We start from the raw sequence: 121896 nt of genomic DNA, 5'->3' as shown, positions 1-121896 counted from the left end.
AATTACATTTACAAACACATTGACACAACTTCTTTTAAAGTTAAGCAACCTGCTTCATATTGCTTAATATAAAACCAAAACACTCTACAACTTTTTATCATTTCCTGTATTAATCAGTACATGACTAGGATAAAGATGCAAATATCAGGGCAATATGTAAATGGGTCAAGACTAAAATGATGACTTCAATATCTCAAAGCTCAATAGAATTCGTTAAGTTAAAAACACTTGGCAAGACAGCAAAACTAGTCTCAGAACAAAACAAATGTATGAAACAACTTTTTTTTTTAAAAGGGGAAAGGATTCCAAGCTTACAACTATTTCAATAATGTAGTTATTTCCCTTTTTCGAAGTTTTAAAAAAAAAAAAAAAAAAAAAAAAAAAAGAAATTAACTACCAATTAACTAATTGGTTAATTTTTTATTGATTCATGTTTTAATAGGCACAACAAATAATTGTTTAATTGGGAGAAATAACGTATTCAAAAGACAATGCTCATCAAATCCCCTTGCAGTGTCTTAAAAGTCCAGCTAGCTACAAAACAACGCTAAAAAACGCAACCGAGAATAGATTCCGGCAGCGCATTTATTTCAATAATTGCAAGTGAGATATACATCAATAAACACGTAGAACGGAACACAAATAGTTTCTATCCTATAACAATATAACAACTGACTAGATACGAAAATCGATGTAAATACTATACAATTTGAATAAGTATATACAATTTTACAATAATACTTTAACCAATATTGACAACTTTCTAATTAATAATTTAAAAGTTTTATATAAAGAAACAAGCAAAATAAAAAAATATTTTTATAAATAATGCATAACAAAGGGGAACAAATCCACATGTATAACTAAATATCTAAGCACTTTATGGTTTATTTCCCTTTTTGACATCATTTCGCTAATTAGCTGCCACCAATTAATTGACCAATTGTTGTTGTTTTTTTTTAATTAATTCATGTTTTGTTAAGTACAAAAGATAACTGTGTAAAGTGTGGCTGAAATAACATGTACTAAAACGGTACAAAACAGACAGACACACAGATAGACAGTCAATTTATATTATCTTTGTGAATAAAAAAAAAGTCATAAACACAGTCTGTACAAGTGTGATGCGTCCAGCATCCGGTCATACCATTATGGTGACATTACATTTGAGGACCAGACGATCGTCTCGGACATAATGTTTACTCTTGATGACGTCATGCTTGACGAACTCAATGAGACCCCAGCTATCACTTTCAAAGTCAGACCCGCCAATCGGCTGCTGGTATTGGAATATGTTCCCGCTTCCCTTGAGGGAATCTGTTCGACTATCTGAAATCATCGTTAGAAAAAAAAAGGTGAAAGCGTTAAATCGCATGCACAACAATCTCTCTATATAACTCTCTTCTTCGCTCAAGAGTTAGGACGAGAAGAAGAAGTAAAGGAAAGATCACTCTCTTATTTCTGCAAGTCGGACGAACTAGAGTTACGCCACGGATAATAAGTGAAATTTAAGAGTTTGTATTAGAAAATAAATTCGTCTATGCATTTTATTCATTCTTTACTACGTACAGAATTACTTTACGAGCCTTGCGTGTAGCAAAGTCATACAGTATATATCATAAAAATTCTATTTCCTACATAGATCACGCTCAATAGCAAGAATTACCAAATGTTTTAATCTATCTACGAGAATTGTTGAACTAAAGTAATTCTTCATTAGTTTGAGGCGCGAGAAGCTCCTTTAACCATATTCCAAAATTACGGGATAATGTCGTTTTTTTTTTATCGCGCGTAGGATTGACATTTTCCATATTGAATGACACCCCAAAATGGCAATATTTGTCTATATATTTCAGGAGATTTGTATGAGGTTTCTAAAGATTTTAATAATTTCCGGATATTTCCAGGCCTTTTTCGTATATTTTGCAATTTCAGGAGATTTCCAGGAGCTCCTGGTAAATCGACAGGAGGCCGCGGGAAATCTGTAATAAGCTAAACAATGGATTAATTTAATAATTTATACAGTTAGAATTAGCGCGGGTCCTATGAAAGTGCGAGGCCCACTGCGGTCGCATAAGTGCGGAGCCACTGCGGTCACCTAAAAGCCGGCGCTGCTAAATAGCGGCGTATGCTACGCCGCCGGTCGACTAGTTTAAGATAATTGTATTGGTCCAGACATCAAAGAATGAATGAGTATCAGACTGGGAGAGACAGAAGAAGGACAGAGAACAAGATGAATGAAAGAATATGGTCTTTATAACATAAATAACAAGCAAAAAATATGTATAAAAAAGATTATCCCTTTAAAAAATAAAGCATATCTCAGACCCACATCTCTAAATAATGTAGGATTTATTTCCCTTTTGATACTAAAAGTTTGTTACACATAATAATTAACTAATTTGTTTTATTTTTATTTATTCGTGTTTTGTTTTGTACAATAAATAATTGTGTAAAGTTTTAACTTGATCCGAGAATCAGTTTGGGAGAAATAGTGGCAATTCTTTAATTTTTAATTGATATCGAAAAAAACAAAAACGAAACGAAATAAATCTTGCAGTGTTGAGAGAGATTCTAATATTGTGCAGTTCTACCTATTACAAAAGCTTTGTTGTTGTTTTTTTTTTAAAAGTAAATACGTTTTGAAATAGCTTTTGCATTGTGCTAGTAAACAAACAAAATCACCTGCTTGATTGACCAGGGTAACAACAAGGTGAAGGTTGACTGGCCATTTCAGGTATCTGTCATACTCCCCTCTGACGATTCTCAGGAACACAGAGATGCACCTGTTTTTGGCGGTACCATTTCCATTCAGATACACCTCTAGCCTTGCCCTGCAAGACATGCGCAGAATGGAAACTTTGTTGTTTTTTAAGATTTTCATAAAATGAAGGCAATTCTATAAATAGTAAGCTATTTGGTGTATATTGTGTATAGAATATAAAGCCTTTTAAACCCCATATAAAAATGCTTATAATAATTGTATGCACTTTTTAAAAAACAGTTTTAAATTAAAAATCAAGTTTGTAAACAAAGAGCAGAATAATAATAATAACAAGTGTGATCTTTAGGATAATAATAATTATCTAATCTTATATAATACAGACGTTACTTCAAAAAAAGAAGGTGATTACGTCCTACACGTCATGCATTCAGTCATGCATAATAACAAATGACTTAAATTCTGCCAAGTCACTGGTTTTCCTGGCTTGCTCAGGCAACCCATTCCATGCTCTAATAGCACTAGGGAAGAAGGCGTATTTGTACAAATTTGTCCTAGCATATGGGACGAGGAATGTGCCTTTATCTTTGTGTCTTTCTGTGTATTATATTTATAAAGAGCTGTAAACAAACAAAGTGTAGGCTTAAGGCGCTGTAATAATATGACACGCGATGACACGAGAGCTAACATGACAAACTAATCTAAATAAGTTTTGAACAGGTAGGTCTTAATGTTCTTCTTGAAAGTAGTGTAGCATGTTGTCTGTCTGAGATCAATGAGATCCTCTGTGTGAACTACCCTATCCAAAGTAGTGTAGCATGTTGTCTGTCTGAGATCAGTGAGATCCTCTGTGTGAACTACCCTATCCAAAGTAGTGTAGCATGTTGTCTGTCTGAGATCAATGAGATCCTCTGTGTGAACTACCCTATCCAAAGTAGTGTAGCATGTTGTCTGTCTGAGATCAGTGAGATCCTCTGTGTGAACTACCCTATCCAAAGTAGTGTAGCATGTTGTCTGTCTGAGATCAATGAGATCCTCTGTGTGAACTACCCTATCCAAAGTAGTGTAGCATGTTGTCTGTCTGAGATCAGTGAGATCCTCTGTGTGAACTACCCTATCCAAAGCGAAAATGATGACGCTCTGTTCACCTATGAGCGATTCTGTACATAAATAATTAAATTTTCGAACATGATTCGGAGTCAAGAGGAAAAGACTCAATAAATTGGAAATCAATGCGAACCACCCGAAGAGCACAAGAAGTAGTGTATGAAATTACTGGGAATGATGTGACCGGGAATGAAATGACTGGGATTGATGTGACCGGGGATGAAATGACTGGGAATGATGTGACCGGGAATGTAATGACTGGGATTGATGTGACCGGGGATGAAATGACTGGGAATGATGTGACCGGGGATGAAATGACTGGGATTGATGTGACCGGGGATGAAATGACTGGGATTGATGTGACCGGGGATGAAATGACTGGGAATGATGTGACCGGGGATGAAATGACTGGGAATGATGTGACCGGAGATGAAATGACTGGGAATGATGTGACGGGATGAAATGACCTGTAACCCCCCAAAAAAAAAACAAATACTTTTTATCCCTCAAGTCAAGAAAACATAAAGAAGCTAAAACAAATACAAAATAGAGCATTGAAATTTATAACAAGTGAATATTTCAATTGGATTAGAGTAACACCATTAGTAAAATCACTAAACTTAGAGACACTTCAGGACAGAAGAATAAAAAGTAAAGTATCAAAAATACATAAAACACTAAACAATAATTTACAAAACAAAACCTTAATCTTGAATTTCTAGGAAAATATGTAGATCTAGATCCCAAATAGCCCTAACCTTAACCCAAAATTGAGGACTATATCATTATTTAGAATCCAGATCTAGAGAGTAGGTGTTTTGTTTATTGCAGATGGAGCATATGAAGATCAGAAGGCTGGGAAAAGTTGGGAAACGAGGAAGAAACAGAAGAAATGTGTTTCCACTAAGAACGAGAAGGGCGTATATGATGATGATGATGCAGTGGCGATGCCAAGGACTTTGGGTAGGGGGGTTTGACCTCTCTGAGGGCTCATTGCATTTTGACACTCGACATCACGACATGAGATAATTGCGTGATATTTAATGCAAAAACAAATTTTGGACCCTTATTTAAGGTCCTTCTCAAGAAGGTATCCGTGGGGGCTTTTTAAATTTTGACACCTTCTCACCCCCCACACTAGATACTCAACAGTGATGATGATAATGATGAATGATGATAATGATGAAGATGGTGGTGATGAACGATGATGATGGTGGTGGCGATAAATGATGATGATGATGGTGATGAATGATAATGCTGATGGTGGTGATGAATGATGATGATGATGATGATGATGATGATGATGATGGTGATGAATGATGATGATGGTGGTGGTGGTAAATAATGATGATGGTGGTGGTGATGAATGATGATGATGATGATGTTGGTGATCAATGATGATGATGGTGGTGGTGGTAAATGATGATGATGGTGGTGGTGATGAATGATTATGATGATGTTGGTGATGAATGATGATGATGATGATGTTGGTGATCAATGATGATGATGATGATGATGATGGTGAATGATGATGCTGAAGGTGGTGATGAATTGTGATGATGATGATGATGATTATGATGATGATGATGGTGGTGATAAATAATGATGAAGATGATGGTGGTGATGAATGATGATGGTGGTTATGAATGATGATGATGATAATGATGATGAGGGTAATGAATGATGATGATGATGGTGGTGATGAATGATGATGATGATGATGTTGGTGATGAATGATGATGATGGTGGTGGTGGTGAATGATGATGATGGTTGTGGTGATGAATGATGATGATGATGATGATGGTGAATGATGATGCTGAAGGTGGTGATGAATTGTGATGATGATGATGATGATTATGATGATGATGATGGTGGCGATAAATGATGATGATGATGATGGTGGTGATGAATGATGATGGTGGTTATGAATGATGATGATGATAATGATGATGAGGGTAATGAATGATGATGATGATGGTGGTGATGAATGATGATGATGATGATGTTGGTGATGAATGATGATGATGGTGGTGGTGGTGAATGATGATGATGGTGGTGGTGATGAATGATGATGATGATGATGATGTTGGTGATGAATGATGATGATGATGATGATGATGATGGTGAATGATGATGCTGAAGGTGGTGATGATTTGTGATGATGATGATGATGATTATGATGATGATGATGGTGGTGATAAATGATGATGATGATGATGGTGGTGATGAATGATGATGGTGGTTATGAATGATGATGATGATAATGATGATGAGGGTAATGAATGATGATGATGATGGTGGTGATGAATGATGATGATGATGATGTTGGTGATGAATGATGATGATGGTGGTGGTGGTGAATGATGATGATGGTGGTGGTGATGAATGATGATGATGATGATGATGTTGGTGATGAATGATGATGATGATGATGTTGGTGATCAATGATGATGATGATGATGATGATGATGATGGTGAATGATGATGCTGAAGGTGGTGATGAATTGTGATGATGATGATGATGATTATGATGATGATGATGGTGGTGATAAATGATGATGATGATGATGGTGGTGATGAATGATGATGATGATGATGATGATGATAATGGTGGAGATGAATGGTGATGTTGATGATGATGATGATGATGGTGACAATGATGATGATGATGATTATGATTATGATGATGATGATGATGATGATGATGATGATGATGATGATGATGATGATGATGATGATGATGATGATGATGATGATGATGGTGGTGGTGGTAGTGGTGGTGGTGGTGATGGTGATGAATGATGATGATGGTGATGAATGATGATGATGATGATGATGATGATGATGAAAGATGATGATGGTGATGAATGATGATGATGATGGTGGTGATGACATGCTGAGGATGTGAACGTTGAAATCCTTTCATTATTAGATTCAAGAAAGTTTAAAGAAGTGAGTTTTTTTGTTTCAGTACATATTTTACTAAAGTTTCAGATTAGTGACATCAAACCATGCCCTCCATCTTTCAACCATACTTGAAACACTTACTTGTAACCACAGTGATACAAATAAAAAGGGCAAGAACTCTGCTTGGTGCCGCTTCTCCTTTCTTCTCTCAGTCTCCTCAAATAATTGTTGATGGTCCATCTAAAGGTCATATCTCTGGGCTGGACGTCTTGGGTCAAGAAAGGAGGAGGGACTGGAGAGGTGGGTCGACCTTGTATAAAAGACAAATGTTTGTTAAATGAAATCAAAACATTAACTTAACGAACACAAAAAAATGGCCTGCAGTGCTCCTTTATTTTGTTTTGTATACTATTTACTTAGACTTATGTCCTCCCGCGTCGTTCGGCGCATTGAGCGGCAAGCTGTCTCCATAAAAATCTGTCACTGCCAAGTCTGAAGCGTCCTCCCACCTGGTCTCCACTGTTCTGAGGTTCTCCATGAAAGTGGGTGCCATGTTATACGAGGACGTCCCTGTTTGCGCTTTCCTCGTATTGGCATCCATGTCATCGCAACTCTTGTTATGCGTAGTTCATTTTGTCGGAGAACATGTCCCGCAAACCTCATGCGACCCTTGTCACGAACTCACTAAGTGTTCGAATCCCAGTTCGGCAAAGGATTTCCTTGATTGAGACCCGATCTGTGTAACTGACTCCCAAAATCCGCCTCAGCCATTTTTGTTGAGCTAGACTTAGTCTTTTCTCAATTTCGGCAGATGACTTTTACATGTCTCACATTCATATGTTGCTGCTGGGATGACGATTGTGTTAAGAAGTGTTTTTTTGTCTCAATTGCAATGGATTGGCTTGTCCAAAAAGGCTGCAGCCTTTGGAAAATGCTCCTTGCATTTCCTATTCGGCACGCTACATCATGGTAGGCATCCCCATCATTTGTTATGATGCTGCCAAGGTATGCCAACTTGTCCAGCTCTTCAAGCTTTGACTCGCCAAGTCTGACGGGGGCAACCTTTGCCTTATATCCCACTCGCAAAATTTTAGTCTTATCCAAGTTTATGCAGAGGCCAATTTTGGGTGTTTCTCTGTCTAGGCTCTCCGTCATTTCTTGGATGCATTTATTTGTAGTCCCAAGTAGTGCAACGTGGTCGACGAAGTCCAAGTCCGTCATTCGGTTTTGTTCACACCATGGAATACCAAAGGCAGTCTGGTTCATTGCTCTTCTCATTATGTAGTCGATGGCTAGGAGGAAGAGGAACGGAGATAAGATGCACCCCTGTCTCAACCTGTCTCGATGCTAGAACGCTCGGTTGTTCCATCTTCTGTTTTAATGCAGCATTAAAAAGGGGGGGGGGTGTCAAAATTTGAAAATTATCCCTGGCCCCCACTTGAGGGGGAGCCCAAATGAACTCTATATCTATAAACGAAATATAGGCCTTATGTTGCTTTGCAATCGCTAAGTATGTAGGCCTTACAAGGATAGCGTCGACTAGTACAGTCTTCGAATGGAGGCTATTACATTATTTCGGAAAATGTTTTACATTAAAATAGTATTACACTGTAAAGTCTGAAAGATTTGTTTTTTTAACTCAACACTCAGAGGGACTTTTTATAAGAGAATATTACAAAAGCCTTTAACAATTTGATAAATGCCGTAATGGCATCAATGGTACCATTTTGGAACCGGCCCACCAGGCCTTTGCCTAAATGCCCATATAGCCAGTATGCCCCGATCAATGTATGTCGGACTTCGACAAAAGTCCTCAGTATGTGTTAGAGTGTCTAGTACGAGCGTATTCTGCAAGTTCCATGCAAAGACAAAAACAATCACCAGCACAAGTGAAGAACTAAGCCCAGACTGTTAAACAGTGCAGTAATGGGCCACAGTCGAGTCTCTGTCAATAATCGATGAAGTCCTAATACCAACTGAATAAAATAACATATAAACCCCCACTATCCGTGACGTCACTAAATGTCGCGTTCAAAGTCCGTCAACTATAGTACGTCGCTACGCTAACTAAGTGTCTAACATAGGTTACTGTCAGTAAAGGTAGGGCCTATATATATATATATATATATATATATAGTGGCGGACTGGGTGTCAAAATCGGCCCGGGCATTTCTATAAAATCAGGCCCATAAACTGCATATCATATGATAGGCATCCAATTATTGGCCTGTCCTCAAAATCCTTATATTAAGTTTCAGTATCGATAACTGTACACATGCATACATATTTTTATGAGAAATTTAGGCCTTATGTAGCTTTTTAATCGCTACTGGTAGCACTCTATGGGTGTACGCTATTGCATTATTTCGGAAAATTTGATAGATCAAATTAGTATCACACTGTAGAGAGATTTCTTTTAAACAAGATGCTCAGAAGGCCGTTTTTATAAGAGAATATTATAAAACCTTTGACAATGAAATACATAGCAGCATTCATGAGGTCATTTCAGGGGCCCTACAGGCACATTTAGTTACCGGCCCACCCCCATATAGCCGGTACGCCCCTGTTTATATACCTCCACATTACCTGTCACAACTGGTGTATTTTCACCCTATCTACCTCTACAGTACCTGTCACAGCTGGTGTATTAACACCTTATCTACCTCCAAAGTACCTGTCACAGCTAATGTATTAACACTTTATCTACCTCCACAGTATCTGTCACAGCTGGTGTATTAACAGCTTTTCTACCTACACAGTACCTGTCACAGCTGGTATATTAACACCTTATCTACCTCCACAGTACCTGTCACAGCTGGTGTATTAACACCTTATCTACCTCCACAGTACCTGTCACAGCTGGTGTATTAACACCTTATCTACCTCCACAGTACCTGTCACAGCTGGTGTATTAACACCTTATCTACCTCCACAGTACCTGTCACAGCTGGTGTATTAACACCTTATCTACCTCCACAGTACCTGTCACAGCTGGTGTATTAACACCTTATCTACCTCCACAGTACCTGTCACAGCTGGTGTATTAACACCCTATCTACCTCTACAGTACCTGTCACAGCTGGTGTATTAACACCTTATCTACCTCCACAGTACCTGTCACAGCTGGTGTATTAACACCTTATCTACCTCCACAGTACCTGTCACAGCTGGTGTATTAACACTGTACGTGCTGAGACGATCAGACTTAGAGTCGTCCAGCCTGCTCAGTGACTTGCTTCCCTTCATGCCAGAGCCCAGCGACCAGGTCGAATCAGGAACCTGCAGGTCAAGTCTGCTGCTGACACGTTGACTGTGTTGTTTTTTCTCTAGGTCCATAATCTATTTCAAGGTAAAGGTCAATAATCTTTTTTATTTGATATCTTTGAGATATAAGTTTAACAAATTATGTTACTCACACAAACTATACATATTCCATATACTTAACTCTCTCTCTCCGTAATTATTTACCACATTCTGGTGGAATCAACGTTGGTATCGTCAGTTAGGAGAGAATGAATTAATATATATTTATCAATTATAACATCTATCTATGTATGGCCTACTTCAGTCGTGAAGCAATCAAGGATTATGTAATAGAGACGAGATGAATGCCTGGGCATTAGATTTGGTCGGGAGGATGTCGCCCACACAGCAGTTCCCCCTACTCCGCAGCTGATGTATACAAAGAAATGGCAAGTGAAGAGACAGTTTGGGATCATGTTCTGCCCGGATGTAGCAGTGGCACTAAGTGCTGTAAGCTTCCTGAGTGTCGCCAGCTTTTTTTTTTCTTTTCATCCGGTTCGATTTCCAAAGCCTTAGGGTTTAGATTCAAGGCAGCAGAGGTTTGAATTCAGAGTTTTCTTTCTCCATGGTGATTATGTACTTTCGTTATTACTGATAGGACAATAACTGTATCATAACAACATTTAACTTGTAATATGTCTAATTGTAAAAGCTAATTATAGCTTTCATATTTTCAAATAGATCAACTTATTCTGTCATGTAAATTAAAAAGTAAAATTTAAATGCATTTAATACTCTTTGAAAAAAAGCATGTAGCTGCATGTTTCTTCCTTCTGTAAATCCAATGAAGATAATAAAAAAAATAGATAGTGCCATGTAATCTTAACCGAGTATCACCGAAAATGTATTTTCGAGGTATTAAATATTACTAAATATTTGGGTTAAAAAACTAATTTCAAATGTCAAGGTTCGGACTCAGAAGCTTGGATTAGACGGGAAGGCGTTTTTAAGGATAAACTTATTTCCAGTTTTATCCAGCTTCAGATGGGCGACTGGTCAAGTACGGGGGAAAAAAGGCATGTACGGTCGTTGTGATAAACCCATAGCATCCTCTCTATTGCATTGGCTACAAACATCAACATTAGTTAAGAGCATTACACTTGCTAGCTTTTTCTTGGTGTAACTGGTGTACAAACTAAAGGAAGCTAGGTGTTTTATTTCAAGGTTTTATTTCTAGGTTTTATTTCAATGTTTTATTTCAAGGTTTTATTTCAAGGTTTTATTTCAAGGTTTTATTTCAAGGTTTTATTTCAAGGTTTTATTTCAAGATTTTATTTCAAGGTTTTATTTCAAGGTTTTATTTCAAGGTTTTATTTCAAGGTTTTATTTCAAGATTTTATTTCAAGGTTTTATTTCAAGGTTTTATTTCAAGTTTTTATTTCAAGGTTTTATTTCAAGGTTTTATTTCAAGGTTTTATTTCAAGGTTTTATTTTAAGGTTTTATTTCAAGGTTTTATTTCAAGGTTTTATTTCAAGGTTTTATTTCAAGGATTTATTTCAAGGTTTTATTTCAAGGTTTTATTTCAAGGTTTTATTTCAAGGTTTTATTTCAAGGTTTTAATGAAAGGTTTTAGTTCAAGGTTTTATTTCAATGTTTTATTTCAAGGTTTTAATGAAAGGTTTTATTTCAAGGTTTTATTTCAAGGTTTTATTTCAAGGTTTTATTTCAAGGTTTTATTTCAAGGTTTTATTTCAAGGTTTTATTTCAAGGTTTTATTTCAATGTTTTATTTCAAGGTTTTAAGGAAAGGTTTTATTTCAAGGTACATTATAATTCTTGTGTACTTTTTTAGCATCCCAGAATCAACTTGTTTCTAAGCTGGTCAGTTATAGCACAAAATCATTTCACTATAGAGGAAGTATTAGACATTCATTCTATGACTTATAACTTGTTTAAAACAATTGAGAATCTAATAAGATGCTATATAGATTGGATACGAAGATCAAATGACATGCATTGAGATATTGCTAAAATTATATCTATATTAATATTTCTTTTTGGAGTTGGCAACGGCGACGTTGATAGCATGGAATGGGTTGCCTGAGCTAGCCAGGAAAACCAGTGACTTGGTAGAATTTAGGTAATTGGTTAATATGCATGACTGAATGAATGACGAGGACGTAATCAACTTCTTTTTTTGAAGTAACGTCTGTATTTTATAAGATAACAAGACGTTGAAGTTAGCGTTCTGGATATTGTTTAGTTTATCCTGAAAGTCATTGGTTAACATGCATGACTGAATGCATGACTCGTAGGACGTAATAAACTTCTTTTTTTGAAGTAACGTCTGTATTTTATAAGATAATAAGACGTTGAAGTTAGCGTTCTGGATATTGTTTAGTTTATCCTGAAAGTCATTGGTTAACATGCATGACTAGATATATGACTAGATGTATGACTAGATGTATGACTAGATGTATGACTAGATTTATGACTAGATGTATGACTAGATGTATGACTAGATGTATGACTAGATGCACGACTAGATGTATGACTAGATGTATGACTAGATTTATGACTAGATGTATGACTAGATGTATGACTAGATGTATGACTAGATGCACGACTAGATGCATGACTTGATGGATGACTAGATGCATGACTAGATGTATGACTAGATGTATGACTAGATGTATGACTAGATGTATGACTAGATTTATGACTAGATGTATGACTAGATGTATGACTAGATGCACGACTAGATGTATGACTAGATGTATGACTAGATTTATGACTAGATGTATGACTAGATGTATGACTAGATGTATGACTAGATGTATGACGATATATGACTAGATGCATGACTAGATGTATGACTAGATGCATGACTAGATGTATGACTAGATGTATGACTAGATGCATGACTAGATGTATGACTAGATGTATGACTAGATGCATGACTAGATGTATGACTAGATGTATGACTAGATGTATGACGATATATGACTAGATGCATGACTAGATGTATGACTAGATGCATGACTAGATTTATGACTAGATGTATGACTAGATGTATGACTAGATGTATGACTAGATGTATGACGATATATGACTAGATGCATGACTAGATGTATGACTAGATGCATGACTAGATGTATGACTAGATGTATGACTAGATGCATGACTAGATGTATGACTAGATGTATGACTAGATGTATGACTAGATGTATGACTAGATGTATGACTAGATGTATGACTAGATGTATGACTAGATGCATGACTAGATGTATGACTAGATGCATGACTAGATGTATGACTAGATGTATGACTAGATGCATGACTAGATGTATGACTAGATGTATGACTAGATGTATGACTAGATGTATGACTAGATGTATGACTAGATGCATGACTAGATGTATGACTAGATGTATGACTAGATGTATGACTAGATGCATGACTAGATGTATGACTAGATGTATGACTAGATGTATGACTAGATGTATGACTAGATGTATGACTAGATGCACGACTAGATGCATGACTAGATGTATGACTAGATGCATGGCTAGATGCATGACTAGATGCATGACTAAATGCATGAATAGATGCATGACTAAATGCATGACTAGATGCACGACTAGATGCATGACTAGATGCATGACTAGATGTATGACGATGTATGACTAGATGCATGACTAGATGCATGACTAGATGTATGACTAGATGCATGACTAGATGTATGACTAGATGTATGACTAGATGCATGACTAGATGTATGACTAGATGCATGACTAGATGTATGACGATGTATGACTAGATGCATGACTAGATGCATGACTAGATGTATGACTAGATGCATGACTAGATGTATGACTAGATGTATGACTAGATGCATGACTAGATGTATGACTAGATGCATGACTAGATGTATGACGATGTATGACTAGATGCATGACTAGATGCATGACTAGATGTATGACTAGATGCATGACTAGATGTATGACTAGATGTATGACTAGATGCATGACTAGATGTATGACTAGATGTATGACTAGATGTATGACTAGATGTATGACTAGATGTATGACTAGATGCATGACTAGATGTATGACTAGATGCATGACTAGATGTATGACGATGTATGACTAGATGCATGACTAGATGCATGACTAGATGTATGACTAGATGCATGACTAGATGTATGACTAGATGTATGACTAGATGCATGACTAGATGTATGACTAGATGTATGACTAGATGCATGACTAGATGTATGACTAGATGTATGACTAGATGTATGACTAGATGTATGACTAGATGTATGACTAGATGTATGACTAGATGTATGACTAGATGTATGACTAGATGCATGACTAGATGTATGACTAGATGCATGACTAGATGTATGACTAGATGTATGACTAGATGTATGACTAGATGTATGACTAGATGTATGACTAGATGCATGACTAGATGTATGACTAGATGTATGACTAGATGCATGACTAGATGTATGACTAGATGTATGACTAGATGTATGACTAGATGTATGACTAGATGTATGACTAGATGCATGACTAGATGTATGACTAGATGCATGACTAGATGCATGACGCATAGGACGTAATCATCTTCGTTTTTTTTTTTTGAAATAAAGTTTGCATTTTATTAGATAAGATAAGAATCTCAATTATGGACTTCGACATTGATACATTAATTTTATATTATAACACAATTTAACGTGAACACTGTATAGAGTATTGAAGCCTTTTACGAACCTCAGCATAGTAAAATGTTAACATTTTATTATTTTAAATAATATTTTTTATTAACACTAACTGTCACCAACAAGCTAGCGGCTCCGTAAGCTTGTTAATTCCGGAAGAGGTAGTGGCTATAAGCGCCTTTACGTACACTATACGGTATGAACGTCTAATAGCTGCTGATAAACAGGTCAAGGTCGTTGCGTGTGGCTCAATACAACTGTTGCATTGACTGGAGAAGGGGCACAACTTATTATCCTAGTACTCATTCGTTGGCCTCCTTCAGTCGTAAAACGACTATGGTTCATCTCGAACACTTTTTCATATGGCTGTGGAGCCCTAATACTAAGGCATTAAATTTCGGCCTTGTAAAAGACAAACAAAGTCAATCGTTCTTTGAGGTCTCACACAAACATTTGAGTGACATTGATAGTAAGCCCTAAGGAAAAAATCAGTTGTGGGTGAAAATTTGTTAACATTCTGTCAGAACCTAAGCGACGCTCACGATCTCAAATTATTTTGTTTATTTGCGTTCACTGCTTGCGGAGGGGGAACTGCTGTTAGGGTGGCAATATTCTGACCACTGCTAATACCCTGGTTTTCATCTCATAAACTGAGTTCTACGAATGTCATGAGACCAACAATCAAGAATGAAATCTGACAGATGACATTTCACTATTTTGCTAATATTATCAGTCAGGGTTTGACAAGAACTCCTCACGCAGTAGTGTTATGTATTGTGTACGTGTGTGTTTCCAAGGTGATTATAAAGAAAGGGAGAGAATTAATCGTTAGATAACGAAGTAAGAGAATATTTATTGTTAGATGGTGAAGAAAGGGAGCATTCATTGATCATCATCATCATTATCATCATCATCAAACTCCATTTGAGTGAGGGCTTGAGAGGCTCAAATTCTCTCTTGCAAAAGCCCTGTCTTGCGTAGTGCATAAATGTCGTCATACAGACCTGCCGAGACGGAGTTCAGCAAGTCTGGGGCAGTCAAACAAAATATGAGGCACGGTTTCCTCTTCTTCCCAGCAGCGGGAGCACAGCGATTCGAAATTTGGCCATAGCCGTGAGAAACAGGAGCCAACAGGACAATGGCCCCGTCCTGCACTGTGCCACATTAATTGATAGATGAAGAAAGGGAGCATTTATTGTTAGATGGTGAAGAAAGGGAGCATTAATTGATAGATGAAGAAAGAGAGCATTTATTGTTAGATGGTGAAGAAAGGGAGCATTAATTTATAGATGAAGAATGGGAGCATTTATTGTTAGATGGTGAAGAAATGGAGCATTAATTGATAGATGAAGAATGGGAGCATTAATTGTTATTTTGTAGAATGATGCAAGCGTCTCTGTCATAATCTACGTTAAGATCGAGAGCCAACGTCAGAGTGCCAGAGTGGATGGAAGAGTTTCTATTGTGAGTTAAGATTTGTTTCAAATATCCGTTTATTTCATTTTATCTCAAGTTGAATTTCTCTATACTGTAATTATTTAGTTTTTTTCACAAATAAGTTTACCTAGTTATTTCAAGTTTTATAAGTTAAAATATTATACGCCTACAGCGGCTTAGCTGTCTACCAGCAGATTAGTCCTAAAATTCAACGACAGTCAACAAGTGTGTACCGGAAGTATTAAGTGAACCCATCTCTTACTTTCTCTTTCAGTTTCTTATTGGCTTCCTTCAAGGAGCAGATTTCACTCCTCAGAACGTCGTCATAGAGCCCGCTCTGCCTCTGTGTCACAGCATTCCTGGTCTTGAAGATTTTGGCATTCACATAGAGGCGTTCTAACTGGACATAGATCGTTTCTTCCTGGACACCAGTGCACACACCCACTGTATTGGACTATCAAAAAAACACATTTTAATAAATTATGCAGACACAATGATAAAGGCACAAATATTTTCCCGTGGAAGGATAAATTCGTAATATGGGCTTTCTGTTCTCTAGTGTCCTTAGAGCATGAAATAGGTTGCCTAAATCAGACAGAAAAAAACAATACTTTGTATTTTACTAACATGCACGATAAGATTAACAAAAGAACTCTTTTAGGGCGTAATTATCTTCTTTTTTTTAAAAAAAAGCACCTCTATTTTATTATTTATTTATTTATTTCGATAAGAAGTAAAAGATATGCTAAAATCAGATTAACGTTTTTAAATAATCCCAAGCGGACAGTGTCTTTGTAATAGGGCCACATTAATCTACACATTTATCCCCAGTTGTACACAAATTTATTCACATCACATTTGGACACATCAACCTAGACATTTAGTCTCATTAGCCTATTTTTACATTTAGTCACAGCTACACACACATTTAGTCACAGCTACACACACATTTAGTCACAGCCACACATACATTTAGTCACAGCCACACACACATTTAGCCAATTCTACCCAAATATGTAATCTTATCCATCCACACACACTGGCGGATCCATGGGGGGGGGGGGCGGTAGGCCCGACCCCACCCCCCGAAGGCTGGGCGGACGAATATTAGTATAGAATTCACACAATTTGTATATGAATTTATTACTTATGTTAATAATATATACTAATTATTTATATTTCAGCCTATTTTTAGATTATTTCGCCCCCCCCTTTCTAGTATTTTGGCCGATTTGGTAGGGTCGGGAGGGGGCGATGGCATCAATCCGCCCCCCCCCCCCCACCATAAACTTTCGAGTGGGGGGCAGAATCAATTAAATATCTACATGATTAAAACTTGTTATTGGTATTTTAACCGGTCTTTATATTATGTCGTTCACCTGTTGGCCGATTGGAAGGGGAGGAGCGAATACCTCTACTGCCCTTCCAATCTAAACCCTTTGAGTGGGGGGGGGGGCGGTCCTACTGTTTTGGAGAAATCATAGTATGTGAACAAAATTAGTCGAATATTTATATAATATAAACAGGTGGAAGGGCGATACATGCAATCACCTTCCCCCCATTAGACAAACCAATACTTTTTCTTTTTGTATTATAGTAAGAAATTAAAAAATTTAAAAAATCTGCCACTAATATAATTTATATATGCTATAAAGTAAATTCTTATATCGAGTCGCCCAACCCCTATTCTTTAATGCAAAATGCAATCTTTAGCAGAAATTATAAAAAGGAGCGAGGATTAATCGTTTTCATTTTACCGTCCATTCCCTTTCCAGACAGAGTTTGTGTAATTTCACATGAATTTATCATAACTATTTTAAGAAAGACATTGCTTTGGAAAAATTATAATTCAAACGAAATTTTTCAATATAACAGTCACGGTTGAGATGAGTTCAAAAGCCAGACTTGTCGACTTTTTCCAACCTTTACTCTATCTCATATTTTTCTAGTTAAATAAATTTAGGACTATAACTCACAATTTATGCTTGAATTTTATTGAGTATTATTTATCGAATATTATTTTTCGACGGCGATCCTCAAAGCCTTAATCTAAATATGTGGGGTATCTTATCTTTTCAAAGAACAAATCGGTTGTATTTGCAATGTATTAAGGGACTATAAATTCATATTAGAATATTGTTCCACATTTTTCAAAAGGTCCATTATAATAGAATAAATAATGAGCTGTAGGTCAGGAGAATGTGTTACTGCAGTGAAGAATGCCAGAAAACGCTTTTAGCGTCGAGGCTTCGCCCCGAATCTCACTGATGAATAATAAGCTGTAGATGTCAGGAGAATGCGTTTCTACAGTGAAAAATGCAAGAAAACGCTTTTGGCGTCGGGGCTTCGCCCTGAACCCCACTGATTAATAATGAGCTGTAGATGTCAGGAGAATGCGTTTCTGCAGTGAAAAATGCAAGAAAACGCTTTTGGATGTCGTGGCTTCGCCCCGAACCCCACTGAAGAAGCTTACAGCGCTCTCCCAGACCCCCAAGCTTGCAAGAGAAAGGCCTCAACATGACTGTTTTTTTTTCTGTTTTGTTTCGCCAAAGATTGAGAAACAGTCTTATTTTATTCTCATATATCAAATATATATATATATATATATATATATATATATATATATATATATATATATATATATGTATATATATGCTGTACGCACGTTTATGCATAGGGTTAGGGCTTACTGGGCGTTAGGGTTAGGGTTTGGAAAAAAAATCGCCCCCCCCCCCACTCCAAAGTTCTGGATCCGCCAGTGTCCACACATTTAGCCCTATTTACCCACTTTTAGACACACCTGCACTGATATCCAATAACATCTTTTTGCATATCAGGCTAGATCGAGTTTTAAGCCAACGTATGATAATATTTTTTCTTATTTTACCTTTCCAAATTTTTGTATTTATATTAGTGACATATGTTTCATAGTTTTGAAATGTTGAAGTCACTATGTGCACATTTTAGATTAAAAGAATTCAACGTGTTATCACCCGTTTTAGAACAATAACTATAAGTTTATATTTTAACAAAATTTACATCATTGTATTGATACATTTATTATCATACTGGTGTTGAGGATACCTTTATCATTTTTCTGTCTCTAGTGGTTTCAATGGTTAGATCTTTGATATTAAATAATATTTCTATTACTATTATTATATTTTTAGGTTAATCACTTTTCAATTGTTTATGATTTAATACTTGTGAATTATTAGAACTTACAAATAAAAACCTATATAAAAAAAATCCCACTAAAGAGGCAAGATGGCCAATAAAAGAGGCACATAAAAGCCAAAAAAAAGAGGCAAAGAAAAGATTCCTAAGGCCCAAAGATTCCTATGATGATAAAGCAAAAAAAAAAGAATAGCGCAAATTCTGAGGTTTCCTTTAAAAAAAAAAATTATAATAATAATAATAATCTAATAATAATAATAACACACCAGCACTTGGCTTTGACACACAATTTGATCGGATACTACCCCATATTGCAAATACTCACCACAAGAGGTTTTCCAGTCTACGGATCATCTACTGTACTGGGACAGGCCTATTTTGACTGACAAAACGGTAGAGGCCCTGACTTGCTGCTCATCGATAAAAAATAAAAGACCGCTACCATTATTGACATCGCTGTACCACTATCTCATAATTAACTCGAGAGAAGAATGATTTGGAGGATGGGCTTGTTCACCCCATGGGGACTCTTCTCTTAAAGTTTTCGGGCATTAACGCCATGAAAGGCTCTATGACTAGCCTCTTGGAGGCTCTCAATATATCCTCTGCCGACGTCACCTCCCGTATCGCTTTGAGAACCCATGCCACTCTGGAACAAAGAAGAAAGCTCCCAAATACTACTCAATACCAGTGGCGTCACAAGGGTGGGTGTCAACCGGTGCGGCCTGTAACCCCCCTACTAAATATAATGAAGAGCCGATGATTGAGCTGGTTCGCTCATAATGTAAGACATGACTCACAGTCAAAAGTTATCTTTGAAGGTACAGTGGAGAGAGAGCACAAAGAATAGGTCGTCCAAAGAAAGCTGGCTGGATAACATAAAAGTATGGACCGGCCTCTCTCATAATATCCTGCAGAAAACAGCTGCTGACAGAACCTTGATACGCGAACTGCCACATAACTCCTACAACGAACTGTCACCGCACCCCTACGACGAACTGTCACAGCACCCCTACGACGAACTGTCACAGCACCCCTACGACAAAACTGTCACAGCACCCCTACGACAAACTGTCACAGCACCCCTACGACAAACTGTCACAGCACCCCTACGACAAACTGTCACAGCACCCCTACGACAAACTGTCACAGCACCCCCTACGGCAAACTGTCACAGCACCCCTACGACAAACTTTCACAGCACCCCTACGACAAACTGTCACAGCACCCCTACGACAAACTGTCACAGCACCCCCTACGACAAACTGTCACAGCACCCCTAAGACAAACTGTCACAGCACCTATAAGACAAACTGTCACAGCACCCCTAAGACAAACTGTCACAGCACCCCCTACGACAAACTGTCACAGCACCCCTACGACAAACTGTTACAGCACCCCTACGACAAACTATCACAACACCCCTACGACAAACTGTCACAGCACCCCTACGACAAACTGTTACAGCACCCCTACGACAAACTGTCACAGCACCCCTACGACGAGCCAAGGGACAGACATTCTTGTAGATTATTTCATGAAGAATAACAACCGAAAAAAATATCAAGTATCAGCACACAGAAGACCCAAAAGTAAAGCATCCAAGAAAGACAAAGACAATAGACTTTGCTTTATCCGAGTAGAAACTGACAAAATATATAGATCACAAATAGGTCCTCATAGCCACATAAAAATCTTTTGAACTCAGGATCATAGAGAATAGCTATTGTTATTATCAAAACCCCTAAGTCCAAAGTAAAGGGTCAGATGAGATGAAATTATTAGCATTTTAAAAAATTGATAAAATGTTAAATACATCTAAATAGACACTGCTTCCCCCCCCCCCAAACCAGACCCCCCCCCCATTTTCTGGCCGTTCTGTTTGTGCATCAGATTGTCGACAAGATATTCCACAATTCAAACACTGCCTGGTGTAGGGATGATTTAAAAGTCAATACATAGAAGGAGTTATGCAAATAAACAGTAAGGGTGATGCACACCTCAATGCATAGTAGGGGTAATGCCCAATTTTATACATAGTAGAGGCGATGCCTACCCCCAGCACTGCCAAAGAGTTATTTCTCACTTCACCCATTTCTTTCTTTTCATCATCCTCTCTTTCTTTTAGCAGTAAGAATTCCTTTATAGTGAAAGTGAAGGTGATAAGCAGGGGCGGACTGGCTATATGACCATTCAGGCTAATGCCCGGTGGGCCGGTACTCAAAAGGGCCTCATGAATACCACTATGGCACGTATTAAACAGTTAAAGGTTTTATAATATTCTCTTATAAAAGGGGCCATCTAGCTCGTGTCTTTACCATATTTACCAGACTCTAAAGCAGCGGTTCTCAACCTTTTATGCTCAGCGACCTCTTTTTACAATCCCCCACTGTGCCGCGACCCCCCCCCTATAGACACAGACACACACATATACAGCAATGGAAGAATAGACAATACCAATCCATATTTTCGATGGTCTTAGGCGACCCCTTGCAAATCGTCAATCGACCCCCAAGGGGGTCGCGACCCACAGGTTGAGAACCCCTGCTCTAAAGTGTAAGAGGGCCTACTAATTCAATCTAACACATTTCCTTAATAATGTAATAGCCTACACCCATAGACCGTGCTACCATCATGCTTCATCCTCTGAGGGCAACTTAAGGCCCATCATTCTTATAATGATATAGAGTACACTGTATGCATATGTACAGTTATCTATACATTATCAAACTTAACAATGATTTTGAGAACAAGTAGACCTAGAAATGGAGGCCCACGAAATGATAGACAGCTTATGGGCTGAGGTGCGTAGAAATGCCCGGAACGATTTTGACACACAGTCCGCCCCTGGTTATAAGCCGAAAAAGTTTTAATAGTGACTAGTACGTACATTTCTAACTCCTTTCGGTGGCAGAGGAGGTACTTGATCTTCCACTGCAGTTAGTTGATCACCTAACGACATCTGATGGGCGGACTCCAAGTAGTGCTGCAGACTGGGCTGTAGAGTTACAACGTGTGAAAGATTATTTACAATTTTTAAGTACTATTTATTTTGTTTCCCGTGTAACCAAGTTAGGATGACTTAAAAACATAACTCTGTGACTTGGTTTAAGACAGAAAGTTCTGCGCCTTATTTCAGACCTTGCGATCTATAGGGCAGGTGATGTTAAGGTCATTTGTTTCTTTGGCCAACGGTTAACGAGGATGTCATGTGGCCAGCACAATGACCAACCGCCTTTACTTTCCCCCGACTAATGCCAGATACCCATCAGAGATGGGTGGACTTAGAGGCGCCCTAAAAATCCCGTAACTAAAAATCCCAGTCTTCACCGAGATTTGAGCCCAGGACCCTCAGAATCGGAAGTCATGCGCTGAACCACTCGGCCAAAGCGACCCCTTGGAATTATGCAATCTTTATATTATCTATACTAATAGTTGTTTAAATAGCTACAATTAATTACTATTTTCACAACAAAATAACTTTATTCTAGCACTGCTAGGCTAATAGACATATTTTTAGTCTGGAACTTGAAAAAAATTGTAAAAACAAAATCCTTAGTACATGTTTTAGAAAACCACTTACACACACACGTATAGCATAATTAAACAGATCTATATAAACTAGAAGTATCTGAAAGTAGGTCCAGTAAAATGCATTAATAATAATAAGAAGAAAGAAGAAAAGAAGAAGAAAAATGCTTGCTTCTGGTGTGTGACAGGTGCATTAAAAATACTGAGATTTAATAAGATAATGTTGGTTATATACAAAGTTTTGAAAAATTTGCATATATTTGTCTATTTAAGTTTACTCAATAGAAAAATGAAGTCAAGATTCATTCAATTAACGCTCTCCACAACCGTTATCACCAGTTCAGATGTCATTAAAGTCATATGTAACCCAAGAAAAAACAAAATCCAATTCAACTTAAATACTAACATGTAAAGGTAATCCAAGTCATCAAAGTCAAATAGGAAGCTAAATGTCATCAGAATCAAATGTCACACAACGTTATACAAGTTATACATGTAAATGTCACCACAAGTCATTGATGTCATATATCAAGTGCGTTCCCGCAAAATGTCCCTCCAATCATCCAGTCAAACGTCTAACAGGTCAAATTTAGACAAGTCACAAGTCATGCCACACATGCCAAAGTCACCCACAAGTCGCCAAAGCCAAAATCAACTATCATCCAAGTCGAAAGTAATTCAAAGCAAATGTCATGCAATTTAAATGTCATCATGTCAAATGACACATGTCAGCTACCTGGCTGTCCAAGATGAGCTGCAGCTGCTGATCGTGAAGCGACTGCATTCTTTTGATCTCCTCTTGTTGCTGCTTTAAAATCTCTAGGGCGTCCAGAAGTGACGTCCTGCCCGTCACGTTTGAGGGCTTGCTGAAGAGATCTCTAGTCTCGGTGCTGCTATTAGAAGTACTAGAAAAAGCAAAGTTCCCATCGCTAATCCTTCTCTTAACCTCTGGAACATGACCCAAGAAATGTCATTAAAATAAATTTGTAATTAGAAAAACTGTTTTTATTTGCTTTATATTATTAACATTTAATGGACTTCATTTAAAGTTTTAACAAAATCATTAATTATACATTCTTCATTTTTAAGTTACGTATATATTGTTGTAACTCCGCTCCCGAGCCACGCTGATGGTCGATCTGCAAGTTATTGGAATCTGGGCTGTCAGGACTCAAGACAACGTCCTTTGTGTTATCTATGAACTGTGTTAAGGACCTGGGGCGGCACTGAGAAGTGTGTCGGTGGACTGTGTTGGTATTTAGGTAGGAAAGGACTGGTATCACTTGAGATAGGACACTCTGGGACTTGATAGCTGAAGTCCATGCCTGTTTGTACTGTAAATAAATACCTCGGCTATTGTTACCTCCTGCCTTTCGTTGAGTGCCTGCCTTAGAGTTACAACAATATAAAGAAAACATTTTCTTTTAGTGAATAGAATAAAGAAAAGAAATGGGCATGCTATTAGCCCAATATTAATAAAACGGATTGCCTACTACAATATATCCTAAGGCAACCAAAGTATATTTTTTTCGCCGTAGAAACGGACACAACAGATTGGCACAACATAGGTACCGGATATAAACAATAGGGACTAATGAGATCTGCCATTGTGGAGAGGTACGATAATTCAGACCATGTTCTTGAAAGCTGCATACTCTATCAAGAGGCCCACTTTCAGAGGTCGTTAAAAAATGGTGGTACCTGTTTGATTGCTGACTGATGAGGAATAAGATGGTGGTCGATTGTAGAAATCAGAATTGTAAGATGACCTGTTGCGATCTGTCAATCTTTCCTGTCCGCTCTACGAGCATGATAGAAAGACAAACAATCTTTAAATGATTTACTATAATGTTTTCCTGGTCACGTGATATATTGACCTCAAAGACGACGCAGAAACAAAAGCAAAACAAATTCCAGGCTTATCCTCCCGAAACAAATTTTGTGATGGTTGGTTGTGAATAGCTTGTGACTAGCATGTGACTTAGATATGACTAGTATGTGACTTAGATGTGACTAGCATGTGATTAGCATGTGACTTAGATGTGATGACATATATGTGACTTAGATGTGACTTACATGTGGCTTTCGTTTGACTTAGATATGACTTAGATAAGACTTAGATATGACTAGCGTGTGACTTAGATGTGATGACATACATGTGACTTAAATGTGACTTACGTGTGGATTTGTTTGACTTACATGTTACTTACCTCTGACTAAGATGATAATAACGTTTGTTATTAGTCTAGCGTTCGTATATTATTAGTTTAATTTTTTATTTGTATTGTTAATCGAATTTTCTTCTTATATTATTAGTCAAATGTTCTACATAATAAGTCAAGTTGCTTTTATTATTAGTTTGGTTACTCCTATCATTAGGCTGGTTGCTATATTATAAGTATATTTTCTTATTATTCAAACAGGGACCCGTTTGGGACCCCTCAACTCAAGAAAACATTGAGAAACTGGAACGGACACAAAATAGAGCAGTGAGATTCATAACAAACGAATATTCACATTTGACTAGAGTAACACCATTAGTAAAATCACTAAATTTAGAAAGCCTTCAGGACAGAAGACTCAAAAGTAAAGTAGCAATTATACATAAAACACTGAACCATAATCTTCAAATACAAAAACAAAATTTAATAAAATACACAAAAATAAAGGCACATTCCTCGTCCCATATGCTAGGACAAATTTGTACAAATACTCCTTCTTCCCTAGTGCTATTAGAGCATGGAATGGGTTGCCTGAGCCAGCCAGGAAAACCAGTGCTTGGCAGAATTTAAGTCATTGGTTAATATGCTTGACTAAATGCATGACCCGTAGGACGTAATCATCTTCTTTTTTGAAGTAACGTCTGTATTATATAAGATAAGGTACATTCTCAGTGCAAGTTTATATTATTGTTCTAATCGTTGGTATTCTAAGTCTACTTATAATAGCTCTCAAATTATCTTATTATAATTCGAATAGCTTACATTATTAGTCTATTTGCTAAAATCTACAAGGGTAAACTAAGCGATACTCTAATAGTCGCTATGAGAAAAGAAAGGAATGAAGATTGAGTATCATACATCACCTTGTCACATCGCCATTGAATGTCTTCATCTGACGAGCTCATGGTGACAACTGTTTCCTACACAATATTTTTTGTCACTCTTGACCCACCTGGGAATAAATTTTCATTTTGGCACAAAAGTTCTTAAATTAGCATCTCTATATTAACACAGTCAATAGACTTTTTGTCGGATTGTTTGATTGACATGGACACTGAACATCATTGAAATGTCATCTGTCTGTTACCACTTTTTTTTTAATGGGATTCTCAAAACAGTTAATTTCATAAAGCTGACCAAATTGTGCACATACATATATTTTTTCATGACTCTAGAGTACTTTTATTTATTTATTTTATTTTTTTAAAGGAAACCTCAGAAATTGCGCTATTCAATTTTAGCTTTATCGTCATAGGAATCCTTAGGCCTTTGGCCTCTTTTCATTGCCTCTTTTTTTTTCTTTAATAACTTTTTTTTTTTTTTTTTTTAAAGGAAACCTCAGATTTTGCGCTATTTAGTTTTAGCTTTATCATCATAGGAATCCTTGGGCCTTAGGCCTCTTTTCTTTGCCTCTTTTTTGGGCTTTATGTGCCTCTTTTATGGGCCATCTTGCCTCTTTTGTGGGCTTTTTTTTTTTTTTTATACGTTTTTATTTGTAAGTTATCTTAATTCACAAGTATTAAATCATAAACAATTTCTTTAATAACACTTTTGTCTAAAGGTTAACTAACAATCCTGAAAATAATATAATGATTTCTTTTAGAATTTTAATCTCTTATTCTTTGTAACTTTCTTGGTTTTCCTTGTTTCTTTTACTTCCGCTTGCATCGATAAACTAACTATATGGCTCTCTTGATATATTCCAAAACATTTGTACATAATTCTTTCTTTAAAACTTATATTTATTCTCCTTAGTTTGTTTTATTCTACATCAGCGGTTCTCAACCTTTAAAGCTCGGCGATCCCTTTTTAGAATCCCCCACTCGGCCGCGACCCACCCCCTCCCCACACACACAGCAAAAGAAGAATAGACAAAAACAATCCATATTTTCGATGGTCTTAAGCGACCCCTGGCAAATCGTCAATCGACCCCCAAGGGGGTCGCGATCCACAGGTTGAGAACCCCTGTTCTACAAGTTTTCGAAATTCCTTCAGAATTGATGATCATTACATCCTAGCCCATGCCTAAAGCGTGAAAACGGGCAGGATTTTAAATAGGGAACACCTAGACCAGAAGATCTGAAAATTTTTTGACCCGGGGACTTCTTTTCATAGTCAAATCTTGACTACGGGCCTCTAAGTGATAAAGCTACATAAATACATAGTATATACATTAGTTCATCAAAGAAAAGTCTACGTAACAGACAAATGCAACAGCATTGAGGGTGAGCTATTACAATTATCCGATCTGATAAACTGGCTTTTAGCGAGGAAGTTATTTTAATTGTATAAAATAAAATTCCCCTTTCAAACATTGAGATTTATGGGGCAGATGATGTAAAGATCATCTGTTTCTTTGGCCCACGGTTAAGGCGGGTGTCATGTGGCCAGCACAATGACCCTTCGCCTTTACTTTTCCCCGAATAATATCAGATACCCATTAGAGCTGGGTGGACTCAGAGACCCCCAAAGATCCTAAAATAAAAAAAAAAAATCAGTTTTCACCAGGATTCGAACCGGGGACCACGGTTTGGAAACCAAGCGCTTTACTGCTGAGCCACCAAGCCTCCTATATTTTTGTGTATATATCTACTAACGCTTTAAGGTCGTCTCGCGAATCACTTAGGGTCCGCGTATCACAGTTTAAGAACCACTGACCAAGACGACAGTCCGGTGCGCACACCTCACGACCAGGCATTCATCGTCTATAACAATCAGACCCACTCAAATTATATAAATTTGTATTTTCTTGGTCTAGACGCTTTTACAGGTATAAAAGTAATGTTTCCCTTTCAGACCTTGCGTTCTATAGGGCAGATGGTGTTAAAGTCATCTGTTTCTTTGGCCATTGGTTAACTAGTAGTGTGCCATGTGGCTAGCACAACGACCAATCGCCTAACTAAAGTCCGGTACCCATTAGAGTTGAGTGAGCTCAGAGGCGTCTTCACCGAGATTCGAACGCAGGATCCCAGGTTCATAAGCCAAGAGCTTAAACACTCATCCACCGCGCCCCCTTTTAGGGGTTATGCAAAATAAAAAAATAAAAAAATTGAACTGACAATAATGTCTCTACAAAAATAACTTTCCAGCACTGTTTCTTTCTTCGACATATCTTTTAGAAATGATCTCCAACTAATTTGTCGTAGCTTTAGAAATCACAAAGTCCAAACCTACCTTTATAACTCCAAAATAGAAGAAGAAAATCTCTTGCCTAAGGACGAATTCTGAGGCACACATCTGGCTATGGTTCAATCATAGATCGTGTGTCACACACTTGTATTTAAACACACTCATATGATCTCAAAGTGTGTTTAGCAGGGACACGAAGTGGGTTAGCACCATCAATGGGTGAAACATCCTCTTCATAACGAATTTTTACTTAAAATTTCAACTACTTTCTATTTCATTTTAAGTTTCAAAGCCTCCACATTCAGGAAGATGGATAAGAACAATATATGTTTTATTTTTAGTTTTAAAATAGTGCGAATCTTCGAACAACTTTACGGAATTTTTAGGCCGAATCCGGAACGCCATAAGATAAAGATCTTGATTTAAATAAATACAAATTATTTATAATATTTATGGTGAAAATAGAGAACAAGGTTTTGTGGCGTTAATTCACTTCCTTTTTACTGTTTTTAAGAGCTTGCAAAATTTAACATAGTCTCGCGAGCGTGGTGATATATTTAGGTCAAGGTCGAAGCTCTTGGAAACTAAGAATGATGAAGGCGTTGATATGTCGCTGATTGACTAGAAAGATATTTGCAGTGTCGTCTCCACTTGACCACTGTGATGTGGACAACAAGGTGCCAGTACTGTGATGTGGGCAACAAGGTGCCTGTATTGTGATGTGGACAACAAGATGCCTGTTTTGTGATGTGGACAACAAGGTGCCAGTACTGTGATGTGGACAACAAGGTGCCAGTACTGTGATGTGGACAACAAGGTGCCTGTTTTGTGATGTGGACAACAAGGTGCCAGTACTGTGATGTGGACAACAAGGTGCCTGTATTGTGACGTGGACAACAAGATGCCAGTACTGTGATGTGGACAACAAGGTGCCTGTTTTGTGATGTGGACAACAAGGTGCCTGTTTTGTGATGTGGACAACAAGGTGCCTGTATTTTGATGTGGGCGACAAGGTGCCTGTACTGTGATGTGGACAACAAGGTGCCTGTATTGTGATGTGGACAACAAGGTGCCTGTATTGTGACGTGGACAACAAGATGCCAGTACTGTGATGTGGACAACAAGGTGCCTGTTTTGTGATGTGGACAACAGGGTGCCTGTATTGTGACGTGGACAACAAGATGCCAGTACTGTGATGTGGACAACAAGGTGCCTGTTTTGTGATGTGGACAACAAGGTGCCAGTATTGTGATGTGGACAACAAGGTGCCTGTATTGTGACGTGGACAACAAGATGCCAGTACTGTGATGTGGACAACAAGGTGCCTGTATTTTGATGTGGACAACAAGGTGCCTGTACTGTGATGTGGACAACAAGGTGCCTGTATTGTGATGTGGACAACATGGTGCCTGTATTGTGACGTGGACAACAAGATGCCAGTACTGTGATGTGGACAACAAGGTGCCTGTTTTGTGATGTGGACAACAAGGTGCCAGTACTGTGATGTGGACAACAAGGTGCCTGTATTGTGACGTGGACAACAAGATGCCAGTACTGTGATGTGGACAACAAGGTGCCTGTATTGTGATGTGGACAACAAGGTGCCTGTTTTGTGATGTGGACAACAAGGTGCCAGTACTGTGATGTGGACAACAAGGTTCCTGTATTGTGATGTGGACAACAAGGTGCCTGTATTGTGATGTGGACAACAAGGTGCCAGTACTGTGATGTGGACAACAAGGTGCCTGTATTGTGATGTGGACAACAAGGTGCCTGTTTTGTGATGTGGACAACAAGGTGCCAGTACTGTGATGTGGACAACAAGGTTCCTGTATTGTGATGTGGACAACAAGGTGCCTGTATTGTGATGTGGACAACAAGGTGCCAGTACTGTGATGTGGACAACAAGGTGCCTGTATTGTGATGTGGACAACAAGGTGCCTGTATTGTGATGTGGACAACAAGGTGCCTGTATTGTGATGTGGACAACAAGGTGCCTGTTTTGTGATGTGGACAACAAGGTGCCAGTACTGTGATGTAGAAAACAAGGTGCCAGTACTGTGATGTGGACAACAAGGTGCCTGTATTGTGATGTGGACAACAAGGTGCCAGTACTGTGATGTGGGCGACAAGATGTTAGTATTGTGATGTGGGTAACAAGGTGCCAGTACTGTGATGTGGACAACAAGGTGCCTGTATTGTGATGTGGACAACAAGGTGCCTGTTTTGTGATGTGGACAACAAGGTGCCAGTACTGTGATGTGGACAACAAGGTGCCTGTATTGTGATGTGGACAACAAGGTGCCTGTATTGTGATGTGGACAACAAGGTGCCAGTACTGTGATGTGGACAACAAGGTGCCTGTATTGTGATGTGGACAACAAGGTGCCTGTATTGTGATGTGGACAACAAGGTGCCTGTATTGTGATGTGGACAACAAGGTGCCTGTATTGTGATGTGGACAACAAGGTGCCAGTACTGTGATGTGGAAAACAAGGTGCCAGTACTGTGATGTGGACAACAAGGTGCCTGTATTGTGATGTGGACAACAAGGTGCCAGTACTGTGATGTGGACAACAAGGTGCCTGTTTTGTGATGTGGACAACAAGGTGCCTGTTTTGTGATGTGGACAACAAGGTGCCTGTTTTGTGATGTGGACAACAAGGTGCCTGTTTTGTGATGTGGGCGACAAGGTGCCAGTACTGTGATGTGGACAACAAGGTGCCTGTTTTGTGATGTGGGCAACAAGGTGCCTGTTTTGTGATGTGGACAACAAGGTGCCTGTAGGTGATGTGGACAACAAGGTGCCAGTACTGTGATGTGGGCGAGAAGGTGCCAGTATGGTGATATGGACAACAAGGTGCCAGTACTGTGATGTGGACAACAAGGTGCCTGTATTGTGATGTGGACAACAAGGTGCCTGTTTTGTGATGTGGACAACAAGGTGCCTGTTTTGTGATGTGGACAACAAGGTGCCTGCTTTGTGATGTGGACAACAAGGTGCCTGTTTTGTGATGTGGACAACAAGGTGTCTGTATTGTGATGTGGACAACAAGGTGCCTGTATTGTGATGTGGACAACAAGGTGCCTGTTTTGTGATGTGGACAACAAGGTGCCTGTTTTGTGATGTGGACAACAAGGTGCCTGTTTTGTGATGTGGACAACAAGGTGCCTGCTTTGTGATGTGGACAACAAGGTGCCTGTTTTGTGATGTGGACAACAAGGTGCCTGTTTTGTGATGTGGACAACAAGGTGTCTGTAGGTGATGTGGACAACAAGGTGCCAGGACTGTGATGTGGGCGACAAGGTGCCAATATTTTGTTGTGGGCGACAAGGTGCCAGTACTGTGATGTGGACAACAAGGTGCCAGTATGGTGATGTGGACAACAAGGTGTCTGTAGGTGATGTGGACAACAAGGTGCCAGTACTGTGATGTGGGCGAGAAGGTGCCAGTATGGTGATGTGGACAACAAGGTGCCAGGACTGTGATGTGGGCGACAAGGTGCCAGTATTTTGTTGTGGGCGACAAGGTGCCAGTATTGTGATGTGGACAACAAGGTGCCTGTTTTGTGATGTGGACAACAAGGTGCCAGGACTGTGATGTGGGCGACAAGGTGCCAGTATTTTGTTGTGGGCGACAAGGTGCCAGTATTGTGATGTGGACAACAAGGTGCCAGTATGGTGCTGTGGACAACAAGGTGCCAGTATGGTGCTGTGGACAACAAGGTGCCAGTATGGTGCTGTGGACAACAAGGTGCCAGTACTGTGATGTGGACAACAAGGTGCCAGTATGGTGCTGTGGACAACAAGGTGCCAGTACTGTGATGTGGGCGACAAGGCGCCTGTATTTTGTTGTGGGCGACAAGGTGCCAGTATCACTACTCTTCTTACACTGCTCAGTTCGATCATTCCCCTGGAGAATGTATCAGACGATCTACTGTAATGTATGAAACCATCTTGTTAAGCTGCTTTTATTTTCTATTTGACTTGGTCTTACTTTACAAGAATCGGTCCTAAAAAGTAGTCACAATATTAACTCTTTCTCTCCGTCAATATCTTCCTCGTTTTGATACTATTATTTATTTTTTTCATTTGTATTTCACTGTGTCCTGTTAGGATTAAACTTTAATAACGTTTTTGCTTGTTATCACATAGTTTTATATTTGGTTTTGAATTATAGGAGAATGCGTGCTCTTTTAACAAAACTAATCTTAAAGTTTATAAATACAAAATTCAATTTAGTTTAATGGGGGTCAAATCAACGTTGGCATCGTCAATGAGCAGAGAAAGAGGGACACATTCATCCAAATATTTCTGTTCAAAATTTCAGTTCTTTCAGCTTTACTTTGAAAGTTTCATTTTTAAACTTTTTTTTTTTTTTTGTAAATTAAATTATCACTCTGTTAATGAAATATAATGTTTTCATTGTATTTTTTTTTTACGGATGTCTATTATTATTATCTAATATATTAAGCAGAAAGTAAGGCGTATGTATGTATGTAACCAACGCGTCTCGCATAATACTGATGCAGTACTATACACACACACACTGGACATATAACACACACACTAGGCATGATCTTCTGACACGCTGGACGCACGCAGAAAATCAACTCAGTTACACTACAGTATGTATGTATGTATGTATGTATGTATGCATGGGCGTAGCCAGGATTTTTTTCCGGGGTGGGTTTAGGGGGGGGGGGATTTCCCCCCCCTCCCCCCCCCCCCCCGCGAAAAAATATTTGTATGTATGCATGTGTGTGTGTACATAATCTTTATTACATTCTGACCTTTCATTCTTTCGGAAGACGTTTATTGTCCCCTAGAATAGGTACTTCCTGGAGTTAGTGGAAAAATTGTTGACTCCCCGAAATTGCCAGCAAGGGGGTCTGGGGGAACGCTAGCAGCTCCCCCAGCGCGGGGCGGAGCCTGTCTACAAAAATCAGTGTCAACCAGTGATTCTCTCAACCCCTCAATGTGGATCTAAGACATGAGTACTTTATAGAAAGCAACTAAGACTTCTGCATCACTTGATGATTCTTACTAAAGCCATAATAATAAGGCTTGTCTTCAAGTCCGAAGATTAGTGAGGAATGCAGTATTTCCCGTGTCTGCGCAGCCCCAGCTGTGACCTTCCAGGGCAAGCATAACCATTGTCCGCAGGTGGTCGATTTAGATTTTGTTTTCGCAGTCTGCGTTTGTCCTCGGCAGCAGATTTTTTCTTTTGGTCTAAAATGTATATCCCGCGGCCTTCGTGAGTGACCTCAAGCTGTCTCGTTCGGAGGCTCTCAACCAGATGCTCTCTTCTATGTCAGTCAAGGAAAGTCGACGCCTAAGCTGGTATTTGAAGCGTTTCCGTGGGGCGACCACCTTTTAGCTTACCAAAAAAAGACTGCCTTTGCCATACGTTCGTATCCCATACGGGATACGTGGTCTATCCAGTGCAACTGTCGGACCATAAGAAGTCCCTCTATACTGTTACGTATTTCTGAATCTTCTGGCTAGATGTATTAGTTGGCACACACATAAAAACACAGCAAAGAACTTGACGACTAAACTTTCAGTTTTATCTAACTTTATTGAATAATAACTATAACAATTCGTCAATGTAACATGTAGCGTATACGTCTTACATCGACTGTATCAACTGTAACGGCTCAAGTCCACTCTCTTCTACTGTCTCGCACAGTAGACAACAGTAACGACGACTGTCCTGACTCTTTTCACATGAACTCTCTGGTTTATATAGAGTCCCTAATCGTTTGTCCAATATTGCAAAAACACTTTTAGTATCCTCTGGAACAACACGGGAGGAAACATTACATCCTGTCGTTGTTTATACATGTCGATTCCAGAGGACACCTGCTGCAGTGTCATCTCGCCGAGGTCACACGTAGTGACCTCTAACTGTCACTGTTCATTTGTCACAATGCCCCCCTTCGTAAATCTGTTCGTCCTCTGGAACAACACGTGAGGGAACGTCACACCTTGTCTTTGTTTACACGCATAGATTCCAGATAACACTCGGTGCTGTGTCATCTCGCCGGGGTCACACATAGTGACCTCTACCTGTCACTGTTCATTCGTAACAATACTGTCCATACTGGCGTTGGCAAGGACATCGCTGTTTGTAATGCTGTCCTGCCCCGTATGTCCATGATGGATCACAAGCATCTTTGGTGAAAGCACTCAAGAAGTATTAGTTGTTTTCTGTAAAGTGTCCATGTCTCAGAGCCATAATGAATATATTAATTGCAAATGTCAGAAAGTAACGATTTTAGAAGTTACATTGCAAAAACTTTCTTCCAAGCCTATAATAGCCTAATAGTTTTACGCGAAAGAAGCAATGTAAAACGTTAAGTCGTGAGCTGTGGTTTTCTATAGGCCTACTGCTGGGAGGACTTTCTATTCTAATCGCCATGTACAATTACATTTGAGAACTGACAGAACGAAAAAGAAACTCTTCGGATTGATAGTCTTTACCCGATCGTTCATTTTCGTAATTACAACTCTATTCCCAAATGACTTCGGGTATATATCCTTTCTTTCACAAATTATTATCCGGGCGAGGCTCGGTCACCTGATATTAATTTATAAAGCGCTGTCACATCCGATATTTAATGAAAGGAGGTTTAGAATCATTATATTTTAAATAATATATTCATATACAAATCGCGTTTTTGATAATGTACTAGGACGAAGCAAGAGCTAAGTAAGCGCCTCTCTAACCGTTCTGCCTTTTTCTTATCTTTTAATGGAATGAGTTGCCTAAGTCAGCCAGGAAAACCAATGATTTAGCATATTTAGGCCACGTATCAACATGCATAACTAGGTTGACATATGAAATGCGTAGGACGTAACTTATCTTATTTTTGTGAAGAAACGTCTGTAATCTATAAGTTATACCAACAAAGTTTCAAACTCATTATGCTGCTATTGTATTGTTTATAGTTTTCAGACTACATGCATGTATAAATAGAATACATTATGTAATCCTACGCAAGCATACATCCAGTTTTCTATGCGTTATCATGGGCGTATCCGGGAAGGGAAGGGTTCAAACCATCACTTGCCTCAGACCTCATTGCCTGAAAGGGAAACTTTACTTATTGCCCCAGTGCAGCTAACTTAAGCAAAATACAGTCACCTAATTTCATGAGGGTAGCCAAAAGGGGTTTTGTGGTTACCCTTCCCCATCCAATACAAAAACTAAAGCATTTTACCTTTTTCTACAAGTCGCTGGACTCCAGTGAATAGCAGCTTTGGTTTTTGAATTTTTTTAAGCGGAAGAGTAGCAAGCTAATTGCACTGTAGATACCTCAGAATATGAATTTTTTTAAAGCTTAAAATAACGGAAACAATTCTTGGAACCCCACCAGGGGGAGCTCACAGCGCTCCCCCAGACTCCCTAGCTGTCCCTTGGCGGTGTGTACTGTCTTTCCACTAATTATAGGAAGAGAGTATTCTAGGCTAGAAAAAAACTTTTGAAAGAATGAAAGGTCAGATGTAATGAAGATTAATTACATATTCACACACAGTAATATATATATATATTACGTAGGGGTAACAATCCCCCCACACCGAAAATATATGACATGCCATTTGTGGGCCGGTTTATATAGTAATGCCCCGGCCGATTTTGATACCCAGTCCGCCCCTGCCCACGTCATTATAAACAGGCTGAAAGGTCCAAAGGAATTTTATTACTATGACCGCTTTTCACAAATCACTAATAGAAAAGCTTCCCAAAGTGGACAGACCGGTACCGGTTTCCAGATGTTGGCTTTTCGTCAACGCAAGATTGCAATGAGCTCATGAAGAATTTAGACGACTAGATATAATCTCAGATTTATTACGCTTTCCAGTATGACTGGTCTAGCGATAATTTGTTTCCCCAATAATTTTTTTTTCATCAATAACACTTAAGGATTTATTTACTTCAAGATAAACTTATCAGAATGTCTATAATTTTGTTTCTTCGCTAGGTTAAAGCTTTACACGTTTTTCCCCAATTTTGTTTTTAAAAGGAAACCTCAGAATTCGCGCTATTCAATTTTTTTCCCCCAATTATTTATTTATTTTTTTATTATTTTTTTTTTAATTAAGTAACGGAATGACTAATTTATACTACTACGACCTACGGTCTGAGAATTATAACATATAAAGAAAATAAATATAACAAAATTATTGGTGTTTTATTTGGTAATTTTAATTTGCATAAAAAATATTCCACGTAGCATCTCAAAGCACAGACCAGAAAGACTTAAACTGAAATCAAAAACGACTCTCGGATCATAATCACAACTTTTTTTTTTAAATTTCAGCTCCCTTCTTCTATGATCTGCAACAACATGACAATTTTTTAGCATAGTTCAGTGATCCCAACATTTGTTCAGCCCGAGGACACAATATACATTTCGGACATTTCGGACACGCGTGTTGAATCACAGTCAAACATCCAATACTAAGTAACCAGGTGGCCAACAGGTAAATCATTTGGTTTCCGAACCAGTGTCGCATATCTTGTGTCCCCAGCTCCGAGAGCTCACTCGACATGTATGGTAGCTACCAGGCATTACGCCGAACGGCCCAGTTTCTTGCCAGAGCACTAAGGGAGGATTGAGTCCTTCCTGCTCTGATTTTTCAATAGGAGTTCATCTCAGGTTTCCGAACCGGAAAGTTCCAAGCTCGAATCTCGGCGAAGACTGAATTTTTAATTCGGTTCTTTTAGGACGCCCCTGAGTTCCCCCAATTCTAATGGGTACCTGACATTAGTAGCAGTTCATTGTTGTTGTGCTGGCCACGTGACACCCTGATCGTTAACCGTAGTTCAAAGAAACAGATAATCTGCGCCATAGATCGGAAGTACGTATCTTACTTACTTTGCCAAAGGATCCGTTCCTATTCGATTTTGCAGGTGGCTGGATAGAACCGAATCTGACCCGCGGACCTTAGTTTGAACATCACTTGAATAGATTGCATTTATAAAAAAGCGGGTTAAATTTAACCAACACAAACATATTTATTTATTTATTTATTTATTTATATATGCCTAGTCACGTGAAAGCACTGGGAGATGATGGCTTGTACATGTGCACAATGGATGAAATGTCTTCGGCGTAAGTCCCTGGACGTGTCTTGTCCATCACTGTCAGGCCAAAATGGTCACTCTGCACTTAAGAACTATCCTGTCGTCTCGGATGTAATGTTTGGTTTTGATGAGGTCATGTTTGACAAACTCCACCAGGCCCCAGCTGTCACACTCGGACTCTGACATGCCGTAAGGCTGCGTGTACTGGAACATGTTCCCGCCAGCTTTCAGAGAGTCTGCTCTGTTCTCTAGACAGCAAGAAGAAATAGAGAGAACTACATTACTAGCTTATATGTCTTTAATATTCATCCAATGTAATTTTATATAAAGCCTATCAAAATGTTTACATTAGAAATATAATTATATTAAATTAAGTATAAAAGTTCCCCTTTCAGACCTTGTGGTCTATAGGGCAGATGATGTAAAGGTCATCTGTTTCTGTGGCTTACGGTTAACAAGGGTGTCATGTGGCCAGCACAACGACCAACCGCCTTTGCTTTTCCCTAACTAATGTCATTAGAGCTGGTTGGACTCGAAGATCCCGAAATTAAAAATCCCAGTCTTTACCAGGATTCGAACCCGGGTCCCCGGTTCGGAAGCCAAGCGCTTCGCCGCTCATCCGCCGGGCCTCCCAATTAAATATGCTGGAAAGGATATTTATTAATTCAGTGTATTATGCATACAATTTTGAAGGGGTAGCTGCTCAAGGGAGGAAATCAAGAAAATGTGTAAAAGAAATTGAAGTTAAATTAGCTTTTTTCAGCGGCCCTCCGAAAGGGAAATGGACGTTATTAGTTTTGTGTGGTCTGTCTGTCCGACTTCCCGTTTAGATTTCATAAATTAGAAAAGGTATTGAAAATCCGCCATCATGATACTTTTGACCCACCAGAGCCCTGATGCAACGGCTACTTTTTTTTATTCTGACATCTTTGTAGCCTTTCTTTACTTGACACAAGGAACAATTCGTCAATTTTGTCATTATATTACATTCGCAGTCTTGTGCATCAAGTATTGAAGATTGTTTTTAGGCATATTGTTATATATGATAAAAGGGATACCTGACTGATTGACCAGGATGACCACTACATGTAAGTTAACTGGCCACTTCAAGTGTCTGTCGTACTCTCCCTTGACGATCCTTAGAAACACGGAGATGCATTTATTTTTCGCTGTGCCATTTCCATTCAGGTACGCCTCCAATTGAGCTCTGAAACGACATACTGCATTAGCATTTCATTCACCTGTTATAAAACTTTAAAATTAATTTTATTACAACTTCAAATGTTGCCTTATTTTAATCTCAGGGCCTTAAATATGGTTTCAAAATATAACTATTTAAAACTTATAAATATACTTTACTTATAGAGAAAGTAAGGGGTCGTGAAGGGTGTGATTTTAAGTACAGTGATGTTAAGTGCTTATCTTCCTGGCCTGTATGTCTCGGGTTTAAATCACCATGAAAACTGGAATCCAAGTTTAAGTATTTGAAGGACGTCTCTCAGTCCATTCAACTCTTTAAAGGCGGTTGGTAGTTGTGCTAGCGACATAACACCTCGTCAACAGTCGGCCCACGAGACAGATGACCCTTACATCATCTGTCCTACAAAACATAAGGCTTGTAAGAGGTATCTCTGCTATAGAGTTCGAGGGGCTTATATTCTGAAGCAATGTATAAGTAAACATGGGAAGCGTGGTCGAGAGGCTAAGTGCGCTTGAACTTGGCTTGGCTTGGCTACCTAGAAGGGGCATCGAGGTTCGACACCCGACTCGGGCAGAGTTGCCTTTACTGAGCACCTAAAGGCAACACGGAAAACCAACTCCTAGATACCCCCTTCCCACTGGTCCACAAATCCCCCCCCCCACTGGTCCACAAATGAGATTGGACCAAAGCGCTCTAAGCATGAAAGTAGCGCTATATAAAAAAGCTATAATAAGTAAACATGACACTCTACGTGTTAAAGAAGTTCTAGAGAACAGTAGCACTTGGGAGAAGAAAATACGGTAAACAATTTACAAGGTGCGTCGAGGACTCCACCTTTGGTCAACATCACTTATCAGCAACACAGGTGTCAAGCTAACTTATAAATTGATTAGCCTGGTATCCACCCTGCCCCTATACCGCCATATGTTTTTTAAAGTGGCCCCAAAAGCCCATCCATATTAACACACAACCCCTTCAACAAATAAAACCTAAAAAGTAAAGCTTCTGAAGTGGTAGTATTGAAAGACTCAAACTTAAGTGAAGCTTGTAGTGAACCCAAAGGTAAACATGAAATTTAACATACATTTACATTTTCTGGCATTTGTTACAGGCAACATAAAACCCGCGGGCCGTAGTTTAGGGATCGCTGAACTATATTATATTTCACAAAGGAAAAAAAAACCATAAACACATAAAAACAATCGAACTGGTACAATTTTTAAACAGACTCTTTGCAAACTTTTATACCCAAGATTCGTTATAATCTATACATGGGAGTTTGGCATCGTAGACAAAAACTATATGTTCACAGTATCAAGAGATGATGGTCAGTATTAAGAGATGATGGTCAGTATTAGGAGATGATGGTCAGTATTAAGAGATCATGGTCAATATTAAAAAGATGATGGTCAGTCCTTGTAGTCACTTACTTGTACCCGCAGTGGGACAAATAAAAGGGGCAAGAACTCTCCTTGCTTCCGTTCCGTTTTTCCTCTCTAAGTTTCTTCATGTAGTCATTGATGGTCCATTTGAAGGTCATTTCGATGGGTCGTATGTCTTGTATAAGTAGAGGGGGAGGGACAGGGGACGTGGGTCTACCTGGACAAAACATAGTCAATGGCTTGATTAGACCAACCAACCAAAGCTTATCTTATAAATTGCAGACTTTCCATGAAATAAGAAGACGTTTACGTCTTTCTCTTTTCTTTGTAGTTAAGTTGTCGTGAATTTTAAAAACAAACTATTGACGTTTCAGTATTAAATAAATTTTTTGTTTGTTGTTGTCGTTGTTGATAGTATAATGATTCGGCTTTCATTTCAATTTTTAATTATATGAAGCCCATGATGTTGTTGTGTTTTTTTTTTTTTATAGAATGTAGAACAGGTCTAGGACTTTGCTCTTTTATAATGTTTTTTTGTTTAGGCAGGTCAATGCAGGGCCGGCCTTGGTCTGACTTGACCGATGTCTCCAAACTGGGATAAGCGCCAAGCAGGGCCACGCAATTTTCACATCACTTTCAGTCACAGCTCTTCTTTCAGGTTTTTAAAGATGTGGACTTAAAGAGTTAACATATTTAGTGTATAGTAAGATTGATGTAATTTTAATTGACCCTCTAGCACCTATTGCATTTGAGTTGTTTCCTATGCATTTATACTAAATGTTGCAATGATGATATAATAATATTAGTTTTTATAGTAAACAAAATTTAGAAGAGGGGGTCTCGTAAACATTCATTAAATTTTGGCCCGCTATGTGTACGTCCGCCCTGGGTTAATGTTGTTTTTATTTGTTATTTTTTTGCTTTATTTACTGACATTAAACTAAATGACCAGCTCAAAGCTTTCTTGACATTTTACCAATACAAATCAGTGCTAACCAATAAGCTTTTCCCATGTTGTCATAGGTAAGTTGCACGAGACACTTAATAACATGTCTAGTGTTCTTTTTTTATTTGTCTCATCGTAAAACAGTGTCTATACATCAAGCTCACGCCAAACAGTAGATGCATTCATTGTGTCTCGAGACACATTTTGTTTAGAAATATAGTTCAAATAGGATGTGCACATCTTCATTCTAATCAGATCAACACATTGCAATTACACGGAAGCATCGTGTTGTTTGGGGGTTTTCCCGATGGCTATAGGATCGATGGAAAAGAAAAGAAAAAAAAACAACACTTTTTAAATTCCTCTGACACTTCTTACTAGGTAACAACAATCTTGAGAAGAAGGGAAAAGGGGGATGGGCAAAGGAAGATTGTGAGATTAGAAAAAAAAGGAAGAAATGTTGGTAGCCGGCAGAAAGTGGCGTTGAGCTGAGACCAATAGTTATTGAAGGCCTCAACACTGACCTGCGACGTGTCATCCTATGGGCATTGTAGACCAATAGCTCGAGGCAATTAGAGGCAAAAAAATAGCAAAAAAAAACACCAACAAAATTTAAAAAAAAAAGCTAATCTAAGGGGATATAATCGCTATTTTCTACCATTTATATAAAAATTACAATTGTTTAGCTCCAGTACAAATTAGTTAATTAGTACTAAATGATTACCTGATTGGTTAATTGTTTGTGATTTGTTATCGACTATGAATAATTATGCAAAATTTTAACTTGGGAATCGGGAGAAAAAGTTCTCAAAACGTAACAAGGGGACTTAATCCACATATATTTATCCACATTCTCATTAAGTAGCATTTATGCCACATATTTCGAAACTAAAAAAAATAATTAATCACCAACAATTAATTAACTAATTGTTTTCTTTTTTTTTTATGTCTTGTCAGGCTCAGTGAATAATTGTGAAAAGTTTTAATTTGATTCGAGAATAGGAAATGGGAGAAAAAAAGATGCTCAAATATTTTACCAGACAGACAGACAGCGTGAGTTGATATAAGCTTCGTAAAAAAAGAGAGCGCAAAATGTAGATGGGAGGAGGACCAAGACTTTATTGAGAGGCTTCTCCATCTGCCACACTGACCAGAAAACTAAACTCTCTTATGAACAGCATTGTCTGTATTTAATCTAAAACATGTGCTAGTCCATTCTCATTCAAGTTTATAAAAACTTGGTTCGGCCTAAACTCTAAACTCCGATATAACTAAAGTTATAGTCATTTATCAAACATAAACTCCCTCTCATCGCACTAGTGCACCGTGTTGTGAACTCTATTCTCTGGTAACACGGACAAGGAAAGCAGCAGTTCGTGGTAGGGTTTCCCTGTCTCCGTACAGGGCCAACTCACTATGCGAACCAGTCTCTTTTTCACTCCACTGGCCATTTTTGGGGTGTAGTATCGCGCACTCGTAAACTAGATGGTTAACCGTCTGGTCGTTTTGAATAGTTGGTTACCTGCAATGGCGCTAGTATTGATATTGCAGTCGTCTAGTCTTGTCAGAGACTTGCTGGCCTTCATTCCAGAACAAATTGGAATAAGGAGATTTTGTCTACCCTGGTTCTGAAGCTTTTTCTCCAGTTCTGTTACCTGGGAAACAAATTTGAAAATATAAGGACTGTTATTAATTTAATGTGATCGTTTCTTTAAAAAAAAGATCTTTATGCCCAGCGTTGAATAATAATTAATTTTTAGATATTTTTATACAAACTGATGCTTTCTTTTTATAGAATATATTGTTTAAGATCAGTTGTAAAATGCAAAAAGATAGAAAAAGAATACAAAAGGAAAAGGAGAAATATGCGGGCGAAATAATGGAACTTAAAAGTGAAAGATTGCCTGGGATTTTGAACTAAATCGATAAACTAAACACCATATTGAAAAATCGATTTTGCCTAATGAATAATAAAAATTACCTTGAAGAAACGCAAAAAGAATAATTATTTATTCTTCCAGTTCTACAAAGAGCAAGTATAAAATATATATAATTTTTCAATACTTCTGTATTCTTTACACCGAATACACCAAAAGCTCGCTACTTATATATTCGCTTCCATAAATAGAAATCCCAAATAAAATTGAATTCTTATATTCTTATATTTTTGAAAATTTTTAATTATTCTATATATGATATACACTATCAAAAGGGTTATCAATGGCTTTAGTTCTACTTTCGACAACTGATTAGGTTGTGTTCTTTTTGTGTGAGCTTTAAGAAGGACCAGGAGGCGCGGTTGCCAAGCGGTAAAGCAATTGGCTTCCAAACCGGAGACCGGGTTTCGAATCATGATGAAGACTCGGATTTTTAATTTTGGAATCTTCGGGCGAATATGAGTCCACCCAGCTCTAATGGGTACCTAACATTAGTATGGGAAAAGTAAAGCCGGTTGGTCGTTATGCTGGCCACATGACACCCTCGTTAGCCGTAGGCCACAGAAACAGATGACCTTTACATCATCTGCCCTATAGACCACAAGGTCTGAAAGGGGAACTTTACTTTTTACTTTTTGACTTGAAGAAGGACTGCATAACAAATGTTTATATTCTCTCTCGTCTGAAAAGCTTCAAATAGCAGCTCAGGCGAGGTCTTGATCTGCTGATGGTCTTTACAGCAACGTGGGATACACATTTAAGAGTATCGGGAAAGTGACTCTGAAGACAGACAAAAACGATGACTCAGAAGACAGACAAAAACGGTGACTCAGAAGACAGACAAAAACGGAGACACAGAAGACAGACAAAAACGATGCTTCAGAAGACAGACAAAAACGGTGACACAGATAACAGACAAAAACGGTGACACAGAAGACAGACAAAAACGGTGACTCAGAAGACAGACAAAAACGATGACTCAGAAGACAGACAAAAACGGTGACTCAGAAGACAGACAAAACGGTGACTCAGAAGACAGATAAAAACGGTGACTCAGAAGACAGACAAAAACGGTGACTCAGAAGACAGACAAAAACGGTGACACAGAAGACAGACAAAAACGGAGACACAGAATACAGACAAAAACGATGACTCAGAAGACAGACAAAAACGATGACTCAGAAGACAGACAAAAACGATGACTCAGAAGACAGACAAAAACGGAGACTCAGAAGACAGATAAAAACGGTGACTCAGAAGACATAAAAACGGTGACTCAGAAGACAGACAAAAACGGAGACACAGAAGACAGACAAAAACGGTGACTCAGAAGACAGACAAAACGGTGACTCAGAAGACAGATAAAAACGGTGACTCAGAAGACAGACAAAAACGGAGACACATAAGACAGACAAAAACGGTGACTCAGAAGACAGACAAAAACGATGACTCAGAAGACAGACAAAAACGGTTATTCAGAAGACAGACAAAACGGTGACTCAGAAGACAGATAAAAACGGTGACTCAGAAGACAGACAAAAACGGAGACACAGAAGACAGACAAAAACGGTGACTCAGAAGACAGACAAAAACGATGACTCAGAAGACAGACAAAAACGGTTATTCAGAAGACAGACAAAAACGGAGACACAGAAAACAGATAAAAACGGTGACTCAGAAGACATAAAAACGGTGACTCAGAAGACAGACAAAAACGGAGACACAGAAGACAGACAAAAACGGTGACTCAGAAGACAGATAAAACGGTGACACAGAAGACAGACAAAAACGGTGACTCAGAAGACAGACAGAAACGGAGACACAGAAGACAGACAAAAACGGTGACTCAGATGAATAACATAACGGTGACTCAGTAGACAGATAAAAACAGTGAAATGACTATGTTTAAATTTGACAATCGGTGGCAGACATCGGCTTCTTTAGCTTGTGCTTATGATATAATATGTAGGTCATAGCTGGGTGAGAAAGTTTTTTCTTCAAGTCAATACCAAAGAATGTAGTATTTCATGTAGACTCGGCTGTAACCAGACATATTTACCAAATGACATGAACTCCGACAGAAACTTGTCAAGTATAAAACTTTTTTTGTCTCCGATGTGCTCGAATGATTTAAAGGGACACAATTTGTATAACAATAATTACAGAATTACATATTTTTATTATTCTCCCCCTTGAACTCGTAAATTCTGTTACGAATATTAACTAGAACTTCTTCAAAAGTACTAAAATATGTAATAGGCGCCTCTTTTTTTTTTTTTCCATTTAAAATTACCTAGGATAACTCCATTCCTCCGAGTTGCAAAAATAAAAGAGTGATCTTTCCATGGTGACCAAACTCTTGAACCTGCTCTGTCGCCTCGATAGTTACCACACAGTAGATTACTTCCCTCCAAACCATTTTTTTTTTTAAAGTGAGGTAGAAATTTAAAAAAAAAGAGTGATATTTCTTGGTTACACCGGCCCGGCCCTGCTCTTTTGTGACTACTTGTTCTCCCCCCCCCCTCCCCCTCTTGTTTTCTCATGGACTATCCGCAGAAATAAGAGAGTGATCTTTCCTTTACTTCTTCTTGTAAAATATGTAATATGTATTTATTTTGATAAGCTTAAGACCATCATTATAAAGATGGGCTCGATATCGTAATGACCACAGACGGCAACGCATAGCACACAATCACGCTACCATTAAATGTATCGACAAATACACTTGAATCTGGTTAATCGGACCAGCCGCTTATTCGAACCGAATCCTAAAGTACCAAAGCTAACAACTTTCTACAGTCAAAACAGGTTAATCAGACCAGTCGGTTATTTAGTTCAAAGTGATCGCGTCCCAATATGGCCCGATTAACCAGATTCACATGTAATGTACACCAGTGTCCAACAGCTCAGCTAAAGCTCACCTTTTCTCGGAGCTTCTTGTTGGCTTCTTTGAGAGAAGAGATCTCGCTTCTCAGGATGTCGTCGTAGAAACCGTTGGAGCCCCCGATGGCAGTTGGTTTGAAGATCTTTGCATTCACGTACAGCTGCTCAAATTGAATGTAGATTTTCTCTTCCAACAGACCTCCCAGGTGAATCATTCTTGGCGTCTGATCAGAAGAAAACAAACGATGTTTCTTATAATATATTATATATTACAAGTTTCAGTTTGATCCAATAGTAGGTATGCTTTAAACAACTAAGGGGACGAAACGAAACATATTTAACCTATCTGTCAATACTGAAGGTATTGTTGGTATCAAACAAAATAATTATTTACCAGTAATTAATTGACGAATTGTTAATTTATTTTGTTGATTCATGTCTGGTCTATGCCAATGAATAATTGCGCGAAGTTTCAACTTGATCCGACAATGGGTGCGAGAGGAATATCGTGTACACATTTTTTACCAGACAGACAGACAGACAGAAGAAAAACAAAGTGAGTTAATATAAGCTTTAAATTAAAAACAAAAGACATTTCAAACAAACTAAATGGTTACCTCCTTCATGGCTTTAGGAGATGGTGGCTGAGGAAGTGGAGACCGTGGGCCTTCTGTTGAATCTTTTTTATGATGTAAGTCCAAGACCTTTTGTAAGTTTGGCTGAAGATCAAGCATAAACAATTTGCATTTAGACTGACCTGGTGTACACTCTAGACATCGGTTAGAATGTAAGGGAACATAATGGCATGAGATAATGGCGTAATATTTATTGTAAACGCATATTCTCAACACTCATTTGGGGGCCCCCTTCAAGTGGGAGGATTTTCAGATCTGGAATTCGTGTCAAGTAAGGGTCTTTCAAAGAAAATAAAATGACCTGGTGTGCACTCTAGACATCGGTTAGAATGTAAAGGAACATAATGGCATGAGATAATTTATTGTAAACGCGTATTCCCAACACTCATTTGGGGGTCCCCCTCAAGTGGGAGGATTTTCAGATCTGGAATTCGTGTCAAGTTCGCAAAGTAAGGGTCTTTCAAAGAAAAAAAAAATGGCTGGACAACATTAAAAGAATGGAGCGGCCTCTCTCTTGATATCGCATGAACAGCTGCAGACCGGGAAAAGTGGAGGGATTTGGTTAGCAGAACGGTCACATCACCCCTATGACCGAAAGTCAAGTGGAAGATAAAGAAGGGATGAAATGATGAGTTCGTAAATGACGTCACGCAAAAAATGACCTTTTCTGACCCTCCCTCCCCCCTTATCACAAAGTATCACAAATTCTCAGACCCCCCCCCCGCCTCCTCCCCCCTTTGCGTCACGTCACAAAATTTAAAAAAAAAAAAATTCAAATTATTTATTTCTCATCAATTTTTTCCCCAAAAAGGTTTCATGTGCTCATCGATAGTATACACGGGAAGATTTTCTTCTTCTGCTTGAGGAGCTGACTCGAAAATGAAATTGTCTTCAATGAAATCTTCATCTCTCCATTCCAGACTCCCCTCACCTGAGCTCCCCAAAACTACAAGTACTTCGTTGTCTTTAAATGTTGGTGGTTGGTACTGGTAGTTCAAGTTTTAAGTCTGTTTACTTGAAATGTTATCAAAGTCAGTCATTCTTAAATGTCTGAGCCAACATCAGAACGAATAGTATAAAATATTGTATTCCGACCGTCAGAACACAAAGCTTTATTTACAGAAAGAAGGGCACAGCGCCACGTCGTCAAGTCACTTACAAGCGGGTCTCTCATCGTCCTATAATCTCTCTCTAACCATTTCCGTTCTTGCTTTTTAATGTACCGTCGCGTCACTACGGAAATACCCAATTAAACCAAAACTTCTTCGCGTCTTACTAATGAGTCATTACAATAATTACGATGTTTTAATAGAACAACACATAATTAATTTCCTATACTACACTATTTAGATTTCAGACATGCAGGAGAGGCTGTTTATAATTGCATCCATCTATAATCTATATGATGAGTAACCTGTTTTATTTACGGTGTGTGTGATTGTGGAGAGTCATTGCAAATGAGTCAGCAGTTGTGCCCCCTTTACCTGGCTTTCCAGGATAAAGTTTAAGTAGTGCTCGTGGATCGACTGCATCTTTTTAATCTCCTCCTGCTGAAGCTTCAGAATCTCGATGGCGTCTTGCAGCGGGGTCTTGTCGGTGACACTAAGGAGATCTGTGGTGTCGGTGCCAACATCTGCTGTAGTGACATTGACAGAGTTGTTGCGGCCTATAACAACCTTGACCTCTAGAAGAAGATAAACTTTTGGCTTTCATATCGTTTTAAGAAATAAAACATAACAGTTTAAAGCATTTTGAAATTTAATGAAAAAATCAGTAACCCTAACAATTGAACTTTGCACTGAAGAAAATACGATTGGAGAATTTTCATGATAAGCTAAACAATGTATATATATATATATACGTACTTCTACAAATCACATTACTTTGTTCTAGAAATCACTAACTACAGTTTGATTGATTGGAAGTACTGAAATATAGTATATCATATATAGCATATTAAAAAAACACAATATATTTTACCTGTTTGGCTTATAGAAGTGTTATAGGACGGTGGTCTAACATTCTCATCAAAGTACGCCCTCGTCGAAGTCTCGTCATAACTGGCAAAACTTTTCACTTCTGTCTGTAGAGTATAATGACCTCACATGTACGAGATTCAATGACACATACTTTCTATAAGTAAAACTTAAAGAGGTGCTTGAATTATGTTCGTTTGTTAAGCAAGTTTCGTATGCTCCTGCGGAATTGAAGATCATTGCATCTCTGGGACAGGATTTTGAGATTTTACCAACACATGGGAGATAACCGATACCGTATACAAAAAAAAAAAAACTGAGTTTGTTCCCCTGGCAATCACATCATTGAACAGAATTGATCTATCAGACGTTAACATTTCACATATCTGGTTTGAGGGAATCTAGTCTGGACGTATATTTGTTTCGATAGTTATAATGTATTAGTTGAAATGCACACATTGTAAGACTAATTTCCTCATGGGTAATATATATTATTAAAATTATAATAATAATAATTATTATTATTATCCTAACCAAAACCTCCCCACAAGATGTGACGACAGTCCGGAGCGCAAACCACACAACCGATCAGACATCCTGTCTCCAAATATGAAAACTTCTTCGGCTTTCCTAAGGATCAGGTTCAGAGGGGAACAAGATCAATATCACAATGAAATACTAGCGGTTTCTGAAGAAACAAGTTCCTTTTACGTTTAAAGTGCCTTTTAATTGTGGAACATTTCAACATAACATATATACACGGCAATGTTATATACAGACACCCAACTTCACTCGCTGACTTCCTCTCTTCTTGTTTACACACTCGTCACTTCCCGCAAGTCCTCTAACTCTCGATACCCAACACTTGACCGTGTGTCACGGTTGACCTCACCCAGTAACCGTGTCACAACAGCTTTGTTTATGTTTTGTAAGTTTCAGATGCTCATTCATAAGTTAAAATTATTACGTCAAACCCCAGACGTCCGACCCAAGACGTCCTATCCCAGACGTCCTAGCCGAAACATCCTAGACTAGACGTCCTACAGGACGGCAGGGAATGAAACCAGACAAGGTTTTAATTCACGCTGACACTGACCACAGTCCGAAGAGACCAGGCACTCTTCAGGACGTGTAATATGACCCGCTGCTGCTTCTTCTTCTCGGTCCTTCTTCCTTAACCCTATTCTTTCTTTACCTCCAATTACACAATGTGCTAGGGCGGAAATACTATAAATAGCTAAAGCTTTGGTGTATCCGGTGACGTAACGAAGGAAGAATTGAAAAAGCCCAAAAACCAGAAAGTACCAGACAGAGAGAGCGATGACCAGACACATAAAAGAAGGGACTGGTCTGCCAGTGACAAAAATTTACATCCAAGGCTAAAAACAAAGAGGAATAAAGAAAGACAGTTAATTAATACTTGGTGGTTCTCCAAGGGTTCAATAAATTAAGGAATAGGCGAAGGTGATGTTTTGTATTTGTAAAATGTTTGACATGTTTTCGGATGTTCCTTCAGAGTCGAAGATAGTTTTGCTTCCTAGTCGAAATCTCCCGCAGGACGACGGGGGATGGGAGCGGGCAGGATTTGAACCCTCGACCATCGACGAATCTGAACGACAGTCCAGCGCACAAACCGCACCACCAGGCAGCTAACTAGGTGATAATTTGTATCTGTTTAGGTAAATGACAACGTTGGTGTATTTTATGTTTCTCGTATGGCTATTGCCGATTATAATTGCACTGAATCACTAATTATTTATTTCATTTTTTAAAACATTTAATATGGTGACCAGGACATTGGTTACTTTGTCTTTTAATTATAAAATCGTCCCGAATCTTCTTCATATTTTTTTAAGCATTACGTTTTTTTTAATGCTACCGGATGTCACCTCCAACTTTTATCTATACTGTTGTAACCCTGATCCTCCCTGACTAACCATTTTTTCCACATGCGAAGTAGGGCTATTTTTGTTTACACTGTTGGACGTAAATAACCTGAGCTAGTGTGTAAATGGCCTGAGCTAGTGTGTAAATGGCCTGAGCTAGTGTGTAAAGGACCTGAGCTAGTGTGTAAATGACCTGAGCTAGTGTGTAAATGTGTTAAGAAACTTTTGTTATGATTTTGGATTTCTTGACTGAGGATTAATGAGTGTATTCTTTAATTTGTGTTAGTGAATCGGGATATGTAAATTGGATTTGGAGATTGTGACATTATTTCTTTTTACCTGGGATATTTTCATTGATCATAGTTGGATTGTGTTTCTGCAATCAGAGAGATACCAGCGATCTGAGAATCGGTGAGTTATTTTCTTTAGTTCAATCCCCACGTTTTACAATGTTGTTTCTTCTTCTCTTACTATTTTAGTGTTGTTGTTTTTTTTACATTGATTAGACCATAACTATACTAAACTATGCAAACCTTTTATATTACAAAGATGTAATCGTAAACTAAGAGGAGATAACTACGTTAAGATGTTGCCGTCTTCATCTATAATACAAATGTTAGTGCCGAGGTCAATTCTAAGCCTCATTAATAAAAATATTTAAAATAAATAACAATATTGGGGAAGGGACCATGTGGAGTGACTGATTTTGTGGCTGAAAAAGGTGAAGGTCGATAAGTACATTCCAGTCAGTATTTTACAACAAAGAAATTTCCGAAGATTTTTTAAACAGGCGATGAGGTCAAATGTGGATAGGAATAAAATGAGGCATCTAAAGCTACACTAACCTAACTTACCTGACTGAAGTCTTGCCCATGTGAGACCTTGACCTCTGTCAGACTTTGACTGTCTGTTTAAACATACAGACATTTACATATCAATTTAAAAATATGTTAATCTGACATTTAAGATACATATTAGTAAGTAGTATAAAAATTAGTCAGAGGCGTCTGCAGGGTATAGATTACAAGAGAGAGACATAAATAGAGATAAAGATAGAAGAGAGAGAGACACACACAATAGATAGAGGGGAGAGAGAGAAGAGAGACAAACAGAGGCAGAGGCAAATAGAGTGTCAAAGAGAGACAGAAACTGACTAGAAGAGTGCAGAGAAAGAGAGACAGAGCGAGAAGAGAGAGGAGAGAGCGGAGAGAGAGGAAGAAAGAGAGAATGAAGAGAGAGGGAGAAAGAGAGAGAGAGAAGAGAGGGAAGAAAAGTAAAGGGAAGAAAGAGAGAGAGAGAGAGAGAGAGAGAGAGAGCTAAGATCTTAAATACCGAAAAGATAACTGAGAGAAGCAGCCTCATAGTGACACATGACAAAAAGAGACACTGTCACTGTCAATTCATATTGGTGCCATATCTCTAAATATAGTAACATTTCTATGCCTTTTTTGCTATGTATAACTAAAATTTAAAAAATAGCACTAATCGATTTACTAATTATTTTCTTTTTATTGATTTACGAGTTTGTCATCAACAATAAATAGTTGTGTAAACGCTAAGTGTTAAAGAAAAATGTGTCAAATAGTTCAACCTGACGGACAGAGTTTATATAATAATAACCAAATATAAATCTTGTTTGTTCCTGGAGAGTAGGTATTAAAACTAGCAGACGTACCTTTATCTTTGGTGAATTGAGTAAAGGATCGAATATTTGGTGACATGGGAGAGAACTGGATCTAAAAATAGATACATATACCAACCCAGTAATAACACTATAACAAAACTATAGCAACCCTATGAGAATACTATCACAGCACTAAAATAACGCTGTAAAATACTATTGTAACTGTATGATGCTCTCTTGAAGTAAAATAACATTATAACAATACTATAAAAGCACTATGCAACACTATAACTAATATATATCAGCAATATCACAAAACAAGAATAACATATAATACACATTAGTAACAACAGACAAAGCTTATATTGAGAGTAGTTGTAGCAATTAGTTTAGATCAATTATGTAATTCAATTTGTAATAGATCTGGACCAACTATAATAAATCGGTGCGATTAGAAATATTTTATCTATTGTTTAAGTTAAGCGCAATTTCATGCTTTTAGCGTTGTCAATACGCAATGGTTCTATCACATGTCTGGACCAGTTGGAAAAGAGGTGGGGTGAGAAGGAAGGGGGTATGGGAGGGACCTTTTTTAAAATGCATTTATAAATTTAAAAAAAAAGGTGAACGACCTAAATTCGAACTCGAAAGATAAAGCCTCTCAAACCAACCCGCCAACCACCATGTCAGCGAATCGTTTATGAAAATAGAAGTGTTTTTTTTTTTAAAAAAGTAATGTATTGTTAACCTCAAATTTGTAAGTGTTGACCTGCAATGTATAATAAAGGATTCAACCACATCAGTCAAGAACTATTTTTTTCCGTTTTTCAAGATACCAAACAAAATAATTAATTCCCAATATTTAATTAACTGATTGGTTAATTTTAAAATTGGTTCTTGTATTGTCAAGTGAAAGAAATACTTGTGCTAAATTTCAGCCTGATCTGAGTTTGGGTGTGGGAGAAATAATGTGTACTAACTTTTTTACCACACAGACAAAAGACTTACAGAATGGATATAAGCTTTGTAAATAATGCATTATTATAATTATAGCATATATCTAATATACGAGAAACTTATGACATAAGAAATTGATTATGTCCAGTTTAAATTTATGGTACTTTCCACCCTTCTGGGAGAGCTGGAGTTTGAATATTAATATAGATTAAGAATTGTGCATTTGAGTTAAGCCGCGCTTGCTGGTTGACAAAGAACAGTACGGAAACTTTCAAGGTATTCCCCCTAGGGACCACGAAAGAGATTTGACCCAACAGCTTCATGATGAGACAGTGCAAAGCAAGGCGACGTTTCGGTCATATAGCTCAGTGGTTCCCAAATTTCTTCCTTAACGGAACATTTCGCACATTCTGAGTATATGCTGGAAACACTGTGTTTTATTTAGAGAAATTTACGTGGTGGTCTACAAGTTAATTATTCCAGTAGATCTTGGAACACTTACTTAGGCTTTGACGAACACTAGGGTTTCTCGGAACACATGCCGAAGAGAGAGGAGCCCCCACTTTGTGAGTATTGTGACTCTCGCCTCACCGTGGAACATATCCTCATTGATTGCCCCAGATACCAGGATGTCAGGGAGAAATGTTTTCGAAAACAAACCTTAAAATCACTATTTGACAATGTCGACCCTGGGAAGGTACTGGGCTTTGTCTGGGAGGTGGGGCTGTCTACGAAGATCTGATTTTTGAATTGTGAACATATAATATTTACATAAGATTTTTACCCATATTATTAAATTTTTACTACCTTTACTATTTTAACTGTGAATAGACCTTGTTTTTAATGATTTAACTGTATAGAATTTAGCCCTTGTTATGTAAATGGAGAGTGATCCTTAAAGGATTACGGGCACGACATGGCCTAAATTAAACTCAAACTCAAATTCTCGCAACACAGCTTGGGAAACACTCATATTGCTACTTCTAAGACTTGAACTTCCTCCCTCTGATAGCAACTGTACTGCAGAATGGGGGCCAAGTATATATTTTTGTTAGTCTAAAGATTTATATTAACTCTTTCTCTCCGTAATTATTTACCACATTCTGGAGGAATCAACGCTGGTATCGTCAGTTAGGAGAGAAAGAGTTAATGAAGAAGTACACCTCAATTTAACTTAGATACCTGTTTATTTTTTTAGTTCTAGAATGCAGAACATTGATAAGATAAATTTACTCGGGGAGTTTATTGACATATTCATTTCAAACTGTTTGATTTGTTTGAATCTCGGCTACGTGTCTCTATCATACCGAAAGTGTTTGTGTGTTTGTTTGTTTTTCAATGTAAATGTATTCAGTACACATGCTGTTACCTCATCTTCGTGCCTCAACCGAATGTCCTCCTCGTCTGATGACGTCATTTCTCTCTTTACTCCTATAGTCTCGCTTAGCTTGACTAGACCTGCAGCTAAAATATGATCAAAAAATTATATGGGCTTGTTAACTGCGTTTGGGAATCTTTATTAGCGCTACATTACAATTTATACACGATAGTTTTTTTTTAGGTGCTTTTAACTTTTTCATCATGAGAAACAAAAACATTATACAGCATCAGCTTAAGGTTTACCCAGAACTAATCATGATAATAATCAGAAAATGTCTAAGTTGACACTGTTAAAGGGACTTCAATGAATTTTGTTTTTCTGTAACGAAACTCGACCCTGGCAGTGCCAGAGAATGATAATTATTAGTTTGTTTGGTAAGCGTGGTCGAGAGGCTAAGTACGCTTGAAGCTTGGCTTGGCTACCTATAAAAGGGGGCTCGAGGATCGACACCCGACTCGAAAGTTGTGTTTACTGAGCGCTTAAAGGCAGCACGGAAAAACTTCTCCCAGATATCCCCTTCTTCCACTGGCAGGACCATAGCGCTCTATGCATGCTATAAGCCATAAGTGGAGCCATATGAAAGCATTAATTATTATTATTATTATACCAATAATGATAATCTTTACGGCGTATATATTACTGCCGTCGATGCTACATCTAGAGACTCGTGTGGCCCGTTGAAATCGAGATGATTGTATCGACAGCCCAACGAGGCTTTTGTTTTTATGTGCTTTATTACAGACACACATATTTCAAGAATGTATAACGCAAGTACTCACATTCAGCATTTATATTTCTCTGTTCACAGTTTTATAAGATAATTCGCTTCACGAAACTTGAAGTATGAATCAGTCCACGTGATAACAGGACAAGAACAGAGCAGTTCTTGGTGGGAGGATCTAAAAAGAGATATAAAGGTCTGTGTCACGTGGGGTGCTATTATGTGACATTTCAACTTTCTGGGAAATTATTTCAGCCTGGTCTCGTCTCATCTGATCATACAACTCTAATGCGCAGTCAAACACGAGGACTAGACGAAGAGAATGGACAAAGGAATGTAATCAGTCGAGCGTGGTTCTTGGCAAAACAGACTCTTTCTCTCTCTCATTCTCTCTCTCTTTCTCTCTCTCTCTCTTTCTCTCTCTCTTTCTCGCTCCCTTTTCTCTCTCTTCCTATTTCTCTTTCTCTCTCCCTTTTCTCTCTTTTACTCTCTCTCTCTTTCTCTCTCTCTTCCTTTCTCTCTTTCTCTCTCTCTTTTTCTCTCCCTTTCTATTTCTCTCTTTCTCTCTCTCTCTTTATTTCCTTCTCTCTTTTGCTCTAATATATATTCTCTCTTTCTCTTATCTATTCCTTCTCTTTCTATCTCTTTTCTCTCACTCTCTCTCCTTCTTGCTCTATCGCTCGTCGTCTTTCTCCTTTTCTTGATTTTCCTCTTTCTCGCCATTCGACAATTTCGTGTATTTGTTCTCTCTCTCTCTCGTTTCTCTTTAGGACCCCGTGTCTTTTTCTCCGTGTCTTTAGTTACTAGGCTATTAGCAAGGGGATCTACTTCCTTGAAGACACCCAATACAGGCCAAGCTGATCTTCTACTTGTTTCTATCATCTTCTAACTCGGAAGGTTACGATTTCAATGGAAACTGAGACTAAGGTGTGTAAGCGTGGAAAGGGGCGAGTCGCTCGAAATCAGGGTTTTAATTATGGGTTTGGAAAGGGGCGAGTCCTTCTGTTATTTCATATAAGCGTGGGAAGGGGCGAGTAACTCTGGGTAAAGATACTTATGGACTTTATATGTACAATTTAATACTATAAAAGCTATTTAACTTAATTATATGATGATTTGTTTTAAAATTGGTTACTAGCAGGGGCGGACTGGCTATATGGGCTTTCGGACAAATGCCCGATGGGCCTTGGGCCGGTAACCAAATGGGCCTGTAGGGCCATCGAAAGGCATCCTTTTAGGGCCAACTCACTTAGCGATCAAAAAGCAACATAAGGCCTATACTTCTTTAAAGAAATAAAGTTCACTGTATGCATGCGTACAGATATCGATACATTATCAAATTGAACATAAGGGTTATGAGGGCAGGTATGATTGGATGCCCATCAATTCATATGCAATTTGTGGGCCTCACTGTATAGAAATGCCCGGGCCGATTTTGACGCCCAGCCCGCCCCTGGTTACTAGACTAGAAAGTGAAATATAAACAAGAGCATACAATGTTGGTTAGAAAATAGAATCACTCAGTTTACTTTGTTTTAATTGACTATAAACTGTTAAATAACCGATTTCCCTTGGATATAAGGAAGTGACTACTTGGGAACTCAAAAGGAAGTTCGAGTTTTTGTGTTTGATGTTCTTAGACACACTGAAGTGTTTAAGGGAAGTTATAGCGTGTGCCTCTTCGGTGTAATTGCTATAGTCACGTATAAGTGGTTTGATATTGTCTTAAGTCTTTATTTAAACTGATACACAGAGAATGGTTTTATACAGTGTTACTGACACGACATATTGCAAGACTTACACCATAGACTGGCATAGACTGTAAATCTAGTAGCCTTAGTTCTAATAGACAACAATTACAAGCAACATACATTTATTAATTTTTTTTTTAATTCAGCATATTTTACTAAAAATTTCCCTTTTCAGACCTTAAGATCTATAGGGAAGATGATGTTAAGTCATGTGTTTCTGTGACCCACGGTTAGCAAGGATGTCTGGTGGCTTGCACAACGACCGAAAACATTTAGTTTCCCCAATTTATGTCTGGCTTAGAACGTAGAAAACTAAGCCAAAATGTTTCTTTTGTCTTCTGCTGACATCTTGTTTTAAAGAAGTTCACCGATTATCTTCCCTTCCTTCCATTAATTACTGAATTATCTCCCTTTTCTAGTCCCGAGAGAGAGAGAAAAAAAAAAAAACCCACCCAAATCAAAATAAACGCATTTAACGAATTCCGTCTTATAAATTATAACTGGTTTTTATAACTAAAGCCATTAGGGCTTTTAGAGCATGGAACAGGTTGCCTGAATCAGCCAGGAAAACAAATGACTTCAAGGAGTTGAAATCTCTGCTTCTTAGTTCTCATGTCGGAGTGTTCAGATTAGCAAATCCTATACCTGAGATGAGATCTCTGAGTCACTAGAGTTACACCAAGATATGATACGAGCTGCACGCCATTATTTTCGGTAAGAAACGTCTGTCATTTGTAAGATACGACAACTAGCAGTCAAAATGAAAAGTAAGAAATTGAAATAATTGGAGACTTTTTTTGTGAATTATAATTTTACAATTAGTTCAAAATGACATCCCAGCTCAGAATATTATAACACCCCAGCCTAAAATCCCAGCCCAGAATATTATAACAATCCCAGCCCAGAAGATTATAACATTGGAGCCCAGAAGATTATAACAATCCCAGCCCAGAAGATTATAACATCCCAGCCCAGAAGATTATAACATCCCATCCCAGAAAATTATAACATCCCAGCCTAGAAGATCATAACATCCCAGCCCAGAAGATCATAACATCCCAGCCTAGAAGATCATAACATCCAGCTCAGAAGATTATAACATCCCATCCCAGAAAATTATAACATCCCAGCCCAGAAGATCATAACATCCCAGACCAAACCTACCACAGGAACGCGGGGGATGGCTAAGACCATGGAACGCACCCGGGTTCATTGGGAAGACATGACCAGCCACACTAGTCGAGAATGACATATCAAGAAAAATGTTTTTTTACCTTATACTTTATTCTCTGAATCTTGAAAAAAACATGAAACACTACTTGGCAGATTCATCAAAGCACAAATACACATTTAGCTATTCTCTTGTTACACATATCTCTCCCTGGTCAAAATAAAAATTCATTCAAGTCACGGTAAGAATTGACATAATCACTTCCAATAAATGTAGTTGGTCCACCACACGCACACGCACAGCCGGAAATAATACGTTGAGTGGGTCTGGGGTGGAACGCCCCTATACTGTTGGGTCTCCGGTCTAATTGTAACGACACTTAAGAATTACAGTTTCCATCATAACGGGGTCAAAGTTTGGTGAAACTGGGAAATACATAAAAGCCGATGACAAACTCCTCCTTTGAGTATCTGGTCCAACGGTTCAAAATATTTTAGTCAATTACTACGCTTTATCAACTAGGCATTTGTTGTGCTATGGTGCATTTGTTTTGTAACTGTAGGATTTTATATTTCATATATCTATATCTCTTCATTTAAAATATATTTTTGGTATTACTAAATTGAATAACGTAATCGTATAAGGCGAGAAGATGGGAAAATAATGATAATGATCTACTTGGGGCTATGGTCAGTATGAGAATTAATGTGGACGGTCATTGGTCAACCTTCCTTGCTTTAGGCCTATACATATCTAACTGATTTGTGTTTGGTGTTTAAGGTTTTTACAAATATAATTATCAACTCTGTCTAGTAAAAATCTCGTCGACGATATGCCTTCCAATTGCCATTCTCCGATTCAGTTAAAACTTGGCACAATTATTCATTGTCGATGATAACACGCGAATCAATAATAAAAAAAAAAGAATAAAAATTAACCAATTAGTTAATTAATTAGTTTAAATAGAAAAAAAGGGAGATACATTTACTAGCATTGAGGTATATGACAGTATTGTGCGGTTCTTTCTCTTGTACAAACTTTGCATTTTTTTTTATTTTGCTTAGTAGAGATATACATTCATTGAAGACGAATACTTGAGACTAATACTTAAAGTGCATATCTTTTGACCTTGTTGGTTATGCTAATTTGACTGTACATTTTACACCCGTGTTTATAATTACACAAATGGTGAATGGAAAAGAGTAGGGTTTTAAAAATGAACATCCTGTATCCGAGATATTTCCTGGCAGGTGTACATTAGTCTGTCAGAATGCAGGCTACAAACTTTTTATAAGATATATAATACCACAAACACACAATACACACACGCATAATCAACACATAGTTCACATATAATACATACGAAAAGTATGCACCGTACACATATGTGTACATACACACAATACACAGCACACACGTTTACAAATACACAGTACTAAAAAACACACACACATGCACATACACACCAATACACAATGAAATACACATAATACAGAAACACAACGCACACACACTATACACAGAATGCACGCACACACACACACAATATAAATAAGTCCTAGGCACTGCCTCTTGAAATGAAATGTATGTCCACTTAAACCGAGACCAGTCGTCCTAAAAGGCCTGAACACTGATCGGCAACGTCGCAGCCTGTGGGCAGGTCTGTACGACGTGGCCACGAGCTATTGGTCTTTACTGCCCACATGTTGTGACGTCACAAATCATTATCATTATGACAAATAGTCTCACTTAAACCATCGATTCTAGATCTTTCTAATAAAATTTCTACCTTCATATATAAGGTGCCAGGCTGTAATAGTGTCGTTTTGTAGTGGTAAAAACGAATCGCGTTCGCCTCTTCAAGCCTGAACTTTCTTATAGGCAACACAGGCTATTGCTTAGGGGACCTCCCAGGGAAATGTTCAACCACTTTGACGAAAAATGAAAAAAAAATGAAAAATTGACTTTTGTTGATTACAATGGGCCCCAAACCTCAAATAGCTTAAGGCTTTATCAAATCTAAATTCTGTCCCGCTTCTCTAAATATAATTGAAACCATTGGCGGTGGTTAATTGGTCTAGAATAAATGGCCGCTCAAGGATTCTGAAGCTTATTGCGTTATAATTGCTTTTCATAAATCAATCGTTGATTATTTCAACTCTCTGACTATTCATGTGATGGATTTGAACTTAACTACTTCACTCATCTCCTCTGTCCCCTGACTTTCGTGCTGTGACAGTTCGCGTAACCAAATACCTCCGCTTTTCCAAGTCAGCAGCTGTTCTTAGCAGGATATCAAGAGAGAGGCCGGTCCATTCTTTTATGTTATCCAGACAGTTTTTCTTAAGACGACCCTTTCTTCGTGCTCCATCCACTGTACCTTGAAGGATGACTTTTGATAGTGAGTCATGTCTTACAATATCTATAGACCTAAGCATATTTAAGAATAAAAAAAAAGGTTATGGTTAAGGCCTTTTACAACAAACAATTCATTGTAAAAACATGATTGATTAATAAGCATGTCATGTTTGTTAAGCTAAACATAGGTCAAGGCTTAGGTCATCACTGCGAAATGTCAGCTATGGTAAATAAATCCTATATAACTTGTTAAGCAAAACAAAAGAGCTCCCAGCGCTAAATAATAATAATAATAATAATAATAATAATAATAATAATCTTTATTATCCGTAAGGAAATTTGTCTTACAATTTGTGCATTACACCAAACAAAAAACATTATAACTATAAGAAACCAAAGTGTACATTCACACCAGACTCACTCATAATTTACATGTGACAAAGTTTATACCAGATTGTTCTTATTTAATGATTTGATTGCCAGGGCAACAAAAGAGTGTTTGTGTCTGTTTGTCTTTGCTATCGGTGTCTTGTATCTCTTTTGTGATGGTAAAATCACAAAATCCTGACAGAAAGGGTGATTCTTTATTTCGAGGATCTTGTTAGCTTTTTTATAGATGTTTGTCTCAAACAACTGTCCAAATGGGGTTTGTTTTTTGCCAATGATTTTGCCAGCAGCATTGAGGATTCTATTAAGTTTATTCCTATTTTTAATGCTCAGATTGCCATACCAGGCAGTGATATTGAAACTGAAAATATTGCAGATGTGAGCGTGATAAAACATAGCCAAGGCCTTTTCGCTAACATTAAACGAGGACAGTTTTCTTAGTAGTCGTAATCTTTGCTGCCCCTTTTTTGCTGATATAATCAGTATTTGCAGTAAAATTTAGTTTATTGTCTAGGATAGTACCAAGGTATTTAAAGGTTTGCACAATTTCAATAGTATTTCCAGCTACAGAAACAATATCATTTTCCTTCTTGTCCCTGCGAAAATCGATTATCATTTCTATGGGTTTTTTTACATTTAATATTAAAAAATTATCTTTACAGTATTCCTCAATGTGTTCTAATTCTTTGAAATACTCATTTACGTCTGAGCTCTCTGAGAGCAGGGCAAGAAGAGCCGCATCATCAGCGAATTTTGTGAAGGAGCAACAAGAACTATCGGATCGAAAATCATTGGTGTACAAAATGAACCACAATGGCGATGTCACAGCTTCCTGGGGCGCCCCTGTGTTAACTATGCGTTCATTAGATATAACATTGTTTACCCTAACCCTCTGAGCTCTCTGGGTCAAAAATTCATTAGCCCATAGTATTATGTATGGACTAATCTGCAACGCTTTCATCTTTTCAATGAGTAAAGTTGTATAGTGTTAAAAGCTGATGAGAAATCAACAAATATTATAAGACGCTTACTTTCTTAGACGTTCGGCGTATTGGGCGGCAAGCTGCCTCCACAAAGATCTGTCACTGGAAATGTCTGAAGCCTCCTCCCACCTGGTGTCCACTGTTCTGAGGTCCTCCATGAAAGTGTGTAGCCAAGTTATACGAGGACGTTCCTGTTTGCGCTTTCCTCGTATTGGCCTCCATATCATCGCAACTCTTGGTATGCGTAGTTCATTTTGTCGGAGACCGCAAACCTTTTGTGACGCTCTGTCACAATCTTACTAGGTGTTTGACTCCCAGCTCGGCATAGAATTTCCTTGTTTGAGATCCGATCCATATAACTCACTCCCAAATTCCGTCTATGCCATTTTTGATGAGCCGCATCTTTTCTCAATTGACTAAAATCAACAGTGCAGAAGTTTAGGTGATCGCTTGAGGACACTTTGGTAGGATGACCAGTTTCGTTAGCCTCTACTTATTTAGGTCGCCGTATTGAAGTTACCTTATCATTTGCATCAGAAATATGTTACAACCTCGATAATGCAAGTCAATTTAAATGTAATACTCCAATTTAAATTGTCTTTAAAACATGCTTCCATTTACATACATTCACTCACAGATATACACACACGCACATGCAGAGGCGTAGCTAGGGTGGGGGAAGGAAGGGGAGAATTCGAAAATCCCCCGACCCCCACTTGAGGGGGTCTCCAAATGAGTGTTTTTTACATTAAAAATGTAACAGTACGCAAAATACAAAGAGTTCAAGCTCTTCCGGCCCACAAACGATTGAAAATACCTAGCTACGCTCCTGCACACATGCTGGTGTGAAGAATGTATATTTATTTGTGTATATGGGTGCTTGTGGGTGTTTGTGTAAGTGACTATGTATTTTTGAATATGAATGTGTGTTTGTAGTTTATATGCATGTTTTCTTTTTGTGAGAGTGGTTAAAAAATAAGCGAGATTGGGGGTAGGGGTGGATGAGAGGTGTTTTTCAATGAACGCCACTTGACCTTGTCACTTGACCCTGTCACTTGACCTTGTCACTTGACCTTGTTAGTGTCAGGTGGTTGACTAGTAGCAGTGTTGTTATGTAGTGTGTAAAGTATTGCTAATAATTGTTGACGAACCCTAGCGTAGGCCTATATGGAGCTAAAAACCAGATTTTAATACGTTAAATGTTATTTAGCTTTTCATTTGTATGTCTGTCTGTTTATATAAATGAATATATATATATATATATATATTTCTTCTGGGGGCACGGTGGCAGATTGAAAAGCTGCTCGGTCAATGGTTCTAACCCTGGTAAAGACGGGAATATAAGTTGACTTTTAGGACGCCCAACTCAAATGGCACATAACCTTTTTGGGAGGAAAAGTAAAAGCGGTTGAAAGTGTTTTTTTTAAAAAAAGGTAGTTTGTCGTTGTGCTGGTCACATAACACCCTCATTAACCTTTGTCAACAGAAACATCATCTGCCCTATAGATCTCTTCTATCTTGTTATTCACGTCTATTCATGTTTCTCCTCATGTCTTATACTCTTTCTCTCTCTCATTCTCTTATCATGATAGTCACAAAATCGAGCTCTTTAGACAGTATTATATTTGTATTTAATAATACCATTTACAAATAGTGTGGTAAAAGGAAATAAAAGACTACAATAAAACGTATAATTAAAAAAAAATCCAATTTGAATGAGCCAAATGGTTACAAAAACAAATGACATCATCCACTTCAGAATGACAAAGCTACAAGAGATGTGTCATATCACTTACCCAAACATTTGTTTGTAATTAACATTTTAATTGACTATGTCAGCGAAACTAGTCCATGTTTATGTATTGTATGATTAGGATTGTTCCCTCAGAATTGAAAGATAATTAAACCCTAACTCAAACCTCCCACAGAACGACAGGGGGCGGCAGCGAGTAGGATTCAAACCCAAGACCATCGAGACGACAGTCCAGAGCACTATTATACGACCAGGCAGCAGAGCCGGCCTTAGATAATTGGAGGCCTTAAGCAAAGCAAATTTGGTGGCCCCAAATGAAATTTAAAAAAAAAATTAAATAAACTACGAAAAAACAAAATGACCCAATTTATTTAGAAGCTAATGTACTCCAACAATAATATAGAGGATACGTTTCACTATTTCTTCTCTAAAGAAATACATTTTAATCTCCCGGCTGCCTAGTTTGCCCATGCTTAAGTCCGGCCCTGCAGGCAGCCAACAAAAAGTTTTAACAAGGGACTGACACCTATCTTCACTTCCCACACGGTTCTGAACATACTCTCTAAAATATGTCTGGAGTCGAAACCAATCATTACAGAAGGCCTCAACACTGACCTTCGACGATGCAACTTGTGGGTAGTTTAGACCAAAAGCTGGTTTCTACGTCACATTTCGATTTCGAGGCCTGTTCGTCTAAACTGCCCACTGGATGTGACGTCACAGAGTTGAGGCCTAACATAACGATTGGTCTCGCTGGAATCACATCAGCCAATACCAGGTCCCAAGGCGTCCATAGTAACGGATGTGCTACTAGTGGAAATTTAAAAAGTATTTTTTTCACGTATACGAAACTAATTCTAATATATTTGGATGTTAACCTGGGACCTCGGGTCCCGAAGCCAAGCGCTATATTGCTCGACCACCACGCCTGTAAATTGTTTGGTGTGGTCTTCGTTACTTTTTACGTCCAGGAAGCTGAGAAGTCTCAGAATGTATTTCCTTCTCTCTAGTCAATAGAAGCAGTTGTAGTATGTCTTTAATTTAGACCAGCACGAAATCCTTTTAATTTTTTCTTAAAAAGAAACCCCTTTTAAAGACATTTTTTTAATATAAGTCTAATTATAGTGTTGGACCAGGAAGTAGATCTCTGACGTCACTCTCATTTATGTCTCTTGTGGAGTTCTCTACTATCTATAGACTTAAGGTGGAGTGCATGCTTTGGCAGGTCAACTAAAATGTCTTTTTTTTTTTTCGTAGCGTGCGCAGCACAGTAAACAGAAGTACAAATTCTCTTCTCGGTCTTGTACTTACAGTATATAATTCTGTCTTTTTCTGTCTCTTTCTTTCTCTCTTTTTGTTTTCTTTTTCTTTTTTCTTACTTTTCCCACCTTTTTTTAAATTTGACTTTTGTTCTGCTTTCTCTTCTTTTTACAAAGCTATAATCAACTCACTCTGTTTGTCTGTCTGTCTGTCTGTCTGGTACAAATTTTGTACACGCTATTTCTCCCACACCCAATCTCGTATCAAGTTGAGACGTGCCGTTGCACAATTATGAATGAATCAATAAAAATAAACAATTAACAAAACTATTACACCCACCATTGCACATAAACAATTTAGTTTAATGTGTCACCCTATAAATATATATATATATATAATTTCAGTTAATTTCATGTTGACTTTGATCACTCTATATTTGGTGTAGTCTTGGTTACATTTTACGGCTAGGATGCTGAGTAGTTTTACATTTAGAATGTATTTTCCTCTGAGAGAAAGAGAGACAATGGGATGGAAAGAGAGAGAAAAATAAAAATTAAGAGAAAGAAAAAGAGACAGATAGTTAAAGAGATTTAAGAGGGGAGAGAGAAACAGATAGAGAGAGAGATCAAGAGTTGGAAGATAGGAAAAAAAACAGACATCAGGAAAGAAAGATCGAAATACAGAGAAAAAAAAGAGTCTCAAAGAAACAGATAAATGGAAAAGAGGGAGTGACAAAGAGACAAACAGACAGAGGCGGAAATATCGAGATCAGAAGAGAAATAAGAAGATAGAGCAAAGAGAAAGAGAAAGACAGAGAGAAAGACAGAAAGACAAAGACAAAGAGAAAGACGGAAAGACAGAGAGAAGGACAGAGAGAAAGATAGAGAGAAAGACAGAGAGAAAGACATATCAAGAACGAGACACAGAGATATATTGTAATTTCTTTCTCAGACAACACTTCTATTGTCTCTAGCGTCATCTACGTAAACGATGTAATGATGGTGTGTGTCAACACAATAGAAAACAGGGCCGGATTTACCTATAACTTAGGGTTTCCAAGAACTATGTAACACTGGTATATAATATCTAAAGTTCATAAGAGCCATAAAAAATGCCCCGCCCCCCTTATCTCAAATAGCTTAGGGCCTTATCCAGTCTAAATTCGTCACGGACAGAAATGAGCTCTCCAATCTCACCGAACACCCGCCACCGCCACTATTACCCCAGGCCAGATAAGCTAGGAAACAAATCTTGACATTAAACTGAAAATCAAATATTAGGCCTATATCTTTAATCTCGTAATTTCTGTTATTTCTATTTTGGCTTTGTAAAAGGAATAACGAAGTTGATTATGAAATATTTTAATTTCAAGATTTTAAAAAAAGATTAGATTTGATTTTTTTTTAAAATCATACTGGCAGCGTGAAAGAATCATAAAAAAAATGTCACTTGGTGAGGCCGGATACCTTTAATAATCATAAGAATAACAATAATAACATGATAATGATAATTATTGCAATAATAATAATTATAATAATCACTAAGACGATTCTAGTTGCCTGTCAGAGGGCGGTACCGCTGCAGACTTGACACATCACCTTCAGTGATTCCCCTCCCGTGTCCTGCCTGAGGACTCCCAGCGGTACAGAGCATTATTGGTTGAATGGGCCAAACCGGGCCGTGCACACAGCGCACCGTCGCCTTCAGTGAAGTCCAGTAGAGTGTCGGTGTCGTAGGCGCCATTATCCCGTTAGTGGTTAGAAAGGCTTTTGTCTAACTACCAGGCCTGGACATCGGGCTCTTCACTCCTGTCCTGTCTGAGGGCTCCCAACGGTAGACGGTCATATCGGTTGACTGGGCCAGACCGGGCCGTGCCGTGTACACAGCGCACCGTCCCTGTTCCTGGGTCCCACTCGCTATAAGTGGCCGAGAACAGTGCTAACTGCGGGGAGCTTGTCTCATAATCCTATACTGTAACCGCCTCTGTTCCATGCAAGGACCGCCACTCCAGCTAACGGGACACTAATGACGGCCCCCTTTGTGGAACGGCATGGCGGACTTTTTGGACTGGGTTCCGGGCGTTCATTTCATCCCAACCCCGAGTGAGAAAAAAAAAAAAGCTCACCCAGGGAAGCCCGGCCGGGCCTGGTTCGCTACTCGTACTTAGCCTATCTAGTTTCCACTACTAGACGTTTCCACCTGAGGCGTCACGCTGAGGCGACGGGTAGCTGGAATCCTCGGGCGCACCGTCACCAGAAAATTTCTCCGTGGACACAGTTAAAGGGACAAGATTGTAATTCGTCTCTCTCTCTAACGAAGCTCGACCCTGGCAGTGCCAGAGACTCAATAGTAGTGCCTTTAAATAAGCGATATTCCTGTGTGTATTTGTGTGTGTATATATGTGTGTAAATGTGTGTGTATGTGTGTGTACGTATGTGTGTATATGTATGTGTGTGTGTATGTGTGTATAGAAATAAATCTTTTAGATCCAGATGGAAAATTATATTAATAACGAGAACACGTTAAAGTATCCATATAAACAATGCAGAAGTTGAACACAGGGGCGTAGCTAGGAATTTTTGGGAGACGTGGGGCTAGACCTCTTTGGGGACCCCTGCATTTTGCGTAATATTTAATTTTTAATATAAAAAACGCTCATTTTGGGGACGTCATCATTTGGGGGTCCGGAGGGACTTTCAAGTTCTCCCCCCTCCTCCTCCACCCTAGCTATGCCACTGGGTGAACAATCGACTGGTAAATTCCTAACTCGCCCTTCCTTTTTTGTTAATTTGAATACTTAATCTCTGAACCAAGTCTAAAATGTTCCTCATAAACCCTTATAAGAAATGTCTCTATAGCCTACACTAAGACATGCAGACAAAATATCGGGCAATTTGAAATCAGAAGAGCTTGCTGCAAGAATTATTGTGCTGCAAACGACAGACAAGCCCTTAAATATCTTCCCGCTTGAATTTTCTAAAAATTTACCTTCCTTCCAAGAATGAAGAACTTTGGTACGCCATTCCCTATATTTAGGTCGCAAGGTTACAGGTAGAGATAACTATTTTCATAGTAGTGCTTTAATTGGTCAAGTTTATCGGAGAGTTTGGAGTGTTTATATAAACCAACCGACTTTATTTTTCCGAACTGAACGAAACCGAAGCAGTTCAGTTCTAAAGCATGGGGTCGAAAAGACTTCAAGATGAAATATTTTAATTAATGAATAATTTATTATTTGGGAGTTTTCTTTTAACCTAAAAGATTTTTAAAAATGTTTATGTATAACACATTTTCATGCTGACAATAATCATCATTGTCATTATTATTATCATCCATTTGAGTAAGGACTAGAGAAGCTAAAAAGCCTCTCTTGCAAAAGCCCTGGACAGAAACCCTGCAGTTTTGCGTATTGCATACATGTCACCATACAGGTCGAGAATTTTTGGTTTCCCAGACCTGTCGGAGATCAGCAAGTCTGGGGCAGTCAAACAGAATATGAGGCAAGGTTTCCTCTTCTTCCTCGTAGCGGGGGCACAGTGAATCAAAATTTGGCCAAAGCCGTGAGAAATATGAGCCAACTGGACAGTGGCCTGTCCTGCACTGTGCTATAATAGCTTGCTCAGGCCTGGACAGTCTCCACCACGAGGAAGTGCGGTCAGGGTGCCTCATGCGCTCCCAGACTCCACGGGCTTTTTGGGACTTGTCCCAGCACTCAAACCACTTTTCCATTTCTGTTTTTTAAATAACAGCCAGAGCTTGGTGAAGACTCGCAGCCTGTTCGTTGGGTGGTGTTCGCCCTCCCTGGCGGGTCAAGGAGTCTTCAATAGTGTTGCCAGTCACACCTATGTGACTTGGTGCCCACTGCATTATTACAGGGGTGCCATAGCGTTGTTTTATGTTGTGTGAGTCCATAAAGACAGTGTCGATATTGGGGGGCCATGGTCCAGGGCCTTGCAAAGCCTGAAGTGCAACAATCAGTGTTGCTCTCAAATGTCCCTCGCCGAGTTGAGAGTCAATGACTTTAAAGGCTTCACAGACTGCCATGGCCTCCGCATCAAAACTGCAAACACTACCACATGGCCCAAAGATTTTGATTGAGTCAGAGCCAAGAAACTTAATGTAGGCTCCATAACCTGCTCTTCCAGAATCTATCGCTAAGTGCGCTATGGTTTGGTTGTTGTTGACGGTTGACTTGTTACACCAAACTGCTGGCAGACGACTAAACCGCTGTAGTCGTATTAAATCTAAACTTAAATTACAATATAGATAATTCAACTTGAAATGAAATGGAATAAATGTAGAAGACTTGATTTTAAAAATATGTTATTTTCAACAAAATCTAACTCACTATAAAATCACGACTTTTCACTCTGGAATTCTGGAGTCGTCTGGCGTACCCAAGACAGCTTACGAGAGTTCCGCTTATCTTGCATCATTCACACTCCATAAGCACCAGCCAATCACTAACTTCATCTCACTGTCATCACAGAAGCACACACTCACACACTCAATAACAATAGTCATATCTCTTTTATAGGCCAGTGGAAGAAGGGAGGATATCTGTGAGGTTTTCTATTGGCTTTAAGGCACTCAACAAACATAATCAAATCAGCTGGAGTTGGGTTTCGAACTTAAGCCCTATGAATAGATAGCAGAGTGGTTTATGCCTCTCGCCAACAGTCCACAATTAAATTAATCAGCTCGTTAGTTCCACTATGATTTTAATGACAAAAGCAAACCAAAAACAAAAAAAACTCTTTTATAAATAAACCTTCTCTAAGGGAAAGAACCGCAAAATCACTGGTCTATAACTCAATACTGCAGTAATGAGCTCCCTTTTTATATAAAATAAAATTAAATTATTACCAAGTGATTACTTAATTGGTTAATTTTTCGATTGATTCATGTATTATCATCGAATATATATATAATTACGCAAAATTTCAACTTGTTCCGAGAATGTGAAGAGGGAGGAAAAACGTGCACAAAACGTAAATAGAGGAATTCTCCACATATACAGCCACATCTCTCAATAAGTAGCATTCATTTCCCTTTTTAGGATACAAAATATAATTAATTACTAATAATAAATAAGCTAATTAGTTATTTTATTTTTTTATTGATTCTTGTATTCAGGAGCAGACTGGCTATATGGGCAACTTGGACATGTGCCCGTGGTGCCGGTTTATAAATGGGACGGACGGGTTGTCGAATGGGCCACTTTATATTTCAGTAAATGTGATTGCCCTCGCTTTACGTATTATAAAAGATCTTCGCATATGTAATAACATATTCCAAAATAATCGACTAGCGTATACCCGTAAGCAGTGCCTCTGTGAGTTTCAGTTAGGTTTACACACTAAGAGATTAACTCACAACATAACACCCATATTTCTTGTCAAACTCGTGTGAACGCACTAGTGTGAAACTAAAACTTAACGTAAACATTTCCATAATAAACAATAAAGATTATTGTTATTATTATGTTAGAAATGAACAAGTAGTCATTCTCTGGCGCTGCCAGGGTCGAGTTTTATTAAAGGGAAACAAAATTCATCGTGGTCCCTTTATCAGTTTCCACCGAGGAATGTTCTGGTTATGTGGCAGGTCTGCAGTAGTACCGCCCTCTGACAGGCAACGAGAATGTTCCTAGGAATGTTAAGGCCCTGAAGGTATCTGTGAGGTTAGTTGTTATTGTTATTTTAGATAACTTCCAAACTTCCATAAACGCTTAATCTCCAAGCCTAGGTTCTTATATTTTTGGTTGTTTTTCCAACAAGTTATGGCTGTTACTACAGAGTAATCCAAATATCTCACTGGAATGCCGAGAGGCAAATAGGTGGGGTGAGGGCCAGGCAAAGTTCGAACCTGGGACCATCGATCAGACACTCCAGAACACATTATACATTAATAGTTGGAAGCGTGGCCGAGGGGCTAAGTACGCTTGAACTTGGCTTGGCTACTTATGAAGGGGGCAGAGTTGTGTTTACTGAGCGCCTAGAGGCAGCACGGAAAACCTTTCCCAAGATACCCCTTCCCCCTCCCCCCACTGGTCCACAAATGAGATTGGACTATAGCACTATGAGCATCTACAAGCATAAATAGGGTGTAACAACATGCAGATGGTACGATGTGTTGTTATGCCGGGGATTTTACTTGAATTCAATAGTTAACAAAAAATGACGATCTAGAATCACAATTAACGATTCTTTGATAAAACAAAACTCTGGAACTTTATTCAAATACAACGTAAGTACTGTTTATGTACAAATTACAAATCAATGAGCATGAAACATATTACAAAGGCTTTTCAAACAGAGCTCTTAGAAACGTGACTGTCTACAAGGACATTATTTTATCGACTGGCGTTACTTTCTTACTCCCCGCTAACTCTTTTAAAAAAATGTCTTTGTTTAATTTCAAATCAACCAATAGATTTCAAACATACTAATCACGTCCCTTGGGTAAATCCTGACGTGCTGTCAAGTGTCTAAATTTGAGGGGTAAATCCCGAGGCTCATGTCGAGGGCTTATATTTCTTCCAAATGTGAAATGTACACACAATTCTATAATGTAATCTGTGACATAGGGTTACAACAATAATAATAATGTATATTATCCATAAGGAAATTTGTCTTACAATTCGTGCATTACACGAAACAAAACATTATGACTATATATATGGCTCCTTTAGTCTCGAAAGTCACTGGTTTTGGTTTAATCTTGAGACGGGGTAGAATCTGGTGTGGCTAATCAAGCCAATTCTAGTGCGCAGACTTTGCCACAATTCATGCATGTGTATGCCTCTGATTCAGGGCTATCGGACAGGGCAGCTTTCTTTTTTTCCCAATTCTTTTGTTCTTAGCGAGGGTTGTCCCAGCACGCACAGTCTGTCTCCATGCACTCCGGTCCTTGGCTATGTTTTCCCACATACTTTCGCTGATGCCTGTGGCTATCATGTCTCGCTTGCAGACATCTCAATATGTTAGTCTTGGGCGGCCCTTGGGTCTGACTCCTTCCACAAGCTCAGCATATAAGATATCTTTCAAGATATAAATATACATCACAAAAACCTCACTAATAATTTACATGTGAAAGTTCTTTATTAGATACTATCGATTTAATGATATGATTGCCAGGGGGCATAAGAGTTAAGTGTCTGTTTGTCTTTGCTATTGAAAGTTGAATGCACTTTGAGTTTTATCATTTTTGTGGACCAGTTGTGAAAAGGGGTGGGAAAGAGGTATCAGGGTGAAGGTTTTCATGGTGACGTTTTAACAGCAATAACTAAAATTACTCGAGTGTGAATTCTAACTCGAGATCTCTAGACGTCATAATTGAAAGCCGACGTTAGCCACTAAGCTGTTCAATTACTTATTTAAAAAAAAGGTTTTGTAGTCTAATGTAAGTGAACAGTTTTTAACTAATTAATAAATTACGACTAAATAACGTGTTTTTTTTAAATTAATTCCTGTGTTGTCCTAGACATTGAAGAATTGGTGCACACTTGTAATTCTGTTCAAGAGAGAAGTGACGTGTATAAGATAGAAAATAAGTGGGTGAAGTGGAAGAGAGAAAAAGAGAGAGAGAGAAAGAAAGAGAGGGAGAAAGAGAGGGAGAAAGAGTGAGAGAAAGAGTGAGATAGAGAGAGAGAAAGAAATAGAGAGAAAGAGTGAAAGAGTGAGATAGAGAGAGAGAGAAAGAAAGAAAGAGAGTGAAAGAGTGAGATAGAGATAGAGAGAGAGAGAAGGAAAGAAAGAGAAAGAGTGAGATAGAGAGAGAGATAGAGAGAGAAAGAGAGAGAAAGAAAGAGAGAGAAAGAAAGAGAGAGAAAGAGAAAGAGATAAAGGGTGAGAGAAAGAGTGAGATATAATGAGAGAGAAAGAGAGAGAGAAAGAAAGAAAGACAGAGAGAAAGAAAGAGAGAGAAAGAGTGAAAGAGTGAGATAGAGAGAGAGAGAAAGAGAGAGAGAGAGAAAGAAAGAGAGAAATAGTGAAAGAAGAGAGAGAGAGAGAGAAAGAAAGAAAGAGATAGAAATGAAGAAAGAAAGAACGAGAAAGAGAGAAAGAGTGAAAGAAAAGAGATAGATAGAGAGAGAGAGAAAGAGAGAAAGAAAGAGAGAGAAAAAAAAGAGAAAGAGTGAGAGAGAGAAAGAGAGAGAGAAAAAGAGAAAGAAAGAGAGAAAGAGAAAGAGTGAGAGATAGCGAGAGAGAGAGAGAAATGAGATAAAGAAAGAAAGAAAGAGATAGATAAAGAGTAAGAGAGACAGAGAGAGAGAAAGAGAGATAGAAAGAAAGAAATAGAGAAAGAGAGAGAGAAAGAGAGAGATAGAGAGTAAATTGTATCGTCTCATCCAGCACCATATCCTCCCTGTATGCTTTTAAAGGGCACTAATACAAGTTGTGGCGTCCCTCCTTTCTTATGTCTCACCCGGTGAGTTTAACTTATTTAAAAATAACTATTAAAAACAGTCTTTACATTATTATGGGCGTTGAAAATCTTCCCATGGGCACTGTTCTACATTATACTGTTACCTTAGTATCGAAAAATGAACAGTGAAAACTTTCGTAAAATGCTCCACAAAGTGCAAAAGCTAATCAAACTATGTATAAACATTTTAACGCGTTCAAGAACGAACAAAACTTTAAATTCCAATGTTCCTCTACTGAATTTTTAACTGTGCATCTTATTAATAACTTCATCAAAGAAATAATTCTCTGTACAGCAAACATAAAGGACAGAATTGCTAGATATGACAGTCTGGTGTTTGTTACTTTGTTAATGTCAAATAGTTCTTAATTATTTTTAAAAGTGCATTTCACATGACCTCACGGACACGCAGATGGCATGAGACAGTTATAGGCGTAGTGAAAAAATTAGCAGAGATTCTTTCGAGTCCCAATGAATAATACAAAATTCAAGTGTACAGTTTTTTTGTCTGGCTATAGATATCTTATCAATTCAAATTCCAAACTTTTGTGAATCATTATATGCAGCGACCTGTTTTGAATTGAACATCAACACAACTTTATCGCTACTAAATCAAATTTATTTACTGGGAAGTCTGCTTCCAATTATTGACTATTAAATGACATCACCTACTCTAGGTAGAAGATGAGCCAAAAAATATCAATAAACTTAGACGCCGACCTGATTCTTTCTTGAATAGGGGGTTCGGCAATTTTTTTTCTGACATTGAGAAATCCACTTCTCAGTCCCTTTTAAAATCTTAAAACTCGTTAATCAATTTCCAGTTTTCAAAATGTTAATGAATATACCGGTACTATAAATGCCTTATTATATTTTGGGAATGCTTGATTGCAGAGGACTGTCGTCATTTGATAAACACGGATTATCGGTTGGCCTCCTAATAAAACCGTGCTTTTCATAGCTTTGATGAAACATTTTCGAAGTGTGGAGATATGTTTATTTCCATACAACGAAAGCTGATACTTAAATGAGAGTGCAGCTTAACGTTGTGCTGGTGATATAAATTATAGTGTAATGCTTTGGACATTGCGATGGAGTTTCAACCAAAATTGTTTAAAGCAGAAAACATTATAATTAATATTGAACTGTATATCCAGTGTACATCATCGCATAATGGTATTTCGCCCCTAACACATTTTTTTTTAAATGTCTGCTGTTGCTAAGGTGAATCTTTCCCACTTGGGTATCACCCCATTTTGGAAGTCACCCGGCATGGCCCGCAACTCCAGCTCCCCCTAGTTACGTCAATGAATGCAATTATTCTTTATTTCTTTTGATTATTACACAGTATCTGTGAGTTAAAAAATTATGAAATTATATGCAAAGACAGATTGTTAAGCATAAATACGATAGTCTTTCTTGCAGTTATTTTTAGCTTGGGCCAGATTTCTTGTGCTGGTCAGGCTGCAAAGTGGTGGCAAGGGTGTCCAGCTGTTTGTGTATTCTGCCAGCAAGAGATCTGCTCTCTATCGAGTCAGCAGACGACGATCTCTCCAACCAGAAGAGAGCCCTCTGCAACAAATATTCGCGCCCTTCTTCCAGCTTGTTGCACACTTCTGCTTCAGTTTTGTCGGAGTCTGTTGAAAAGCACGTTTCGTAATTGTTGGTTTGGAAAACAAATACACATTTCAAAAGACAGTAAAATAAAAATATGAATTTCTTAAAGAACAACAAAAACGAAAAAAAACAACAACAAAGATTAAGTACATAAAAACAAGCAAAAATATAATACTATACACTAAAGGAGGTCGCGGTGGCTGAGCGGTAGAGCGTTTGGCTTCTGAACCGGGGGTTCCAAGTTTGAAACCTGGTGAAGACTGAGAATTTTAATATTGGGATCCCACCCAGGTCTACTGACTACTGAGTACCTGGCATTAGTTGGTGAAAAGTAAAGGCGGTTCGTCAGGTGACCTTTACATCACAAAGTCTGAAACTTTACTATTCACTAAATATATCGTTTTTAATCATTACTATCATTTTTATCATTTTATCATTACTTTACATCTTAATCATTTCTGTTGTAATTAAAGCGCGTTGGCACATCCAATTTCAAAAGCAGTAAAAAAGTAGGCAGGTAGGCAAGTCTTCATCATTCACATTGTTATCAGGAAACAACAAGAAAAATATTACCACTCCTCTCTTTCTTTTTGTCCTTAAAAAAAAATCTCTTCCATGTATATACGCATTTTCCAAATCTCGGAAATAGGAATAATGGAATGAAAAGAATACGCTATTAGTCCAAATACTTTTAAATATAGATTCCGAATCGTAATTTGAAGTATAAATTGTGAGTTCTAGTTCTACTCTTTACCTGTCGTTGATTGAATCACTCGAGTCATAAATTTGTACTCAGTATACAGCTCTTCCAGCAGTTTCCGCAAATTCAGATCTTGCATTTCCCACTTTTTCAACTGAGGAGCTGGCCTGTCACTGGCAATGGTGGACAGACCAGGTGTAAAATGGGGCTGCTTCAGTAGATTGTATGTCCACCCGAAACTACCCCTGTCCACTTGACAAGTTGGGTCCGAAATCTGAAATGAAATGAACTTAAGAAAATAAATATGATGTAAAATAATCCCCGGAAGGTAAGGTGGCTGACTGTTAAAGCGCTTACTTCCAAAACGGAGGTCCTGGGTTCGAATCCTGGTGAAGTCTAGGATTTTTAATTTTAGGATCTTCGGGAGCCCTGGAGTCTACCTAGCACTGATGTGTACCTGACATTATTTGGGGCAAACAAAAGGCCGTTGGTAGTTGTTCTGGCCACATAGCTTCTTCGTTAACAGTGGGCCACAGAAAAAGATACATCTTTTTCCATATAGATCGCAATGTTTGAAATGGGAATTTTACATTTTACTTAAAATAATGTCCTATTTTATGATTTAGTACTATATTTTAATATTAATATTATATGTTAATGTGCCAGGTAGAGCTGTTTTGACTTGCAGAAGAAGGAACAAAGTCGATGAACTGGAGCCTTAACCCCAAAGTTTCCCCGCAGGATGTAGGTCGTTACAGACGAAAGACAATTATGAATTGAAGCCTCCACTGCGGGGATGGGGGGCGTGGTGGCTGAGGAGGTTAAGCCCTTGGCTTCAGAACCCGGGGTCCTGGTTCGAATCTCGGTGAAGACTGGTATTATTGATTCTGTTTTTTTTTACGGCACCTCTGAGTCCACCCAGCGCTAATGCGTACCTGACATTAGTTAGAAAAAAAAAAGTAAAGGTGGTAGGTCGTTGTGCTGCCCACATGACACCCTTGTTAACCATGGTCCACAGAAACAGATGATCTTTACTTCATCTGCCCCATAGACTGCAAGGTCTGAAAGTGGAAACTGTTCTTTTACTTTACAGTTACTAAATTTGTTTTAACTTACCGCGTTTTTCTTAGAAGTTTCTTGGAGTGGAAGTGGTCGTATAATTCCATCCTTTGTTCCTGAAATAACCCGTTAAAAAAAGGATTTGAACATAGTCTCACCATTGGAACAGAAGAGTTGCTGTCCAGGGGCGTAACTAGGGATTTGGGGGCCCGGGGGGATTGACCTCTTTGGGGGCCCCTTGCATTTTGACATTCGACATATGACATGAGATAATGTACGCAAAAATAAATAAGCCTCAAATCAAATTGGTTCAGTATATCAGTAAACTTAACAAAAAGTAATCATCAAGACTCTTTTAATAAATAATACCGTTGTTTATTAGTTAAATAATGCACAAGTGACAAATCTAAATTGATATCGCTTCACGTCGTGCATTATGTGCAGCAAAAACATCTATAACATCAACTACATCGATACTTTCTAGTATTTGTGACTTCACTGACATTAAAACCATGATAAGCCTTTCTTGCGTCATTGTGCTCCTGAAATAGTTTTTGATGAACTTGAGCTTTGAGAATGATCTCTCACATGACGTAATGGAAGTGGCCTGTGTTAGCGGTATTCGGAGGAGGTTGCAAAGTTTGAGCACACGTAATTCCCATATGAAGCCTGTTTCCTCGATATGTCTATTGGTGATTGTATTACTGGTTTGTTTATGAAAAGTGCTCGTGCATCAATGACATCATTGAAAAAGCGATTTTCCATTTATTTCATCATACAAACAGGAAAAGTAGCACAGTTTGTCACAAGCGTGTCTTCATCTAACAGGTGTCTTGGTTCAAGAAGAAACCCAAAGGTATCCATTTTCTTTCCAGCCTTTGGAATCTGCCCTTCATCTCCATATGAAATCTGTCCAGCACATCTGTCGCAACACGTTTGAATTGCAGTTCTATTGACAGTCCTACATTAGAACTCAATTTCCCATCAACTCTTTTCTTTCTTCTGGTTGTTTTGATTACAGGGAATCCATAGTATTCACTACCTTCTTTTGCTTTTTCGATGGATTGGGGTTTTGTCAGTTTCTCATCATTTTCAGAAAGCATGAAAGGGTACTAATTTCTTTAGCAGCTTCCCGTATATGCAGTCCAGACTTTTGTAGTTTCTTCCGAACTATATTAATTGGGCGCAGGAGCTTTGACCAGAATTCAAGATAGGCAAAAAATTCTTAATTTTCCACTGCATGAAGAAGATTCTGTGCTAATATTATATGGTATTACGTCATTGTTGGTTGTTTATGTTTTGTGCGAAAGCAAAAGGATTCAGAGCATACAAAAGTGGGAAAGATCCATATCTCGTTATGCTCGAGTATAGAAATAGTCCGATAAGTGGACTGCCGTATTCACCATCACAACTGCTGACGAGTAGAAGACTCAGGGATTCATTCCAACTGATTACAAAATATTGAAACCATCGGTAGCTAAAAATGCAGAGATATTACTCAACGAACGACAGATGAAAAGCAAAGTAAAATACGATGCAAAAGCAAGACTTCCTAAAGATTATTCTGTAGGAGAGTTCGTCTAGGTCAAACATGGCAAAAAGCAGTTGTCCTAAAAAACATTCAGCACCCAGATCTTACATCATAAAGACAAACGATGGTAAAACATACAGAAGAAATCAACGCTTTTTGAATAAGAGTTTCGATGAAGACATCTCTGGGTACTATGATACAGATGAAGACAATGAACTGCAAACTGTTGGAAAAAACGAAATAGACAGTTATAGACCAACGTCTAGAGAACTTGTTGTGCCAGTCAAGACAACCAGAAATGGACGCATTGTTAAAGTTCCTAGTAGACAGGGCCGGCCTTAGGCCACTGCAGCCTATGCGGTCGCAGTGGGCGCCGCGCTTTCATAGGCCCCGCGCTAATTCCAAGTGTACATTATTAAATTAAACCATTATAACGTATATAAAATAACAGGGTTTTCGCGACCTCCTGATTTTCCAGAGCCTCCAGGAAATCTCTTGAAAATGCAAAATATACGATAAAGTCCTGAACTTTTTTTGAATTTATTCAAATCTCCTGAAGAAGAGACGAAATTGACATTTTGGAGTGCCAATAAATAAAAAGTGGCATTGCGAGCTTTCATTTGATAAAAATTTATTGCAAAGACGAAAGTATGCCTATTTTCTAATTCAAAAAAGATAATTTTGACATTATGCTTATCCCTACCCAGACTAGGCCCCGCGAGATCCGTTTCGCATAGGGGCCCCGCAAATGCTAGGGCCGGCCTTGCTAGTAGATAGTAGATATCACTCTTAAGAACTTTAAAAGGAAGGGTATGATAATATCTTCAAAAGGAAGGATGTGTTAATATTATATGATATTACGTCATTATTTTTTTTATGTTTTGTGCGAAAGCAAAAGGATTAGATCATTAGATGTAAATAAAAAGAGAGTTTCCATTGGATTGAGGAAAGATGAATAGAGGGGTAACAACTAGAGTGTGAAGTTTAATTCTGAAATTATAGACGCCAAACCCGAATAATGGACAATTTTAGCATTATTAAGAATAACTTTTAGATCTGTTATACTCGATTCTGTAAATTTTGCTTCAAGGTTAATTAGTGTAGCCATATAATTCTCGCCATTTAGATCTATTATTAGTAAAAGTAACAAGATACCTGGAATTCGCTGTATATCATGCAGTTTTATTCGTGGCAACAAAGTTTAAAATGTAAGACTAATTTTAAAAAATAATTTGATCTCTCTGTGAAAATTTTTTGTTTAAATGTCAACAAAGTCAACGTACCGATAGACCTAGATCTAGGTCTTTGTGATAAATTTAATCCTTAAATGTTGAAAAAAAAACACACCCGTTGACACTATTTGTCAATCAAATATATTAATTTATGTATTTACAAATAAATTTCGGACACCCATTTGGGGGCCCCCCCTAGGTGGGGGCCCGGGGGGATTTTAAAATTCTCCCCCCCATCCCCCCCCCCCTTAGTTACGCCACTGTTGCTGTCACTCTCTATTGTAAGCTCAAAACGATAGGGATAGGTTAGTCTCCAAATAAAGTCAAATTTGTACAAAGCTTATATCAAATTACTTTGTCTATTGGTCTGGTAAACGTTTGAACATATCGTGTAAAAACCTTCAACAGGTAAAGCCTTATAATATCTATCCGCAGCAGTCTAAAATGAATTAAGGGTTATCTCTTTATACATTTAGAAAATTGTAACATTAGTTCCTTAGGTCATTGAAAAAATTGTACGGTTTTCACAGGAAGGAAAAACAAAACAAAACACATGCGCCGTGAATGTTAAAATGGCGGAGCTTTGAAAATTGAGTCCCGCCTCTGAATTCTACGGTGGTCGTACGTCGCCCCGCACTGTTACTATCTGTATGTAATGACACTAGACCACGAACATGAACCAATCACATAATGAAATAAAAAACTATGGATAGATATGGTACGACAAATCCCTTCATTTTTTTCTTCTTTGTAATACGTCGAGAACCGTGTAATATGAAAGCCACCTTAATCTTTGGACGCTAAGTAAGGCATGGCCTGTAGATTCCTAAATAAACTTGACATTTGTATCGGATAATAATATTTCTACCTTTTCTGCTGGCCATCGTTTGAACTTGAGAGCTTCGCTTCAGGTGAGACCTTCCAAAAATATGAAAACAATTGAAACATTTTACTTAGACGTATACATATTTATGAATATAAAACATATGTGATCATCATAAATGCCAATGGTTACCTTTTGGTGTATTCGATGTACAAAAATACAGAAGGTTTGTTAAGCTTTGTATTTTAAAAATCATTAAATAACAGCATTTCTGAGCAGTCTTAAATCTTTAGGCTTTTCGTTTGAAGCACAAAATAGATGTCATTGTGTGTCTGTCAAAACTGATGTATCGATATATTGAACATGACAGAGTAGATCCTTGTGATGTATCGATATATTGAACATTACTGAGTAGATCCTTGTGATGTATCGATATATTGAACATTACTGAGTAGATCCTTGTGATGTATCGATATATTGAACATTACTGAGTAGATCCTTGTGATGTATCGATATATTGAACATTACTGAGTAGATCCTTGTGATGTATCGATATATTGAACATTACTGAGTAGATCCTTGTGATGTATCGACATATTGAACATTACAGAGTAGATCCTTGTGATGTATCGATATATTGAACATTACTGAGTAGATCCTTGTGATGTATCGATATATTGAACATTACAGAGTAGATCCTTGTGATGTATCGATATATTGAACATTACTGAGTAAATCCTTGTGATGTATCGATATATTGAACATTACAGAGTAGATCCTTGTGATGTATCGATATATTGAACATTACTGAGTAAATCCTTGTGATGTAACGTAACTATGAAAATCTCTTATATAACAAACATTAAATCTATCATTCTTATAACAAAATAAACAATTGTTGTATGAATCTCATAGCAAGTTATGTAATGTGGAACGTACCTGAATTTTAAAGCAAACTTTTGTGATATGAAATCTTCAAAAGGATTAAGAGACCTCGGCGTAGCATCATAGTTCGAAGATTTGATTACATCAAACTTGTACTATATGTTTTAAAATGAAGAGTTTATAAAAAAATGCTTGAAAATCAATCAACATTTACATTTAAAAAGAACTTTAAGACCTAGATCTGTTTACAACTTTTTAAGATTACTTTGTCATTTAATCTCTTGTGTTTATGTCTGTTATGTTATCATAGCGCCTTGAACCTACATTATGTGTTAAACACACTGTAGAAATAACTTTATTATTGTTATTATGATCTAAAGAAACATATAATACAATTAGTTGATAGTATGACAAAATCAAATATAAAAAATAACGAATCTAAATTTAAATTCTAGACACATTGCCTTTAGAGTATTTTAGAACATTGCATTTAAAGAGAGAATTTTACAGGAAGGGGATGTTCGTTGCATGACATTGAAACAGGAAGCTGTCTAGTTATGATGAAATGTCTGCCAACAAGAAACTTTGTTGACCTTCACCTTTCTTATGACCATGTCTACATTTGCCCCCCCACCCCCCAAAAAAAAAAAAAAAATACGCAAGTAACTCACTTTCTCTGATCCTACAGACTCCAAAGCTAATCTCGTGGACAAAAGACGCCTCAGTGCTGAAGACATTTCTCTTCGATCCTAGACACAAAGACGTGATATACGTTAGCCTCTAGTTTGGGCTAAAGATATCTTCACTTACCAATAATACATTAGATTTAAAACATAAAGTCTGTTAGACCAAAACTTTTCAAAATATATCATTAGGCTGGATAACATTTTAGAAAGTCTAAAAGATTTTGGTCCTTTGTGATTGCACACTGACCAACGTGATACAATCTCTAATTATACTTAATTAGTCCCTCTGATACAAAGACGCTTTATCTAACAAGTGTACATTTTATTTTATATTTTTTTTTTCTTTTTTTTTCTTTTTGAAAGGAAACCTCAGAATTTGCGCTATTCAATTTTAGCTTTGTCATCTTAGGAATCCTTGGGCCTTAGGCCTCTTTTCTTTGCCTCTTTTTTGGGCCTCTTATTAGCGGCCCCCGAAATGGGAAAAGACGCTATTAGTTTTGTGCGAAATGTCTGTCCTTTTGTCCGTCTGACCGTCTGTAAACTAGAAAAGATATTGAAAATCCGACATCACAGTATTTTAGACCATTCAAAGTTCTGATGCAACGGCTACTTTTTTTTTTTTCTGAAAGCGAAAAATCTAATTTTTAAAATCAGTTATGCAAGCAGTTTTTTAAAGACAAAAAAAGCTAAATTAGTATGCAATATAAGTTAGACCTAATTTAAAATGAAAAGTAATCTTATAAACTTCATTTTTATGAACATTTTTTATTGCGGAATTTTTTTTTTTTTTTTTTTTTTTTTTTGAGGATTGAGCCTTTTCAAAACAATTGGATCAATTATAAGACATCAGTTAGGCCAAGGGAGGCGCGGTGGCTGAGCGGTAAAGCGATTGGCTTCCGAACTGGGGGTCCGGGTTCAAATCCTGGTGAAGACTGGGATTTTCAACTTTGGAATCTTTGGGCGCCTCTGAGTCCACTCAGCTCTAATGGGTACCTGACATTAGTTGGGGAAAAGTATAGGCGGTTAGTCGTTGTGCTGGCTACATGACACCCTCGTTAACCGTAGGCCACAAAAACAGATGAACTTTACATCATCTGTCCTATAGACCACCAGGTTTAAAAGGGGAACTAGTTAGGCCAGGTTCACATCTAACTTTACATTCACTTTCACCTATCCTTTGATCTGCGGGATGTTGGGGCACTACACAAGATCTGTTAACCTTCTTATCTCTCATTTGTCTTTGATATAATTTCATTTGCATGTTCTTTCTGAAAATATTGAAGCCTGCCTGGGTGGACCTTTTCGGGGGCCGATTTTGAGTTTGTGTTTCCACACAAACTGTCTTTGTAACCTTGTTTATTTTTTTATTTATCTTTAATTTGTAAGTTCTCACATTTCACAAATATTCAATCATAGAGAATGAAAGAAAAAGTTAGAAATATGATTAGCGTATACTTAATTACTTTACAAAAATATTATTTAATAGCAAAAACATACTACATAACTATTGAACCCATCAGAGACTGAAAAATGATACAAGGATTAGCATATCAACAACTAAAGGATAACCAACCAAAAATTTAAAGCAAATATACATCAACACTTACACATGCATGACCGCACCCACATGCCAAATTTATTTTTACAAATAATTTTTTTATTATGATTATTTTTTTTTTTTAAAGGAAACCTCAGAATTTGCGCTATTCAGTTTAGCTTTATCATCATAGGAATCCTTGGGCCTTAGGCCTCTTTTCTTTGCCTCTTTTTTGGGCTTTATGTGCCTCTTTTATGGGCCATCTTTAAATTTTTTAATATCCAAAGAAAAGATTAAAGAAATAATAATAGTTAATTTTATAAATAAAAAATTTCCAGGCCTAGATAGGTGAATAAAAACGTGAATAAAAAAAGATGAGAAAACAAGATCAAAGAATTGAGCGATATCTCCTTAGCAAACTTCTTGTAAACGCCAAAAAAAAAAAAACAAAAAAAAAACGAATAGTTCAATGTAAAACTGTTTATATTGTTATATTAAAGGATCCCCCCACTCGGATTTTTAGGAAGGTAATTATTTTTTTACAAAGCTTATATCCATGGGCGTAGCCAGGGGGGGGGGGGTTGGGGTTCACCCCCCCCCCCCCCCGAAATGAAATCCCCCCCCCCCCCTGAATTCAGTGACTGATTTTTTGCTTTAATTTTGTTTATTTTAGTTGAGATTTTAATACTAAATCATCACTTACCACAGCACAGCCTAGGGGTTTTGAGTTTAAAACCCCCTACCAGGGGGTTTTGAGTTAAAAAAAACCCTATCAGGGGGTTTTGATATAAAAATCCCTCTGCCAGGGGGTTTTGAGTTTAAAACCGCTACTGGGGGTTTTGAGTTTAAAATCCCCTATAGGGATTTAGAGTTAAAAACCCCTATCAGGGGGTTTTGAGATAAAAAAAAAACCCTCTACCTGGGGGTTTTGAGTTTAAAACCAGTACCAGGGGTTTTGAGTTTAAAACCCCCTTCAGGAGTTTCGCGTTTAAACCCCCCTACCAGGGGTTTTGCAGGTCAATTTCCCTCTTCTGTAAATAAAACAAAAAAAAAATGCAAACGACAATTCCCAAATTCCAAGAAAATAGCTAAGTAAGATTTTGACTTTAAAACCCCCTCCAAAAATTACGATAAACCCCCTCTCAATATAAAAAAAGCAAATTACACACTCAAAATTCTATGAGCGTAGCCAAAGGGGTTTTGAGTTTAAAACCCCCTGCCAGCGGGGTTTGAAGCTGAAAAATACCTCTTCAATATTAAAAAAAAGAAAAATAACGCACTCTAAATGCTATGAGCGTAGCCAAAAGGGGTTTTGAGTTTAAACCCCCCTTCAGAGGGTTTTGATGCTAAAAAATTCCTCTACAATAAAATTCCTCTACAATATAAAAAAAGCAAATTTCACACTAAAATTCTTTGAGCATAGCTAAGTTAATGAGGGGTTTTGAATTTAAATCCTCCTCCTCCAGATGGCTTTAAAAAAAAAATAAAACCCCTCCAGATGGTTTTGAGTTTAAAATTCCCCTACAGAGCGTTTTGAGTTGACAACCTCTCTCTTCAATATTATTTTCAAGCAAACTACAGTCGCCACATTCTATAACCGTAGCTAATTGTGGTTTTGAATTATAAAAAAACAAAAAAACTCATGAGATTTTTTAGTTTAAAACCCCTCAACAGATGATTTTGACGATAAAACTTTCCATGTCGATATAAAATCTAAAGCGAAATACAGGCATGTAATTCCAAGAACATAGTCAAGAAAGTTTACAAATTTCTACCAGTGGCTTGGGCTCCATTAATAAAGTGCAGTGAATAGTCATCTGCCGAAATTGAAAGACACTAAATGTGGCTCAACAAAGATGGCTAAGACAGATTTAAGAAGTCAGTTATAGAGATCGGGTCTAAACCAAAGAAATCATATGCCGAACTGGGAGTCGACCCCTTAGTATGGTTGTGACAGAGCGTCGCATGAGGTTTTGCGGGACATGTTCTCCGAGGTGGGAAGAGCTTTCAGACATTGTCAGTGACAGATTTTTGTGGAAACAGCTTGCCGGCAAAAGCGCCGAACGGGTCTAAGTAAATAAGTATAACACATTAGGTTTTAATAGCAAGATAATGCACTGTAGATACCTCAGAATATGCCTTTTGTTGGCTTTAAAAACCAGAAATAGTGATCGGCGGCGGGGCGAACCAGACTCCTTGCTAGCAAGGGCGGGGAGTTTAGAAGTTTTCCACTAATTCCAGGAAGAACTTTTTCTAGGGCACAATAAACGTCTTCCGAAAGGGTGAGAATGTAATAAAGATTAATTATGTACACACACACACATAATTTTTTTTTTCGCGGGGGCGGGGGGGGGCAGGGGGGAATCCCCCCCCCAAAACCCCCTCCGAAAAAAAATCCTGGCTACGCCCGTGCTTATATCAACTCACTCTGTCTGTCTGATAAAGGTGTGTACATATTATTTTTCCCAGACCCATGCTTGGATCAAGCTGATACTTCGCACACTTATTCATTGACATAGACAAGACATGAAAATGTAACCAGTTTGGCAATTAATTACTGGTAACTCATTATTTTAATAGCAACAATGAAAACAAATACTTACAGTATGGCTGCATTTGTTGGGTTTAGTCCCCTTCAATAATTGTTAACGTTATATCACGCTCACGCATTCTCCAATCAAGTTGACACTTAAAACAATTATTTATTGTACCAAACAAAACATAAGTCGAGTAACTAAATCCTCAATTAGTACATTACTTAACGGTAATAGACTATTTTGTTTGATATCGAATAAGGGAAATTACATGTACTATATTGGTAGATATAGTTTTAAGAACGGAGTTCTTCCCCTTTAGATAATTTTGTTAAAAATATTTTTATATTTTGCTTGTTTTAACTCTTTTTCTCCGTAATTATTTACCACATTCTGGTGGAATCAACGTTGGCATCGTCAGTTAGGAGAGAAAGAGTTAAAATTTAAATTTACCTTTGGTATTTTAGTTTCATAAGTTTGACTGCCTTGTCCGCACTCCTCATCTTTTGAGTCGTCAAAGTCTTGCAGTTTTGAATACAGCTTTGATAATAAGTCATGATTTTGAGATGCTGGGTTGACCGCCTTGAAAGAATAAAAAAAAAAGCACTTCTAAAAAAAATGTCTCTAATTAAAACTAGTACAGTTAAGTTTGAATACTTTTTATGATTATAGTTATAGTAAATTTAAATTAGCTACTTAGTTTGGCTAGGACATTCTCTGGCTTCAATCCACTTACGCTTTCAACAGAAACACAATTCTTAACTTCTAGGATATCTCTACATTGCTTGGTTGTAAGTGAGGCACGGTGAGCCCTTGATGTTATGCCCATTTGAGGCTTTATGATTGAGGCTCTGATAGAAGCTCTTGCCTCCTTGACAATCCTTCTGTGTTCTGGAATATCGGGGTTGGATGTATCTCGCTTGCCAAAGAACAGCCTCTCGTAGTCGCCATTACGGATGAACCTGAACGCTGATTGGTCAGAGAGCTCGCTGACGTCTGCTGGTGCAGGATGATACGTGTCGACACGAGACATGACAACGACTCGAACAAAGGCTCTCTATTATACGTTTCGGATTTGTCATCGAGAGTTTGAACAGCTTTCGTCTTTTTATTTGATAAGTTATATGATCATATCTTAACGTATCTTAATGTATCTTAGTGTATCTTAGTATATCTTAGTGTATCTTATTGTGTCATAGTGTATCTGATTGTATCTTAGTATATCTTAGTGTATCTTAGTGTATCTTAGTGTATCTTAGAGTATCTTATTGTATCTTAGTGTACTTCTTTCTTTATTAGCTACAAAGATTATTCCATCAGAAGAAATGAGTTCGATGAAAACTAAACAATTCTTATTAGTCAAAAGTAAAATAGTAGCGTTTCCCTTTCAGACCTTGCTATCTATAGGGCAGATGATGTTAAGGTCATCTGTTTAAGTGGGCAACTGTTAACGAGTGTGTCATGTGGCCATCACAACGACCAACAGCCGTTCTTTTCCGCCAACTAATGTCAGGTACCTATTAAAACTGGATGGACTCACAGGCACCCTAAAGATCCCGAAATAAAAAATTCCTGTCTTCACCATGATTTGAACATTGAATCACTGTCCGGAAGCCAAGGGCTTTACCAATCACCCACAGCGCCTCCAAAAAAGTTCTTACTCAACTTGTATTTATTATTACAATGTTGAATAACACATCCGAAACAAGGCTAATATCTTCGAGACATCAGTCTCCCAATGGCAATGAAATATTCACATTTAATCCATTTAAAGAACTAACTGATGAGCATTTCTGGGTTACGTATTAAGATTCAGGCGTCAATTGCCATGCCGTCTCAGATTGTAACAAGGAACCGTATAGTATCTAGTTAAGTCATGCGTAGTTTTAGTTCATTCTTTGATGGAGTAATCCAGCCTACAGCCGATAACGCAAATCGGCTAGAAAAAAAAAAGTAACTTGGAAGTCGATGGTAGAGTCAAAAGAGCATAAACCAAAAAAGCAATTAGTGTGGGTTTAATCCTTATTATCTGCAAAATTTGCTTTTGGGATTAGGTCCCACGCCATTCACACGGTAGATAGCACGGGAAAACAATGTTGATTAGCTTGGTGACTTTACTGTGATTGGGGATTGTACACAATTTTATGAGATCACGTGACGAAGTTATAGTGTGATTGTTACTAAATGAAAACAGTGACTCCAGTACTTCGTGACCTTTGACCTCCTTTGATCTATAATCGACAACGTATTGGCAAATCCCTTCGAAATGTATAGGGTATGAACGGTACAGGTACAATGAAATTAAAAAACTTATCTTCACGTCTGAAAAAAACAACATTGCAGGAATTTTACAAAACAAAGAAGTTTGCAGAGCAGAAATGGGGTGATCGCATAATGGTCCACTTCATGGGCGTAACCGGGCAGAGGTTTGGGATTCAAACTCCCCCCCCCCTCCCCTGAAATGAAATCCTCCCCAAAGGGGGATCGGAGTTTAGTGACAAATGTTTTTGCTTTAATTTTGTTTATTTTAGGTTATTTTAATACTAAACCATTACTTGCCCCAGCACTGTCAAGGGGGTTTTGAGTTTAAAACCCCCTTACCAGTCTAAATCCCACTTCAGTGGGGTTTAAAGCAAAAAAATACCTCTTCAATACATAAAAATGCAAGCTACGCATTCAAAATGCTTTGAGCGTTGCCAAAGGGGTTTTGAGTTTAAACCCCCCTTCAGCGGGGTTTGAAGCTAAAAAATACCTCGTCAATATTTTTTTGAAAAAGTAAATTACACACTCTAAAAGTGAGGACTAGGGATATCTTAACTTCGGGATCCTTACAGCGCCTCCGAGTCCACCCAGTTGAAATGGGTACCTGATAGTAGTTGATAAAAAGTAAAGACGGTGGGCCACAGAAACAAATGACCTTAACATCATCTGTCCTATAGATCGCAAGGTCTGAAAGGGGAAACTTTACTTTACTTATTAGTTTTCTAGAATAATTTCTTTAAATAGATATACTGAGATTTATTTTTATATAAACTAGTAGATAATCCAAATTTAAATCTCATTATGGAGATTTGTATCACTTCTTGTAAGGTAGCCTGTACCTGTTCGTATTTTCCTTCGCTTGAAAATTGTTGTAAGTTTTCGGTTTGTTTTTCATCTAGCTGCATATTATTGTCTTCAGAGTTTACGCCAGTCAAGGTCTGTATGCTCTTGGAAGTGATTCTCCCGGAACTAGCCACATTCTGTAAATATAAAGTACATGTTATTTTTATTCTATGACGGGACATGTGTTTGGATTTGTTTGATAGTGTACACTAATCAGCGGACTGGTTCTATCATTTAGCAGAATAAAACCAAAAAAATATTTTTACTTACTTAAAGATTTGACTTTAAATTTTGAACATTTGGATATTCTATCTTTATAGGTACATTTTAAATGTATGTTTGTCTGGTTCTTTAAAAAAAAGCACTTTAAGGGTTTTAATATTATTGTATGTCATTAGAAGTCTAGCTTTTCATTATGCGTGTATATAACACTATGTTTCGGTATATGTGGCTGTGCTCTGGACGTTCTATGGTCTTGATAGTCTTGGGTTTGAACCCTGCCTTTTGACATCTCTCTTCGTTCTGTCGGAGGCTTGGCCTAGGAACTAGTTATTTTCCCATCATCTGAAACATGTAAAAGAAAAATAAAACTTAAGAAAAGGAAACCTACTGTTTTATTTTCTGTTTGACAAGACGTGACGTCTGCTCCACTAGTCTGTTCCTTGGCACTAGTCTGGACAACACCAATATCAGCAATATTTGATAGACTCTTTAAAAAAAAGACAAAGACAGAATGTCTCAATCTTTACAGATAAAAACATTAATGTTTGTGAATTGTGAAAAGTTAAGGCGTTTATCTTCCTTATAATTGAAATATTGCATTAGATGATTAGGTGGGTGTAATAAAGTGAGTAAAATTTAGTTTTTATCATACATGGTCTTTGAAAACATTTACATAAATCATTTCGACAATCTACTTTTTACTTTAACATTTTTTTTTCAACCAACTCCCAATTAAAAGTATCCTATTTCAAGAGTCTCATCTTAGAACGGTTATAACGGTTATTGTCCTTGTTGGTGTATTAACTTTTGCGTTATATTGAAATGAAAGTGAGACTGTGATGAACTACTTGATTTAGGCCAGTTTCACTTCTCTGAAGCTCTGAATTGTGTAACGAGACACAAACAGCACACAAACAAATAGCACCCAATTATTAGCTTTCATATCGCAGCATCTCAGATGTTTGTATACTGATAGCCCTATACGGCCCTATTCTTGGCTGGATTGGTCACGTTCATAGAATGCCAGTACGTCGATTTCCACAAGACATTTTGTATGGCGATTTAGCAGAAGGCAGGAGAGCCGCTGGTCGTCCACTTTTACGGTATACTGATGTATGCAAACGCGACATGAAGCTCTTCAAAATTTACACTAGCAGCTGGGAAAAAGTGGCACTGGATATATTCACATGAAAAGCGAGAATAATCCGGAATGATCCCGGATTACAGATGTCATACACAACAGTGGTAGAAAGAAGTGTAAAAATGCAACGGCGCCTGGTGATTACAGATGCGCATCCCATGACCGCATCTGTGTATCAAGGAATTTGCTACTTTAGTCTACAAGAAGTTGCAAAGGGAAAAGATTATCTCTCGGGACGTATATGCATCAGATTTGGAAGTGCAATATAAACAAAAAGTGGTCATTGTTAAGTTCACAATGAAATTTAATAAAATCCACATTTCATTAATACATTTAAATATGTGTCTGTGTAGTTTATAATCAGTTTAGGAATATATTATCTTACATGGTCACGCTCATTGAGTCGATTCAGTGAACTGAAGTAATCATTTTGGTCATCCCAGAATCCATCTCTAACCATCTGTGACCGCAATGTGGTGTAGTCATGATACTCCGAGTAGAAAGGAGTGTCCTGAAGCTCGAGTCCATGAAGACCAGTGACCAGAGTTTTGTTATGCCCGTGAGCATGATGACGTAACGTCTGCCCGCTGTATATATATAGTATGAAATATTTGCATTAGCGCTTTGAAAAATTAAAGCTTTTATAAGCAATTACGGTATATAATTTGATTAAAATCAATTTCCAGACTGTATTTTTTCTCAAGAAATCAAATGACTCATATTTTACAATATATCAATACGTTAGGTGGGTTGATTATGAACTCTATTTTGAATTAAATTTCATACATTAACGTGGCATATCCATTTTTAACTTATTGTAACCTCATATTGAAGTCGAATAGTGTATCGCTATGGTTTGTTTATTTTGCATGTTTCAGATATTCCTTCAGATTTTAAAATAATTACATCTTAGCCCAAAAATGATAAAGTTGGCAGTGTTCAAACCATGGACCATCGAAACCATGGAAAGACAATCCAGAACACAAAGAACATTACCTGTCAGCCATCCATAACCTATACAGTGTGATAACAATAAAATGCTGACATAGAAGAAAGCACCTAATTGCTTGCGGCTTCAGAACGAGACAGCTGGAGATCACTCAGACAAAGGCCACGTGATACAAATTTGAGACCAAAAGAAAATCCGCTGCCGATACAGACGTAGACAGCAAAAATAAAATCTAAGTCCACCACCAGCGGACAATTGTTTATGCCTGAGCTGGATGTGGATAAATATCTCGGTCGCAGCTGGGGCTGCTTAGCCACGGGAAATACTTTATTCCTCATTATTCATTTGTACTCGAAGACAGGCCTCATGTATAACAATAAATGTAGTGGCCACTTTGGAAATGTTAAACTGACCTTAGTGATGTCAGTAAAGTCCTCCCAGGGTATTTCCTGTGTTTTCTAATGTAACCAGCATTCTTGGAAACACCCAGAACATTGCGGTGTTTTGCGGCGGACCACGTTACATCTTGACTAATGGACATATCGATTTCAGAGGTTTCAGAATTAACCATATCTTGATCATCTCCCTTTCTCTGTTAAAATAGAAGTTAATTCTTGGACTTTGTTTTAAGCGGTTATAGTTATTGATAAAAAACAACAACTTTGGAAGTGGAATACGAAATAGAATAAAATCACGTGTTTTTTTTACATACACGTGACTTCCGGTGGTTTTGTGCGTGTTCCTGTGGTGTGGCGTGAATTTTGTTTTTATCCATGTTTTCTGTCGATGTATCCACTTCCCCATCAACATCTTCGTGGAAGCCATCATCACTAAGGACGCCAACAGTTTTGTCCTGAAACAAAAAGTGATCTTAACATAATTGTAGTGACAGCGTGTGAAAACAAGCCCTGATCTTTTTCTTATAAGATTTGGACTAAAATATAGATTTTAACAATTAGAAGCCATGTTGAGATGTTGGCCAGATTAAGTCATTATTTTTCCCGGAAGTCATAAGCAAACAAAACATGGAAAGATTGTAAAAACAATTATTGCTTCTTCTTGTGTGTTTTAGTGTCATTAAATACGTAGAGTGTCCCTTTCAGACCTCTCGATCTACAAGGCAGATGATGTGTGACCTTGTATTATGGTTAGGTCATAAGACCAGTGACTTCTGCTGTACTGGCAAGTTAGTCTAGTGGTATTTCATTATCCCAAATTATACTTTATTATAAAGGTCATCTGTTTGTACGGCCCACAATTTACGAGGGAGTCATGTGGCCAGCACAACGACCAATCGCCTTTACCTTTCCCTAACTATTGTCAAGTACCCATTATAGCTGGGTGGACTCGTAGGCGCCCACAGGTCCGAAATTACAAATCTTCACCAGGATTTGGTGTACTGAACAACAAAAAAAAAAGAATCTCATTGACGAATCAATATATTTATGTCTATTTCCTGGAATTAGAAAAAAAAACAACAACCTAAAACTATTGTGAAATAATTGTGATACAGAGACATGAAACATCCTATGATAATGACGAGATAAGGGAAGTAAAAAATACTAAGGAGTACAAAACTTCGGAGACTTTGACAGAACGAATCTAAATCTCTGTTATAATAACATTAACACATTTTCTTACTTGAGGTAAAGAGATTAATGTTGATTCTCTCTGAAGTCCATTGCTTTCTCCGCTGCACTTCAGTTCATTTAAATCTTGAGTAAACTGCTCATATTCTAGAGCTTGAGTCTCAGCAGTGGATCTGCCGTCATGGGTGATACCTTCGGTGTCTTCTGTGAGCTCAGAAGTGTCAGCTTCACCGTCATTTCCAAAGAAACCTCGCCTACTCTTTCCAGGACTCCGCCTCTGCCGTTGACCTTCATAACACTGACCTTGAGTTCGTCCATCTTTTTGAGTCGAGAAGACGTCCTCGAAAGAAATGTTGTAATGACCTTCACCTCCGCGCGAGCTTCCAGCTGAACTCCACTTCCGCCCATATAATTGCTTCTTGGCCTCGGTCAAGGTCAAACTGGGTTTGTCACGATGACCCAGACAACGGTCACGCCCACCGCACAGGAACCAGACGATCAGGAAGAGACCAGTGGCGAGGACGATGGCGACAATGACAACCGCAAGAGCGATGATCCACGTCTGCTCCGCTGCCAGGGCTTAATTTTCATGAAAAACAAAATTATTTATGAAGTAACTTGATTCAAAATTCCAAATCTTTGAGATAAACGTTTTAGGCAAGATAGAATAAGATAAGATAATTCTATTGATCCAAAGAAACGGTAATGGACTTGTTCCTTATTTCTTCCATGTCACGTGGTAGTGTTGTTTACATGAATGGTATCATTGATTTCGTTGTAATTTGAAACTAGTCTAGATCAAGACAACTTTAAGGAATAAAAAGTAGGTTACAATAACTCATTAACTGATCGGAGTATGTTGTGGATCTACTAGATCTAGGTCAGTACCAGTGGCCCGACTAGGATTTTGTCATCTTTTGGTGGCCAGGAGGGGGGGGGGGGCTTGACCTCTAGGGGGCCCCTGCATTTTGCTTAATATTTAATATTAAATGTAAAAAAAATACATTCGAACACTCATTTGGGGGCCCCCATCAAGTGGGGGCAGGGGGGACTTTCAAATTCTCCCCCCCCCTAACCCTTTCTACGCCACTGGTTAGTACTACATCAAGGTTTAGATCGTATCATAGAAAGACATTGCCATTATTGTCATGTATAAGATCATAACCACGTGACTTATTTTAAAGTAGGTCAGAGATACGGAACAACCCTCCCCCCCCCCCCAATTCAGTTTCAAAACAATCGTCCGCCTCAGTATTACTACAATAACACTATAGCTGTGAACACAAACAACACACCACAGACACTGTGGCATCATCAGCGAATGATGAATTTCTATAATCTTCTCTGTGACGAAAAGATTGAACTAGTTTGAATATATCTTGTAGGGTTTTGACCAAAATTAATGAAAGATCGTTCTTACTGTCATTCCCTCTATACTTAGATCGTCATTTCGCTTCTTTCTCATAACTTCTTCAACATTCCTAGACAACAGGGCCGGATTTAAGTAAATGGAGGCCTAAGGCAAACTTTTTAAGGCTGCCCCCTACCCTGTTATAAAGACTTCAATTAAAAATAACTGTATTAAGTTGCGGTTATTACATATAAGTGTAGGTCTACTTGGGCACTTTTCTGTATATTTTTTATTATAGCTTTTATATAGCGCTACTTTCATGCTTATAGCATGCTCAGAGCGCTTTTGGTCAAATCTCATCTGTGGACCAGTGGGGGGAGGGGGTATCTAGGAGTTGATTTTCCTTGCTGCCTTTAGGCGCTCAGTAAACACAACTCTGCCCGAGTCGGGTGTCGAACCTCGAGCCAAGCCAAGCCAAGTTCAAGCGCACTTGGCCTCTCGACCATGCTACATGAATATGCTGTATACATATCTACGGTTGTGTTCTTTTGAGAGATTACCGTAAAGGATTAGGTCATGGTCAGCAATAGAGTTTTAATTACAGTAAATTCAACCCTGCTAGACAAGTGAGGCATTAAAATGGACTACCTTAAATTTGTAAAAAATCTGACATAAACACAAATACTTACGACATGAATCTGAAATAAGAAAAAAAGAATATAAATGCAAATAGAAAAAAAAAATTGAAAATTAGTTTATTTCCCTTTATTTAACTTTTTCATTACATTAACATCTTAGCATTTACATTGTTAATAAACCAGATTTTTACCTATAATGGACACATTATAGAGTGACTGTGTTTCATCTGTCATCTGTCCTGGCTGACAAGCCATTGGAGAGTCAGACAAGAACCAAGTCTTTTGATTGACTAGACGATATGCCTGGAGAGAAATGAGGTACTTTTAAGCGTTAAGAAATAGGGATACAAAGTAATGTGCTTCAGAAGATATACAATGAATAGAGCTGAGAGGGTTGAAAAATAATTGTTATCACAGACTTTGTGTGATTGAATAATGAAAGTAAACATTGAGGGTTTGTTTGTAAAATGTTTGACATGTTTCGGATGTTCCTTCAGAGTTGAAGATAGTTTACTTCCTAGTCCAAACCTCCCGCAGGACGACGGGGGATGGGAGCAGGCAGGGTTTGAACCTTCGACCGTCGATAAATCCGAACGACAGTCCATCGTGCAAACCGCACGACCAGGCAGCCACCGAACCCTATACTTTAAGTTTAATTGCACTGATTAAATAACGTTAGAAAAAGAATGCTGGAATCACAAACTCTCGACCTAATGACCTACGAATTTTTCAAAGATAACTTGGCCTCCACATAAGGAGTTTTATAACTTATATAATTTTTTACTGTTAAGACAATTTTTTTTTATGTTTGGCACTTCTTGCTTTCTTCAGTTAAATCAAAGTCCAAAAAATGGGTGAACTTCTTTTTTTTTATTTACAAACTTATATTAATTTACTCTGTCTGTCTTTCTTATCTTATATAATACAGACGTTAATTTAAAAAAAAAAAAGATGATTACGTCCTACACGTCATGCATTTAGTCATGCATATTAACCAATGTCTCTCTTTCATTTGTGTTTCTTTATTCTCCGAGCATGAAAAACAATGACCTGATACCTTTAAATTCTCGTTATTTATCATTGACAATTAGGTTAACTCTTTCTCTCCTAAATGACGATACCAGCGTTGATTCCAACAGAATGTGGTAAATAATTACGGAGAGAAAGAGTTAATACATAAAGGCTCAAAGGACGAGTCGTAACTTTGATAATAAATACTCGCGTAGATCTTTGAATGAAACTTACAATACAGGTAAAAAGAAATGTGTAGTTATTGTCCACTGCCTTGTCCATGTTTAGTAACGTCAAGTAATGGTCAGAACCTGAGGCTACGTCGTAGATACAACTTAACTGACCACTTTCTGCAAAAGACAACAACAATTAATTCCCAACTTCTCTGGATTTAACAATATTTCTATGAATATAATAATAGTAATAATAAGAAGAAGAAAAAGCGAGGGGTGCAGTATTTAACGTGGGTACACATTCATAACTTTGATCTACATATTTTGCCACATCCAGCGCAGAAATAACTTTACATTAGTTACAGAAATAAAACAGTGGAGCCTTGGGTTACGTCGCTGATCCGTTTCTATGTCACATCGAAATAACAGAAAGTTTTATAAAAGAGAGAGAGAAGGAGGAAGCTGCAGAAGGTTCTGGAGTCACTGGCTGGGGCTAAGTCTATAGAGGCAGCTGAGGTAGAGGGTACAATGCAATTGGTTTGACGCTGTCTTCCTCAGTCCCCGGGGCGTGTCACGGCTTCTTACGCCAACTAGTTCCCGCTCAAGAAGTTTGCGTCTTCTGCGTTTACAGCACAAAACAATTATGTCGAAAAAAGGTTTTATACAGTATATGGGAGATGTGTCGTAACCACGAAACATCGTTACTAGGTACTGACGTAACCCCGAGCACCTCCTGTAGTTAATAAACAGTTTGAATTTAGGCAAGCCTACTAAGCCCCTATTCATTGAATCCCAATGTTTGTCGGTCTGGTGGGCCACAAACATTTCCAGCCCGGGTCGCATTCCTTTGATAAACTCAAGCCTCTGAAGCTTCATTTTTTAATGTGGGCATAAAGCTTCGAAGGATATACTACACCGCGCGGTACGTGACGTTTTGGCGCCGCCGTTTTGGCGCCGCCGTTTTGGTCCCGCCGTTTTGGCCCCGCCGTTTTGGCGACGAGACGTTTTGGCGCGAGCCGTTTTGGCGACGGGACGTTTTGGCGCGAGATATCATTTGACGATAATTTAATAAGCACGTAGCTTTTATAACAATGTTTATTTCACACTACCATAATATTGTATGTATAGTATGAATTCTAACACCGTTCAGCGAATTTTTTTTTTTAATTATAAAGGTTTTGCTTATTTCATGAATATAGGCCTATAATAAGTAAGATTCCTGAATGGTAATGACATGCTATATGTGAGTTCTGCTAATCGCACTGGATGACATTTTTGGATTTCTTTCCAAAAGATTTTTTAAAATTTAGTGTAATATCCGAACTAGCTAAGTGTCACACTTTCATATAACAAAAACCATGTTAACATCTAAAGCTCTATTACGCTGAATGACGACAATAACTCCACACATAGTAAAGATCAAGACACGGAATGTGGTCAGTACAAACTCTAACGTGAAAAAATATATTTTGACAAATTGGGTAGGGGTGATTTGGGTGACATCTCGCATTGACACAGGTAGAGTTAAACAAATGAAGACAAGACCAGCACCGAGCACTGGTCGTTGGCGTCATGCGTCTGGCGATTATCTCCTTGGTCATTACATGTGACACCTATCCCGCCCTCTCTCTTCTGATCACCTTTCACCCTTGTATATACTCTTTCCTCCACCCCTCCCCTCTCTCACGCGATTTTTGTTTTTAATTTTAAAGTAATATGTTAAAAAACGTTTTTGAAAATAAAAAGGTGCCTCTTAATAAACACACATACACAAGCCAAAATGTTTATTAAAGAAAATGATGTGAAAAACAAACACACATTTACATTTAGTACGTGAAAAATATGTCTTAACACAAATACTCATACAAAGCATAGATATGAGTAATTCTTTTAAAAAAAATAATACAATAAACGTACATAATGTATTTCGCGCCAAAACGTCCCGTCGCCAAAACGGCTCGCGCCGAAACGACCTTCGCGCCAAAACGGCGGCGCCAAAAACGGCGGCGCCAAAACGTCCTGCTTCGACACCGCGTCATGGGCTGAATATGGCCCGCTGGCCGTGGTTTGGGCATCACTGCTATATAAAAACGTTGGAATTATGGCAGACGTTGCGACTGACCGCTGTGCATTGACTTGGTGTCACAGTAGTCTTCAGTTATCTGAATGAACGTCTCGTGATCACATGACGTCATTTGGTAAGGACACGTGACAGAGTCAACTCTGTTGATGGAGTGAAAGACTTCTGGACATTTTTCTGAGGCTTCCAACATTTTTTCTGTAACAGACAATGTGGAATATTTAATATATAAATTTAGAGTAAAACAATTGCTCAAAGATCTTAAAGAAAATAATAACTCTACTTATTGGATAAACTTTCTTTTTTGTATCACACTGTAGGGGACTGTAAATTATTAGATACTGTTTGTTTGCTTTGCATATTTTGGATGTTCCTTTGGTTATCAGGCAGTACGGAGTTGGGTGATGGAGGGCGAGGTTCGAACCCAGGACAATCGAGACAATAGTTCATATCGCGTACCAGATAATCAGTCAGCCGCCATAATATAAGTTAAGGAGTTTTTGTTTTTCTTATAAAGTGGACGAATTTCACGGGCACAGGTGCGAATCTTTTAAAATGGGTAATACGAAGTTTTGAAAAAGAAACTTTGATTAGTTACCTGTGTGAGTGTGTATGTCTGTGACTTTATAAATGTGTGAGTGTTTGTGTGTGTTTCTGTAAGTATGTGATTCTACATGAATGAGTGTGTGTGTGTGTGCCGACCTTTAGAAACTAGAACACTGTGCAGGGCCGCATCGTAGGTGGCGTTGAACTCACACACGTCTTGAATAGAGTCCACTGACTGGGCAGCGTTAAGATAAGTCAGGTAGTCTTGGAGAAATGGATCTTTAGCTGAAAACATGATTAGACATGGGATCAATGGGTGTATAATAAACATTTGCATTGTTTCATTTCCTAAGTTAAACGACTTTCTACTTAAAGAGAGAATCTCTCTCTTTTCTCCCTGTTTTTTTTTTGTTCTCTCTCTATTTTTCTATCTTTCTCTTACTCACTCTCTCTCTCTTCCTTTCACCTGGTTTCTCTCTCTTTCACTCTCTTGAAGAGCTTTTCCATGAAAGATGCCTTTCCAAAACACTCTCGATTCTTAAGGACAACCTGCACCCATTAAACAACTGTTACATAAGAACGAAGTGGTCGTCTCCTTTCCATTAGGACTAAAACAGAAATATTTTTAAATTCCTTTATCCCACTTTCGGTCAGAGTGTTACAAGGTCATCTGTCTTCATCGAGAAGTACATAGAAGTCAAACTCATAAAGCGCTGGTTGTGAATGTGTAATTGTTTCGTGTGTGAATGTTGTTCGAATTTTTCATCTGTATTGTTATTGTACAGTAGTTACGCTGAGGTTGTCAATTCTAGTCAAACTGAATTTCCATTTGATTGGATCAATAAAATTATCGTATCTTATCTTTCTGTTTTTCTCTCTTTCTCTTTTTCTCTCTCTTTATAGCCCTCTTTCTCTTGTCTAATTCTTTCTATCTCGTTATCTCCTTCTATACTTTTCCCTTTCTCACATTTTCTAATGTACGCCCTCACTATCACTTCTATGCCTTTTTTTTTGTTATTTCTAGAAGGACTTACTTGGATGGGCCTGATGGTAGATGACTTTATACTTAGATATCTTTGTAAAGTCCATACAAACATAGATTCTCACAGTGTTCGAACTTAAAGAAGTCCTTAAAGACCTGAAGACGAAATACATATTAAAAGGACGCAATTAATTTACTAATTACGCGGGGTGAGAACCCTTCACATAACTAGGGATCTACAAGATTAGTTCTGGTCGTTTTGGAAATGAACTCGGCCACTAGGAAACATATAATTCTATTTTAAGTATTTTTTTTAAAATCTAACTAGTTGACTAATCACCTGATTAAATACTTGGTGCCCGATTTCAGGAAACATTTGAACTCAGTGGGTAAGTGTGAACATTCTGTCGCGTTACACTCTACGCCGTAGGGTTCGAATCCCGTTAATGTATCATTTGTAATCACCAGGTCTCCTTTCCTGTTGCTTACCCAAGAGCCGAACAAAGATGTAGAGAAACTACATTCAATGGCTGTTCAACAAGTTTGAAAAGCTTTGATGAGAGTTTCAATTTAACAGCAAATAAAAACAAGCTTAATGATAAAAATACTTTAAAAGATAATTATTTAAGGGTAATAACTCCACAATTACAGTCATATATCACAATACTGTAATAATTGTTTCGTTAAAAAAAACACTATTTAGTTAACCGGGGGTCACAGAAACATATGACCTTAACATCATCTGCCCTATAGACAACAGGGTGGCGGAAGGTATTCAATATATCCTATGATCTCCGCATTAGGTCTATTTATGCAAAGTGTCATACATATTAAATATAATGGTGTCAATTTCTATATGGAATATGCATAAACTGAAATACTTCTTTATATATAATAATTGACAATATATTCACAATGATTTACAAATGAAACCTCACTACTCACATTTGATTTATATATTTTTGTTGAGACATTCTAAAAACTAGAACTATAATCAAAATTATAAGAAAACAAGTTTTTATTTTCTTTACACATTAAAACACGGGTAGACAGCTAGTAACTAAAAAGTCAACTTACGACAAAGATCTGAAAAGCAAAAAGAAAAAAAAAACGAATTATATACTCAGACAGATAAATAATTATTTATATTAAAATACTGTATAATTATCTGTGTAAAGTGTCTAGTGTGTACATAATATTTAGAGTTGAACATAGAATACTGTGTGTACATAATTAAAGTCATAGTTTTGACGTTAATTTTCCTTGAAGTCTACGGATCAATGATCATAACTTTGTGGCCGAAGGTGTACTAGGTTACCATGTTGCCACCACAACGACCAACCGTCTTTATTTTGTTTTTCCCATCAAAGGCAATCTACTCATTTTTTTTTATGTCCTTACTACCTAACTTTCATTGAGATTGGAACTAAAACATTTCGCCTTTAGCCTAAGCGCTCTACCACTACACCGTTACAATACATAAATACATTTCATATGACAACATTAGTGTACAATACAACACCACAGTTAATTTAGTTGTTCAATTCGACAATTTAACGATGAATGATAACCTTTCTTAAAATACACTGGACAATATCTATAACAAAGTTTTCTTCAATCACAATACTTTAATGTATTAAAAGTATTTACAGTTGAATCTGGTTAATCAGACCACCAGTTAATTGGACCAGACGCTTATTCGGACCGAATTTCAAAGTATAAATCGAATTATTCAGCTGATTCTGAACCAGCCAGTTGTTACTACAAATACGATCACCTCCCTATTAGGTCCGATTAAACGGATTCTACTATATAATCAAAGATTGTTTTCTGAATTTGATTTTTATTGATATATTCATAAGATAAAAGAGTGTCTGCAGAATTTTACGGGGTGATAATGAATAATCATAGATAATAGGTGATTTTAGAGACTTCTGTTCGAGGCCATATTCGAGGCTAGACCAACCCATTCGCTCCCGCTTCTTATAGATTCGCTTATTGGCTTGGTGGGGGCAATAAAGTATGGGCTCCATTGTTGCTTGGGGCAATACTAGTTAGCAGACGTAGAAAGTGCCAAGAGTTTCTACTAACCCAGCGGTTCTCAACCTTTTTAGCTTAGCGACATCTTTTTACAATTGTTTACTTATTCGCGACTCCCAATTTATTTTCGTTTATAAGTATGATGTTACGAGAGGCCAAGTGCGCTTGAACTTGGCTTGGCTTGGCTACCTAGAAGGGGGCTCGAGGTTCGACACCCGACACGGGCAGAGTTGTGTTTACTGAGCACCTAAAGGCAGCACGGAAAACCAACTCCTAGATACCCCCTCCCCCCCCCCCCCCCACTGGTCCACAAATGAGATTGGACCAAAAGCACTCTGAGCATGCTATAAGCATGAAAGAAGCGCTATAATAATAATTATAATTGGAGGCCTGATGTAACTATCTGATTTGCATTGCCAAAGCTTAATGTTTAATCACAGGTAATTGTCACGTGTGTGGGAAATGTGAATAGGAAATACAAATGTCATTATATTCTTGAAATATATATTTCTCCTTATTATCCAATTAATGAAATAATTTCTTTTTTGACTTGCATCTATATAGGTATTTCCTGTTCACATTTCCCACACACGTGACAATTACCTGTATTTAAATTTGATAACCAGCACGCTATTTTGAGAAATATTTATATTATTGCGAATGGAAGAAGAAGGTGCAACAGAGACAAATCGGAACATGGCTTCAAACGCTTGATCCAGAATTGTGTCGAGGCCTATTTAAAGAAAAATGTTTTTATTGTTCAACTATTTCTGTCTCCTAAAAATCCTTAAATTTGACGTTCATTTGGGTATCTGGCAAGTGCAAATGGGATGTTGAGTAGATTTTGGAAAGTAGGAGGAAATGTTGTCTACAGACATGCGCAAATGTCCTTTCACCAGTGTCACCGTTCTTTTATATGTTATGAATGTGGCTGTGGTTATCAATGTAGGCGTGGTGGTGACATTGGGTTCTTGTTACAAATCACAGAATAATGAAATGACGCTGGGTGTAGCAGACACATTAAGTTTAATATAACACCACATAGTGAATACACCATACAATTCGACCCAGGAATGGTCAGTATTAATCCAACAGTAATATACGAATATCACAACTTAGTACTTATTCTATAACCAACTACTTTAAACATCTAACTCTACTGCTTATATCTTAAGTGACTCAATACAAGTGCTTGCTACAAGATCTCTATGTGGACTGACTGCCTTTAACTCTCTGGTTCACCTAAGGTCAAAAGTGTTCACCTTAGTGCAACATGGGTTGTGAATAAGATTCACAATATGGAATTAACATACACAATACAGAATTAGGGTTTCTACTCTATGGCACCAACTTTGAGGTGGTGACATTACCTATCACCCCCCTTTTGAAAAAAATTTTGAAGAAATTTTTTTCAGCTTGACGACATAATTATCATAAGTAGGATCAATTGGAATTCTTGGGGTCTATGAAATGTACAATTGCAGAGTTCAAATAGAACTACAAACTTGCAATAAAATATATAATATGACAGTGTTACACAAAATATTTGCTGAATCAAAAAAAATTCATACAAGGGCAAAATTCTCTAATTCATCATATTCTTGTAAGGCAATTCAAATAATTCTCTGAGTCAAATACTTAACATCCCAAATAATTCTTTACATGTAGTTCTAATATATACATCAATGTTCAAATGTGTTCAATATTTACAAGTCTTTTCATAATAATATGTGCAAAGTGTGACGAAAATTTCAATGACAATCTCCTATGTCACAATGTGAAAAATTAATACAAGTTTTAATTCACAATATCTATTTATAAAAAAATCTTTGACACTATAGAAATGTTAGAAGTCTGGTTTTTGACACCAATAGTACAATATGTACATATCATGTAGAAAATGTTACAAGTAAGTCTCAATATGTAAGTGATAAGTATAGAAAAATTCAAAATATATGTGTCAAAATTCAAGATCAAATTGATTAATGATCATTGTTACAAATTCAATGTATCTGTTTACTTCAATATGAGGTTTGATATCTCCATAAAAAATTGTTGTGCATTAATATTACACAAGTAAATATGTATAATTCAAGTATCAAAATATTGGATCAAAAGTATCAACATGAAATCAAAATAAATATCTTTCATAGTGCTTGTTGCATGCACCTTATGTTTCAATTAAGTATTTCTCCATATGACAGTTCAAACAATTTGTAGCTAGTAATGGCAAAAGTTTAATGTTACATTGTTTATCAAATAATTATTGTGTACAAAGTTCAAAAAACTCTTTTGTCAAAAAAAATTTAACTGAGAAAATGTGTCAGTTGTGATACAATCTTTGAGTTTACATTAATTTGTTCAAGCATATACATACAAGCATAACATCATAATGGTTTAGTTGTATTTATTTTAATCTGTTGTGAAAAAATGTGTAAGTCCAATTTAAAAAATAATATCAAGTGTCTCTTTCAGTACTTGAAATATCAAAAAGTTTGTACAACAATCTTCTTGTTTACATCAATGATTGTTACAAAAAATATAGTCCATAAGAATAGTTTGACAAAAATGTTTTCAAAAAATACAAGTGTATGTCAATATTTAATTACACTAATTGACATTGAATAAATAAGTTACATTATGAATCAATCTCCTTTTTTCAATAGTATTGAAAAATGTGACTAAGTTATATAATTGTGATAAATGACACAGTAAAAAAATTGCAATCTTGTTTACAATAGCTGTAGAAAAAACATTTGTCACAGTTGTTCTCAATACAATGGGAAAAATAATGTTTACATTGTATGGAAAAAAAATTAAGCTAGGTACTGAATAAGTTGGGAAAAAAATTCAATGTTTGTTTACATTGTTGAGTACAAAAATGTTTTTCTTGTTGACAAAAGAATGTGAAAAAAATGTAGGTTACAATGAAGTAATCAAATTCCAAAGTTTGTTTACAAATGGAGTTTAAAAAAATGGTTTCTAGTTCAATGTTTACAAATAGTACTCAATGTTTACAAAATAATGCTCAATGTTTACAGAATAATGCTCAATGTTTACAGAATAATGCTCAATGTTTACCAGATGCGATGTATTAAGTCAACAACACTGATGTTAATTGTGAGTCCCTTAATTGGTGTTCCGTATATTTTATGTAATAACTCTTTGTAATGGCCAAAGTTTTTTATTTGTACCCACATTGACTCTCCAAGTTCTGGATGTTTCCAAACTTTTTTATATCCAAAATCACCAGTTATATCTTGTACTATTTGAAAAATTTCTTTCTGAAAATCACAATCAGATAGGTCATAAAACCATATTGTTTTATGTATTACTGGCTTTTGATGCACTTTAACTTTTGGATAAGATCCAATAATTACTGGACTGATAGTATTTTCAAGTACTACAACTTTTATTTTCCCTTTTATAAAAGGTGATTTGATTTCAGCAATGGCAGTTTTACATTCTATCTTTCTAGAGTTTGGTAAGGTTACAATGGCTATATCATTCAAATAATCTTCTTTTTCTACTAAATTGGGCTCTACAAAAGTGATTGTGGATTCTTCATCAACTATGCATACAACATCCTGATAATTGACTTCTAGATCATATACTTCTATCTGTTTGCTGTTTTTAAATGTCAAGGCTAATATTTCTTCTGTTATTATTACTTTAGGTGAGCTAGTGTTAATGTCATTTTGTATTTCTTGTTTTTCAGCTTTATCTTTATCATCTATTTGTATTTCATCTGTTTGTATTTCACTATCATTTGTTTGTGTGTTAATTGTTTGGCAATCTTTATTTAGTTTAGATGCTTCTGTTAGCAAATGAGTTTGACATTCTACATCTATTTTATTTGCATTTGTAATTGACTGATTATCTTTAGTTGCTTCATGTATACTGACATTGTTGTAATCATGTGAATTAGTAGTTGATGCTAACTCAATATTTTCTTGATTCACACTATTAGCCCATTTTACTAAGGCTTCTTCTGATAGTTCAACTATATTCTCTATGTTCCCTATAATTAGTTCTTCAGCTGGGTTGTTCATTACTATGGCTTTGTATTGACCAGTGAACCATGGTGATTCAATGAAAACTAATGCTGTTTCACATTCTTCCCATAAGTCTTTATTTGCATAAGTCAGAGTGACCTTGTCTTTTAGGATCTGTTCAGGTTTTACTAGTGATTTCTTCACAATGATTGAAGTGCAGCCGCTGTCACGTAATGCATATACCTTTATGCCATCCACATATGCAGGATACACTTTTAATTTGGCTACCTTAGTCTGTATATATGCTACTGTTTCATATTCTATTGGTCTTTCAGTTGCTATAGCTGCTATGTTTTGTCTGGTATGATTGTTATTGTGGTAAGTATGTTGTCTATCTTGAAATTGGTCTCTTCTAGACATTCTGTTGTTTTGCCATCTTCTGTTTGTTTGATGTGATCTACTGTTAGTTGGAATGTAGCTTTGCCATGTTCTTCTGTTATATTGTTGTTGATAGGATCTATTATAGTTAGGACTGAAGCTCTGGAAAGTTCTGTTATCTCTTCCATATTTATGGTTTCTATTTACATGTTGCTGTTTTTCTGATGCCATTCTCTTTCTGCACTCTGCTTTGGTGTGACCCAATATGCCACAGAAAAAACATTGTATGCACTTGGCATATTTAAATTTATTTGTAGTTCTTGGATGGTTTTCTGTCACTGTTGCAGCTACATTGTACAATTCCCTTTTGTCAATGGTGATGTTTGGGTGTGAGTCTTTGTATGTTGTTAAGTTTGATATCAATTCAGCTTCATTTTTTATTTTTCTCTCCTTCAGGAATGAGAATGCTGCATCTGTAACATTAATTAACACATTCTCAATGAGAAAGAAATCTAAGATCTGTTTGGGGTCATCTAAGTTGCAGTTTGCGAGTTGTAGCCACTTTTTCATGTTCTGGCGCATGTCATGTATTGTTCTTTTTAAATCTGTATTCTTTGCTAGTTTTATTTCCCTAAAAAGTTTTCGATAGTGCTCCTCCGTTTTGCCAAAATGTTCAATAAGTCTTTGTTTTACTGTGTTGTAGTCTTTTCTTTGCTCCATAGTTAGTGTGTCGATGATGTTTAGTGGTTCACCTCTTAGGTTAGCTAGCAGTTGTTGAGCCATTTGTGCACTATTCATATTTGCTGTTTGACAGATGTATTCAAATTGAATAATGAAATTTTCCAATGTGTCTTCTTTTGGATCAAAGTTCCTAAATTTGCTATGATACTGATGATGAGATGAAGTTTGACTTGCTGAATTGTCTTTATTTTCTTTTGCTAGTTTTGCCATTTTTTCTTCATGTTCTTTTAATTTTATTTCATGCTGGCGTTCTTTTTCTTTCTCTAAGTTTTCTTGTTCTTTCTCTCTCAGTCTTCTTTCATGTAGCCTTTCTTCCCGTTGCTTGTCTTTTTCTACTCTAATTCTATCTATTTCAATTTTAATGAATGCAGCTCTATCATCTTCTTTTAACTTTAGTTTTTCCACTATCTCTATTAGTTTCTCATACTCAGCCATTTTCAAAGATTCAAATTAGTAATATAGTTAATTAATAGATATGTGTACACTAGGTAGTTGTAAATGAATATTGTACAATAAATAATTATTATAGCTCAAATAGTAATTGCAGGTAATAGTAGATATATATTTTGTGCGAAACAATTGAGGTTATGAGGTATCTTAAGTTATTCTTGGTACTTTGTCTAGTTCGTAATGTAATACTTTACTGATCAATTATATGATTATGTATTTTTAGTATCTCCCCTTGCAATGTAAAAGTTTATTGCAACAAATAATTCACAATTATGTGAGCCTTATTAGTCTGATAAATAGTGATCAATGTATCAATAGCATCAAAATAGTTCAATGTGCTCAAAGTATATATTATATACAATCAATCTTGTCACAATCTCAAATCAAAATATATCACATAGTGTATCAAGTGTGTAGTGTAGTGTTGATAATAATAAAAAATAGGTTGAAATAAGAAGTAAAATAAATATATATATCAATAAGTAAATAATTAGACAAACATAAATACACTATAGATACTAAACAGTCTGCTTTAAAGAGACATTACAAGATAGTAGAAATAGTAGACAAAAGAATTACAATGAGAAATAACTATGACGCAAAAAGAAAATTCAACAGATGTAAACAAGACAATATCAATACAAGAGTTTAACAATATGATAGATACTTGACAAATACAAACTTAACTAATACAGCTATACGATCAAGTATTTACTTTATCTAAAGAGTCCCTACCAATACCTGGATGCTTACTTGAAAAAAAATATAAATGCTCAGACTCAATAGATAATTAAATTTAGTCCCTAAAGTCAAATGTATATATAAATACAAATGTAAACAATGAAAAAAATTGTGGTGTAGTTCAGAGAGAACTAATCAATATTCATTAATACTAAAGGGTAATTAAAGTTACTTCCCTTAAATATTCACTTGATGCTTGACTTGTACATAAAGTTCCGGTGATGCTCCACATAAAATATGTCCACGGTACAGTTCATATGTAATCCACTTTCTAAATCCGCAGCACAACGGTACAGTTCATAAGTAATCCACTTGTTAAATCCACAGTACAATGTTAAATGATACGGTACTCAAGTTCTTGAACAATAGTAATCCAATAAATACTTCATATGTTTGACAGATAATCCATTAAACAATTCATATAGTTGACAAGTAATCCAATAAATAATTCATGTGCTTGATAGGTAATCCACTATTTCGTACAGTTGCTGAAACAAATATAAATAACTAAAAATGACCATAGGTAGTGACGACAAGAGAGGTCTAAGAGTGAGAGCGCTCTCTTATTAAATGTGCTGTTAGACAGCGACAATAGGAGTGTGTCATTAGAATTATGACGAGCACTCGATGTAGATGATTCTTGAATATGTCAGCTACTTCGACTGACCATATATCAGCTGTCTTCAAACGATGACTTGAATGACTTGTAGTACTAGATTTTCACCCACACCGGTTGTAGTATCACGGTTGTCTAGTTTCACCCACACAGGCTGTAGTATCCAGGTTGTCTCAGCATATCATGTTTGATCTCTTTCGCTTAGGATGTTAAAGTAACTTTGAACAATGCTGTGCTCCTAAAGCTATCTCAACTGGTGTAAAAGTACAACCACATAAATCAGGCTTCCAGATAAATGACACTTAGGACAGTAGTCAACTGGAAAATATGAAAATACAGCTCAGACAGGAACAGTTCAAATTGTTCATTTCATCACAGATGAAAAAAAATAGCTCGCTAGCGGTAACTGTGTCATGGCAGGTCAATGTGACATGTAGTAGTAGCTCTAGATACCAAGTGTGTAGTCAAAAAATTTAATAAATTCTGGATTAGTTGCAATTCATGTAAAGTTCAATCTTGAAGTACAAGTTAAAATAGTAGGCACAGTTAACTTTCAATTTCAGCTCTGTTTTCTGTTAGAGTTAGAGTGTTAGACTAGCTGAAGATAATAATAATGAATAATGTCACTCTTGGATCACGTGAATCTCACTTGAAAAATTGTGTGCTGGTCTCAATAAATGTAGATCTAGGTCATCTCTATAATGTTGAATGTGTCGCTGAACGACCAAATGAGAAAAATAGTAGAGTCTATAATAATCAGGTTTTAGCTTTCTTGCTCGTTGAGTGGCGTCATGATTTGTGTAAACAAATATTTTTTAGAGTTACTTCTGACACCATAAATGTCACCGTTCTTTTATATGTTATGAATGTGGCTGTGGTTATCAATGTAGGCGTGGTGGTGACATTGGGTTCTTGTTACAAATCACAGAATAATGAAATGACGCTGGGTGTAGCAGACACATTAAGTTTAATATAACACCACATAGTGAATACACCATACAATTCGACCCAGGAATGGTCAGTATTAATCCAACAGTAATATACGAATATCACAACTTAGTACTTATTCTATAACCAACTACTTTAAACATCTAACTCTACTGCTTATATCTTAAGTGACTCAATACAAGTGCTTGCTACAAGATCTCTATGTGGACTGACTGCCTTTAACTCTCTGGTTCACCTAAGGTCAAAAGTGTTCACCTTAGTGCAACATGGGTTGTGAATAAGATTCACAATATGGAATTAACATACACAATACAGAATTAGGGTTTCTACTCTATGGCACCAACTTTGAGGTGGTGACAACCAGTTTGCCTCATAGAGAGCAGATACGGTTGGAAGCATGTACATATTTATTTTGTTACAAATGACATCCTTTTCGTTTGCCTGCTCAAACTAAAGGGGGCAGGCAGAGGAAACAGTGGTGCATGTCTTACAAGAGTGTCCAAGAGCTGAGGGGAGACAACTGAAGGGTCACTTGAACTACCTTGGGGGAGCTATGAAGAACTACCTTGGGGGAGCTATGAGGAACTACCTTGGTGGAGCTATGAGGAACTACTTTGGGGGAGCTATGAGGAACTACCTTGGGGGAGCTTTGAGGAACTATCTTAAGGAGCTATGAGGAACTACCTTGGGGGAGCTATGAGAAACTACTTTGGGGGAGCTATGAGGAACTACCTTGAGGGAGCTATAAGGAACTGCCTTGGGGGAGCTATGAGGAACTACCTTCAACAACAGAGTTTCTTATTAGAGCCATGCTTTCCTCCCCTGCTACAATTTGGAGCTCATTCAATGTTCATGTTGTCCAACGTGTTGGATTTCTGAACAAAATTTACGCATTAAAATTCAAATTTATGGATACCTTATTTAACCTTTTTTAAAGCGTACATTGTTTAGTTCATATATTACGGATTTTTGTATTGGATTTATTGGAGTAGACATTATAACACATTAAAGACGTCTAACTAAAAAAAAAATATTAAGTAAGATGAATAAAACTGACTTCTAAGTTAACTGACAATAGTCCAGAAGTTACGATTAATCTGAATTAATTTAAACGTATACAAATATATCTGCCGGACAATCAAAATGTTGGAAATCAATTCTGATTCAGTTGTCTGCAGTATCTCTTCTCAAAAAAAACAATACATTTAGTAAATTTCAATACAAGTATTTACATGTCAAAAGAACGAAAAAAATCCATATTTTCGATGGACATAAGCGACCCCTGACAAATTGTAAATCGACCCCAAAGGGGGTCGCGACCCACAGATTGAGAACCCCTGTACTAACCTAATGTTTCCAGCACCAAGTCAGCAGCGTCCTGTGCAGGCGTATCCAGGCCACGGCAGTCACGTGGGGTGGGCCTGATGTAGACTGTGGTATCGTTAATGGTGACTGCCTGTGATAAAGCCGTGTCAGCAATAGTTATAAAATAGTTGAATTTAATAATACTTGAGCTTCACTTTCATAAACAAACAAGATACAATTCAGCCATTTCTCATTTGAGTGTCCACTTTTATGGATATAGTTACAAGAGTTTTATGAAGTCACTCTGTCTGTCTGTCTGTCTGGTACAACTATTGTACACGTTTATTATCTCGCTCCCCCACTAAGATCAAGTTGAAATTTTGCAAAATTTTTTATTGGCATAGATATTAGTAAATGTAATACTGGTAATATATTAGTTTGTTTAATAGCAACAAGGAAATTAATCCTTCAGTATTTACGGACAGGACTAAATATGCAGGGTTTAGTTCCCCTAGATAATAGAGCAAGCTATTTCTCCCAGACACATTCTTGGATCAAGTAGAAACTTTACAAATGTTAAGTCATGTTATGTTGTATCTAACAAAAATAGATCAATTAAATAAATGAACCAGTTAGGTAATTGCGTTTTAGTAATTATTAAATTGGTTTGTGATTTTAAAATGAAAAAAAAAAACCTCTACAGTATTGAGATATTTAATGGTAAGCGCGGAGTTCTTTAATTTAGATTTATTTTTATGTGAGGTGTTCGTGGGTTAATTACATTCTCTCTAAAGCAAGCACCTTATCTATCTGCATATTTATTTATCTAGTAGTACTGAAATGTTTGCTGACATCTCCGGACTGGTAGAATCTTTAACCCCCCCCCCCAATCACATTTTATTATCTTCATTAATGCCATACCCCCCCCCTTTCCCGAAATGTAAGTATACAAGTTTGTCTCTGGCCTGTGGAAATTTAAGTTTTCTTTCCATTAAGAAAGCTACAAGTGAGTAGGACTGACTCTGTTACTTTCATAAATTGAATGTCATGACCACACTACTTACCATACATAGAAAACTGGAGTTCCAATATCCCTCTGCATTGTCGTCATCTCTGTACACTGTTACATAAGTTGTTTCCCCTAGTGATAAACTTGTTAAGCATAACAGAGTTACGTTTCCTGCTTCAGATAATAAAAAAAAAAAAATAAAATTCAAAATTGTTTTAATTATAAAAATTAGAACCTAGCTCATAAAAACTAGAAAAAAAAAAATCCCACTAGAGTATCATTATATAAGATAAGATAACTTTTATTGATCCAATCAAATGGAAATTCAGTTTGACTACAATTGGCAACCTCGGCGTAACTACTGTGCAATACGAACAACATTCACACACTAAACACATACACACTTACAACCAGCGCTTTATGTATTAAACTTCTATGTACTTCTCGATGATGACAGATGACCTTGTAACACTCTGACCGAAAGTGGTGTGAAGGAGTTTATCATTCTTTCTGTTTTAATCCTAAAGGAAAGGAGACGACCACTTCGTTCAGATCTGATGTAGCAGTGGTTTAATGGGTGCAGGTTGTCTTTAAGATTCGTGAGTGTTTTTGGAAAGGCATCTTTCACGAAAAAGCTCTTCAAGGGATATGTTTGTTTTATACACGTTTACAAATTAAGATTAGGAAGTTCAAGCCATATCTTCTGCTGATCGTTAAGATAACATTGTACGTAGCATAAACTCTCGGCCATTAAGACGACATTTTAAAACTACAGAAGTTCAGCAGAAGAAAAAACAACAACATTAGGATGCGGCGTAAATATTTACATTCATTTTGCCTAATTTTTTTTTATCAGATATTAAAAATAATTCCACTTAGTTCTGAACCTAGAAATGAACTTGGATTTCTACTTAGATTCTAACTTGGATTTTAACTTAGATTTCAGCTTAGATTTGATTTTTAGATTTCAACTTAGATTTGATTTTAGATTTTAACGTAGATTTGATTTTAGATTTTAACGTAGATTTGATTTTAGATTTCAACGTAGATTTGATTTTAGATTTCAACGTAGATTTGATTTTAGATTTCAACGTAGATTTGATTTTAGATTTCAACGTAGATTTGATTTTAGATTTCAACTTAGATTTGATTTTAGATTTTAACGTAGATTTGATTTTAGATTTCAACGTAGATTTGATTTTAGATTTCAACGTAGATTTGATTTTAGATTTCAACGTAGATTTGATTTTAGATTTCAACTTAGATTTGATTTTAGATTTCAACGTAGATTTGATTTTAGATTTCAACGTAGATTTGATTTTAGTTTTCAACTTAGATTTGATTTTAGATTTCAACGTTTGATTTGATTTTAGATTTCAACGTTTGATTTGATTTTAGATTTCATTTTATATTTCAACGTAGAATTCAACCTAGATTTCAAATAAAAGTTATTCAAAAAAAAGCTAGTTACCAAAGTAGAAGGTCTCCAGGTTGCAGTCCTTGGTGTCGAATATCATTTGTTTCCGGTCTGAGCAGACGTCGACAGTTGTGTTACAGCTGAGTTCACGGTAATGTCCAAGAAGTTCAGCTGGACACGTGGTCTTTGAAGAGTCCAGGCTATCTGAAAATAGATCTACCTCAGCAGGGGCCAACCTTTTTTCGACTTACGAGTGACCTACATTTCATGGGCCGCATGGTCGAATGATTCAATTTGGTCTGTGGGTAGAAGTTTTGATAAGCCGGACATGGCCCACGTGCCTTAGTTTGGAAATCCTTGATCTAGGTGATTATTTGGTCTGCATTTAACTGTCAAGTCTTGAATTCTGATTTAGTCTACAGTAGAATAATTATCTTTATTCGGAAAGAATGACTTCATTTTAACTGATAAGAAATGCAAATGGACGCAATTATATAACGAAAAGCTATTCACTATGGCAGATTGTGGATACTGTTATAAAATATAACTATTCCTTAACTCCAACAGACAAAGAAAAGGTCGGCTAGTAAAAACTATAATAGAATAAGGTGAAATAACAGATGCCTAAAAGAGAATGGGCTACAAGCGCAAACGAGCCAGTGTATATTGTTACATGTGCATCGTAGTGAGAAAGTGGAATGTTGCGAATGCGTTCCTTTCTAGAGTTTTGTGGTTAAAAAAAAAAAAATAGGGCATGGAGAAAAATAAACAAATATAGTGTTTACAGTAGCTTACAGAGTTTATGATTAAATTAAGATTAAAGTGTTTATAAAACTATGATTTCGAAATTTGCTGTTAATGTATTACTGAAAGATTCTCATCACGAGACAGCCGTAACACCTGTGTTGGCGTCATCCTTACAACCATGGTTAATGCCCGGGCTTAAATCTCAATGCTGTTTGAGCGGAATTGAACCAAATTCAATCTTCGCCCTAATGAGGCCAACAATAATTTGCTAAATAGTAATAACAAGTGATGAGAGGGTCTTTTTTTTTTTTTTGGATGGCCACAATCATATTACTATTACCTATCTTATAACTACAAATAATTAGAAATTATAATACCAATTGTCTTCATCTATTACAGAGTAACTATCTATACTAAAAATGATGCATCTTACCATTTCTAATGAGCAGATTGTGCCTGGAAGGAGGAAATGCTGACTCATCTAGGTCACACAACTGGTCAGCGGTCAGGTTTTTCGGTACCAAAGCCACCTTGACATAATCGTAGTAAGGCAAACCTTTTTCTTCTGCAAAGATTTTTTTTTAAATTATACCGAATAACGTAGCCATGGTCCCAGCATCGTACAATTGTTTAACTCTCGTACTGCACTATTTATTAGGCACTACATACTATTTTAAGGCGCAAGTGGTCAAGCTAGAGGGGTCCCTGGTTCAAATCATTTTTAAGACTGGGGTTATTAATATTGGAATCCTTAAGGTGCCTCTGAGTCCACCCAGCTCTAATGGGTACCTGGCAATGGTTGGGGAAAAGTAAAGGCGGTTGGTCGTTGTGCTGGCCATTTGACACCTTCGTAATGCGTAGGCCAAGAAACAGATGACCTTTATATCATCTGCCCTATAAACCACATGGTCTGAAAGGGGAACTTAACTTTTATTGCTTAAATGTAAATATAAATTCAAACACGTTACAGAGTTTACTGGATTACCTCCTGAATGTAAGTACTCACCTGTTGGTCCCTGGTACATCAAAAACTTGGTACTGGTCATTTTATACAGGTAGAGACAGGTAAAGATACGACCTTTTAGTGATTCAGCTGTAATCAGGTCACTCCTGAAAACACAAGCGTTGATTGGTATTAATATTACCAATCATGAACACTACGTTGGGGCTGTTTATATGACACATACTTGATTAACTTTAGCCGAGTTAAGCGTTATAGATCAAGGGACATTACTAACATTATTAAAGGGGAATGTATTCCAAATCTCAAGAACGATAACTGCATTTAGTGTACCATTAACAACAAGAATTTAACGAGTAAAACATACAATTTGATATTTTTAATGTTAACATTAATTTGTTTGTTAAGTTTAACTAGTAGTACTGCTCGGACTTTGAAAACGCTTTTGTATTTATTTCATTTTATACATTTCCCAAGTTCATAGACCAAACCTCTACTTCTGAAATATCATTCAAGATATTGTCTGGGAAAGATGTGGTTCTTTCGAAGTATAACCTACATAAGATCAAAAATCACAATAAACATCATCATTGTATCAATGTGGTAGGTGTCCGAACAAAGCGATATCAGGCGGAATAACCGAAAAAAAAGAGCCATTAAGTCCCGCCTAAAAATGGGGCGTAAACCCATAAAAGAGGCTTAACCCCTCCCCCCACCCAAAAAAAATATCTTACATCATGACGTATTTGTGGCCGATGTTTTGCGTGCATGTCCAGTTGCTAGTGACGTCACCACAATCTTCGAAGTGGCGGCATGGGTAGAAACTGCTTAGAGTTTGATCTGTAAACAGGACGTCCCCTTTCTTGGAAGATACCCATGATCCTCGGAGCTCTTCCGGAAACAAGCATGACGTAACTCCTAAAAATAAATGGGTATTCACCTTTACACATTTTATTGACGTCCCTTTTACGATCCGGGAGAACGATGAATCTATAAATAGGCTTCACGTGAGGTCAGAAGAGAGAAAATAAGAGACATGGAGAGGAAGAGTGAGAGAGTATCTGTAAGAAGAATATAGATATGAGTTAAAGAGAGTTAAAGAGTAAAATAAAGTCCCACTTTCAGGTCTTATGATATATGGGGCAAATGATGTAAAGGTCATCTGTTTCTATTGGACACTGTTAACGAGAGTGTCATGTGGACATCATAACGACCAAACACCTATACTCTTCCCCAACTAATGTCAGTTACCCAATAGAGCTGGGTGGACTAATGGGCACCCTAAAGATCCCGCAAGTAAAAGTTCTAGTCGTCACAAGATTCGAACCTTTGATCCTTGGCTCTGAAGTAACGTTCTTTACCACTCAGCCACCACGCCTCCAAAGAGAGGTTGTAAGAGGGTGGGGAAGAGGGGGAAACAAAGAAATTGACAGTGAGAATAGGAAACAGGTTAAAGATTAATAGGTAATTAAACAGAAACCTAGCTAGCTAGATAGATTGATATATTGATACATTGATTTATTGAATGATTTATTAATATAGATTGGTTGAATGGTTGATTGTACAAAACCTCTTTTTTTATTATAAAATCATAAATTAAGATTGTTCCAATAAAATAAGTAGGTCTAAGGTTATGCACCTACCTGTTGAAGCCCATTGTTGTAAAAGTAGACAAAAAATATAAATGTATTTCTTTAAAGTTAAAATAAAACATCCTTTGTATTGGTCGTCCATTTTATAGCATCCTTATATCGTATTGATCTCTCATGAGCACTATAAAAGCCTACATAGAAAAAAAAAAGAATAGTCGTTAATTCTTCAAAGCGTATCAAACGCTAATATAAGTATTAGAAGCTTAAAATACAATGATGTTTTTACTAATTAATTCTTTTTTTGTGTTGGGACAATAAAATTGTTGTACACAATAAACAGTGGCGACAGTGTGTAGTGTGTCTAGTAACAGCAACAATACATTACGCTGTTTCAAATGACAGCACCAGATACTTGTTTTCGTGTTTTGAATTACAATGACAGTTAAAGACTCAAGTTGCTGTCACACCTAAACAAGGAAATCTGTACGAAAATGTTTTGTAGGTTTTCGTTAAATGCTTGTGAAGGATTGAATCACAGCAGACTTCTCATGGTCTAATTAAAGTGTTTGTCATTTGAAACGCTTTCGGGTTTGTGTAGACTCCCTTACCGTAGTTGTTACAGATGTTGTCATTTATAAACGTATTTGCAGCCTAATGTTGTTGTTGTTTTTCACACAGCCACAGAGGCGTTTCCAGGGTGTAATAAGACCTTTCCGATCAAATATGTCTTACCAGATGAAAAATCAGATATAAAGCCTTCACCCCCCCCCCCCCAGTCTTTTTTTCATGTGATTCTCATTGACTAGGCTGGATGAATAAACATCCTCATTGAACGCTCCTTTGAATAGCGCCGGATTTAAAATGATGCAAGGCAAGAATTCTGATTAGAAACTCCACATACTAGCTCCAACACTGCTGAAGAGTTATTGCGATAAATAAACACAAATGTTTAGGATTATTATAGGAGCTGGTTAACTGCATATAACTGATATCTGAATTTTAAATCAAAGAATTAAAAATATAACCTTATATATGTAATCTAAAAATTATTTGAGCGCTCGGTCGCCTAGTACAGAAGTAAGGCAGGCTTTCAGACCTTGCCAACTATGAGAGCAGATAATGTAAATGTCATCTGTTTCTATGGTCCATGGTTAACAATGGTGTCATGTGGCCATCACAACGACCAAACGCCCAATACCAGGTACCAATCAGAAATCGGTGGACTGGCGGACGTTCTAAAAGTCTCGAAACACAAAATCCCAGGATTCACTGCGTTCTGAACCCGAGACTTCAACGCGCAAGCTAAGCACTTTTTCAATCAGCTGTTATGTTTTTAATGAATTCACTAATAATCATGTAACCATTGTTAAATTACAGTCTAGGTAAATCACATTGCGGCTGTGCGTCACTATTACAGTTCCAGTTAAATGATAATGTCACAATTTATCGCTAAATCTCTGACCAAATTACATATTTTTATCTACTCCGCAAAATCTTAAGTCCAACTTAATTTATAATATCGCAATCTAATGGGATGGGTATTGAATCGTGAATAGAAATAAAATGTCACAAAATGTGGGTACATTTGTTTTACACTGTTTAGAATATTTCCAAAGAATCGTGAGACTATAATGACCCTATTAACAACTACAACAAGGTATAACTTTCTACTAACAATCATTAGTGGAGCACCTAGAAAACCACAACTCAATATCAAGAAGTACTTATAAGATCGACTTATACTGTACATATTAATGTGAATGTATCCAAGGCCGAATAATAACTGTAAGCCAATGAAATCGAGCGCCACAACAACATCAACATCCCGTGAGCCTTCAACTCTTCCACTTTCCAATTCATATCAAGTTCAAGTGTCCTATAATCTAACTATTTCTATAATCCCTTCACAAAAGTGAAATGAATTCATTCGTGACGCCCTTAACACGTAGACTGAAATCCTATTGAATAACAATGGAACAAAGGTCTCTGGTTTATTCGTCGGGGCTTCATTACTAACGCCGGCACTGTTATTACGACTAGAACAGTGTCGGGTGAATACATTGGAATTGGTACATGTTTATGAAATTCACTTTGGAGCTACACTTGTGTGAAATATAGGTTAGGGTTGACATCATTTAAAAACTTGGAGCTACAATTTCGCAAAACAATCCTGTACATAAGGTGTGTACTAAGATCTGTCGAGATTGTGAGAGTCGATGAAACGAAACAGCCAGACAGTGAAAAAAGATCGTTGACGAATGGACTTTAGACTGGACTGCCAACCATCATCACAGGGCTGGACATAGGTAATAGTAGGCCCTAGGCAAAGCGAATATGGTGGCCAAAAGTGAAATAGAAAAACAAAATATTCAGGCTAAAAATATGGAATGTTTTGAAATCTATCCTGTATCTATTTCTACATCAACAAATAAGTCAAATTCATATAGCGCCAATAGCTTGAATATGTTTGTAAGGACGTTTCTTTAAAAAAGAAGATGATTACGTCCTACGCGTCATGCATTCAGTCATGCATATTAACCAAAGACTTAAATTCTGCCAAGTCACTGGTTTTCCTGGCTAGCTCAGGCAACCCATTCCATGCTAACAGCACTAGGGAAGAAGGAGTATTTGTATAAATTTGTCCTAGCATATGGGATGAGGAATGTGCCTTTATCACCAGACTAGAAATAAACGATTCGACATTTCACCAAAAAGAAGAAACAATGGTCTTTTAATTTATGCAGTCTAACAAGTAGATCTAGACATTTGTGAATAAACCTTGAAATATAGTAGAGACTTAGAGCTGGGCTAGTAGACAGAGAGTTCTTCTATGTGACAAGAGTTCTTCTATGTGACAAGAGCTCTTCTATGTGACAAGAGCTCTTCTATGTGACAAGAGTTCTTCTATGTGACAAGAGTTCTTCTATGTGACAAGAGTTCTTCTATGTGACAAAAGTTCTTCTATGTGACAAGAGTTCTTCTATGTGACAAAAGTTCTTCTATGTGACAAAAGTTCTTCTATGTGACAAGAGTTCTTCTATGTGACAAGAGTTCTTCTATGTGACAATAGTTCTTCTATGTGACAAGAGTTCTTCTATGTGACAAAAGTTCTTCTATGTGACAAAAGTTCTTCTATGTGACAAGAGTTCTTCTATGTGACAAGAGTTCTTCTATGTGACAAGAGTTCTTCTATGTGACAAGAGCCTCTTTTGAAGTCTGTGCCCTGAAAACAAATTCCACGCTTAACATCTTAGACTGGAATTTTTTAATTTCGGGATCTTTGGGCGCTACTAAGTCCACCCAGCGCTAATGGGTACCTGACATAAGTTGGGGAAAAGTAAAGGCGGTTGTTCGTTGTGCCGGCCACATGACATCCTCGTTAACCATGAGTCACAGAAACAGATGACCTTTACATCATCTACTCTTTAGACCACAAGGTCTGAAAGCAGAAACTTAGGTTCAGAAAGGTTGCTTCGAAGTCGTATTAGCGTAGGAAGGACACTATTTCATTGCTGGAGGCGTGCAGTTTTGATCGTATTTTTAAAACTTTGCATCTTACACAATTTGAAGATGTTCTGCAATCCACGACCCCCATCCTTCCTGGGCAGGTATAGCCTTATGGTGGAGGACTTGTAAACGTAGAAATTTAATTACTAGTTTTCGCGTGAGGCTATCAATATCATGCAGGTATGATTATTATCATTATGTTAGAAACGAACAAGTATTCATTCTCTGGCGCTACCAGGGACTAGTTTTGTTAAAGAGAAACACAATTCATCGTAGTCCTTGTAACAGTTTCCACTGAGGATTTTTCTGCCACTGAAAGAGGTTCTAACTAAGGCGAAAGACAGAGAGAAATGGAAAAAGACGGTCCAAAATTCTTGCGTGGTGTCCCAACGGTCCAAAAAACTAAGGGAAAGGTAAAGGTAAAGAAAACGTTATAGATTTATTCGAGAAAGAGAGGTATTGTGGGGGAGAGAATGGAGAGAGTCGGAAAGATAGAGTTTCTATATCACTATTGATAGGCGCTTCCGAGCTGTGTCTTATGCAGATAAATCAAACGGAGGTACTTCTCAAATAGCGAACTCAACACAAGCGAAATGCCAAAAAACATATGATAATCAACGCTGATAGTGAATGTCGAAAAAGGGATCATTTCTATAGGAGATTTTAAAATTTAAATTCTAATGCCAGTGCCATTTTAAACGGCAAAACAAGCGTTTTTCAAACCAGGCATTTGTTTATTAAAAAAAAGATTTATTCGCTGAGAGAGCTCTGGAATGTTATTTCATAACAACATGATTTCGGGCACACACCCCTGACACCCCCACACACTCCGGAGGGAGGTTGGAGCGAGTATGCAGTTTTTTTTTTGTTTTTTTTTTGTTTTTTTTTATATAGCCATTTCGTACATGATAGCACATTTGTCTTGGTTGTTGTTGGGTGTGGTATGAAAAGTATATTATAATTCAATGACAAGGGAGGAAACACGATAAATGTAAAAAGCGAAAATTAAGGACGGAATCGAAAATTGTTTCCCTTTTTTTGGAAAATGGTTTTGTTCTAGCAGTTGGCTCTAAATCAACACCACTAACAATAAACTCAGGTGTACCTCAAGGAACAGTCTTAGGTCCACTACTATTTTTAATTTACATAATGACCTACCAAATTTCAATAGTTTCAGGAACAAAACTCAGATTATTTGCAGACAATGGACCTCATTCACCAATTGTAAACAAACAACATTTTACCACTTGGTTCTCTATATCTTCTCTACAAATTACGCAATCCATAAGAACTGTCGCATGACATGTGATTCTCATTGTTTTTTTCAATATTATCACGTGGCTAAATGTTGTTTGTTTACGATTGGTAAATGAGGTCCATTGCATAATATATAAACAATAAAAACAACACAAGATACAGAAATTTTACAAAGAGAATTAGATGAATTAGAGAAATGAGAATCAAATTGGAGCATGACTTTCCACCCAGAAAAAATGTCAGTTATTAAGAGTAACAAAAAACAACAACTAAAAAACTAATTATTTTATTCATGGTAAACCAATCACGCAGACTAAAGACTCAAAATATTTAGGTATAATAAAAAAAATTAAAATTATTATGTAAAATTATTATGTGATGCCCATAATGATGAAATAAAATAAAATTAAGCAAAACATTAGGGTTTATTAAAAGACACATTTACAAATAAAAAAAGAACATAAGATCAAAATGCTATTTAGCTTTATTTAGTCCCATGTTAGAATTTGCACTGTCTGTTTGGGACCTCTTAACTCAAGGATAGCAATTACACCAAATACAAAATAGAGCAGTGAGATTTATAACAGATGAATGTTACAACTTTACTAGAGTAACACCTTTACTAAAATCACTAAACTTAGAGATACTTCAGGACAGAAGAGAGAAGAGTAAAGTAGCTATAAAACATAAAACACTAAACCATAATTTACACACAAAAAAAACAAAAAAACAACTAAAGAAATACTCAGAAAGACACAAAGATAGAGGCACATTCCTTATTCCATACGCTAGAACCAGTGCTCCTTCTTTCCTAGTGCCATTAGAGAATTGAATGGGTTGCCTGAGTCAGCCAGGAAAACCAACGATTCAGCAGAGTTTA

The 121896-nt window shown here is 37.3% G+C and overlaps 5 protein-coding genes across 7 annotated transcripts; all 5 read right to left on the bottom strand.

Moving 5' to 3' along the window:
* Window positions 1-639: 639 nt before the first annotated feature.
* Window positions 640-28679, bottom strand: LOC106078231 (TNF receptor-associated factor 3-like). The gene is made up of 10 exons (XM_056039627.1): window positions 28251-28679; window positions 25940-26028; window positions 24556-24655; window positions 23591-23802; window positions 22214-22321; window positions 16409-16600; window positions 9896-10076; window positions 6879-7047; window positions 2686-2834; window positions 640-1329 (listed from the first exon to the last, which is right to left on the bottom strand). The coding sequence occupies exons 2-10, from the start codon at window positions 25979-25981 to the stop codon at window positions 1142-1144; spliced, it is 1341 nt and encodes a 446-aa protein (XP_055895602.1). The 5' UTR covers window positions 25982-26028; window positions 28251-28679; the 3' UTR covers window positions 640-1141.
* Window positions 28680-28767: 88 nt separating this feature from the next.
* On the bottom strand, window positions 28768-32114 carry LOC129927710 (zinc finger protein 11-like). Its single transcript, XM_056038045.1, has 2 exons — window positions 32097-32114; window positions 28768-32001 (listed from the first exon to the last, which is right to left on the bottom strand). Exons 1-2 carry the CDS (start codon window positions 32112-32114, stop codon window positions 28768-28770), a joined length of 3252 nt encoding a protein of 1083 aa, XP_055894020.1.
* Window positions 32115-36388: 4274 nt separating this feature from the next.
* LOC106072374 (TNF receptor-associated factor 5-like) lies at window positions 36389-58094 on the bottom strand. 3 transcript variants are annotated; one of them, XM_056038772.1, is made up of 13 exons: window positions 57854-58094; window positions 54887-55006; window positions 54096-54190; window positions 51821-51881; window positions 51000-51052; window positions 48264-48366; window positions 47768-47967; window positions 46266-46367; window positions 45687-45872; window positions 42351-42483; window positions 39931-40099; window positions 38358-38506; window positions 36389-37547 (listed from the first exon to the last, which is right to left on the bottom strand). In XM_056038772.1, exons 3-13 carry the CDS (start codon window positions 54141-54143, stop codon window positions 37360-37362), a joined length of 1392 nt encoding a protein of 463 aa, XP_055894747.1. In that variant the 5' UTR covers window positions 54144-54190; window positions 54887-55006; window positions 57854-58094; the 3' UTR covers window positions 36389-37359. The 3 variants fall into 3 exon arrangements, with proteins under 3 accessions (XP_055894747.1, XP_055894749.1, XP_055894748.1); XM_056038774.1 differs by having other exon boundaries at window positions 54096-54187; XM_056038773.1 differs by lacking the exon at window positions 54887-55006.
* Window positions 58095-70624: 12530 nt separating this feature from the next.
* LOC106067107 (uncharacterized) lies at window positions 70625-99852 on the bottom strand. Its single transcript, XM_056038044.1, has 20 exons — window positions 99653-99852; window positions 99365-99468; window positions 98487-98615; window positions 97827-97982; window positions 95766-95881; window positions 94712-94823; window positions 94572-94580; window positions 92584-93110; window positions 91655-91795; window positions 91356-91534; window positions 90379-90580; window positions 89241-89339; window positions 88627-88767; window positions 85979-86107; window positions 81440-81517; window positions 80823-80923; window positions 79929-79978; window positions 76355-76413; window positions 75293-75512; window positions 70625-74558 (listed from the first exon to the last, which is right to left on the bottom strand). The coding sequence occupies exons 2-20, from the start codon at window positions 99417-99419 to the stop codon at window positions 74353-74355; spliced, it is 2709 nt and encodes a 902-aa protein (XP_055894019.1). The 5' UTR covers window positions 99420-99468; window positions 99653-99852; the 3' UTR covers window positions 70625-74352.
* Window positions 99853-110563: 10711 nt separating this feature from the next.
* Window positions 110564-115574, bottom strand: LOC106063550 (uncharacterized). Its single transcript, XM_056038043.1, has 6 exons — window positions 115395-115574; window positions 114706-114809; window positions 114133-114264; window positions 113007-113156; window positions 111591-111709; window positions 110564-110677 (listed from the first exon to the last, which is right to left on the bottom strand). The coding sequence occupies exons 1-6, from the start codon at window positions 115397-115399 to the stop codon at window positions 110564-110566; spliced, it is 624 nt and encodes a 207-aa protein (XP_055894018.1). The 5' UTR covers window positions 115400-115574.
* Between the last annotated feature and the right edge of the window lie 6322 nt (window positions 115575-121896).

This window comes from Biomphalaria glabrata, chromosome 8 (genome assembly GCF_947242115.1).
Source record: "Biomphalaria glabrata chromosome 8, xgBioGlab47.1, whole genome shotgun sequence".
Taxonomy (NCBI): domain Eukaryota; kingdom Metazoa; phylum Mollusca; class Gastropoda; family Planorbidae; genus Biomphalaria; species Biomphalaria glabrata.
This window is presented reverse-complemented; position numbering and strand designations above follow the sequence as displayed.

Coding starts and splice junctions, on each gene's coding strand:
- LOC106072374 (XM_056038772.1), bottom strand. CDS start 54,143: ATGACGTCATCAGACGAGGAGGACATTCGGTTGAGGCACGAAGATGAG. Junction 46,368..47,767: donor ACTTTATCCTGGAAAGCCAG/GTAAAGGGGGCA, acceptor CTTGATCTTCAG/CCAAACTTACAAAAGGTCTT. Junction 38,507..39,930: donor TTGTCCCACTGCGGGTACAA/GTAAGTGACTAC, acceptor ATGTCGTTTCAG/AGCTCAATTGGAGGCGTACC.
- LOC106078231 (XM_056039627.1), bottom strand. CDS start 25,981: ATGAGCTCGTCAGATGAAGACATTCAATGGCGATGTGACAAG. Junction 24,656..25,939: donor TTCAATGGCGATGTGACAAG/GTGATGTATGAT, acceptor TCATGCTCGTAG/AGCGGACAGGAAAGATTGAC. Junction 2,835..6,878: donor TTGTATCACTGTGGTTACAA/GTAAGTGTTTCA, acceptor CATGTCTTGCAG/GGCAAGGCTAGAGGTGTATC.
- LOC106063550 (XM_056038043.1), bottom strand. Junction 114,265..114,705: donor GATGTACCAGGGACCAACAG/GTGAGTACTTAC, acceptor AAATCTTTGCAG/AAGAAAAAGGTTTGCCTTAC. Junction 113,157..114,132: donor CAATCTGCTCATTAGAAATG/GTAAGATGCATC, acceptor ATCTATTTTCAG/ATAGCCTGGACTCTTCAAAG.
- LOC106067107 (XM_056038044.1), bottom strand. CDS start 99,419: ATGGACTTTACAAAGATATCTAAGTATAAAGTCATCTACCATCAGGCC. Junction 90,581..91,355: donor ACTTTACTGACATCACTAAG/GTCAGTTTAACA, acceptor ATATATATACAG/CGGGCAGACGTTACGTCATC. Junction 86,108..88,626: donor GCGAAGGAAAATACGAACAG/GTACAGGCTACC, acceptor TATTCTTTCAAG/GCGGTCAACCCAGCATCTCA.